General features: G+C 44.2%; 1 protein-coding gene across 1 annotated transcript; it reads left to right on the plus strand.

Moving 5' to 3' along the window:
- The first annotated feature begins 76,405 nt into the window (after window positions 1-76,405).
- LOC148027403 (uncharacterized) lies at window positions 76,406-121,074 on the plus strand. Its single transcript, XM_087689084.1, has 8 exons — window positions 76,406-76,419; window positions 118,872-118,990; window positions 119,075-119,368; window positions 119,471-119,539; window positions 119,666-119,738; window positions 119,986-120,157; window positions 120,275-120,331; window positions 120,403-121,074. Exons 3-8 carry the CDS (start codon window positions 119,121-119,123, stop codon window positions 120,687-120,689), a joined length of 906 nt encoding a protein of 301 aa, XP_087545210.1. The 5' UTR covers window positions 76,406-76,419; window positions 118,872-118,990; window positions 119,075-119,120; the 3' UTR covers window positions 120,690-121,074.
- Window positions 121,075-122,966: the final 1,892 nt, after the last annotated feature.

A 122,966-nucleotide genomic window follows, 5' to 3' on the forward strand; every position in this document is an offset into this window, starting at 1 on the left:
CTCGTATGAAGAAGATGCATGATGCCAAATGTCCACTTGTACTAAATAGAAGTCATAAGGATGTGAGGCCATCTGGCTATAGCAATAAATCCACAGTGAGTCCATTGGACCAATGTGGGCAGTCAAGGCAGCCTAAGAATGCAAGAAGGGATGTGAGATGGGTTTGGAAACCCAAGATCTCTCAAAATGTGGCTGCTGCATTAGATACAAGGTCAATAACACCATGTGGATATATTGTGATCAGTTCCCATGTAGGTGTGATGAAAGGCCATAATGATACGTCTAACAATATGCATCACCCTAGGATACAATCATGTGATGGGTCTTGAATTGAAACCCTACCTAGTTTTGGTGGCAACACTGATTTATGTCAAAACCCAAATAGGGAAGGTTCGAATGAGCACCAAGTTGTGATTCTTTTTGTCGAAGGAGCCGCTAAGCCGCTTGAACGACCAGTTCATTTGGATGACAATAAATGTGGGACGTGCGAGCCCAATGATGTCATTTACTTAGCCAATGGTATCCAAGGAAGGATAGGCCATATCGAGGTTAGATCAGTAGAAAGGCTTGGGCTAGTGGATTTACAAAAGCCTAAGATCAAGCCTTGAGCTGCATGGCATGAGTAGCATGGGGCTCGCCGTCCAATTGTTGCTATCCTTGATATCTTGGTTAGTTTGATAGGATGTGATGTATATGTCAAGACAACCCTATATTGCATGGATAAGAATGACCTATCCATCTTTAGGCCAAGAGGGCCAGCTAGTTTGCAATGAAATATGCTATTTCTTTAGGCCAAGAGGGCCCTATGTCTGTTTGGTGTAAGTACAGTTAATGGGTTTTTTGTTGTAGTGATTGCATTATACAAGTTCACGAAGTCGCTGAAGGGAGCCTTTGCTGCGAAAGAGCTTCTTGTGGCCATTCCAGGTGATTTCGTCCCCTTTTCGAGACTTTTCCCTTAAGCAATTAATGATATATGTGCGTGTAAGGGTTACTTTCTTTTGTTTGTTGGGGACCGACACTCGAGGCATGACGTCCTAGGTTTAGGCTCTATATGTCTAGGGGAGGTTTGAGTAGTTATTGCCTCCTGCAAAGGCATTGTCTGGCATTGAAATACCTATTTTAGAAGGCAATTCTAGTGACCCTGTTCTACTGACCTGCTAGGCGGCCATTCTAGGAGTTCTTGTTAGTTGTGAGACAATTAGAGAAGCCTACTAAAATAATGATGAAAAGAGGCAAAACCCTACATATCTGAAAAACCAATATATGAATATACGGAGGTGTGTAAAAATGGGTTCTAACCCCTATAAAAATAGAAAAAGAAATAAAGAAAAATCCTTGAGCTATTGTTTATCACCTTGCGAAGGCCTGGTAGATTCTTGGGGATGAGACAAGACCCGAGGCCGATGTCTTGTCTTCCGAGGGGTGGCGTCTAGCTGAAAAACAAAGAATACAAGAAGGTTGGAGTGAAAATAAAAGTGAGCGGAAGATACAAAAGGAAAATAAATAGTGTCGCCTTGCAAGGGTTTGGTAGGTTCTTGGGTACCAAGATAGGACCTGAGGCCGATGCCCTGTTCTCCTTGGATTACTACGCTCAGCTCCCTCCTTTTTACACGCCCGAGTATGGAAAATAAGAGGCTAAAAGACCCAATGTGCTAAAAGATAATATTTCTTGATTAGGCTATAGGAGTTCTTACTACCTAGTAGGAGCTCCTAGTTGAGTTGTCCTTAGTTAGGTAGGTAGTTCAGACCACCACTTAGGATAACCTCTTTGATAGTTCTTTTTAGCATTGGCTGTGTTGGAGCAGTTAGTCAGTGACTAGCTTTAGACTTTCTGTCAGTTTATGCTAGGCTTACTCCTCGTGGATTTCATGCCTTGGTTTTGGCAGGGGGTAGGGTGAGAGCTGTGATGTGTTTTGTTGTGTATTTTCTATATCAGCTTGATGCTCTTTATGGTTGTGTTTATGTGCAGATAAGTTTGTGGGATTCGATGGGCTGAGTCGCCCTATCCCGTGGTCGCCAATGACAGCTGAGTTTAGGACCCGATTTGCACACATTCTTGAAGCGATGGAGCCCGTTTTTTGAGCCAAAAAGTGTCCGAGAGGTGGTAAATAGCCAATTTTCATGAAAAATCAAACGGTGGCAGATGGCCAAGCTAGAGTTTTTCTAGATGCATTTCGACATCAGGAATCCAACACAAGTCTCGGTTCGTCGATCGGAGGTCGTTTGACCCCCCATTTAATCCCCTCAGTGTCATAAAGCAGCTACTGGATCTGGGAGACGAAAAGTGTGTGACAGGGCCCAAGTTTATAGATTTCAATGTTACGAAGTCAGCCGTCCAGTCGGATCCCGAATCGAAGTCCGTTTGCAACCCCAAACAGGCTAAAAGCCCTTCCATAGTAGTGCGAAAGTGGTTTTTTTTGAAGTGGATATTTTATAAATGAAATGAGATGAAACTCTAAATGAAAAAAACATGCAAAAACATGTCGTGATGCAAGGAGGGGCGTTTTTTAATTGACGCCCCATTTTTTGGGGATGTATGTGCCTCTTGGATGCTCAATCATGTAGAGAGAGAAGGGGAGATCCCTGAGGGCAAGATTTTGATGGTAACCACGTGCAATATGATGAAGGGAATGAAATTCTGATTTTTAGTCTTTCTCTCTCCTCCCTCTCTCTCCTGCATAGGGACAATTCATTGGCAAGAATCAAGAAGAGAATCAGGTGATGGATGCTTGTCCGGGAGGTACCGGATTATTCCAAGAGACTGAAGAGGCTGAAGGCTAAAGATCTATGCTGAAATCCATGGCTGGTTGGTCGATACACAGTCCCAATTAAATATTCAAGAAACCCGAAACACGCAAAAAGGCGGTATGCTCTATTTTATAAAAGAATTTTGTTTGTTTTTTATCGTTCATGGTCTAAATGGTGTGCATATGGGCTGAAATTTTATTTGAATGTTCCTTGCATTATGTTTAAGGGCTGCAACCACTGTTACGCAGAACCCGTATTGACTTACAGCAATTATAAATTTTTGAAACCTGAAAAAACACTAATTTTGATGGAAATTGATAGTTTCTTTGATTTTAAATGGAGAAAAATGAGTGGACATGGGATAAAATAAGGAAAAATACTAAGTTTCAGTTCAAACGATCAGTCATTAAAAAAACCAAAAAGTACATATTTTCTATTAAAAATAAATAGAAAAATTTTGAGAAAAATAGAAAAAAATGAGTTTTTTGCGTTCGAAAAAATTAAAAAAATAAGATCTATGTGCGTGAATATCTGACGGGGCTAAAGCATGAGGTTACGCCTCAGTTTGGCCCTTTTTCTTTGTGTTAGAGTGCATATTTATTGCTTTTACATACAAAAAATGACATTAAAAACCCTCTACACCTATGCACCGCATCAAAATTTAAACGGTGAGGGGGAAAACACCATATTGGAGAATATGGGAATTTTCCATAAGTTTGGGACACATGGTCAAATCTTTTGATTTGCCATAACTTGAACAGTATAACTCCAAATTGGGCGCTCTATAGCTCAATAGATTCCATTTTTCAAGCGCTTTTCAATTATAGGTCACATCATATGGTTTCGAGAAACTTATTGGCATGTTATCTGAGTGCCACCTTTTTAGTATTCAAAAAATGAGAATTGGGAGATTTCCAAACTCACTAATATTGTGTTGGAGGATGATGTTATACAATAGTTTAAACACTGAAATAATAAAAAGTCTGATTGTTCTCTTTATACATAACATTTAGGATGCGTTTTATTTAGAAAATAATGAATATAGCAGTACGAGGGTTGCCTTGGTGCTAGGTTCCTACAATGAAGCATTGCGTATTAGCAAAAATTCATTAAAAGAGCTGTTTTTGCACAACACATAGGCTGATTTTAAACCATAATTATTTATGCACAATCATCCACTTTTGCATGAATCATATGCGCATTGTATCTATTCATGGCATGCATAGTAATTGGTTGAAGTATAAATGACCCACACTGGAGAGAGTAAGACACCCAAGCTGTAGGTCTAGATGGTGGGTCTAAGAGGACAAGTAAGTGAGGACGTTTACATTCCTGGAATGATATAATATTGGTACCAAGAGTGGAGTCTGTTTAGTATGTGTTATATATGTTAGCGATGCATCGAGGGGCCAATCCCGAAGGTGTAGGAGGGTCCCAGTGGGGCCGCGACAATCAGTCGAGGGGTGCCTCCTATGCTGTTCTACGTGGTGAATTACACCAAAATGTGTAGTGTGGGAGCTTTCGCTCAACCGCCAAGACCCACGGACCACTTATTGCTTCAAGCGTTCCAAGCGAGCTCTAATGGCTATCTCTCACCTAGCCGACGCGTCGTCGATCCTACAAGTATTGTGAGCTTACCTTGATGCCCGATTGAGTACCCTTCTCTCTCTTGCACTCCGGTAGCTCCACGATTCTCGATGCTAGCTCAAGCATCCTCAAGCCTCCTCCATCTCCAAGCTCCATCCTCCATAGCCACGTGCACAAGTGAAGAGTTGGGAAGAGAATAGAAAAAAAGGAGAGGAGATGGTGAAGGGCTTCACCCTCTTGATCCCTCACTCTCACACACACTCACTCCCTCACACTCTCACATTCCCTCTCTCAAGAGCACACACAAACAAGAAGGAGAGAGAAAGAGAGGAAGAAGAATGCTCTTTTTGCAACACACCAAAGAATGAGCTTCTCATTCACTTTTCAACTTTACATACAAAACCCTAAATCCTTTTTGGGCGGTCATTCCCTTTTCCCTCATTTACATGGCCAACCGTAGCCTAGGCCCTTTTTCCCATTTCCCACCATTCTAATTTATACTATTCCCACTAATGCATACACTTTGCACAGGAGCGAGCCTGGCACTCTTTTACACAGATCCGAGGGCGCTTCTACATTTTAATGGTGTGCCTCTTTCGTTGCCGTGGCCTGACACCGAAGCCTCTTGAGGGTCATGTCCGAACATTTGAATTTTTCAGGGATTGGTTGCCAGTCAAGGCGCCTTTTTTGCTATTTTCCCTTCTTTCCAGTTTCTGCTCCTTTGTGCTGCGGTAATGCGGTCGGAAACACGGTAACATTTACCCCCCTCCTAGCCAAGTGCCAGTCCCATGGCACTGCGGTGGGACATGGTGGCAAGTTAGGTCGGCTGTTAGGTGGAATAGGTAGGTGGGTGGTTAGGGATGATGACCCGGAGAGAGTCCGACGTGCTTTAGGCTCCATGAAGACACTCGGCATCTGTCACACGGTTGTGGCGCTGGTTATGTAGCCGGGCGTCTTTTGAGTATGAGAAATGCTTGAAGCAATACGATGATGGTATTGGAGGGATTTATTCTGGGGCAACCCCTCGAACTCTGTTTGGCTTGAAAACCTGTGGCTTTGATTGAAGGTTTGTGTCTTTGATTTGAAGGTCGTCAGGCTGGTGGAATCAATAAGCTATCCATGGATCTTGAGGCTTTGGGCATGGATCATTGGACGCTGCAATTCCAGGATCTATGCCAATGGCAATTTTTCCTCGACCTGGTTCGATCATGGTGGCCGTCAGCACCAGGCAGATGGCTGGAGGCCGGCACACTTTGGGTCATTAAAGGGTACCATGGGTGATGGTCTTCCGCGGGTAGCCATTTCTTGAGAGTCGAACATAACCTGCAAGAAAAGTTGTGCCCTCCCTAAGGGGTGTGCTACTTGCCGTGTAGTGTGTTGTGCTTGTGGCAGTGGAACTGGGAGATGGGTCTAACCTTGGGCAAGCCCTTGGTAACATCCCACACTTGAGGACCCAGCTTGTGCTTCGTTGGTGATGCGGTGCGAGCCTTAGGGTGACAAGTCTGAAAGTCCTGCTCTTGATGTGCCCTAAGCATGAAGTGGGGGAGGGGGCTAGGGAGAACCCTAGGTGGAGTGTCTGTGGTGCTTTTTTTTTTTTTGGAGATGAGACATAGACCTAAGTATCTTAGTCGGAAAGAGGAGGAGAAGGGGGGCGGAGAGACTTGCTCAAAAATTGGTGACTCTGCATGTAATCTTTTAGATTCATGCAGACATGTAGGGAGGTAGTGGAGAGAAAGGGGTGGTTGCATCTAGTGAACTGGATGTCGTTCATGTCCTCTAGGAGGGCTAGGCAAAAAGAGGGAAGGAGACTAGCCCTCATCATGAGACGAGCCATGGCACAATTATCTATAGCATTAGGGTCAAAGAATAGGGGAGGCAGGCCATGCTCTTGTGGAGTCGGGTCCTGCTTAAGAAGTAGCCTAAGTAGCCTAAGACAGTTACAAGTGGTTATAAAAGCAGGGTCAGGACATGAGGAAAAGTCCACAAGGAAGCGCATCATAGACTCGTCTAGGCTTTCTACAGGGTAAAAAGAAGGGTGTTGTCAAAGGATGCTACAGTGGAGTTATAAATGACGGGAAAGTCATACCGCCCCTGGAGGGTGGCATCAAAATCTACGTTTACCCTTCGAGGGTACGCCATATAAGTAGGGTCGTTCCGCTCGAACGGCAGGGTATTACAAAAAGCCATCCAGGCGAGCATGCTTATGTCGCATACTCGCCTCCTCCACAGGGGTTGGCTCCTATAGTTTTGTACAGTGTGGGGGATTTCAAAAATTTTATCTTGCCAGTAGTCGGCCGCTTCGGTGCCCCAAGAGGTTGGGGTCTTTTCCCGCTCTTCCAGCCATTTTTTCCCCAACCCGCCACACCGACCGCAAACACCTCGTCCATCACTTTGAGAGGTAGGACCCTCCGCAGACTGTTGGGTAGGAGGAAACTGAAGGAGAATGGCTCCTTTCCTAGTTCCTGCACCTCCCACACCACCAGTTCTACGTGGAATCCCACGGGGAGATCATCTGGGCACGGAGGGAGAGGCGCGGACGGTAGCACGGCTGGCTTGGCTCTCAGTTTCTGTCTAACCTCCTCCACTAGCTTTTTTTTCCTTTCTTTAGAGATGGCTTTTCTTTCTGCAGCTGGATCTTCTTGTGGCGGGTCTTGGGCCTGTGGCGAGGGGGGTTGCGGGACCACATCTTCCCTGAATCGATTCACATCGATTTCCAGCTCTGCTTCTTCCCCCTGCCATTCTGCATGTACTGCTTCTTCCTCGAACCCGAGGGCATCTATCTCCTGGGGGGTTAGGCCGGCCCGCGTCAGGTATTTCCGTTGTTCCTCCAAACTCAGCCTAACCTCTGCCGGTAGTGGTGGCATCTGTAGTCCAGTGTGTAGGGCTCTTCTTGCCATGCCAAGCTTCCTCTGCACCGCTTCCAGTGGCTCTCCTTGTGTTTTGTGGGTAGCATCCAAGATGGTATCGAGGAAGGCCTTCTGTTGAGCGCTGAAGGCCACTTGGGCTGCCTCCGTCTTGCTCTCCGCGATGATTTTCTCTTTTTCTATTAGAGCAAGGCGGCGCGCCAGTGTCTTCACCCTCTTCTCGTTGTGCGCAGCCCACTCCTTGTGATAAATGTGGGATCTAGAGCATGGCAAAACCGGAAGCTATGGAGGATGAAATGAGAAGTGTGGACTCATGATGGAGAAGACAAGGACACTGTTTGTTACACAAGTGAATTACGTTCCAAGATTGAGACTTGGACTCATAAACACAATCTTGTGTATGTGGACAATGACATTGACACTTCACTGAAAAGAAAAGAGTACTATCATTGCATTAAGAAAGGAAGCAAGTACAATGCTTTATAGGAAAGTAGGAAACTGTAGTAGGCACCATTGTGCATATGGGATAAGTTAGCCTGCATATCCTTGACCCTGAGGCTCCATACAAAGAGGCTGTTTTGTTGAGTGTGATTGCTAATTCTCAACACCCCTCCTCAATCACAACTAGAAAAGGCACAAAGTGTGTAGAGGCTGTAATGAGAACCACCTGCAAAGTGTGGGCATACCACAGACATGGCAAAACACTAGAGGCTGTCGCAGAAAAAGCTAAGTGTGGGTACCATAAACATGGTGGACATCCAGAGGCTGTAACAGGGGCCTCACAAAGTGTACAGGGACTGTAATGCCAAGTTACATAAGGAGTTTACAAAGCTTATGGCAGGAAGCATTAGGGCAAGGAAAATACAAGGCTATTAAAACAGTCTATCAGAATTATGAGAGTACAAGGATTGATGAGTCTTGTCCTTCCGATCCTGGTGGTCTTCATCTTCATCTTCTTCTTCCTTTGCTCCATTTTCTTCTTCTTCTTTGACTGCGACTAGATAGGCCTTTTGGGATCTCTTTCTTGCGTGGCAGAACTTCTCGGTGTGTCCGGTCCTTTTGCAGAAGTCACAAAAGAGCTGATCCTTCTTGCCTTTGTACCTGTTGCCAACATATAATGCATGCTCATCTCTAGAGGTACTTGGTTCTTCTTTAGTTTTTAGCTTCTTTTCTTCTTCTAACAGTGATGCCTGGATATCAACAAGTTCAGGATTTGGCATGTTGATTAAAGTTGTTGATACATTATTATATTCAGGAGGCAAGCTCTTAAGTAGAACACCGATGCAAACATCTTCATCCATTTTAATGTTGATTCCTGCAAGTTGGGTTAGGAGTCCTTCCATGTAATTAAGATGTGTGGCAAGTGATGTGCTGGACTTCATTTCAAGCCTGAAGAACTCAATTAGGAGACCATACTTTGATGATTTAGATTGTGCACCGAACAGGGTGTCAAGTCTTTTCCATGTATCCTGTGAGGTCTCACAGTTATCCACATGATGGATATAACTGTCGTCTAGCTCCAGTTTGATAATGGCCTGAGCTCTGTCATCATTCTTTTGCCAAGTAGTTGCAAGGTCCGCGTCCCGAGGTTTCTTCTCTTTGCCATTTGTGATGGCCCAGAGACCCTTCTTCATCAGGATGAGCTTGATGCGGGTTTGCCAAGTGTGGAACCCGACTCCTTTGAATCGAGCATTTGGAGAGTCTTTGCCCATGTTAGATTTACGGGAACAGTAGCCAATCAACTTCAGACTTATTAAATTTGAGCAACAGAAGAATTGGTTGAGAGACACAAGTGCTAAAAAACACTAACTGAGTGTCAATGAATACCAAATCTGCAAAAGTCTTTTATTCTTTTAAAATCCAAGTGATCTTCCCTTTCTTGATTTGATGATGATGCCTTCAGATCTGAGTGACAGTACTTTAATGAACTTAAGAGAGTATTTCTCAGTGATTAAAATCACTGTTAATAACTTCAGTGAGAGAAACAGTGAAAAATGTCAGAATTTTGAAGCTTTGGCTATGGTGGAATTAGGGTTTCTGAGACAGGGGCCTGGTTTTTTGCTGATTGCAGGAGCTACAGTGGATCATTTTCAAAAATTTTTATATGCCTAGGAAGCTGACTTCATGGGCTACCAAAGCCCTATCATAATCGTCAAGATTGTGGCCTGTATGAAGCACGCAGACATGTCGAACAGAAGCAGGCGCAGTTCTGACAGGATTCCGCGATTTCCGCAATGCTGGAGCCATGGCGCAGTAATGCAGTCGATTTTTGTGCCAGGATGAAGCACCTTGAGCAGAGGAACAACTCCCTAGAAGAAATCGTGGGCTGAAATGGCCTGGTTGAAGAGTTATGGAAGCTCCAAGTAAGGTAGGTCCTGTCTGGCTATGGCAGACACAGAGCAGAGATTGAGGATTTTTACAATGCTGAGCTCCAGATGGTCCAATGTCCTGGATTGATGTGATACAGGGAAGCTTTGTGAGTTGGGGAATACTTTTCCAGAAGGAAGCTCCAAGAGATTTGACCTGTGGAGTGAGATATAAGCAGCTCAATCTGACAGAGTGCTGCTGGCTATGGCTGCCATGGAAGCTTCAGTGAGAGTAGAGTTGGGAGATGAAGTCATGAGCTGACATTGAGCTAGACTGAGGTTGAAAGGAATCAAGAGAGGCTAGAAAAGCAATGCCATGCCCAACTGGGCTCTGATACCATGTGATAAATGCGGGATCTAGAGCATGGCAAAACCGGAAGCTATGGAGGATGAAATGAGAAGTGTGGACTCATGATGGAGAAGACAAGGACACTGTTTGTTACACAAGTGAATTACGTTCCAAGATTGAGACTTGGACTCATAAACACAATCTTGTGTATGTGGACAATGACATTGACACTTCACTGAAAAGAAAAGAGTACTATCATTGCATTAAGAAAGGAAGCAAGTACAATGCTTTATAGGAAAGTAGGAAACTGTAGTAGGCACCATTGTGCATATGGGATAAGTTAGCCTGCATATCCTTGACCCTGAGGCTCCATACAAAGAGGCTGTTTTGTAAAGTGTGATTGCTAATTCTCAACAGTCCTCTGCCCTTTTGTTCATTACTTCCAGGCCCTCCCCTTGTCTTAAGGTCAGCATCATGATTTTCTGTCCATAATCCTCTAGTTCCCTAACTAGCCTCTCTTGTTCTTCTCGTTCAGAGGTCAGCTGATCTATTAGGCGCTTGAGCTCCTTCTCCTGCTCCTCCATGCCTTGTTTTCTTTCTTCGTCCCTAGCATTCAGTTCCACCCCGAGTGCATCCACCTCTGTAGCTTTCGCAGCAAGCTCCTGGTACTGCATTATTAGGAGCTTGTGCCCTCTTTACATGTTTACTAACTCTTGCGTCTCATTTTCGAGTAGCTGCCTCCAATGTTCCTCCCTCTCATCCCTAGCCTTCAGTTCTTGTTTCAGATCTGCAATCTCGCACTGTTGCAAGGCTATCATTCTTGCCTTGTCCAACTGGAAGGCGGCCACGCTTTCCTTCTCAGCTGCCAACTCATCCACGGCTATTTTGCGTTCCTCCTTCGCTCTCTCCAACTGGGAGAGCAGCTCGGCAACGTATTCATCGTAATTAGCCGGTGGCATCATCGTTATGTGAATAGGCGAGGTGGAGGCTTCGACTTTTTGCTTTTTGGGCTCTTGCCTGGATTCTGCATCCGTGGCTGGCCTTTTCTGTCCTGTGGCCGTAGTCTCCGTGTTCTGCCCCTGGCCCGTTTCTTTGTTGATAAAATACTGCATCCACGCCACGAATTTTGACACGTCTGCGCTAGTGGAGATGCTAGGGGTGATGATGGTGAGTTCCGCGGGAGGTACCAAGAGGGTAGGGATCGAATGGAGCGGGGCCTTGCCTTTGCCTTCGAAGACTGGAGGTGGCACGAACTCTGGCACCTGTGTGTTGGATCCAGGCCCCTCTTCTCTGCAATGGCTCAGGTTCCTTAGTTCGTCTGCTCTGCTATTCGATGGACCATTGTGTGGCCTCCGCCAGGTCCTCCTCCTCCTTCCTTCACAGCTCCTCCTCTTCTTCCTCCGCCTTTCTCTTCCTTTCCTCCTACCTTTTCTTGTGCTCCTCCTGTTTTTTCCCTTTCTGTTCTTTTCCCCTCCTTTTCTCCGCTTCAGCTTCTTGTTTTGACGCCTGCTTGGCTTTCTGTAACTCCTCCCTTTCCCTCTGCTCCTCCTGCCTCTTTATTCTCTCTCTCTCCTTTGCTTCTTTCAGGGATTCCTTCTTCGCCCTTTCCAAGTCTTCCCTTTCTTTCTTCCTGCCTTCATCACTCTTTTTCTTCCCCTGAGCCGCCTTCTTCTTCGTTGTCCTGATTGTCTTCTTACTAGTTTGTCCCTCCCCTTCTTCTTCTGTTTCTGTTCTGTCAGTGGACCTGTCTTTGTCCTGTCAAGGAGGCGACTTCTCTGGCGTTTCTCCTTCTCCCTCCTCCTGCTCCTGTGCTGCCTTTACTGCCTCCTGAATGAGTGCAGTCAAGACTCCTCCGTAGCCAATGAAAGAGGCCTTGGAGGAGGCTTTCTTCCTTTCCATCACCTTAGAAGCCGGAGATTCTCCTCCTGTTGGTGCACTTCCCAGGGCTAGTGCCTTGGCCGCTTGATCAATAGTCTTCCGCACGTAGCCATTCCAATCCACCTCGTCTAGAGTGTGGGCTGCTACATTCTCCAGCATTGGCACGCTAATCCGATGCATTAAGGAATTGTAACGTTGGCTGGAGAAGAGTGCATGCACCAACTTGGCCTACAGCCTGGCGTCAGTGTTAGGGATGTCCTGGATGCTTATGTCGTCGTTCGTGAGTACCTCTTCCTTCTTCATTTTCAGCAAGGCATAAACATCCCTTTTTTGTCGCATTTCTGTCCTAGGTACCAATCCCAGAGCTTTTTCCACCAAGGCTGGGTCCAACCGGACTTGCATCTGCTTTGCACCCTCTCCTCGGCCCACTATTACAATGCCACCTTCCTGGTCCGGATTGTATGTTCTGAGGAATTCTACGCATTTAAAGTGATCCGGCTCCTGCGAAAATTTTTCAATGTACTTTGTAAGGTTGCACTGTTCCACTACCCTCCTGGCTGCCTCTTCCTTCGCCACCACGACTCCGATGTTGTGGATGGTTCGGAACTTGAGCTGGCTGAAGGCGCGGTTCTCCAATTGGATGCAATATAGCTCCTTTTTCTCTTCAGTGAACGGGAGTCGATGGGCGCGGTCTTGCTGCGACATTTTCTGCTCCTGCCATAATTCGTAACTTCCGTTAGTATTTTCCACATAGCACTTTGCTGTTTTTAAACTCTTGATTGAATTTTTGGAAGCCATTTTCCTCATACTAATGGTTATGCCTTTCACTACTTTTACTTTACCATACCCCCTTTTTATTCATTTCCTATCTGATTCTTATTCATTTCCTATCTGATTCTTTTCACCACATACCCCACATACATACCCACTTACCCCCTCCTCTTCTGACTGAGAGAAGAATCCTTCCTAGGATTGGGAGTTAAAAGGTGAAGGGCGTTGGTCCTGTTGGGGTAGGACTTTATGTGTGAAGAAGCCACGTGTAGAATTTTGGATTGTATTCCAGTTGAGCATGACAATCAAGAGCAGCCGGTTGGATAGAGACTTGGGAGATGTAGGTCAAGACATCATGAAAGAGATCTCCAGTATTAAGGCGGCTGGCGACTTGTAATTCCTCTTCCGTGAGGAATTGGTCAATATAGCGGTGGGCGAGCACATGGTCGTCCAAATGCTGATTGCGGGTGATGACCAAAACCCTAAACGAGATGGGTGCCACATAAGTGGGGTCATATTCAATGGTTTTAACTGCCCTGCGTTGCTCAGCATTGGTCATTATTCGGCAACCTTTTTTCTCCCATTGGATTCTCAGAGCAAACCACTGCTGTAAGAATGCGGAAGGCAAGCTTGCCATCTGCATGAGCTCGTGCATCTCGTGTTCAGGAACAGAACGGGGAGGCTTTCGATATGAAGTGACTAGGCGTCTGAGGGCCACTTGCTCCTTTGAGATTTCATCATTTGCTATCAGTTCAGCAGTGATTTAGTAGTCATAAGTTCGTATTCTTCCCAAGTGCATGGTAATGCACGAACCTCCGACGCAAGGGTTCTGTCAAGAAGGCCTAGGTCTAACCTCTCATAACTTCTAGCGAATGTGGTGAAAGTGTCGTCCAACATCCTGATGCAGGTTATTAAGTCATCCCCAGAGGTCGCGGCAAGGTCCTTAGCCAAGGAGAGGAAAGGTCTTATCGCGTATGAAGGTTTAAGACCTGCTAGTGGGGATGGTGCAACTAGACTGGATAGTGGTGACTCCCTCATCGGTGTCACAGGTTGGGCTTTGCACTCCGAAGCACATTGAGGTGCTGCAGGAAGCTCTGGGGGCCTGAGTGTTGTGCTGGGTTCTGAGTGAGCAGTCATAGGGCTTTTTAAGTCCTCTGGATTAGGCAGGTTTAAGGCTTATGGCATTTGCTTTGGTCGATAGATGAGTTGAGGCTTACTAGCCACATCTGGCAATGGCATGCTGACTATGTGATGGGCACCACGTGTGCAAGCCTCCCGCACTAGGGTGACATAGCTTGTAGATGAGTTTTTTAGCTGGCCATTTTTAGGCACCCAAATCCAGGGGTTTCCCTCGTAGTATCCTTGCACCCACAAGAGATCCTTGGGAATCCATCACGGCGTGGTTGTGTGTCTACGGCAATAGCGTCTAGACTGCCTCTTATGCCAAGACGGCTGATGGTTTTGGTAGTTAGGATTGCGTTTGTGTGGTGTATCCCGATGTGGTTTCTGCCGTTTTGGCACCCACATAAGTCTGGACTCCTTGGCCTTGTGAGCACTCTTGGTGGGTTTGGGCCTGGGATCGAGAGCCTGGCACAAAGCCACATGTTTCTCTAGTTTAGATTGGGGCTGGAGCATGGTCCTAGGGATTTCTACCGGTGGCGTCGTGATGGTGGAGGAATCACGACAGCCCTTGCTGAAAGTCGTCACTATACGGACGTTGCGAATAGCAAGATGAATGCGGTTTAGGTTGTAATCCACATTACAGTGCATTAGCTTCTTGAAGGTGTGACCCAAAAGTGACATGTTACTGGCTGCTTTAGTGTTAGGCAACACATGGAAGAAAGCTGGTAAACTTTCAAACTCGATGGAAACGAGTACCTTGCACTTCCCTAGGAGTGGATAAGCGGTACCCCCCCCAAATGGGGTGAGTTTAGCGCTAGTGGGCTGTAATTTCGGTTGACCAATGCATATCCAATGGTCATGCGTCAAGATGTTGTAGTCGGCACCTTCATCAATCAAGGCTTCGAAAGAATACACCGCTCCTGCTGCGACTGTGATCCGCAGGTACGTCGGTGCCACTGCTTCTTCGTCTTGATCTGTAAGGTTAGTTACTGTAGCCATGCAGACGTTCAGTGGGGGTTCTAGCATGGGTGGCTCATGTAATGGATGGGAAGGAGGATAGTACTTCTTAATGTGGCTGCCGTTAAAAAAGCCTATTCCTTCACCGTCAAGTGTCTCCAACTCGACATTCCTACCGATCATGCGTACTCTGAAAGGCCCTAGCCCCCGAAACTTCATCTTCTGTTTATGTCCTTTTACCGAGTATAGCAGAACAAGGTCCCCTTGTTCGAAGTCTTGCTGCTTGACATGCTTGTCAAACCACATCTTTCGTCGAGCCTTTTCACAAATCAAAGAGTGAGTGGCGAGGAGTCGGGTCTCCGTTAAGCGCTCTAGCTCCACCAAGCAGTTGGTCCAAGCCTCTCTTCCCTCCCAACGCTCCTGGACTGCTAGCCTCAAGCTAGGGATGAAGAATTCTAAGGGCAAAATGGCTTCAGTTCCGTACGTCAGCCTAAAAGACCTCTGTCCTACAGCCGTTTTATAAGCTGTGCGATAGGCCCACAAGGCCGCCATTAGCTTGTTGTCCCAGTCTCTTCTTGAAGTAGACACGATTTTTGTGGGAACGTTGACTAAGATTTTATTTGTGGATTCGGCTTGGCCATTAACCTAAGGGTAATAGGGAGAGGACTTTTGATGAATTATTAGGAAGGTAGAGAGCAAGTGGGCAATCACTTCATTAATGAAGTGTGTGCCTTCGTCGCTTACCAGCTCGATTGGACAGCCAAACGGTGAAATGACTTGCTCCCACAAGAACTTTGCAGTGGTCCTAGCATCATTCTTCCTCGTGGCTCGTGGCTCGTGCCTCTGCCCATTTCGTTAGATAGTCGGTTGCCACAATGATGTAGCGAGCTTGGGAATATTGTGCTGCAGGACTGATAGGCCCAATAAAATCGATGCTCCATTTTTCAAAGGGTTGTCGGGCTATGACAGGGGTCAACTCCATCTTGTCCTTCCGCACAGGCACTTTGGTCCTTTGGCACTCATTGCAGTGCCTTACGAATTTAGCTGCATCACGAAAGAGGGTGGGCCACCATAGTTGGGATTGTAGCACCTTTCGTGCTGTTGTGTCCCGTTGAAGTGTCCTCCAACAATTCTACCATGTGCTTCGTTCAATGCGTCGTGCATCTCGTGCTCACATATGCATCTACGCAACAATCCATCTTGTCCCAACCTGTAGAGTTGGCCGGCTATCAGTTGGTATGGTTGAATTTTCAAGATAAGCCTCCTCAACCTTGCCTTCTCAATGGGGCGCTCAGGTAGTCCGCTCTCTAGTACTTGCACTATGTCTTCGGCCCAATACGGCATCAGATCAGCTTTAAATAATTCTTTCTCGTTAGATAGGTTAAAGAGATGAGCATCCGGTAAATCGTCAGGTATGCCTTGTCCAGCGGCTTCTCCTGTGGGTATGCGGGACATGTGGTCAACCATGTAATGCTGCTTCCCTTTGTGTACAACCACAAAGAAGTCAAACTCCAGAATCAGGAGTAACCATCTAGCTATGCGTCCCATGGCGCAAGGCTTATTCACAAGATACAGCAAGGCCTGATGGTCAACAAAGAAGACAAAGGGAGTGGCCAACAGGTAATGCCTGAATTTCTTTACCGCGAATACCGTGGCCAATCCTTCCCTTTCCGTCGTGGAATAGTTCATCTCGGTCTCTATGAGCTGCCTGCTGGCAAAACTCACCGGGTAGTCTAGATTATGTTCGCCCGGCTGGCATAGCACGGCTCCGATAGCAAACTTAGAGGCGTCTCTCCTTGTAGTTATCGGGTGGTGGTAAATCCACAATGGCTTTGACTTTAGAAAAGTCAGTGGCAATGCCGTTCTTTAACACTACGTGCCCTAAGATGCATCCATGTTTCACCCAGAACTGGCATTTTAAGGGATTCAAGGAGAGATGATATAAGCGGCATCATTCAAAGACGGCCCGGAGTTTGTTTAAGTGGTCGATCCAGGTTGAATGGACACACAGATCATCGACAAAGACCTCTAACTCCTTGCGAAGCATGTCTTTAAAGATGGTGCACATGAGGCATTGGAAAGTGGCAGGGGCATTGGTCAACCCAAAGGGCATGACTATGTATGCAAAGACACCCCACTCAGTGGCAAAGGCGGTCTTGTGCCTGTTTGTCGGATGTACTTGCACCCGATTGTACCCTGAGAAGCCATCCAGGAAACTGTAGACTTCCTTGCCTGCCACCCTCTCAAGCATGTGCTCAGTATACGGCAAGGGATAGTTGTCTCTCTTTGTAGCAGCGTTCACCTTCTTGTAATTGATGCACACTCAAATTTTGCCATTCTTCTTCATCACAATGACTATGGGTGACACCCAGTCCGTGTGCTCAATTTCGTAGATGAATCCAGCTCTCATCAGCTTGTCGATTTCCTCTTTGACAGCATGAGCGTGTTTTGGATTCATGGGGTACGGTCGCTGCTTGGCCGGCATTGCGTCCGACGTCATGGGTATGTTGTGAGTCACAACACTCGAATCTACCCCCCGTAGCTCTTCTAAGGACCAGGCAAATATGTCTATGTACTCCCGCAAGAGAGCGATAAGACTCAACTCTTCTTCATCAGCCAAGTCATCGGCAATGAACACTGGTCGGGGTATCTCCCCTTCCAGGGCTAGGTTTACCTCCTGGTCCTTCTATTGGTTTGCTCGTCTGCCCTTGACGCTTGGCACCTGGTAGAACCACTACTCTATCTCCTTTTTTGAATTTAGTGAAGTGTTTAGGGAGATCCTACGGCTTTTGCTGCTCTCCTGATCGTGCATCTTTGGGGTACTTTGCCCTACCCTACTTTGACCGTCTGCATCTCAGATGGAGACGGGTAAGTCCCCCTTGGTGCGTCTGGTCATGGGCGGCCTAGGGATCTCTGGGTCGTTATCCGAAGTAACTTCCGATTCAGAGTCAAACCCCTCATCTTCGCTGGAAGAGGTGGTCTCCCCTGGTGGCCACAATTCGGATGGCGATTCGGTTCTAAGTATTGATGTCGTCCCTGACTAGGCTAGGCCTGCTTGCCCAAGGTCTATGGCCCCCGTACATTCCAACCACGCACGATCACATTTCATGCGCATGACTCCTTGCTCCAATATAAGGGCCTGCCTTTTTTGTAGCTTGGCATCTGCTCGTATCTGCTCAATTTCTCGTCCTTTAGTGTCGTATTCTATGGTATCCACTTCACCCTCGCTTTCATCACTGAAGGATTGGCAGTCTTCGTATTCGTCGCAGGAATCCTTGTCATTTGACTGCCTTGCCCGCTAGCTGGTCTGCTAGGTATTCCAGTACCCCCTGGAGTTCACTTTTGTTGGATGGCACCTGGAAGGTAACAGGCTCAGGCCTACCATGGAGGCTTGCTGCCATCATGTAGATGGGTGTAGAGAGTGCTTCGTTTGTCTTGCCGATTGTTTTGACGGCCTGCTCATACGGCTCATGGTCTGAGAATGGCAAGTCAATTGTAGCGAGAACCTGCATCCAATCCCGCTCATCCTCTGGGCATGGGATGTACTTAGTCAAGGGCCCATAGGGCTTCCTTACCTGAGTGTTCCCTTTGAGCATAGCAAAGATGGCATCTAGGTCGACTGGTGAGGTCTTCCAAGTGTCCATCTCTATTCTTACGGCGTCCGTTCTATTGCCAAGGAAGATCAAGCCGTTACCCCAATCTTCTATGACTCTAGCGTTGTGCATCCAGGGTCGGCCTAATAGGACATCGTAGTCCACTCCCTTCATGACTATAAAGTTGATAGAGAACTGGACACATGCGATCTTCACTGGCCAATTCTTCAAGACCCCGAATGGCTTCACTCTCATACCGTTTGCTAGCGTGACATTAAACCGAGCAGCTTCGACAGGCGGGTTCCCCCAAGTCTACAGCACTGCGTGGCTAAGCACACTAACCCCGGCTCCCGTGTCTACAATTCCCTTCCTTGTGTCACCCAGGGCTAGGACCGACAGGACTACATGCATCTTAGAGCCTTCCAAAAAGACGTTGACGTGCAAGGATTTAGGCACGGAGTGCAGCGTCAAACTTGGCAATTGCGTTTCTGCATCCTGGTCTTGAGGGTCTGCCGTGACCTGCTCTTGTGATCCCTCGACCCACTGCTTAAGGTCCTGCCATAGGGTGGGGTGCTGCCTAAGCAGATCTCCCAGGCTAAGTGTTACAGGGGTGGTCAGGAGGTGGTTAGATACTCGTCCCTCCTTTAACCCTGGCTGTCCGGGCCAATGGCTGCGGGCGGCTGATTTGTGGCTCTGTTGCATCTAGACTTGGTCTCAAAGGCACTGCTCGTGGCTTAGTGGCTTCGGCCGACTTAGGTTGAGATGGTGACATTGGCGAGCTCACACTGGAGAGGTTGTCAATCTCGTCCTCTATGATGGGTTTAGCGTCAGTGAGATGTTGTTGAGCCTCCCTCACCCACTCCCTCACCTTTTCTATGGCCTCTAATTGTCGCTTTGGATTAGGGTATTCCCCTATCTTAGCGCTTCCCTTTTCAGCTGTCTTAGGGGCTGAGGTTGCTGCCTCCGCGTCTGAGACTTTCTTTCCAGTAGGTAAAGACGTAGCACTCTCGGTCTTCAATGCTACCTTAGCTTCCGATCTCTTCTTTTTCTGCCTGCGGCTTTTCTTTAGCATCAATATTGCTAGGTCCTGGCAGAGAGATGCCGGCGTGCTTCGTTTGGGCTCGGGTCATAACTCACAAGGGAGTAGGTGTGGCTTCCCCGTCGGGGTTTTTGACACCGAACAGCCCCAATGGGACGGATGGCACGTTAGCTGAGCTAGAGGACGGCTTCCGCTTTGGGCAGTCTATGAAAAGATGGGTGATTCCACACTCTGCGCACCTTTGGTTAGCCTTGTCCCTGTTTTGCTGCTCTCTTTCAGGGCAGCGTGATGAGACGTGACCGAGGTGGCCGCAAGTCCAACAAGTGACCAGATCATGGGGCTACCCTCCTAGGCCTCTACCCTGTCCCCGTCCTAATGCCATTACCGGCACGGGTCGATAATTCATGAGGACCGTATTGCCCTCATCGTCATGCGAGACGTAAGGGCATATGTAGGTCTCTTCGTCACTAGGCTCCTCCATGTAATGTACTGGAGTGTCGCTCGGTGGGTGGGTCACATAAGGACCAGCGGTCTAGGAATGCCGGTAGGATTTATGTCCATTCTAGGGACAGCTGGTTTCATATCGTTAGGCGCAGGTAGAGCCAATGGGGCTCCCCTTCTGAAGAATGGCTGCGGCCTGTTAGCTAGATAAGGCTAGCCGTAGGGCTGTGAGTATGGAAGTCTTCGTGGTAGTCTGCAATGTGCCGCCTCGTGGCCGAACCTACTGCAGTTAGTGCAAGGTCTCAACCTAGGGTCTTGACACTCGGCTGGCAAGTGGTTTCTGCCACAGTACACGCACTGGATGTGTGGGTGCGTTGGTCGTCTCAACATGTCATGTATCTTGGCCAATTCCACCTTGACCTCAGCCAAGCCTTGGTCTGTCTCGGTGGCCTTCCCCTTATCTTGGGATGATGGGTTTGACCGCTCATTAGAGGCTGACGTTCTCTCCAAGCTTCGCGGGTTAGTCTCTTCTACAGTTGAGCTCCTAGAGCTTCACTCTCTCAGATGGTCATCGACTCTGATGGCCTCCTCAAAAACTCTAGCCACTACGTCCCGCTGCAAGCTTGAATTGCCTGCCAATGCCTTATACAACTCCTCGTCTCTAATTCCGTTGATGAATACAATTGAAACTGCTCTGTCAGTCAGTCGCTCGCCTAGAGGGATTCTCTTAAAGAGACTCCTCACATGGGTCACGTAGTCGCGGATGTCCTCCTTCTCTTTCTGCTTAACATTCATCAAGCGTACTAGCAGGTTATCAGAGTATCCGGGCTCGGCGAACCTCTTGACGAAGAGATCCTTGAGATTATTGAAGTTGGCTCGCTCCACGGCATCCACGCTTGTATACCACGTCCTACCCTTATCGCCTAAGCAAAGCCCGAATGCTTGCGAACGTTGAGTCTGGTCATTGAGGCCGTTGGCTTCGCAGACTTGCTCAAACTGCTCAACAAAGCTGTATGGATCGTCATGCGGTTGGTACTTGTCGAGTTGCTTGGCAACAATCGGTATTTTGTCCTGGCTCTTTGAGCCCTGGTTTGCCCCTAATCCTGCAAGTAGAGACATCGCTAGTGCAGTGGCACTCTGCTCTACTGCGGTGTTATCGAGCAGCCGTTTCATGAGGAGCTCGCTCAGCGTCAGGTCTCCCTCTAGTGCTCTCTCATGGTCTGTTCGGTTCCGGCTAGCCAAGTTCAGCACTCGCTGCACCTCATGCAGCTCCATGCTTTGCCTTTGGTTCCTAGCATGTTGATCCCTATTATAATCAGCTATGCCTTGCAATGCCTTGTGGGCTAGCCTTCTCTCCTCTTCTAGGTCTGCAATGATTGCATCTACTGTCCTACCCCGGTGCTCGTACCGGGCGTGCGCGTCGTAACTGCTCACCATCTGCTATACAACATCTGGGAATACACTCAAATCGAGCTCCTCATTAGACCGATGGTCTGAGCTTGGTGCACAGATCGAACGCTGTACGCTCGCATAGTGAATGCCGGAAGGTCCCCAAGAACAATAGAACTCTACTTTTTGCACAAATTACAAGGTAAAAAGCATGAACGACAAGAGCAAGAGACCAATTGGGTGCAATCTCCCCCATGCCTTGTGTGAGCGCTCCACAAAGTATGTATTTATGTATTATTCATCTTCAAGCTCAAATAATAGCCCAAATTACAAAATAGCAAGCTTTTAGCTTTTGAGTTTGCTTTAACACAAAATAGGAATAAACCTAATGGACGGTGCACAAAGAGTCTGGCACGCCCAATACAATGTCCAAATAGAAATAACATAATCGTGCGCCCATGCGCATACAAAATAATAATAAATATCCGACACCTCAATAAATAGGCGTGACAAAATATAGGCGCCATGCCTAAGGTATGCCCCCATCAAAATATAATCCATAAATCGAATACTTGCTATCCTCCAATGCTTTCCTCTGCCACTGCTGCTATCCCTACACATCAACTGAAGCATTCACAATCGTTAGTAAAATAATATAATTAAACCGACAAAAGTGAATACCTAGCAGTCTTCAGCTACATAAATAAATCAACTGGTTAGAAATAAATCCTAACCTTAATTTATTACGAGTGCGCACTCTAAACTCATAAACGTTTATTAATTTAATATGCATTTTGCGGAATCACCCGCTATGGAATCACCCATATACACACTAAATTAATGAAATGTCCGAAAAGGACAGGCGTCCCCATCAACTTCTTGCACAAAGAATCCACTTTGTGTATGAGCCTCGGTCATCAAAGTTTACGGAATCCACCGTAAAACCTCACGGAATCCACCGTGGCATGGAATCCACCGTGAAATATGCCTCCTGGCATCATACCCCCGAGGTGGGATAGCAATTGACCTCAATTGCTATTAGCTCAATGTGGAGCTAACAGAGTAGGGAAAGCATTTAAGTCTCTAGCGTGCATCCATTGTGCTTCCTCTACAGGATGGTTCTTAAATTTGACTAGATATCTAGAATATCTTCGGCCAGTTCTAGTGGTCATAAAATCAGTATCTATGATAGCTTTTGGTTCAAGTATTTCAGTCTCTTCCTCTAACAAAGGTGGGTTTTCATAAACAAGGTGTACATGTAATTGTCCTCTAAAAGGTCGCAATAAACTAATGTGAAATGTGTTGTGAATTTTCCAGTGAGGTGGTAATTCTAACTTGAATGCATTGTCATTAATTTTATGAAGGATCCTAAATGGTCCATAGAATCTAGGGGCTAATTTCACAACTGGGAGTCTATCTACACTTTGTAGTCTACGTTTTTCTGTTCTCAACCAAACATAGTCATCAACTTTGAAATTCATTGCTTGTCTTTTCTTATTGGCTTGTTGGGTATATGATTGTTGGGCTTTGGCAATCATGTCTTTAACCTCATCAAAAATAGTATTATGCATACTAGCAATATCATCAGTACTCTGAATTCTATTTGACAAAGATGCAACATGTGTAGATAATCTATATCCATAAATCACTTCAAACGGTGCTTTCTTTGTAGATGTGTGTGGTGTATTGTTATATGCAAACTGGAATAAATGCAAATGTGTGTCCCATGTCTGAGGTTTAGAGATAGTATATGCACGTAAGAGATCTAGAATAGTGCTAGTAGTGGCTTCTGTTTGTCCATTAGTTTCAGGATGAAATGCAGATGAGAAATCAATCGTTGTGCCTAGGTTAGTAAACAAAGTAATCCAAAAGTTGTTACAAAATCTAGAATCACGATCTGAAATAATAACTTTTGGCAATCCATGGTTAGTGAAAACAATTTTCAAAAACAATTGTGATGCTTGTGATGCTGTTAAAGTTTTCTTACATGGAATGAAATATGCTTGTTTACTAAACCTATCTACTACTGTCCAAATCATATCATGGTTAGATTTAGGATTAGGTAAACCAGTAATAAAATCCATAGAAATTTGTTCCCAAGGTTTAGATGGAATAGACAAAGGCATAAGTAATCCATACTGTTTACCATGATGTCTCTTAACTCTTTGACAAATCAAACATTCAGAAACAAAGTTAGATACATCAGTATCCATATGCAGCCAATAAAAATCTTCAGTTAATGTACGTAAAGTAGAGATGATACCTCTATGACCTTGATATGGGGGACAATGAATTTCATTCAAAACAAAAGATCTGAATGGAATTGTAACACACAATCTCTTTTCATAAAACATAAATCCATCATTATATGACAGTGAATCAATAGGAATCAAGTTATTTTGGACTAATTTATTCCAATCAACATGAAAAGTAATATCCTAATGATAAGTATCTTTCATAGCAATCAAAGAATCAAAAGATATAACAGAAATATTATGAATGGCAAGTCTTCTACTTAATGCATCAGCCACTACATTTTCTTTTCCGGGTTGATATTGAATGATAGGATGAAAACTCTGGATAAAGGATGCCCATTTGATATGTCGGTCAGAGATTTGGGGTTGACTAAGTAAATGTCTAATACTTTGCTGATCGGTCTTTATCATAAATTCTGAACCCATTAAGTAGTGTTTCCACTGTCTTAATGCTTGTACAACAGCTAATAGTTCTTTGTTATATGTGGAATATTTCAGTTCAGAGGGTTTCAGCTTACAACTAGAATAGGCTATAGGATGATTGTCTTGCATAAGTATAGCTCCTATTCCTGATCCACTAGCATCAGTTGTCAAGATTGTGGGAGAGAAGGAAGGAGTCTCACTTGTAGCTTTCTTGCTTGCACAATGGGGGAATACACACAGAGGTGGAGGCTGAAAACAGTTTTCCTCTTCTTAGTTGTGTAAGCCAAAAAGAACTCAAGTACAAGGAAATAGAAGATCCCTATATATGGGTCTCAAAACCAAACTCAACTAACTAAGGTGACATACTAACTGAGCCACGAACTAGAGTAGATAAGGATAGCTATCATGTAGCTATTATTCATGGGCGGTGTACCAACCGCATCTGCAACTGAAAAGTCGGTGACATAAATGCACAATGGTCACCCTGGCATATCACGAGTGGAGCTCGATATCTCAACACTCCCTCTCGAGCTCAATCCCAATTCCTGCACACCAAGCACGTCTCTGAACTTGCGCAGCTTCTCTGCGCCCAATGCCTTCGTAAATATGTCAGCTACTTGATCCTCTGTGCTGACATAAACTAGATCAATAAGACCTAGTAAAACCCTCTCCCACACATAGTGATAATGCACCTCAATGTGCTTTGTTCTAGCATGATAGACTGGGTTATTTGCCAAGTGTATACTACTCATGTTGTCACAATAAATGACAACTGGCCCATCTATACGCTGATGCATATCATAAAGTAGCTTATGCAACCAAGCTACCTCACATGCAGCCATTGCTGCACCCCTGTACTCAGCCTCTGTGCTGGACAAGGCAACTGTAGGTTGTTTCTTGCTGCTCCAAGTGACTGTAGCACTCCCAAAAGAGAACACATATCCACTGGTAAATCTTCTATCAGAAATGCTACCAGCCCAATCAGCATCAGTGTATCCATGCAACTGTATCTGAACCCCAATCTCATAAAATAGTCCATACTGCAATGTGGACTTCACATACCTGAGTATGCATCTAGCCGCATCCAAATGCGATTTCCTTGGAGCCTGCATAAACTGACTTACCAATCCAATAGCATAGCTCAAATCTGGCCTGGTAATAGTCATATAAATCAAGCTTCCTACTCTGCGTCTGTACATAGTAGGGTCTTCCAGAAGCTCACCTGCATCTGCGCTCAGCTTCACATTCTGCTCCAAAGGAATTGAAATAGGCTTACAGCCTGTCATCCCATATTTGGACAGCATGTCCAATCCATACTGTCTGTGCAAGAGCTGTATCCCACTTGGTGATCTAATCACCTCAATGCCCAAGAAATAACGCAGCTCTCCCAAATCTTTCATCTCAAACTTCTGCTTCAATAGCATTTTCACATGAAGGATATCTTCATCACTGTCACCTGTCATAATCAAATCATCAACATAAATGACAAGTAGCATAATACCTTTCTCTGTTTTTCTCACATAAAGTGAGAAATCTGCCTTGGAAATCTGAAAGCCAATAGTGACAAGATACTGTCCTATCTTGTCAGACCATGCTCTAGGTGCTTGCTTCAAGCCATACAAGGCTTTCTTCAACCTGCAAACAAACTCAGGATGAACAGCATGCACATAACCTGGTGGCTGCTCCATATAGACTTCTTCTTGCAAATCACCATGCAAGAAGGGATTCTTTACATCCATCTGATGTAAAGACCATTCCTTTGATGCAGCCATAGCAATGACTGCTCTTACGGTTGCCATTCTTGCAACCGGACTGAATGTTTCTTCATAGTCAATGCCATATGTTTGTGCATACCCCTTGACTACTAATCTTGCCTTGTATCTGTTCACAGAACCATCTGCATTGTGCTTCACCTTATAAACCCACTTACAGCCAATTGCATTCTTACCTTTAGGCAAAGGTACCAATTCCCATGTAGCATTTGCTTCCAAGGCATCCATTTCTTCATCCATGGCTTTCTCCCATTTTTCTTTTCCCATGGCTTGCTCAAAAGAAGTGGGTTCTGGTTCCTGTATCACTTTGACCATATATGCATAGTGAATGGCTATAAATCCATCATATTTCAGCCTATCCACAGGATACCTAGCTCTCGTAGACCTATGCAAAATAGGTTCACTCTCCCAGGTGCTCTCAAAACATCCCTGGTCTTCCTTACTCCAGGTGTAACAATAGAAGGAATACCCAACTCATCATCAATGCTCTGTTCTGAGCCACTGGATTCACCATCCACATAAGAGTGATCTGCATTCACATCAACCATGGGCTGATCAACCTTCTCTTTTCCTTTTCGTGATACGTGCATACCACTATCTGCATTGCTTTGAGAAGATTCTCCTGATCTCAATTTGCCTGTCCATGGCGAAGAATGTGAACCACTACTAGAGGACGCTCCAGGTCCACTAATATTTTGTGACTGCTGCTGTGAATTCTGTGCAGCATTACCATTTTGTGCATCTACATCATCAATCACATTTACTGGTTTATACCAGCTACTCATCTCATCAAAAACAACATCTCTGCTCACTGTAAACTTACGAGTAGAAGGGTTATAGCATCTATACCCTTTTTGCTGCAGAGAGTAACCAATAAAGATGCACTTCTCAGCTTTTGGATCCAACTTGGATCTCAACTCATCTGGCACATGTACATAGGCAATGCAACCAAAAATTTTCAAATGAGAAATATCTGGTTTCCTACCAGTATACCTCTCCTCTGGAGTCATCCCATGTATTGCTACAGTGGGAGTCCTGTTCATTATATAGACTGCTGTAGCAACTGCTTCAGCCCAGTAAAAATCTGGCAAGTCTTTTTCGTTGAGCATGGCACGAGATACCTCTCCAATATGCCTGTTTTTCCTTTCTGCAATTCCATTTTGTTGTGCGGTATGACTGCATGAATATTGCTGCTTTATGCCATGCTCCTGCAGGAACCTTGCAAACTCATTTGAGAGGTACTCTCCCCCTCCATCTGACCTTAGGCATTTTATTTGCAGGCCTGTTTCTTTTTCAACCATAGCTTTAAGAGTTTTGAAATGCCCAAAAACTTCACTTTTCTTTTTCATAAAATACACCCAAACTTTTCTGCTATAGTCATCAATAAAAGTGACAAAATAATGATAGCCTCCAAGAGATGCAGCTTTAGTAGTCCACACATCAGAGTGGATTAATTCCAATGGCTTCTCACTCTCTTGAACATGTCTAGGAAATGGTTTCCTTGCCTGTTTTCCAAATTGACAGGCTTCACATACCTTATGCATTTCTGCAACCTTGAATTTAGGCAATCCTGCAACAATATTTTGGGCCTGCATTGATTTAAGTCGCTGTACATTAACATGACCAATGCGTTTATGCCAGATATCAATATCTACAACTACACCGGTCCCATGTGCAAACATTGCTGCACTCAATTCAGGCATGTCTGTATCCAACGTAAACATTCTGCCCTTCTTCTTTCCTTTTGCTATCAAGCGACCTTTATTTTTCATATCTCAACAAAGCATCCATGAGGATTAAATATGACCTGCAAGCCCTGTTCAACCATTTAACCAACAGAAACCAGATTCTTGGTGATATTCGGGACATGAAATACATCGGACAGGTATTTCTTTTTCCTATCCTGCATAGACAAAGAAAATTTTCCAATCTGCATAATAGGATGTGCAGTATCATTACCAGTCTCCACAAATCCTGGTTTTTCCATTTTCCTTGCATCCTCCATCCATTCTGCATGACCTGTCATGTGGTTTGATGCACCTGAGTCAACATACCATACATCGTTGCTTTCTTCTGCACTTGTCACAGAATTGTTCATGTGCTGCACCATAAACAAATGCTCATTTCTGTCATCACCCTGTCTACTAGAAGATGCATAATTCCCTTGTTGCAATTTCCCATTCATGATGTCATTCTGCTTTTTATAGCAGTCTTTAGCCATATGACCCATTTTACCACAGTAGTAGCATTCAACATTGCTGTTTGCATTTTGGCCTCTTTGCCATCCACCACGACCTCTTTGGCTCCCCCTGCCTCTAGAGTTACCACGTCCTCCTCCACAGGACTGGTTTTCTTGAGTTTGCTGCATATTCTGATTTCTACCACGGCCTCCAAATCGGCCTCCTCTACCTTTGCCTCTACCTCTTCCAGCATTTGAGTAGAAGACAGCTTCTTTTGAAGTTCCTCCTGAAGAAGATGCACCACCATTTCTCTGCTCCTCAGAAATTAGAAGAGCAATCAACTCCTCAAAATCGGGAAATCTTTCACGGATGAAAATGGATGTTCGAAACTGTGCATAATCCTTTCCTAGACCATTCAAGGTCACAGAAACTAAATCATCATCTTCCACTGGCGACCCAATGGAAGCAAGTGCATCTGCAATCTTCTTCACCTTCATGTGGTAGTCATTGATGCTCATATTTTCTCTTTGCACATTGTGCAACTCTTGCTTGAGCTGCATTTTCCTGGCTTGCGTATTTGTGCTATACATTTTTGACAAAGTATCCCATGCCTCCTTTGGCGTACTTGCATCTTAAATATGCACAATCATAGAGTCTGAAATGCTGATAGACAGTCAGTACATAACTTTCCTGGCTCTCTCATGCCATGCTTTAAATGCCTGCATTTGCTGTTGATTGGGAACATCAGGAAGAACTGGTTCTTCTTCATTTCCTGCAACAAATTCCCAATATCCTTTTCCCATAAGGAAATTCGTCATTCTAAACTTCCATGCTTGGAAGTTGTTCTTGTCAAGCTTTTCAGTGACAATCTGTGAAAGAGAATCAGACGCCGTTACAGAGCACTGCAAAAAATTCTGTCACTACAAAGAACACAGCTTCAGCCTCACAAGGGCAAATCTGCAAAACTGGCGAAAGTGGTATTTGACCACACAGTCACTTCCTCGTGACGATTTTGCATATACAGGAACCAAGGATGATTCTGTAACTCCCAATGTCTCTGCACACGAGCATACGATGCAATATCTGTGGTAAGTTTTCACCGACCTGTAGAACAGTGGTCGCACAACATAAAACAAGGCTTTTTCCTGAGTGCGTGCAGAAAACTTCCGCCTCCAAAACAGGCCCCGAAATGGCCTCAAATCAAAAAAACAGGGTCGCCAAGGGCTAAAGCCCTTACCCGCAGCATATACTGCCCTCTTGCTTCACCGTGAAGGGCGTCTCAACCTGAGACAATGCACTCTTGCAATTTCCGGCTGTGCTACCTGCAGAGATCTGCTCCCAAAACAGAAAATGAAAGCAACACTGCTCCTCTTACCAGAACACCGCAAGCTTGGCTTGCTTTCTTGAGCTCCTTACCACAAACAAGGCTCTGATACCATGTCAAGATTGTGGGAGAGAAGGAAGGAGTCTCACTTGTAGCTTTCTTGCTTGCACAATGGGGGAATACACACAGAGGTGGAGGCTGAAAACAGTTTTCCTCTTCTTAGTTGTGTAAGCCAAAAAGAACTCAAGTACAAGGAAATAGAAGATCCCTATATATGGGTCTCAAAACCAAACTCAACTAACTAAGGTGGCATACTAACTGAGCCACAAACTAGAGTAGATAAGGATAGCTATCATGTAGCTATTATTCATGGGTGGTGTACCAACCGCATCTGCAACAACTGACAAGTCAGTGACATAAATGCACAACGGTCACCCTAGCATATCACGAGTGGAGCTCGATATCTCAACATCAGTCACTACTAAAAAGAATGGATTGTTAAAATCAGGCAACTGTAGGACAGGGGCATGGGTTAATGCATGTTTCAATAAGTCAAAGGATTTCTGTTGATTTTCGGACCAATGATAGACAATTCCTTTCTTCAGAAGTTTAGTCAGTGGTAAAGCAAGTAATGAAAAATTACGTACAAACTTCCTATAGAAACTAGCAAGACCAAGGAATGAGCGTAACTCATGCACATTTTTAGGTACACGCCAATTCAATATTGCATCTATTTTCTTAGGATCAACTTTAATTCCATCAGATGATACAATATGACCTAAATACTCAATTTCTGTTTTAAAGAATTCACTCTTTTCAGGATTTGCATACAGTTGATTATCTTTTAGTAACTGGAAAACCAATGACAAATGCTCATAATGTTCTTTCTCATTTTTACTAAACACCAAAATATCATCAAAGAAGACAATTACACAATGCTGATATTTCAAAAATATACGGTTCATCATTCTACTAAATGTAGTAGGCGCATTAGTCAATCCAAATGGCATCACTAAAAATTCATAATGACCAAATTGTGTCCTAAATGCAGTTTTGAATATGTCTAACTTATCTAGTCTCACCTGATGATAACCAGACTTAAGGTCTATTTTACTAAATATAACAGAGCCTTGCAGTTTTTCCATAAGGTCATCAACTCTAGGAATGGGATACCTATTCTTTACACTGATCTTATTTAAAGCTCGATAGTCAATGCACATACGATAGGTATTATTCTTTTTCTTGACTAACAGAACAGGTGCACCGAATGGAGAACTACTAGGTCTAATCAATCCTCTATTTAGTAATTCCTCAACTTGACTTTGAATTTCTTTTTGCTCTATCTGGTTATGCCTATATGGTGCTTTGCAAGGTGGTTGTGAGCCAGGAATCAAATCTATTTTATGGTCTTCTAGACGTGAAGGAGGTAAACCAGGTGGTAGGAAAATGTGCAAGAAATTCTTTATGCCTAGGATGCATATGATTTTCTTTGACTTGCAGTTCATTCACCCAAATGAGATAGGATTTACTACTCTTGCATAATGCACGTTTAGCTTGAGTATGCAAAAGCAGCGGAAAAACATTAGATGCATGCATACCATACAATGTAATATGTTTTCCTTGAAAATTAATATTCATTGAATGCTTGGAATAATCTATATCTGGGTTATGCTGATGACGCCAAGGCATACCTAAAATAATGTCACTCGACTGTAATGGAACAACTAGAAAATTTCTTCTTTCAGTGTATTGACCAATTTGAATCTTTAAGTCTTGCACTTCCTGTGTACCATTATACCTAGTGCCTAAGAATGCTGCTTTGATGCGATAATGCGTAGGTACAGTCTGTAACTTCAATTCTTTTACTAGCTTTGCTGAAATAAAATCATGAGTACTACCGTCATCATGCAAAATAATATTTTCCTTTCCATGCACCAAACATTTCATAGTCAATAAAGAATGTGGAGTTGGCATACCTGGTAAAGTATCCGAAAGAGTAGTAATGTCGTCCTCATCTTCTGTGAAATCAGGCATATCTTCATGTTCTTCATCATCCATTGCTCCAAGGTAGTTGATATAGACAGGTGGCTTCTTTGAATGACAATTTGCTGCTAGATGTCCAGGCTGGTGGCATTTATAGCATACTATTGGCTTGGCTTTGGTTACATTGTTTGCAATGGCAGGAAGTCTAGGGACATTAGGATTTGGCTGTGGAATAAGCTTAGGGTTTTGATTGACATTGGATGGTAAAGCAGGTGGTTTTGCCCAATTTTTACGGAAAGATGATGAAGAGAAACGACCTTGATAAAATCTTCTAAAATTTGAGTTGAATTGTTGAGATCCATAGTTACCATTGGCTTGGAATTGCTGTGGACGTCTGTCTCTACCTCTCAACTTGTCTTCAGTGTCGTGAGCTAGTGAAATGGCGTCTTCAAGAGTAGCAGGCTTGAATATGTTAACTTCAGCGTAGTAATGCCCAAGGAATCTAGACATATACTTGCGCTTGTGTGTCGCTTCAGGTACATCTTCAAGCATGCATAGCTGGAGTAGTGCATTCCAAAAATGCTATATGTACTGAGGAATAGGCTCACGATCCCATTGCTGAAGAAGATCCCATTGCTTTATAGCTTTCTCATGAAATTGTGGAGGAAGGAAATTCTGCATGAACTTCTTCTTGAAATTCTCCCAGGTAGCGGGACAATCTATACTCTTGCGTACTACAGTCCACCAAAGAGATGCTCTGTCCACTAAATGATTAGTGACACACTTGATTTTATCTTTTTCTGCATAGGTTTCCTCATGAAAATAGTCGTCAAACTGACTAATGAATGCAAGAACAGTTTTTCCCTCTCGAGTGCCATTAAAAGTACGGAATTTGAAACTTCTTTTACTTATCTTTGATTCCTTGCGGATAGTTTGAGCTTCGAGAGTTGCGTCGATGGTACGTCAGATAAGATCTTCAGATTGAGGTTCCTCTTTGTCGGTAGACGATCTTTGTAAATTTGCCAGTTGAACTTGCAATGCTTGCCTAGCCCTTCATTCTTCCTCCAATTGCATCATAATTAAGTCCAGCTTTTGCTCCATCGTAGGCTTAGATAGGTCGCCTTCAGCCATAAGATCATCCATATGTGGTTCCATCATCCTGCAAAACTCAAAAGATCTTTCTCACTCAAAATCAAGTTAGCGGGATGAGCGTAGCTCAATTTTGGAAATACAAGACTTATGTATTTTTGGGTGTAGCTTGCACAATCTTCGAAAAATCTGCGTTTTATTCTTCTTCGTATGCTGAAAATGCTTCAGCAAACCTGCGTATGGTAGAGTACCTTCCAATGAACAACTTTGCAGTTCGGAGTTTCTGCGCAGGAACAACCCTTCTATGAGTTTTGGACAGAAGTCAGTTTTGACTCCAGTTGACTTGTCTGACTTGCAGAGTACCAGACTAATGTGACTTGCAGAGTTTGTAGACTTGCAGAACTTGGTTGCTTTGTCTGACTTGCAGAACTTGACTTGAAAGAACTTGTAGAACTTGACTGGTTGTGTGTGACTTGAAGTTTGTTATGACTTGATTGATTAGAGCTTAAGTGATTAAGCTTGATAGTTTAATCTACAGTCAACGGCGAAAATCGTGGAGGGGGGGAGGCCGTTTTTAGCCAGCGGCACAAAAATCGGAGGTCTCTTGAGACCTCACGATGACGAATTGAAGCTTTTAAGCTTCTTAAAGCTTAAGCTAAGCTTCTTAAGCTTTAAATTTTAAAGCTTGGAAGATATGAAAATGGTGACTTATCTCTCTGTTCTTTATGACTTGATGAAGAAGATGTAAGAGTGGTCCTCCGCCTCTGCAGACTGGTACTTCGCAATCCGATAATGGAAACAGAGGTTCTTGATCGCCAGAAATCTGCCTGTGTCGACCGTTCGCGACGAGATTGACTGTAGAGCCCGATCGTTCCAGGAGCTCCGCCTTCGCACGAGATGGGGAGCGATTGGAAGCTCTTGATCTCAGCTTCGCTCTGATACCACTGGTGCGCAGATCGGACGCTGTACGCTCGCGTAGTGAATGTCGGAAGGTCCCCAAGAACAATAGAACTCTACTTTTTGCACAAATTACAAAGTAAAAAGCATGAATGACAAGAGCAAGAGACCAATTGGGTGCAATCTCCCCCCATGCCTTGTGTGAGCACTCCACAAAGCATGTATTTTATGTATTATTCATCTTCAAGCTCAAATAATAGCTCAAATTACAAAATAGCAAGCTTTTAGCTTTTGAGTTTGCTTTAACACAAAATAGGAATAAAGCTAATGGACGGTGCCCAAAGAGTCTGGCACGCCCAATACAATGTCCAAATAGAAATAACATAATCGTGCGTCCATGTGCATATAAAATAATAATAAATATCCGACGCCTCAATAAATAGGCGTGACAAAATATAGGCGCCATGCCTAAGGTATGTGCCCATCAAAATATAATCCATAAATCGAATATTCGCTATCCTCCAATGCTTTCCTCTGCCCCACTGCTGCTATCTCTACACATCAACTGAAGCATTCACAATCGTTAGTAAAATAATATAATTAAACCGACAAAAGTGAATACCTAGCAGTCTTCAGCTACATAAATAAATCAACTGGTTAGAAATAAATCCTAACCTTAATTTATTACGAGTGCGCACTCTAAACTCATAAACGTTTATTAATTTAATATGCATTTTGCGAAATCACCCGCTATGGAATCACCCATGTACACACTAAATTAATGAAATGCCTGAAAAGGACAGGCGTCCCCATCAACTTCTCGCACAAACAATCCACTTTGTGTATGAGCCCCGGTCATCAAAGTTTACGGAATCCACCGTAAAACCTCACGGAATCCACCGTGGCACGGAATCCACCGTGAAATATGCCTCCTGGCATCAGAGCTTTCTTCCGTCATGGTCGAATTCTTGCGCCCCACTCTGACGTCAATTAGGTCGAATAGTCATGACGGATCCTCGTCGTTGGTGCTCCTTGCTTGGTTCTATCCTACACTTCGCGTGTTTGTCTATGTCTTGGGTCCTCTCCTATTGGCGGGTTCCTTGAGTGATTTATCTGAGTGAGTTCCTTCAATTATTGGATACAATCCTCAATTTATGGTCACTCGGTGTGTGTGTTGTTCCTCGTGAACTTGTGCCCAATCAGGCTTTTAGTTTCCTTAAGTGTACTTCAAGTGCGAAAATTCAATGTGAGTGTAGCAAGCAATTCCTCGGCGCCTCACTCACTCTTGCTCGTTTTTGGCCTGATCGGCTTGTAGGTCCATTTGCCAGCCGTTCAGTCAGGGTTTAGGGTTCCTTGTATGTTTCCTTATTTTCTTCCGATCGATCAAGTCTTTGTGGTTCAGAAGCTCGCGTCCTAGTCCTTGGTCCCTCAACTGTCTACTACCCCCTGCTAAGCGGCTGTGTACTACAATTTCTCTTATCCCGTGTGCCAGAATCAAGTTCTGAACGCCTCAAGGGTTTCGACAAGTTGTGCTAATGCGTATTTGCTGGGTTGGGTCAAATTTCTGACAGATTTGACAAAAGTTGCATTTTGCAGGGTCCGAGTGGGTCACTCGGACGGGCCGAATGGCACAGGGTCAAGGGCCGAATCTCCAGATCTGACTCGGACGACTTTTGTTTGGACGAGCCGAATGACAGGTTCAGACATGATAACTCGGACGGGTCGAACCGCAATTGGCCGAGGGCGGTCGCTCGGACGGGCCGAACGGCATGGTCGAATGTGCCATGTGGTCAAAAAGTTCTGGCTCGGACGATCAGAGTAGGGTTACTCGGAGGGGTTGACTCGGATGGATTGACTCGGATGGTCCGAGTGCCGACTAGGGTTCTGGGTCGAGTGACCGAATGGCAAGGGGCCAAGGGCCGATTCTGGGACTCGGCCCAGAAGCAACCGCTCGGATGGGCCGAAAGCGGCGCGACAGAGACAGCGCGATGTCGATTTCGATCGATTCTTGGGATTTACACAATCATACCACGCACAACCCTCCAGATCCTATCTAGGGGGGTTGAGGAAGGGATTCATATACCTAAATGCATTGGTGAGTGTGTCGGTGATGCGATCGAATCACACGGCCTGGGGCTCTCTAGCTCTCTCTCTCTCTCTCTCTCTCTCTCTCTCTCTCTGAAATGGCACAAATGAGCTCTCTCTTGACCTCCTGGCTCTTATATGCCCTCCCAGCTGTGGCGTTGACACCCCTAATCACTCTCTTGTCGATCTTAGGCCTCATTAGCGAGCATTTTGTGCATTTTGCACGATTTTCTCCCTGTTTTTGTCCTGTTTTGAAACAGTGAACCCTATCCTTTTCTGGTTCGATTTCCTAACTCTAACCTATGCTAAATGCAACAAAAATCGAAAGCAAAAAACTGAAATAGATCCTCCATGCTTTCCAATCATCAACAACCAAAATATCCCAAAATACTTACTTGTTCCAAAGATTAAAAGCACCCAACTTCCTACCTATCTCAAGCTCCGTTTCGGGGATGAATACCCTACTTCGATGTTCGATGTGAGGCGCGCAAGTGCTCAAGCTTGAATCCGTTAGTCCCAGCAACGGAACCAAAATGTGGGAGCTTTCGCTCAACCGCCAAGACCCACGGATCGCTTATTGCTTCAAGCGTTCCAAGCGAGCTCTAATGGCTATCTCTCACCTAGCCGACGCGCCGTCGATCCTACGAGTGTTGTGAGCTTACCTTGATGCCCGATTGAGTACCCTTCTCTCTCTTGCACTCCGGTAGCTCCACGATTCTTGATGCTAGCTCAAGCATCCTCAAGCCTCCTCCATCTCCAAGCTCCATCCTCCATAGCCGCGCGCACAAGTGAAGAGTTGGGAAGATAAGAGAAGAAGAGGAGAGGAGATGGTGAAGGGCTTCACCCTCTTGATCCCTCACTCTCACACGCACTCACTTCCTCACACTCACACTCCAAGAGCACACACAAACAAGAAGGAGAGAGGAAGAGAGGAAGAAGAAGGCTCTTTTTGCCACACACCAAAGAATGAGCTTCTCATTCACTTTTCAACTTTATATACAAAACCCTAAATCCCTTTTGGGCGGTCATCCCCTTTTCCCTCTTTTACATGGCCGGCCGTAGCCTAGGCCCTTTTTCCCATTTCCCACCATTCTAATTTATCCTATTCCCACTAATGCATACACTTTGCACAGGAGCGAGCCTGGCACTCTTTTACACAGATCCGGGGGCGCTTCCGCATTTTAATGGTGCGCCTTTTCCTCTTTCGTTGCCGTGGCCCGACATCGAAGCCTCTTGAGGGTCGTGTCCGAACATTTGAATTTTTCAGGGATTGGTTGCCAGTCAAGGCGCCTTTTTTGCTATTTTTCCTTCTTTTCATTTTCCGCTCCTTTGTGCTGTGGTAACACGGTCGGAAACACGGTAACATGTAGGGTCTCCCTCTCAGGAGTCTGAGAACATTAAGGGTTGGACTATAAACACGATACAAAAGCAAAATGTATGTACGATGGCAGGGCCATGTGTCCTATAAACACTCCTAACCGCGAGGCCGTGGGGTTGTCTTGTGCATGTTAGAGGTCTGGCTAGTGCTATAGCCAGTGCCGGCCCATTTTAGGTCCCATCAATGAGAGCTGGGTTTAGGACCCGATTTGGACCTGTTCTTGAAGCGATGGAGCCTATTTTTGGAGCCGAAAAGTGTCGAGAGGCAGTAAAGAGCCAATTTTCATGAAAAATCAAACGATGGCGGATGGTCGAGCTAGAGTTTACTTAGATGCATTTCGATGTCAGGAATCCAACACAAGTCTCGGTTCGTCGATTGGAGGTCGTTTGACCCCCCATTTAATTCCCATAAGGGTTGGCGTTATAAAGTAGCTACTAGATCTGAGAGCCAAAAAGTGTGTGACAAGGCCCAAGTTTATAGATTTCGATGTCATGAAGCCAGCTGTCAAGTTGGATCGTGAATTGGAGTCTGTTTGCATCCCTAAACAAGTCGAAAACCCTTCTTTTTTGAAGTTGACATTTTATAAATGAAATGAAATGAAACTCTAAATGAAGAAAACATGCAAAAACATGTCGTGATGTAGGGGCGGGCATTTTTATATTGGCGCCCCATTTTTTGGGGATGTATGTGCCTCTTGGATACTCAATCATGTAGAGAGAGAAGGGGAGATCCCTGATCTATGCAGAGAGGGTAAGATTTTGATGGTAACCACGTGCAATATGATGAAGGGAATGAAATTCTGATTTTTAGTCTTTCTCTCTCCTCCCTCTCTCTCCTGCATAGAGGCAATTCATGTGGCAAGAATCAAGAAGAGAATCGGGTGATGGATGCTTGTCCAAGAGGCACCGAATTGTTCCAAGAGGCTAAGGAGGCTGAAGACTAAAGATCTACGCTGAAATCCATGGCTGGTTGGTTGATACACAGTCCCAATTAAATATTCAAGAAACCCGAAACACGCAAAAAGGCGGTATGCTCTATTTTATGAAAGAATTTTGTTTGTTTTTTATCATTCATGGTCTAAATGGTGTGCATATGGGCTAAAATTTTATTTGAATGTTCCTTGCATTATGTTTGAGGGCTGCAATCACTGTTATGCAAAACCCGTATTGCCTTACAGCAATTATAAATTTTTAAAACCCAAAAAAACAATTTTTGATGGAAATTGATAGTTTCTTTGATTTTGAATGGGAAAAAATGAGTGGACATGGGATAAAATAAGGAAAAATACTGAATTTCAATTTAAATGATTGGTCATAAAAAAACCAAAAATTTTATCTATTTTTTAATAAAAATCAATAGGAAAAATAAAAAAAGAGAAAAAATGGATTTATTACGTTCGAAAAAAATGAAAAAATAAGATCTATGTACGTGAATGTCTGACGGGGCTGAAGCATGAGGTTAAGGCTTAGTTTGGCCCTTGTCCTTCGTGTTAAAGTGCATATTTATTGCTTTTACATACAAAAAATGACATAAAAAACCCTCTACACCTATGCACCGCAGCAAAATTTAAACGGTGAGGGGAAGGATGATGTTATGCAATAGTTTAAACACTAAAATAATAAAAAAGTATGATTGTTCTCTTTATGCATAACATCAAGGATGCGGTTTATTTAGAAAATAATGGATCTAGCAGCACGAGGGTTGCCTTGGTGCTAGGTTTCTACAACGAAGCATTGTATATTAGCGAAAAATCATTAAAAGAGTTGTTTTTGCACGACACATAGGCTGATTTTAAACCATAATTGTTTGTGCACAATCATCCACTTTTGCATGAATCATATACGCATGGTATCTGTTATTGGCATGCATAGTAATTGGTTGAAGTATAAATGACCCACACTGGAGAGAGTAAGGCACCCAAGCTATAGGTCTAGACAATGGGTCTAAGAGGACAAGTAAGTGAGGACATGTACATTCCTCGAACGATATAATATTGGTACCAAGAGTGGAATCTGTTTCGTATGTGTTATATGTGTTAGCGAGGCATCGAGGGGCCAATCCCCAAGGTGTAGGAGGGTCGTAGTGGAGCCGCAGCAATCAGTCGAGGGGTGCCTCCTATATTGTTCTACGTGGTGAATTACACCCAAATGTGTAGGGTCTCCTTCTTTGAGGAGTCTGAGAAGGTTAAGGGTTGGACTATAAACATGATACAAATGCAAAATGTATGTATGATGGCAAGGCAATGTATCATGTAGACGCTCTTGATCGCAAGGCCATGGGGTTGTCTTGTGCATGTTAGAGGTCCAGCTAATGCTATAGCCAGTGCCAGCCCATTTTAAGTCTCATCACATGATCAGTTCTGAAAGCTATTTTGATCTCGTCACCTTCCCTCATACGAATTTAATGGTAGTCAAAGCACAAAATAATCTTAATGAAGAAACATGCCCCTTTCAAATCATCCAGCAAGTCATCAATCCATGGAATGGGGTACCAGTTCTTAACTATGATTTTGTTCAAATCCTTGTAGTCAATGCACACATGGAAAGAGCCATCTTTCTTGTTGACTAACAGGACGAGAGGTGCATAAGTGAAAGAACTCGATTCAATGAAACCCATCTCAAGTAACTCCTTGACTTACTTTGCAACTTCTTCATGCTCACACTTGGAGAGTCTATAAGGTGGCTTGTTCACTCGCTTGGAATAGGGCTCTAAATCAAGTGGGTGGCCCACTTGCCTCTTAGGGGGGGAAGGGTTATAGGCATCTAAAATAAATCACTATACTCCTCAAGTAAATCCTGAAAAAGGCTAAATCCTTAGATACCGTGGAGGGCTAATTTGAATTCTCCCTATTCAAGTGCAAGACAAAGATCTGTGAGAATTTATTAAGCCCCTATTTGAGTTGCTTTGTGTAATTAGTTGAAAATCAACATTATCATGAACTCCCTCTAAGCAAATGAGCTCTCCATGCATCATAAACTCCATGTAGAGCTAAGAAAAGTCCATATCAATTTTTCCCAATTGTTTTAGCCAATCACAACCCAAGACAACATCAATGGGCCCCATGTCTAGTACGGTTAGGTCATCCAATACCGCATAATTGTTAGCCAAGTATAGGGGGACTTTGGAACATACATGTGTGCTGATTTCTTTCTTGCCATTTGCTACTTGAACTTTTAGGGGGTGACATAATTCCCTAGGGGTGCATTTCAACTAGTCAATGGTTGATTTATTGACAAAACTATGAGTATTACCATATCCACAAGGATAAACACATGCTTCCCATTAATACTACCTTGAATGTGTAGGGTGTTGGGGCTCCTAGAACTAGTCTAAGCATCCAAGGAGATGGAGCAAAGGGAGGTAGTAGTTGGGGGAGGTATCATTAAGAGTATGGGATGGACAACTGCTTGGGTCAAAGGGAAACCCATTCTCTGGGTCATAGAACTACTTGTGGTTTACATCCTCCACAGACTCTTCATTTTCAATGGGTAATTCTTCCTCATCATTATTCCAATCTTTCATTGTATACATGCTACAAGCTTTGGCCTTGGCTGTCTTGTAAGGGCAATTGGCGGCATGGTCAACTATATACTTGTCTCCGCATTTAAAGCATAGACCTTTTTCTTTCCATTCCTTCACAACATCTAGGGAAATGAACCTTTGACCACTTGAATCATTCAAGGGGGATGTAGTGTGGTGTCTATTTTCAGCATATTTTCCCTCACCATTAGAGCCAAGTGTTGTCCCAAAAATGCCATGTTTTTTTTCAGCATGGAAAGGGGGTAAATGGGTATTTTGGGGCTACTATTAGACATGGAATTGCCTCTAAAACCATCCCCATATGGGACTAACCTCAATAGGGTATGGGGTTGTCCTTGCTAAAAACTATCATTTTAACAATACTTTCTTGCATATCTTTCAACCAATTCAATTGCATCAAATAAGATAGTAGGCTTTTGAGCCATGACATCCACCGATAGGCTTGGTTCCAACCCATAGATGTACTTGTGTAATTTGGCATCATCACTAATACTCTCCACATACATGGTCAAGTTCATAAACTAATCTGTGTACTATCATACACATGAAATTGCATCAGTCAAGATGGTACCATCGTCTTGCCAACCATCTTTGTCCACATGGGATACAAATACTTTAACCATATGCATTTTAAAGCCTTCCCAATCAATAAACTAATGATTCTCTTTATTGATATAGTGCCACAATGTGTGGGCAAATCCTTCCAAGTGGAGAGATGCAAAGATAATTTTCTAATCATCTGTGCAGGGGTAAATATTGAAGTAGAACTCTAATTTGGAGGTCCATTCTTCCAAATCTAATGGTGATGGGGACTTCCCATTGTACTTAGTGAGAAGGATTGTGGGAGCTCTCGCTCAACCGCCAAGACCCATGGACCGCTTATTGGTTCAAGCATTTTAAGCAAGATCTAATGGCTATCTCTCACCTAGCCAATGCGTCGTCGATCCTACGAGTGTAGTGAGCTTACCTTGGTGCCGATATGAGTTGCCTCCTCTCTCACACACTCCAGTAGCTCCACGATCCTAGATGCAAGCTCAAGCATCCTTAAGCCTCCTCCACCTCCAAGCTCCATCCTCCATAGCCGCATGCACAAGAAGAGAGAAGAGGAGATGGTGAAGAGCTTCACCCTCTTGATCCCTCACTCTCACACACTCACTCCCTCACACTCTCACACTCCCTCTCTCAAGAGCACACACAAGCAAGAAGATGAGAAGGAGAGAAGAAGAAGAAAACTCTTGTTGCCACACACCAAAGAATGAGCTCTCATTCACTTTTTGAACTTTATATATATAAACCCTAAATTCCCATGGGCACCCATCCCTTTTTTTACATGACCGGCCATTGTGGCAAGGTCCTTTTTCCATTTCCCTCTTCTAGCCTTATGCCTCTAGCCTACACCCGTCTAGTATTTTACAATTGGCACAAGAGGGAGCTTGGCACTCTTTTACAAGAGTTTTCTGAGTTTTTTGAGGCACCCTTCATTTAAAATTGTGTTTTTTTGCCCTGGCTTGGTTTTGGAGGTCGCCTGCATGTCTTTGCTCTTTTTCCATGTTTATCTGCTTTTTTTCTTCCTCTTTCCGCCATCTCAACCTAGGGCCATCTCAATTTGGGGTTAACATTACCCCCCTCCTAAACAAGTGCCAGTTCCATGGCACTTCGGTGTTGGGTTGGTGTAAGGGTGAGGGCCACATGTAAACTTAGGTGCTTGTGGAAGCTTAAGAATGATGTTTGTCAGAGCAGCTAACTGGATGTCATGGGTGGACGAGGGCCTCTGAAGTTGGTGGTTTGGTGCTTTTGGGGTGCTTGAAGGAGAAGGTGCAGTGCTCTACCTAAGGGGAGTGCTTTCCTTAATGTGTTGGTGCATTGTGCTCTTGCTAGTGGAATGGGGAGGTGGGTCTAACCGCAGGTGGAGCCTAGGTGATGTCCCACACTTGAGGATCCCATTTGTGCCAAGGGGGTGCGGTGCCAGTGGCTTAGGGTGACAGGTCTAACCATAGGTGAGTGTTACCTCCCTAGGTGTGTCCTGCCCTTGATGTGCCCTAAGCGTGAAGTGGTGGAGCAAAAAGGGCTAGGGGGTTGGGAGTGGAGCCGGCCGATCGAAGTCACCAGACACGCCTAACTTAAGGACCCCTAGATGCAGTGATCGTGCTTTTTGTGGTGATAAGTGCTTCTACAAGTGGGTGATGTTGACCAGTCTTTTTTTTTGGAATTAATGACAGCTAGGCCTAATCCTCTTCGTCTGAATGAGGGGGGGAAGGAGGGCAGATGGATTTTTGTAAAAATTGGTGGCTTTGCATGCACCCTTTCAGGTTCATGCAGACGTGGAGAGAGGTGGTGGAAAGGAAGGGGTGATTACACCTAGTGAATTGCCTGTCACTCATGTCCTCTAGGAGAGCTAGGCAAAAGGAAGGTAGTAGGCTAGCTCTCATCATTAAGCGTGCCATAGCACAGCTATCAATAGTATTGGGATCAAAAAAGAGGGGAGGCAAGCCATTTTCCTGCGGTGTCGGATCTTGCTTGAGTAGGAGCTTAAGAAGCCTAAGGTAATTACACGTAGTTATGAAAGCGAGATTGGGACAAGAGGAGAATTTTGCGAGGAAGCGCGTCATGGAGTCGATTAGGCTTCCTAAGTCAAAAAGTAGAGCATCCTCGAAGGAGGTGGCATTGGAATTGTAGATGATGTGGAAGTCATGCCTCCCATGGAGGGTGGCGACAAAATCCACGCCTACCCTTCAAGGATACGCCATGAATGTGGGGTCGTTCCTCTCGTAGGGTAGGGTGTTGCAAAATGCCATCTAGGCGAGCATGTTAACATGGAAATTTTGCCTTCTCCAGAGGGGTTGGTAGTTGTAGCCCCTTACGATGTGTGGCACTTCGAACACTTTGTCTTGCCAAAATTTTGCTTCCTCCGTGCCCCACAGAGTGAGGGTCTTTGCCTTGTCATCCAGCCATTTTTGGCCCAGATCGGCTACCAGCCGCGATCACCTCCTCCATTACTTTGATTGGCATGACCCTTCTCAGGTTGTTAGGCACAAGGAAGCTGAAAGAGAAAGGGTCCTTTTCGATTTCTTGCCGTTCCCAGATTACCAGCTCTGCGTGGAATTGAGTTGGGAGGTCATCGGGGCATGGTGGGAGGGATGCGGATGGCCACACGACTGGTTTGGCCTGCAGCCACCTTCTAGCTTCTTCCACCAATTTTTCTGTCGCTCCTTGAGCATGGCTTGTCTGTCCAAGGGCGGGTCAAGTGGTTACTGTTCCTGAATGTGCGACGAGGGGGGTTGTGGGATCACATCTTCTCTGAATCGGCCCATGTCGAATTCGAGTTCGACTTCCTCCCCCTGCCGGTTTTCCTGTGGTGCTCTTTCTTCAAATCCTAGGGCATCCACTTCCTGGGGGGTTAGGCCGGCCAGCAATAGGTATTTCCATTGCTCGTCCAGGCTCAGCCTAACCTCCGCAGGTTGGGGTGGCATTTGCAGTCCTACATTTAGGGCTCTACGTGCAATGCTGAGCTTTCTTTGTGCCACCTCCAATGACTCTCCCTCCTCTCGGCAGGTAGTGTCCATGATGGTGTCGAGAAAGGCTTTTTGTTGGGTACCAAAGGCCACTTGGGTGGCTTTTGCCTTGCTCTCGGCAATGATCTTTTCCTTTTCTACTTGAGCAAGGCGCCATGCCAGTGTCTTCACCCTCTTTTCATTATGCACCGCCCACTTCTCTGCTCTCTTGTTCATTTCCTCCATGCTCTCCCCTTGCTTCAGGGTCAGTATCATGAGCCTTTGCTCTTAGTCCTCCAATTCCCTGATCAGCCTCTCATGTTCTTCTCTTTCAAAGTTCAACTGATCGGTTAGGCGCTCAATCTCTTTTTGCTGCTCCTCCTTGTCTTGCTTTCTTTTCTCATCCCTGGCGTTGAGCTCAGCCATGAGCTCTTCAACTTTAGCAGTTTTTGCAATGAGCTCCTGGTATTGCATTATCAAGAGCTTATGTTCTCTTTGCATCTTCACCAGCTCCTGTGTTTCATTCTCGAGCTGCTACCTCCAGTGCTCTTCCCGGTCATCCTTAGCCTTTATTTCCTGCTTGAGATCCGCGATCTCCCTTTGTTGCATGGCTATCGTCCTTGTTTTGTCAAGCTGGAAGGTGGCTATTGATTCCTTCTCAGATGCCAACTTAGCCACAGCTATCTTTCGTTCCTCCTGAGCTTTCTCCAACTGAGAGAGTAGCTCGGTGATGTATTCTTCATAATTAGCTGGCGGCATCATCGTTGTTTGGATGGGTTTTGTTGAGGCCTCCACCCTCTGTCGTTTAGGATCTTGCCTAGACTCTGCATTTGTGGCCGGCCGGTTTTGCCCTGTAGCCATAGTTTCAGTGCTCTTCCCCTGGGCTATCTCCTTGTTAATGAAGTACTGCATCCATGCCACAAAATTTGATACGTCTGCACTGGTGGGGATGTTGGGGGTGATGGAGGTTGGCTCGGTAGGAGGCACCAATAGAGGAGGAATTGGGTGAATCGGGTCTTTGCCCTTGCCCTCAATGACAGTGAGCGGCACAATATCCGGCACCTATGTGCTTGACCCAGGCCTTTCTTCTCTATGTGGGCTCGAACTCCCCAGTTCATCTGCTCTGCTTTGTTGTTCGATGGACCGGCGTGTAGCTTCAGCCAGGTCCTCTTCCTCCTTCCTTCTTAGTTCTTCCTCTTCTTCATCAGCCTTTCTTTGCCTTTCCTCTTCTGCTTTTCTCTATCTTCCTTCTTTTTCTCTTTTTCTTCCTTTTCCTTTCTTTTACTCTCCTCTACCTCCTGTTTTGATGCCTTCTTAGCCTTCTGTAATTCCTCCTTTTCCTTTTCTTCTTCGTATTTTTTCTTCTTCTCCCTCTCCTTGGCCTCCCTAAGGGACTCTCTCTTGGCCTTCTCTAAGTCCTCTTTCTCTTTCCTGTGTCCCTCGTCATCCTTTTTCTTCCTTTGAGTTGTCTTCTTTTTGGGTTTCTTGGTCACCTTCCTACTTTCCTGTTCTTCCCCTTCTTCATCTGTTTCAGTTCTATCGGTAGATTCTTCTCTGTCCTGGTGAGGGGGCGTCCTATCGGGCGTTTCTCCTTCTCCCTCCTCTGCATTCTATGTCTCTCTTACTGCCTCTTGGATGAGCGTAGTTAAGACACCTCCATACCCAATGTAAGAGGCCTTGGATGAAGCTTTCTTTCTTTCTGTAGCCTTGGAGGCTAGAGACCCTCCACCTGCTGGCACACTTCCTAAAGCCAATGCTTTAGCTGCCTGGTCGATAGTTTTTCGTACATACACGTTCCAATCAACTTCATCCAGAGTATGGGCTGCTATGTTCTCCAGCACAGGCACATTGATTCGATGCATCAGGGAGTTGTAGCACTGGCTAGAGAAGAGCACATGTACTAGCTTTGCTTGCAGCCTAGCTTCTGCATCAGGGATGTTTAGGATGCTGATATCGTCATTGGTGAGCACCTCCTTCTTTTTCATTTTCAGCATAGCATAGACATCCCTCTTCTATTTTCTCTCTGTCTTTGGCTCCAATCCCAATGCCTTCTCCACCAAGGCTGGGTCTAGACGGACCTGCACCTGCTTGGCACTTTCTCCTCTACCCACCGTCACTGTGCCGCATTCTTGGTCTGGGTCGTATGATCTGAGAAACTCCACACACGTCAGGTGGTCCGGCTCCTATGAGAATTTTTCAAGGTACTTGCTGAGGTTACATTGCTCGACCACCCTCCTAGCTGCTTCCTCCCTCGCCACCACAACTTCTATGTTGCGGACGGTTCGAAACTTAAGCTGGTTGAAGGTGCGGTTTTCTAGGTAGATGCGATATTGCTCTCTTTCCTCATCTATGAACGGGAGTCGGTGGGTGCGGTCTTGCTGCGACATCTTTTGTTCCTGTCATAAACCGTAATTTTCCTTAGTGCTTGCGACATAATAATTTGCTGAAAACGAAAAACTCTATGCTTTTGAATGAATTCATTAAGATCCAATGTAGATTCTCCTTTTCAGACTTTGACTTTTCGCCCTTTACTTCAAAATTTTCATGCCCTTTTCCTACCCCATCCGTTTTTCATAATATATGTCTAAGTGCTTTACTGACTTTGATTTGATTTATTGATTCTGATTTGATTCACCTTACCCCCTCCCCTTCCAGCTTGAGAAGAATCCTTCCTAGGATTTAGGGTCAGAAGGTTAAGGACTTTCGGCATGGAGGTGTAGGGGTTACTTGTGAAGGAGCCAAGTATAGAAATTGGGATTGTATTCCAAATGAGCTTCACGGTCCAGATCAAAGGGGTTTAATCCCCACTTGGGTGATGTATGTGAGAACATCTATTAGGAAGTCACCAGAGTTGACTTGGCTAGCAATATGCAACTCTTCCTCGGTCAACAAGCAGTCGAGGTAGGGGTGTCCTTTGATGTGTTCTTCTATAGGATGGCCCCAAAGAGTGCTTAATACTCGATATGAGGTTGGCGCGACATATGTGGAGTCGTACTCTGCTGTTTTGATAGCGCGGTGCTGCTCAGCGTTGGTCATAATTCGGCATCCTTCAATTTTCCATTGCAACCTAAGAGTGTACCAATGCTTTAAGAACTGGGATTCTGTCTCAGCAAGTCTTAACAGCTCTGTAACTTCTTGGTCAGTGATGGTAGAAGTGGTTCGCTGATCATACAATGTGATGAGGTGTTGTTTGATTGCTTGCTCTTTGGAGATCTCACTGCTGAGCAATTTAGCAGCGAAGGTAGCGGATTTTGCAAATGCGAATTCAAACGTTTTCCAAGAACAAGACATCATTTGAACTTTGATTGCGAAGGATTCATCCAATAGGCCTAAGTCTAGTCGATTGTAGCTCAGAGCTAGCAACACAAAGGTGGCGTCCAGTTGCTTAATGTAATCCCCCACGTCATCCCCTGTTTTTGCAGCTAAATCAACTGCTAGTGTGAAAAAGGATTTCCTCTCGTAAGAGGGTCTAAGGCCTGCAGGTGGTTGGGGTTTGGTAGGACTTGAGCCTTTGGCAATGAAAAGTTGCGGTTGTGAGTGTTCTTGAGCTTGCAATTGGGTCACTAGGACTATGGCTGGGTTAGCAGCAGCCTCGAGTGACGGCCTGCTGCTTTCAGGATGGATTTGGGAAGTCGGATCGACTTTGGCAAGTGATGACTCTTGTGACATTGGCTATCGCTTGGGTCGATAGGCTTGGGCGACTCTCTTAGGTTCACACGTGGATGAACTTGATGGTTGCGGGTCAGGGAAGCCCTGGGCTTGTGGTTTTGAGGTTTTACAGTTTTTGGGATGATCAAGCTTGAGGCTGGCATACAAGTGTTGCCTTTGGCCGTGTGGGCCTTAGGTATCCATATCCAAGCATTGCCCTCATAGTACCCTTGTGCGTGCAAGAGGGCTTTAGGGACCCATCTTTGACTGATTACGCGTCTATTGCTGTAACTGCGTCTTTGCCTCCTAGGTTTAGATTTTCTAGTCTTATGAGGATAGGAGCGTCGACTCCTAGTAGGCGGATGTTGTGGCTGTTTAGGCATCCATTGAAGGCGAGGCTGTTGTGCCTTAGCTTTGGTTGCTATGGGTTGCGGTTTATGAAATTCGGGGAGTGGCGGCCGCGCACTACCCCCCTCCTTAGACTTGACTACATATGTTTCTATCGGTGGCTTTGTGGCCCGAGATGCGGGTGTGCAGCCCTTGCTGAAAGCTGTAACAATGCAAATGTTCCCTATTGCGAGGTGGATGTGCTGCAACTCGTAATCAACATTGCAGTGAGCCTACTTTTTGAAAGTTCGCCCCAGCAGTGACTCCATGCCCGTGTCTTTAGTGTCTGGCAACATGTAAAAAATTAGTGGTACAGTCATAGATCGATAGAGACGGCAGCTCTGCACTTGCTCAAAAGTGCGTATGAGTGGGTCCCATAGGGTTGAAGTCGTGGTTTGCCAAGCTGGGTCCAATGATCGTGAGTTAAGACATTGCAGTCTGCTCCCTTGTCGATCAGGGCATTAAAAGCGCATGTTTGGTTGGCAGTGACTGTGATATGGAGGTATGCGGGCTCTACGGCTTCCTCATCCTCATCATCGATTTCAGTGATTGTGGCTACCCGTACTTTGACAAGTGGTTCTAACATTGGTGGCTCATGCAAAGGATGCATAGGAGGGTAGTACTTCTTGACACGACTGCCATTGAAGAAGCCTATTCCTTCACCATCTAGGGTCTCAAGTTCGACATTGCCTGTTCGGCTAATCGCACAAACTTTGAAGGGTCCAAGACCTCTAAATTTCATTTTTTTCTTATGCCCCTTAACTGAGTAGAGGAGCACTAAGTCACCCTGTTCGAACTCGCGCTGTTTGATGTGCTGGTCAAACCAGCTCTTGCGTTGGGCTTTCTCACAGATCAGCGCATGGGTGGCTAGAAGATGAGTCTCCGAGAGGCGTTCGAGTTCAACTAAGCATTGTCTCCATGCCTCCTTCCCTTCCCATCGTTCTTGAAGTGCTATTCTCAGGCTAGGAACAAAGAATTCTAATGGTAGAATCGCTTTTGTTCCATATGTCAGCCTAAAGGGGGTTTGACCGACAGCCGTTTTATAAGCTGTGCAGTAAGCCCACAAAGCTGCCATCAACTTGTTGTCCCAGTCACTGCGTGAAGCAGAGACAACCTTGGTTAGGACATTGACAAGAATCTTATTCGTTGATTCGGCCTGGCCGTTTGCCTGAGGGTAGTATGGCGAGGATTTGCGATGGATGATGAGGAAGGTGGACAAGAGATACACGATCACTTCATTGATGAAATGCGTGCCTTGGTCACTGACTAGTTCGATGGGGCAGCCGAATCGTGAAATCACTTGCTCCCATAAGAACTTAGCAGTCGTTCTAGCATCGTTTTTTCGTGTTGCTCTCGCTTCTGCCCATTTCGTGAGGTAGTCCGTGGCCACAATGATATACTTGGCCTGCGAATACTGTGCCGTAGGACTGATAGGTCCAATGAAGTCAATTTCCCATTTTTCGAAGGGTTGTCGAGCAATAACTGGGTTAATTCCATTTAATCCTTGCGAATCAGAATCTTCGTCCCGCTGGCACTCGTCACAGTGCTTGACAAATCATGCTGCGTCATGGAAAAGCGTGGGCCACCATAGTTGAGACTGCAGCACCTTTCGTGCTGTCGTATCCCCGATAAAGTGCCCTCCAACAATGCCACTGTGTGCCTCTGAGAGCACATCATGCATCTCATACTCACAAACACATCTTCGCAGTAATCCATCTTGACCCAGCCTATAGAGTTGGTCTACAATCAGCTGATAGGGCTGGACCTTAAGGATTAATTGCCTAAGTCGGGCTTTTTCTATCAGTCGGTCAGGCAGTCCGTGCTCAAGCACTTGGACTATGTCATCTGCCAAATATGGCATTAGATCAGCCTTAAATAGATCTCTTTCGTTGGAAAGGTTAAACAGATGGGCGTCGGGTAATTCATCAACAACACCTTGTCCAGCGGCTTCTTCGGTGGGAATGCGTGACATGTGATCAGCCATGTAATGTTGTTTTCCCTTCCATACCACCACGGAGAAGTTGAACTCTAAAAGCAGAAGGAGCCATCGAGCTATGCATCCTGTAGCGCAAGGTTTGTTTACTAGATAGAGCAAGGCTTGATGGTCCACGAAGAAGGTAAAGGGCGTGGCCAAAAGATAATGCCGGAATTCCTTCACAGTGAATACCATGGCTAATCCCTCTCTTTTCGTCGTTGAGTAGTTCATTTCCATCTCAGTGAGTTGTCTGCTAGCAAAGCTCACTGGATAGTCTAAATTGTGTTCGCCAGGTTGGCACAACACTATCCCCACGGCAAACTTAGAAGCATCAATATGCACATGGAAAGTAATGGTCCAATCTGGAGCTCGTAGGATTGGTGCTGTGGTTAGAGCCTTCTTCAACTCTTCGTATGCCCGTCGGCATGCTTCATTCCATTCGAAGACAATAAGCAGCTTGTACAGGGGTCTGGCAATCAGCGCATAAGTTAGTACAAATCGCCAATAGTATCCAGTATAGCCTAGGAAGCATTGAACTCCCTTATAGTTGTTTGGGGATGGAAGGTCAACAATAACCCTGACCTTCGAGAAGTCAGTGGCAATGCCGTTCTTCGACACCACATGCCCTAGGATGCATCCCTGCTTCACCCAAAACTGGCACTTTAAGGGATTCAAGGAGAGACGATATAAGCGACACCGCTCAAAGACTGCTCGGAGTTTGTCTAGGTGTTCGATCCAGGTCGAGTGGACACAGAGGTCATCGACAAAGACTTCTAACTCCTTGCGGAGCATGTCCTTAAAGATGGTGCACATGAGGCATTGGAAAGTGGCAAGTGCATTAGTCAACCCAAAGGGCATGACTATGTAAGTAAAGATGCCCCACTCAGTGGCGAAGGCAGTCTTATGCCTGTCCATAGAATGCACTTGCACCTGGTTGTACCCTGAGAAGCCGTCCAGAAAATTGTAGGCTTCCTTGCCTTCCACTCTCTCAAGCATGTGCTCAGTGTACGAAAACGGATAGTTGTATCTCTTGGTAACAGCGTTCACCTTCTTGTAATTGACGCACACTCGGATTTTTCCATTCTTCTTCATCACGATGACTATGGGCGATACCCAGTCTGTGTGCTCAATTTTGTAAATGAATCCCGCTCTCATTAGCTTATCAATCTCTTCTTTGACAGCATGAGCGTGCTTTGGATTCATAGGGTACGGTCGTTACTTGACCGGCGTTGCGTCTGGCATCATGGATATGTTGTGAGTCACGACACTCAGACCTACCCCCTTAAGCTCTTCTAAGGACCAGGCGAACACGTCTATTTACTCTCGCAAGAGAGCGACAAGTCTCTTTTCTTCTTCATCAGTCAAGTCATCGGCAATGAAGACTGGTCGGGGTGTTTCCCCTTCCTAGGCTAGGTCCACCTCCTTGACCTTGGCTGGTCCCTCGATTGGTTCGCTCGTCTGCACTTGACGTTTGGCACCTAATAGAACTACCACCCTATCCCCTTTTTTGAATTTCGTAAATCGTTTAGGGAGGTCATGCGGTTCTCGCTATTCTTCTGTTCGTGTATCCCTGGGTTGTTTTGCATTTTCTTGCCTTAATCGTTTGCGCCTCAGGTGGACGAGTAGGTCCCCCTTGGTGCGTCTGGTTGTGGGCGGCCTACGGATTTCTGGATCACATCCGAACTAACCTCCGATTCAGAGTCGAATCCTCCGTCTTTGCTAGAAGAGGTGATCTCCCCTGGTGGGCACAGTTTAGATGGTGATTCAATCCTAAGCACTGATGTTATTCTTGGCTGGGCTAGGCCTGCTTGCTCAAGGTCTATGGCTCCTACGTGTTCCAATCAGGCGCGATCACATTCCATGCGCATGACTCCTCGCTCCATCCTGAAGATGCTCTTTTTCTGCGGCTTGGAGTCTCCTCGTATTTGCTCTATTTCTTGTCCTTCAGTGTCGTATTCCACGGTATCTACCTCACCCTTACTTTCATTACTAAAGGATTGGCAGTCTTCGTATTCGTCCTTAGAATCCTCTCCATCAGACTGCTCGTCGTCTCCTAGGGCTTGGTATATCTCTTGTCGTTGGTCAGGAACTAGGACCCAATTATACATGAGACTTAAGTCATACACTCTGGTCCATTGCCACTTGCATTCATCTAAGAGATCCTAGAGTGGTTTGAAATTTGCAGCTAGATTGCCAGCTAGCTTGTCCGTTAGGTATTCCAGTATCTCTTGGAGTTCCCTTTTGTTGGTTAGGACTTGGAAGTTGACGGGCTTCGGTTTCCCACGAAGGCTTCCTACCATCATGCAAACTGGTACGGAGGGTACGTCGTTAGCCTTGCCGATTGTTTTGATGGCTTGCTCATATGCCTCATGATCTGAGAACGGCACGTCGATTGTAGCGAGGACATGCATCCAATCCCGCTCATCCTCTGGGCATGGGATATACCTGGTCAAGGGCCCATAGGACTTCTTGACCTGAGCATTACCCTTGAGCATAGCAGAGATGGCATCTAAGTCGACTGGTGAGGTCTTCCAGGTGTCCATCTCTACTCTCACCGCATCCATCCTATTGCCAAGGAAGATCAAGCCGTTACCCCAATCTTCGATGACTCTAGCGTTGCACATCCAGGGTCGGCCTAATAGGATGTCGTAGTCCACTCCCTTCATGACTATAAAGTCAACGGAGAACTGGACACTTGCGATCTTCACTGGCCAATTCTTAAGCACCCCAAATGGCTTGACTCTCATATTGTTTGCTAGTGTGACATTAAACCTAGCAGTCTCAACCAGTGGGTTTCCCCAAGTCTGAAGCACTGCGTGAATAAGCACACTAACCCCAGCTCCCATGTCCACGATTCCCTTTCTCGTTGTATCACCTAGGGCTAAAATTGGCAAGACCGCATGCATCTCGGAACCTTCCCAGAAGGCATTGACGTGTAAGGATTTAGGCATAGAGTGCAGCGTCAAACTCGGTATTTGCGTCTCTGTGTCATGGTCATGAGAATCTGCCGTGACCTGCTCTCGTGACCCTTCAACCCAATGCTTAAGATCTTGCCATAGGTTGGGATGCTGCCTAAGTAGATCTCCTAGGCTAAGTGTTACAGGGGTAGTCACCAATGTGGTTAGGAGATCATTGGGTGCTCATCTCTCTCCTAACCTGGATTGTCCTGGCCAATGGCCTTAGCCGCACTGCTTGTGGTGCAGTTGCTTCACCCAACTTTGGTTGAGCAGGTGAGATTGGCGCGCTTATGCTGGAGAGGTCATCGATTTCATCCTCTAGGATGGGCTCAGCATCTTTTAGATGCTCTTGGGCTTCCTTCACCCATTCCTTCACGTTTTCTATGGCCTCTAACTGTCGCTTTGGATACGGGTATTCCCATACCTTAGCACTTCCCTCTGCGGCCGTCTTAGGAGCTGAACTCTCTGCGTCTACGTCAGAGACCTTCTTTCCAGCAGGCAGAGTTGTATCACTCTCCATTTTTAGTGCGATTTTAGCTTCCGACCTCTTCCTCCTCCGTCTACGGCTCTTCTTTCCTATCGAGGCTACATCGAGATTGCTAGGTCCTGGCAGAGAGATGCTGGCCTGCTTCGTTTGGGCACAGTTCATGACCGGCAAATGGGATAGGCGTGGCCTCCCCATCGAGGTTCTTGACACCAAACAGCCCCAATGGGATAGATGGCACATTGGTTGAACTAGAAGATGGCTTCCGCTTTGGGCAATCAACGAAGAGACGAGTGATTCCGCACTCTACACATTTTTGGTTAGCCTTGTCTCTATTTTGCTGCTCCCTTTCAGCGCAGCATGATGAGACATGACCTAGGTGACCACAAGTCCAACAGGTGATTGGATCCTGCATCTGCCCTCCTAGGCCTTTACCTCGTCCTCTTCCTAACGCCATCACAGGTACGGGGCGATAATCCATGAGGACAACGTTGCCCTCATCGTCATACGAGACGTAAGGGCATATGTAAGCTTCTTCCTCGTTTGGTTCTTCCACATAGTGGACAGGAGCGTCACTAGGTAGATGAGTTACGTAAGGACCCGGCAATCTAGGAATGCCTGTAGGATTTATTTCCATCCTAGGAACAGCCGGCTTAATGTCGTTAGGTGCAGGGAGGGCCAATGGGGCTTCCCTTCCAAAAAATGGCTACGGCCTATTCGCTAGGTAAGGCTGGCCGTATGGTTGTGAGTATGGAAGTCTTCTTGGCAATCTACAATGCGCGACGTCATGACCGAACCTACCGTAGTTAGCGCAAGGTCTTGACTTAGGGTCTTGACACTCGGCTGGCAAGTGGTTTTTGCCACAGTACACGCATTGGACATGTGGGCGCGTTGGTCGTCTCAACATGTCTTGCAACTTGGCTAGTTCCATCTTAACATCAGCCAAGACTTGGTTCGTCTCGGTGGTTTTTTCCTTATCCTGGGATGATGGGACTGATCGCTCACTTGAGGCTGACGCTCTCTCTGAATTTTGCGAGTTGGTTTGCTCAGAGTTCGAGCTCCTAGAGCTTCGTTCCTTTAGCTGATCGTCAACTCGGATGGCTTCCTCGAAGACCCTAGCTAGCACATCTTGCTGCAAGCTCGAGTTGCCTGCCAAAGCCTTATATAGTTCCTCGTTCTGAATCCCGTTGATGAATATAGTTGATACTACTCTTTCAGTCGGCCGCTCTCCAGTAGGGATTCTCTTAAAGAGACTCCTCACATGGGTCACGTAATCGCAAATGTCCTCCTTCTCTTTCTGCTTGATGTTCATCAAGCGTACTAGTAGATTATCGGAGTATCCGGGCTCAGCAAATCTCTTAATGAAGAGATCCTTGTTGAGGCCATCGAAGTTGGCTCGCTCTGCAGTATCTAAGCTCGTATACCACATCCTACCATTGTCGCCCAAGCAAAGCCCGAATGCTTGAGAGCATTGAGTTAGGTTATTGAGGCCGTTGGCTTCGCAGACTTGCTCGAACTACTCAACAAAGCTGTATGGATCGTCATGGGGTTGGTACTTATCGAGTTGCTTGGCAACAATAAGGATTTTAGACTGGCTCTTTGAGCCCTGGTTTGCTCCTAATCCTGTGAGCAGCGATGTTGCTAGAGCCATGGCACTTTGCTCTGCAGCCATGTTATCGAGCAGCCGCTTCATGAGAAGCTTGTTAGAAATCAAGCTCACCGTCAGTGTGTCTTCATCTATGACCGACATCTATGACAGCTAGTGTGTACATCTGTCTACATTTGACTACATTAAATAAGTCGGGTTAGTAGTCAGTCAGTGACCTAACTAGAGTTAGTCAGTCTAGTCTACATTTACACTAGGTCACTTTATCTTGTAGTGTGTGTGTGCTTTTCAGTAGAGTGTGTGGAAATGAAGGAATGAGCTTGAGAGCCTGAAGGCTCATATATATGGAGTCTTTCCCTTTCTCTCTCTCTACTCTTTGAACATGGTATCAGAGCTTCATCCATGAGGCTGTGGGAGAATGGGCATGACAACTTGCAAATGTAGCCATAGTCAAAGGAAGGAATCAGCGTGGACTGCCTCCTGAAAATCAGCAACTTGTGTCTGAAAATCGTGGACTGCCTCCTGAAAATCAGCAACCTGTATCTGAAAATCTGCGCCTGTTGATCTGAATGGACAGCAACCTGTATCTGAAAATCTGCGCCTGCTGATTTGAATGGACAGCAACCTGTATCTAAAAATCTGTGCCTGCTGATCTGAGTGGACAGCAACCTGTCAATCTTCAGTGGGACACCTGGACAAGGTTCATAGAGCATGTATGCTCACTATTGAAGGTATTTGAAGTGTGCAAGGAGTAAATGCTTGTGTGGGAGCTCTGTTATGAGCTGGAGTGACAGACACAGACCTGTAATCATTTCTAAACTGCTGTAAACATGAATGCACAGCATGCATTCAGTCATTACTGACACACAGGAACCTTGTACTACACTCAGAAAGCATCTTTGGAGCACAAGAATGTGTCAAAGCATGTATACATTGGATCAAATGTCTTGGAGCTGAGATCTCTTGCTCTGAATACTCAGATTTGAAAATTAATGACAGGCTGAAAACTGTCATACACAGTCAATGACAGAATACTCAGATCTAAAAATCAATGACAGGCTGAAAACTGTCATACACAGTCAAGGACAGAATACTCAGATCTGAAAATCAATGACAGGCTGAAAACTGTCATACACAGTCAATGACAGAATACTCAGATCTGAAAATCAATAACAGGCTGAAAACTATCATACACAGTCAATGACAAGTACTGTGCATTACTGAAGCAATACAGGTCATCTTGGGGGTTCCATCATCTATATGAACTGGCCTATACATGCTGAATGCATGGAGAATTGAAGCAAGCAATGAGCATCATTGAAAAGTGAATTTTGAAGGTGAAGTAAATGCAGTTACACTGTCCTGGTTAATTACAAACAGCTCATGTATTGAACTTGCCACTACAAAGTAAATGTATGACATGGTCAAAAGACATTTTGGAGCTGCTTGGAGCTTGGTATGCTGAATTCTGGTTGACTGCAACCTGAAACTGAATTTGTTGGCACACTCAGTTTTGGACTTGAAATTGCTGCTGGTTACTCACAGTTTACAGTTTTCAGACTGCATGTATGTACCCTGGAAGTGAGGTTACATAAGCTTAAGCTGAAGCAAACACATAGCTTATGTATTGACAGTTATATCTACAGTTGAGACCACTTGTTTAAGGGTTGTTTTGGGGTGTCAGTGGGCTGAAATACCCTGGTTTTTTTCTGCAATTTAGTGCAGAAAACTGTCATAAACTGTTACGGACTGAACTTAGTCAGTCATACTTATTGGACTGCAGGGAGTCAGGCACTTGATAGACAGTCTATTGCATCATGGCTAATGCACATGGGACTGACAATATCACTCAGATAGTTGGAGAGAAGTTGGATAATAAGAACTTTACATTATGGAAATTCAGAATGAAAAACTTTCTGGTTGGCAGAGGTTATTGGGATTTATGTACAGGAGATGAAGTTGCTCCTGAGTTGCCTGCACACAATCCAACAAATGAACAAAAAAGAGCCTATAGGCTATGGAATGAAAGAGCATGCAAGGTGCTGCATTGGTTTTCCTTATGTATATCTGATGCTATGGTAATTCAAATCACTGGATGTGAGACTCCGAAGGATGCTTGGGACATACTGATGAAAAATTATGGAACCATGACACATGCAAGAAAGATCCAGTTGAAACAGCAGTTCAACAACATGTCTAGGAATGGCAAGAGCATCCAGACGTATACCACGGAGATTAAGACCATAGCTGATCAACTTGCTACTATTGGCTCAAGTGTATCAGAAGATGATATGATTACTGTTGCTTTGAATGGCTTAGGCAAAGAGTACAAAGCTTTTGACACTTCCATTTCTGTCAGAGAAGAGCCCCCTAGCTGGAAAGAGCTAGTTGCTTTGTTGCTGCATGAGGAAGTCAAACTTGGTTTGAATATAGGTTCTAGTGCATCTCAGAGTAGAGACACTATGTTGTACTCTAGCCAGCGTGGCAGAGGATCTAGAGGTCGTGGTGACACTCGTAATACTTATGGACAGTAGCAGCAGCAGAGTAATTGGCATGGTGCAAATACAAAAGGCCAGCGTGGATCTGGTGGGTTTAGAGGCAGGGGGAGATCACCCCGAGGTAGAGGTGGTGGTTTTGGTTCATGGCAGTCGTCTGATCAGTCCAACAGGGACAAGGACTGCCATTATTGTGGCCGGTATGGGCATATTGCAAAGGATTGTTACAAGAAGCAAGGAGATATGAAGGCAAAGGGCAGACAACATGGGCACTATGCATCTTCCAATGGTGGTCATGATGAGTCAGTTGATAGGCTCTTTGCTATGCAGCATGTATCTAAAAATGCATCGAGACATGATAGAGATGACAGGTGGTACATTGACTCTGGAGCGTCAAACCACATGGCCCCGCATGGAGAGTGGTTTGATGAGATGGTTGCAGGTACACATGGTCATGTATGTACTGGGGATGATACCCAACATGACATAAAGCATAAAGGGATTGTTCCATTGATGATGCCTGATGGCAAGAAGAAAGGCCTGCATGATGTCTTACATGTACCGACCATAACAAAGAATTTGTTGTCTGTGGGTCAAATGGCAGAACAGAATCTGCAAGTGAGGTTTAACAAGGATGGATGTTTCATTGAGGAGTATGGAAATGGCTGCAAGCTAATTGCCAAGGGCAGAAGGGATGGCAGGATGTTTACTTTGGAAGCGACCATTCCTGAACTTAAAGAAGCCATGTTTGCACATGATGAGAGTGCCATTCGGGATGTAGAGATTTGGCACAAGCGGATTGGACATGTCAATGTACAAAAGCTGAAATCTATGCAACAGAAAGAAGTAGTACTTGGATTACCTAAATTCAAGTATAATGATTTTGGTCATGTATGCCCTGCATGTCAGTTTGGGAAGCAAGCACGGTTTCCTTTCATGAGACATGTAAAAAACAGCACTAGGCCTTTACAGTTGGTACACTCTGATGTCTGGGGTCCTTCACATCATGCTTCTTTTGGCGGTGCACGATATTATGTCTCATTTATTGATGATTTCAGCAGGTACACTTGGCTTTATATATTGAAACATAAGGATGATGTGTTTGATGCATTCAAAGACTTCAAGAAACATGCTGAAAATGAATTGGGCTGTTATATATCATGTTTGAGATCAGATGGAGGAGGTGAATATGTCTCAAACTACTTTGACAGGTATCTTGCTAAACATGGGATCAGAAGACAGCTCACATGCAGTTATACACTGCAACAAAACGGTGTTGCAGAGAGGAAAAATAGGGTTTTGATGGAGTCAGCTAGAGCTATGCTGAATGAAAAATGTCTGCCAAATGGTTATTGGGCTGAAGCAGTGGTGACTGCTGTATATGTGCTGAATCGAACCCCTACAGCAGGGATTCATGATGTCACTCCATATGAACGGCTGTATGGTCATAAACCTGATATTTCACACTTGAAGGTATTTGGCAGCATTGCATATGTGCATATACCGGATGAGAAGAGGAAGAAATTGGATCCTAAGACAGTGAAAAGTGTGTTTATTGGATATGCACAGGAACGGAAAGCTTATAAGTATTATGTACCTTCTACGCATGAGACACTCATAAGCAGAGATGTGGTATTTTATGAGTTAGCATCTTGGTATGGGAATCCTGTTGCAGTGTCTACTGATGGCTCACCTAGTATGAGTCATGCTGAAAATACTCCTGCAGAGAGTACTTCCATGACTGGTCAGACAAGTGATGTATCATCTACAGTGAGTCCTTGGACAGGACGATTACGGAGTCGCACTACTGCATCCACTAACACAGATATGTTAGTGAGGGGGAGAACAGATAAGTGAAAAGAAAAGGTTTTTGAAGATGTAACAGGTCCACTCACTGCAGGTTATGATTCATCTAGCAGTGACAGCTTAGATAGTGAATTGGGGATTCCATCTGTTATGACGCCAGGTGCTAGACAGAGCCGTTATGTGCCGCCTCATGAGAGGCAAGCTCACAGTGAGCCACAGCTCAGGAGATCAGAGAGGGTCAGACGACCTGTTGACAAGTATACTTACACTGGATATTCAGCCCGTCATTATGCTTATATGACGAAAGTAACAGATTTTAGAGAACCAAGTAAGTTTGATGAGGCAGTTTCAGATGAGAATTGGTGTGCTGCTATGGATGAGGAATATTCAGCTTTGGCTGAAAATTGTACATGGGATTTGGTACAGTTGCCTGAGGGCAAAACACCTATTGGATGCAAGTGGGTGTATAAGGTAAAATGTAAATCAGATGGATCATTGGAAAGATATAAGGCCAGGCTGGTTGCAAAAGGGTATGCGCAGTAGTATGGTCTTGATTATGAGGAGACTTTCAGTCCTGTAGCAAAGATGGCTACAGTTAGAACTGTGATTGCTTTGGCAGCAGCTAGAGGCTAGAAACTATGGCAGATGGATGTAAAGAATGCATTTCTCAATGGAGAATTACAGGAAGAGGTTTACATGGAACAGCCTGAAGGCTATGTACATCCAGAATTTCCAGCACATGTATGTCAGCTGAAAAAGGCATTATATGGGTTGAAACAGGCACCCAGAGCATGGAATGCTCGCATCAGCAGTTATTTACAGCAACATGGTTTCCGATTGGGAGATGCTAATCATAGTTTGTTTGCGAAGAAGACAGATAGTGGCTATGTTTTCCTAGTTGTCTATGTTGATGACTTAATCATTATAGGAGATGATGAAAATGGGATTGCGAAAATAAAGACATGTTTACAGGCTGAATTTAAGGTCAAGGACCTTGGAGAGCTGAAATACTTTTTGGGGATTGAGGTTGTTTCTACACCTCGAGGCATATGGCTGCTACAGAAGCAGTATGCTCATGACATGTTACAGAAATATGGTATGGCTGATTGCAAGCCTATGGATACGCCTTTGGAGCAGAATGTCAAGCTGCAGATTGATGTTGGGACAGAGATTGAGAATGTTACTATGTACAGACAGATGGTAGGCAGCTTGATCTATCTCACGATCACTAGACCTGACTTGAGTTATGCTGTGGGGCTGATCAGTCAGTTCATGCAGAAGCCTCGCAAACCACACTTGGATGCAGTCAGAAGAATTCTGAGATATGTAAAGGGTACCACAGATCATGGGCTGTTTTATGCATATGGGAAAACCCTTGACTTGATGCTGACTGGGCTGGTTGCACATATGACAGGAGGTCAACCAGTGGCTATGCATTTGGATTGGGTAGTAGCATGATCAATTGGCAGAGTAAGAAACAGCCTACAGTTGCATTGTCCAGTACGGAAGCAGAGTATCGTGGTGCGGCCTTAGCGGCCTCTGAAGCTAAGTGGTTACAGAAGTTACTGAATGACTTGGGAGTACACTTGGACAGCAAAGTCAAGTTGTACTGTGACAATTTGAGCAGTGTTATGTTAGCAAGCAATCCTGTTTATCATGCAAGATCAAAACACATTGAGGGTCACTACCATTTCATCAGGGAAATGGTTTTAGCAGATCAGATTGACTTGGAGCATGTGAAGATTGAAGACCAGGTAGCAGACATCTTTACCAAATCACTTGGTAAAGATAAGTTCATTCACTTTAGACAACTACTTGGAGTGATGCAGATGATTTGAGTTTTGTTTTTGAGCTTGAGAGGGAGTGTTAGAAATCAAGCTCACCGTCAGTGTGTCTTCATCTATGACCGACATCTATGACAGCTAGTGTGTACAGCTGTCTACATGTGACTACATTAAATAAGTCGGGTTAGTAGTCAGTCAGTGACCTGACTAGAGTTAGTCAGTCTAGTCTACATTTACACTAGGTCACTTTATCTTGTAGTGTGTGTGTGCTTTTCAGTAGAGTGTGTGGAAATGAAGGAATGAGCTTGAGAGCCTGAAGGCTCATGGATATGGAGTCTTTCCCTTTCTCTCTCTCTACTCTTTGAACAAAGCTCACTCAGCGTTAAGTCTCCTTCTAGTGCTCTCTCATGGTCCATTCGATTTCTGCCAGCCAGGTTCAGCACCCGCTACACCTCTTGCAACTCCATGCTTTGCCTTTGGCTCCTAGCCTGCTGATCCCTATTGTATTCAGCCATGCTTTGCAATGCTTTGCGAGCTAGCTTTCTCTTCTCTTCTAGATCTGCAATGATAGCGTATGTTGTCTTGCCGCGGTGCTCATACCGGGCATGAGCGTCGTAACTGCTGACTAGCTTTGCTGAATAGCATCCGAGAAGACTCCTAAGTCGAATTCCTCATTAGATCTGCGGTCTGAACTTTCTTCTGCCATTGTCGAGTTCTCGTGCTCCATCAAGCTATCGATTAGGTCCAGTAGACTTGTCAAATCCACTTCGTCGGCGCCCCTTGCTTGGTCCTACTTTGCGCGCTGATGGTTTGTCTATGTCTTGGGTCCTCTCCTACTGGTGGGTTCCTTGAGTGGTTTATCTGGGTGAGTTCCTTCAGTTATTGAATACAATCCTCAATTTATGGCCGCTCAATGTGTGTCTCTTTTCCTGTGCACTTGTGCTCAATCAGACTTTTAGTTTCCTTAAGTGTACTTCAAGTGCGAAAATTCAGGGTGAGTGCAGCAAACTAATTTCTAGGCGTCTTACGCACTCTCGCCTTGTTTCGGGCCTGATAGGCTTGTTGGTCAATTTTCTGGCCGTCTTGGCAGGGTTTAGGGATTCCCTAATATGTTGCCTCATTCGTTTTTGGTTCAATCAGGCTTTACAACTCAGCGGTTTGCGTCTAAGTCTCTGGGTCTCGCGACTGCCTACTTCTAGCTGTTAAGCGGCTGCGCCCTACGATTTTGCCTATTCCGTGTGCCAGAATCAAGTTCTGAGCGTCCTAAGGAATTTTGACAGTTTGCGCTATTGAGTTCTAGCCAGGTCAGGTCATATTTCTGAAAATTTGATAAAAATCTACACTCGGCCCAACTCGTCCGATTTACAGGGTCCGAGTGGGTCACTCGGACGGGCCGAGGCACATGGGCCGAGGGCCAAATTTGGGACTTGGACAGGGTGGGCTCGGACGGACCGAGGAGCGGACTCGGACGAAGTCACTCGGACAGATTGGCTCGGACGGGTCGAGTGGTCAATTCAGACGAGGTCACTCGGATGGGCCGAGGCAATTGGGCCAAGGCAATTGGGCCGAGGTCGAGTTTGACACGTGGCCGAGGGCCGAATTGGTCCACGGTCCGAATGGTTGACTCGGACGGGCCGAATGGGCCGATTAGGGTTTCGGCCGAGTGGGCTGAACGAAATAGGGCCGAGGGCCGATTCTGGGACTCGGCCTAGAAGTGACCGTTCGGATGGGCCGAGCGCGACGGCACACGTCGACAGCACGAGTTTGATTTCGATCATTCCTTGTGGTTTACTTAATCGTATCAGGCACAAACCTCCAGATCCTACCTAAGGGGGTAAGGGAAGGGATTCATATACCTGGATAGAGTGGTGGGCTTGTCGTTGGTGCGATCGGATCAAATCGAGCAATAGCTCTCTCTCTCTCTCTCTCTCTCTCTCTCTCTCTCTCTCTCTCTCTCTCTCTCTCTCTCTCTCTCTCTCTCTCTCTCTCTCTCTCTCTCTCTTTAAAATGATCACAAATGAGCTCTCCCTTGGCCTCTTGGCTCTTATACCCCTTCCCGGGTATAGTGTTGGTGCCCCCAATCACTCACTTACCGATCTAAGGCATCACAAGCGAGCTTTATGCCATTTTTTGCACGATTTTTGCCCTATTTTGCAACAGTAAACCCTACCATTCTCCGGTGTGATTTCCTAATCCTAACCTACTCTAAATGCAACAAGAATTCCCAATCATCAAACAAACAAAATAACCCAAAATACTTACTTGTTTTGAAGATCAAAAACACCCAAACTTCCTACCTTTCTCAAGCTCCGTTTCGGGGATGAATCCCTTACTTCGATGCTCGATATGAGGCACGCAAGTGCTCAAGCTTGAATCCGTTGGTCCCGGCAAACGGAACCAAAATGTGGAAGCTCTCGCTCAACCACCAAGCCCACGGACCGCTTATTGGTTCAAGCGTTTCAAGCAAGCTCTAATGGCTATCTTTCACCTAGCCGCCGACGCGCCGTAATCCTACGAGTGTAGTGAGCTTACCTTGGTGCTGATATGAGTTGCCTCCTCTCTCACACACTCCGGTAGCTCCATGATCCTAGATGCAAGCTCAAGCATCCTCAAGCCTCCTCCACCTCCAAGCTCCATCCTCCATAGCCGCGCGCGCAAGAAGAGAGAAGACAAGAGAATAAGAGAAGAGGAGATGGTGAAGAGCTTCACCCTCTTGATCCCTCACTCTCACACACTCACTCCCTCACACTCTCACACTCCCTCTCTCAAGAGCACACACAAGTAAGAAGATGAGAAGGGGAGAAGAAGAAGAAGACACTTGTTGCCACACACCAAAGAATCAGCTCTCATTCACTTTTTGAACTTTATATATACAAACCCTAAAATCCCATGGGCACCCATCCCTTTTTTACATGACCGGCCATTGTGGCAAGGTCCTTTTTCCATTTCCCTCTTCTAGCCTTATGCCTCTAGCCTACACCCGTCTAGTATTTTACAATTGGCACAGGAGGGAGCTTGGCGCTCTTTTACAAGAGTTTTCTGAGTTTTTTGAGGCGCCCTTCATTTAAAATTGTGCTTTTTTGCCCTGGCTTGGTTTTGGAGGTTGCCCGCGTGTCTTTGCTCTTTTTCCATGCTTATCTGCTTTTTTTCTTCCTCTTTCCGCCATCTCGACCTGGGGCCATCTCGATTTGGAGTTAACAAGGATCTTGTCATGGAGATAATTAGGGCCTTGCTACCAATGGAAACCTTGTTGTCCATACATACCATGTTTTGCATTTATCCCATGCCTATTATAGCCATGCTACCCATTATTGCCATGCTGGCCATTGATACCATACAATTCATGATGGGGCTAATTTATATAAGTTCCATTAGGGCTCCTAGGAAGAGTGGGGAAGCTTCTACCAATGGTGAGTGAGGATCTCACTAGAGGATCGGCTACATGGATGATGGGGGAGCTCAAAAGAGAGGGTTTACCAACTTCATAGGTGGAAGGTGGAATATCCTTGGATCCAAGAATGCCATGTGGACTATGTAGTGGCTCCAACGGTGGAGGTTGTCAAGACTCATGCTTGGACTCGTTCACCTTTTCTTGGGCCAGAGCAATAGCTAACTAAGCTACAAGAGTGATGAGATGCTCTAGGGTTTATTGAGTCCTAGAGTTTGAGAGGGCCATTTTCTCAATTGCTACATCAACTTTAGACAGCATCTAGTGATGGTTGGCAACTATGTCATTATGCCTCTCCATGTGACTAAGCTCATGCTAATATATAGAGAGTGTGGTTGAGTAGGCTATAAGGATCCATATCGAGTACTTCCTCGTGCATATCACCATTATAATCTTGTGCCGAGCTAGGTTCATCATTCATTGAGGTCTTGGACTTTAGACCTCTTCATGGGCATTAATTTTTCCTTTTTCTAACCAGCCATCTAGATGGAGTCCACATGACCCATTATCAGTAAATGGGGTGTAACTTTTAGTGGAAACTCCAATCAGTGAGATTTTTTATTCAAATCAAAGGGGAGGAAGCCATATTTGAGATGATTTATTAATATTTGTGACAAAAAATGATTAGAGAATTCTACAATTGGATTTCTGTGCTTGTCCTAGAGTGGTCTGCACCTTGTCCATGGTGACCTTAGTGCACAAAAATGGCCATAACTTTTAGATTATAGCTTTGATTCGGGAGATTTTTTATTCAAACCGGAGCAGACAAAGTCCTCTTTGAGATGAGATATAGGCTCCTAGGTAATATATAGAATTTTCTATAATTGGATATCTATGATTGTCCCTAAGTGACTGCGGCTAAAACACTATATGATCCATTTTCCAATTGCACAGTATGAATGACTCATGGGTTGAGGGGCTTGAGCATCATCATGAGCAATATCCTAGTCATAATAAGCATAATACCAATTATATTTACATGTTCATTTTCTTTGTCATCATTGCATAAGTGGATCTTAGTGCCATACATCTCCTTTAACTGCATACATATCAAGTGTTATACATGGATACCATGATCACTAAAAGTATGTCCAAATGGTGGTATTTCATTGAAAATGGGGTGGCCATGGAGTGTACTTGCATTTGCATACAAGTATTGAGTTCTAGATCACTAAGAGGTGGAAAAAGTTCCTCTCAAGCTAGGTTGTGCACCCCTTCAAGGTCTTAAGTGGTAAGGGAGGGTCGCCTCTCTTTTGGCTTACCACCTCACCTGACATTTGTTAACTAAGCAACCAACATTAGGTGCATTGGAAAGTAAGCAATGGGTCTTTTCATGAGATGCAAGGATTAAACAAGAGGCTGGGTAGGGCTTACCTTAGCAGTCTAGTGACTCACTAGCTGCTCCTTACCCTTTTAAAATGGCTTACTATCCACTTGGGATTAATCCAAGGCATACATGATCAAATAAGAGTCAATGTCAGCAAAAGTAAATGATTAAGAGTTAATCATGATGCATTGGAAGGAAAATGGGTCACTGATTTCAATTGGGTAACATACATACAATGAAAGATTTAACTAAGAGAGCATATGCAAATGTAATCTCTCCAACAAAAGGAATTAAGCTTAGAAAGTGGATTAAAATGAGAGATTAAGATTGGATTGACATATCTCTTCAGTGTTTGGGGGAGGTAGATGAAGCATAATCCACCATGATGCCAATTTCTCCATCAAGCAAGCCCGGTTTATTAGAGCACTCCAATGGATGAAGCCTTCAAGGATTTGATACTTCCACTGATGGTGGAGACTCCTGTGCTTGTGCCCAAGCTTAATCTTCAATAATGGAAAGCTTCAAAGGAAGCTTTCATGGTTGCCCACAAGATTACTTTGCATGTTGAGCTTCGTGTCTTCAATCCGTGGAAGAGGGGTCAAAAGGGGCTAAAGGGGCTAAAGGATCTCTTGAGGGCTAAACTTTCACGGATTGTGGGCTGCTTTGAGAGCTTAGGTTGAGGTTTGATGGCTGTTCAAGGCAGATTACAGTAGTGAACTAGGGTTTGCAGGAAATGGGAGCTCAAAGGTTGAGGAATGAGGGCCAAGACTGGATCAAGGAGGTGAAGCGGGACTGCCAAAGCCATGGAGAAGCACTAGGGAGGCTGATCAAAGTTGGGAAAGAGTAGGGAGAGAGTAGGGGTAAGAGCACAATTTGCACTGCAAATTGTAGGCTACTCTCTAATGGCTTAGGTTGGTCTCACCCAGCCTATGGGTTGTTAGGAGTACTAAGGATCAAGAGAAAGTAGTGGATGATGTCATGGGGAGGGAGTTGAGGCAAGATCTTGGAGCTTCTTGTGGTGGCTAGCAACCGTATAGCAGCTTGCAAGAGAAGAGAGAGGAGGTAGGGACAAAAAATAACTGAGATTTTTGCCCTCTTCTAACTTCTGAGTCTCCAACTTTGGCCGTGGAACCCCCTAAAAGTTGCATGACAAAGAGTGACGACTGACTAAGTTAACCATTTTACCTCCAGATATGTCTAATTCTCCAGACTAAGTTAACCATTTTACCTCCAGATGTGGCTAAGTCCCCAGCCATATTTCCTACTTGCTCTAAAAAGCTGTAACTAACTATGGTCCTTCCTGCTGTACTACCTATACGTGTGACCTAAGTAACTAGGGTTTCAAATTTGAAAAGGGAACTAGATGGAGAAAGAGGAAATGAGAAAATGACCAAAGCCTAATACTCTAATACCACTTGTAATGAATGAAGCTAAGAGGAGAGAGAAGAATGAGCCTAGGAGAGAGAAAGAGAGAAGAAAGAAGAAGAAGAAAGACTAGAAGAGGAGAGAGAAAGACAAAAAAGAGGGAAGAAATGAGGAACCCATGGAAGCTTGAGGTGAAGGTGAAGAGTATGTTCTTAATAATATCTAGACACCCTAAACTGAGTCTCTTACACCTTATATACCCTAGTCAATGGGACTAGGTGTCTAACCCCTAGTTCCCATATATCCCGCTTGTTTACAAGACTGAGAAAAAGGGAGAAAAGACATATAGAAACCTCACGCCATAATGGTGCCTCCATCCTTGATCTCCTCCTCCATGATGGTCATTGTTTGTCACTTCTGATCACATATTTGGAGCCTATTCATCAAGACCTATGCAATGACACCAATCTTGTATGATGGTTCAAAGAAATAAGAATTCTAAAATTTTAGTCTCTCTCCTTATAAAAATCTAGTCTTTCTGTCCCCTCCCTCTCCATATACATAGTGCCCATTTCTATGAGAGAAGGGGGAAGGGGAGTGCGAGTGTGAGAGATGAATGGGGTGTGATAAAGAATGATCAAGCATGTTGTTGAAGCCCATGGGCGTTTTCCAATAGTGTTTGTGGCTTGTAAGAGCATTTGTGACCTTGGTTTTTGCATGGGGCAACACACATCTCACAATGTGTAAGTAGTCTACAAGTAAGTGTGTTAATTTTCATAGCAAATGATAGTGAAATGAAAATTTGTTTTAGAGGGAGAAAAATGAAGATTGACACTTGATTTTCAGTGCTTCAAATTTCTTATTTGCTATTTTTATTTTTTATAAAATAAATAGATAAAAATAAAAAATAAGATAAATATTAGAAAAGAAGTCAAAATATTAACAGTAATTAGAATAATACTAAAAATATAATAAAGGTTTAGAAAACATTTCATATAAAGCTTTAAAATTTGCAAAAACTAAGATTTTTATGCTCAAAAGAGGTGTTTCAGTAGCATGGGGATGGTCTCAATGTCGTTCATTGCTTATGATCTAAATGAACCAATGGGTCATAAATCTAATAAATCTTGCTAAAAGATGCCAAATTTTTATGCATTTTATAAGTAAGATGTGCTCATGCTATTTATATGCTCAAAGATAGCATGAGTTAGGAAAACTCGATGCCTATGGGTTAGTGGAACAATGCCACAATGTATAGATAAAACTCATGGAAAACTAGAAAGAATGTTTGTTGCACTTGCACTTTGTTTTCCACATTAAAGATACTTGAGTACATCTCATTCATATCATAGATTCAAGCATTCTTTTGCACACACCGTCACATTGCAATTGTCTTTCTTTGACTCAGTATGTGAGGTATATCCAAGTTGTTTAAGTACAAGGGTCATAAGGGATTTGAAGTGAGGAAGAGTGAAATAAGTGCAATGATTTATGAAAAAAGATGAGGACCAATGGATCGATCCCTAACCAATGCAATATGCTCATTATTAGAGGCCATGGCACTCAGTCAAGGAGCCTATGCTATGTATATGTGGTGTACTAGACACCTTATGTTGGGCACTCTAGCTTGGAGTTTGGGCCCACCAATTAGGTAGTAGACTACAAATACAATGTTTTAGTATCAAGAGAGGTCTTTTAGCTTATTGCTAGTCACTCATGGCTACAATGCCATGGGGGTTGGTTGTGTGAGGTCCACTAGTGAGCTTAGAGAGTGATAGAACCACTATTGGCACACACATTTTAGGTCCTCACATTGTTCTCTACACTAAATACTAGATGCATGATCCTACCTGTTGAGATAGCAAGCTCAATATGTGCGAGCATTGATAATGGATTGCCTCATTATAGATAGGTCCACATACCTACACTTAACATGTCGATGGTTATTATAATCCTCACATGGCTAATGACTTACCACTTATTATATTTGATTAGTTACACCTACTTATAATTGGCATGGTTATATTAGCCCTAGTTGATTAGTATAGTCAGTTATGCAATACTTCACTTAGTAGATCACTTTTCTTTATATTATATCTTATTTATACTTTGTGTACATTGTGGTGTGAGAGGAAGAAGGAAGGAAAAAAAAAAAAGTTTAACCTCCATCTCTCTTCTTGTATTCTTGAGTGAGCTTGCTCTTATATGTATATTGTGTATGTTCGACGTAGTAGCTCAAGCAAGTCTCCCCACCACATGGCTCGTAATGTGGTATTAGAGCAGCACCATTGAGAGAAGCTGGTTTTAAAGCTAAAGTAAAGGAGAAGGAGCAAGGATTCAAGCAAGCAAGCAATCGATAAAAACTCTTCCATTCTCTCTCTCTTTTCCTTGGAGAGGCACCGGAAGGAGGATAGAGCAAAAATCTTAGATTATTATGAGATTTAGTATACAACCATAATGGTGTATATTTTGCAAAACTACCCTTTTAGGCTTTTCCACTGTGTTTTTGGCCATCTAAAGCCATTTCAGACCCTATTTCAGCTTTGTAGGGTTGCGGCGAGCAATAACTTTAGGGCATATTGTAATTTTGATTTTGTCAACCGTTCTTTAATGTATAGGTTACTACTTTCAAATTTGTAAGTTCTGAGGTATTTTTCAAGAAGCAAACACAAGGTTTATCTGCAAACAAATTACACATTGTATGTATTATTGAGTAGTCAGTGAAAAAAACTTCTTGGTTTATTTTTATGCACATTTTGTAAAAGGTTACAAAGGACTTGCTTATTGTCTAGTACTTAGTTTTGTCATACTGGATAAGAACAATGAAAATCAAATTATTGAGAAGCTAGACAATAACAATTACCCATCATGGAAGTTCCATGTAACGAACAAACTTCCTTATTGGAAAAGGCCTCTACAGGTTCATTTCAAGTGAAGAAAATGAACTAGCGCTAAGTAATTATGTGACTGCAAAAAAATTAAAGGTGTGAAAAGAATGAAATATAATAAACAAAAGATAATGTGTTAGTTATCTATAGTCATTGTATTGATAACACTATGTTGGGGCATATCAAAAATATAGAAACTTCACATGTAGCTTGGATAATCTTCGAGAATATGTTCTCAGTAAATATGAAGGTATGAAAGATTCAACTCAAGCAAGATATTAATATCTTGAAGAAAGAAAATGTATCATAAATGAGTATGTTGTGAAGGTGAGAAGTATTGTAAATACCTTATAGCTATTGATGTAATGCCTGATGATGATGTTTTGGTTTCATTTACTCTGGGTGGCCTTAATAATGAAAATGCTCAAAAATCTTTTGTTACTTTTACATATGTATAAAAGCTATTTCTAGATTTTGATGAGTTAGTCTATTTCATGATCATTAAAGATATCAACATGCATGTTGAATCATCTAAACAAAGTAATGAACATATCCAAGCATTTTACTGAAGTTCAAGAAAGGGACATGACAGATCCTCTTCAAGAGGTCGTGGTATGGGTCATACAGGTGGTAAACAACAAAACAAATTAAACCAACAATTTGGTGACATGTAGATATCGGGACGCTGTGGTAATTCTAGAGGAAGGAGAAGATCTAGAGGAAGAGGTGGATGGCAAAATAGAGGTTTTAGTAATTCTGGTATTGTCTACCATTATTGTGGAAGAATAGGTTATATTATAGCCTAATGTTTTGATTTTAAAAAATGGCATTCATAGTGGTAAGTTGTAGCAAGGAAATAATGCATCGTCTTCAAGACAAAATAATAACAAAAATGAGTATTTGTTTATCATGAAGCATATAGTGAATGTTATTAGGAAAGGGGACATGTGATGATGTATGGTATGTTGATTCGGGTGCATCTAATCATATGACTAGCCATGTTGAATGGTTTGAAGAGATGCAAGATTTACAAAGTCTAGGTTATGTAGAGACAGGTAATGATTCGTGATTGAAAAAGTTCATTTATCCTTACATGATGGTCAAACAAAATGTTTGTCGGATGTTTTACATGTGCCATCCATCACAAAGAACTGCAAAGGGCTATTTTATTGAAGACTTTAATAACATGTGTAGATTGACTATAAAAGGAAGTAGAGTTGGCTATATGTTTATATTGAATGTTGGAATTTCTCCTATAAATATTGATATGTATGCTAAAGGCAAAAGTGTGGTTGCACACATTGAAAAATGATACAAATGTATTGGATATGCAAATTTGCAAAGATTGAAATTAATGCACTCCAAAGGATCGGTTATAGGTTTGCCTACATTCAGAGTTGCATAATTACATAAAGTTCATAAAGCATGCTAATTTGGAAAGTAGGAAAGACAACAATTTTCAAATGACAGAGATGTAAGCAAGAATATACTTGATGTTGTGTAAACAATTTGGAGAGCAGGAAAGACAACAATTTTCAAACAACAAAGATGTAAGTAAGAATGTACTTGATGTGGTGGTGTATATAGATATTTGGGGTCCTATCCGGAATGTATCTTTTGGTAGCAATATGTATTTTGTTGCACTCATTGATGATTGCTCTAGAAAACTCTAAGTATATTTCATGAAGGAAAAGAGTGAAGAATTTGAGCACTTCAAAACTTTCAAGGTTGTTGTTGAAACAATAACATACTTGAAAGTTAAGTATTTGAGGTTGAATGGAGAGGAAGAATACCTCTCGAATGAGTCTAGTGATTTTTTGATGTCTCATGGGATAAAGTAACACTTTACATGCAGGTATATCCCCACAACAAAATGGAAGTGCCAAAAGAAAAACAAACATATTTCAAAAGTTGTATGTCCATTGATGGTGGCTGAAAAAAATATACCCAAGCATTTTTTGTCTAAGGTTGTTCATACTGTTGTCTACATCATGAATAGGTCTCCCACAATTGCAGTTCATGGTATTACTCTTTAAGAATGTTTTACATGCAAGAAACTTGATATATCACACTTGAAAGTGTTTGATTGTATTATGTATATTCATGTGCTTAATGAGTTGAGGAAGAAATTGGACCCAAAGGTTGAAAAATGTATTTTCATTAGATACTCTACTGAGTAGAAAGGGTATAATTATTGTAACCCAATTAGTGGTGAGTTTTGGGTGAGCATGGATGTTATATTTTATTAGATGAGTAGTTGGTATGCATTTGGTGGAGATGCATTGGATGATGTTGATGATTATGATAGTCGTGTGCAAACAAAAAAGTAGAAATCATGGACTCTTATTGGACTAGAGATATAATCTATAGTAGATCTACAATCAATCCTTGGTTTAGGAAACTGAGTAGTAGTCCCATATCTTTAGGTGCATCTACTAGTGTGGTAGATAATGAGAAAGGGAAGAAGAAAGTGTTAGATGGTAATAATGTATCTACTAGTCATGTGGTTCTTGATGGAGACTCTAGTAGTGTAGAGAGTTTAGATGATGAGCTTGGTATTCCTTCAATCAAGACACCAGGTGTAAAGAGAGCACATGGTAAGGCTCCATTGAGTAATCCGGTGGTACATAGGTCAACATGGTAAGATACCTTACTAGAAGGTTTGGTTTTGAGCATTTTACAACTCACCATTATACTTATATGATAATAAACATATAGCATAGATTATGAAGAGACATTTTGTCTAGTTACTAGGATAGCAACTATTAGATGTGTGATTGCTTTGGCAATAGCCAAAGATTGGAGTTTATAACAAATGGATGTGAAGATGCTCTATGAGCTAAAGCAAGCACCTTGTGCATGGCTTGACAAGATAGAAGAGTATCTTGTCAACATTGGCTTTTATGTTTCTGATGGAGATCACTCACTTTATGTGACAAAGGGGGTGATGTGGGTTTGGTCATCACAATCATCCATGTGGATGACTTGATTATTATATGTGAGTGTGATAGTGGGATTACTAATGTTAAGGGCCTTTTAAAGCAAAAGTTTGAGATGAAGGATTTGGATGAGTTGAGGTACTTTCTTGGTATTGAGGTAATTAGATGTGCTGATGGTGTATGGCTGTCACAAAGGCAATATGGCTTGGATATGTTATCCAAGTATGATATGACAATATGTAAGCCTCTTTCAATGCCATTGGAGCAAAATGTGAAGTTGAGTGCTAATGTTGGGGATAAGATAGAACCACCCTACTATGTTCAAGAAGATAGTTAGGGAGTTTGATTTATGTGACCATCACAAGGCCAAACTTGAGCAATGATATTGGACTTGTGAGTCAATTTATATAGGTACTAGAAAGCCTTATCTGGATGCAGTTAGATACATATTGAAGTATGTGAACTCCACCTTGCATTATGGACTTTTTTAGGAGGCAAGTAAGGATGTATAGGTATTTGGGTACACAAATGCAAATTGGGCTTATAGTAAGATCTACCATTGGATTCATGTTTTTCCTTGGTAGTGCAACTATTACTTGGAGTAGCAAAAAGCAACCAATGGCTAGTTAATCTAGTGTAGAGGCTAAGTATAGAGGTGTTGATATGATAGCATGTGAGGTGGTATAGCTGCAAAAGGTATTTGGTGATTTCGATGTGCAAGGAGATTATGACAACATAAGCAGTATATAGTTGGCTAGGAACCCAATGTTCCATGCTAGGACAAAATGCATTGAAGTGCATTACCATTTTATTAGAGAGAAGGTACTTGTAAGAGAGATAAAATTGGTATATATCAACACCACACAAGATCAAATAACTAACACTTCACAAAGGCATTGGGTGCAAATAAGCTTCAAAAATTTCAAACCTTACTCAGAGTATAGAGATGTAGTTGAGCTTGAGGGGGAGTTTTGAGATGGCAAGCTCAACACATGTGGACATTTATAATGGACCACCTAGTAAGATAGGTCTGCACATCTATACTTAGCATGTTGGTGGTCATTATGATCCTCTCATGGCCACTAAATTACCACTTATTATATTTGGTTAGTTATACCTACTTATAATTGACATAGTTATAGCACCGGTCAATTAGTATAGTCATCAATTATACATTACTTGACTTAGAAGGTCACTTTCCTTTATATTATATCTTATCTATACTTTATATACATTGTATTGTGAGAGAAATAAGGAAGAAAAACCAGCAAAAAACGTTTTGGTCTCCATCTCTTTGTGTTCTTGAGTGAGCTTCGTCTCTTATGTATTGTGTATGTTCGATGCAATAGCTCAAGCAAGTCCCCCTACCACATGACTCATGACACAACCTCCCAACAATAGCTTTCATTTTGCCATGTTGTTTAGTAAGAGATGTGATAATCTTCAAGCATCATGGCAGCTGATAGTCAAGGGTGACTAAATCATACTTGCAAGGCAATAATATCAAGCTTTCTCTATCTAATAGTTCCATAACATAGATCTTTATGGACTTTCATTCCCAAGCCTCATACATTCTAGGTATTAAGCTTAAGTCAGCTTGATACCTTATACATGCTAGAAGATTGTGTCAACATATTCAAAATAGGCCCCTTCATCATCCAAGGCTACATAAAAGTTGCAATCCACTAAGGGTGGGTGTGCTATGCTTAAGGGGGGCCTTGCTTGATGCCTTAGATGCTTTACGATTGCCTTAGTTTGCAGGTGGAAAAATGTTCTCTTTGCCCATTCCTATGCTATTCTTTATTTTAGCCTTTTGCTCTTTGTCCTTAATCTCCTACCTCCTTTGATGTTCCTTACCTTGTGGATCCTTATGTGTCTCTTTTGCTTGATTTTGAGCTTTGCTGGTGCCTGGAAGATCTTTCTTGGCCTCTTGTGGTAGTGTTGGATCTTGAAGCTTCTCACTCTTTCTTTAGCTCTTATTGTAGGTCTTGTGTTGGAGTCAAATCATTGACCCGTATCTTCTTCGAGCATGCCCTATCAAAGTGACCACTCTCTTGGGAAAGGTAGCAAGCATCCATGAATGTTGAGAAGAAAACCTCAATACGTAGTTCAAAACCCTGAGCATCAATGAGCTCTAGTACCTCAAGTTGTTCAGATTCCCTTTATAGTCCACTGAAGATTTGAGAATCCAATATTTCTTCCCTTTGGATCCAACCAAAGCCACATAAGATCCTTTACTGATGAAACAACACCACACCAATGTGGCTTGCAATAGCTAGTAGGTTGCTTTGAACCATTTGTGGCATTCTTCTTCCACAAGAGGATGCCCCTTGCATTAGGGGAATCAATATAGTGTTTGGCAACCTTTGATAACAAGATGGATAGTGGTGCCTTGAATACCTTGTTCCCTATGGTAGGAGCACTCCTTCACACCTAATTGCACTTTACTCGGTTCAACCTTTAGATGTCACTCTACCTCAATCATGTTGATCTAAGGATCCTTAATAACTTGCAAGAAGTTCATCACCATTTGGCCATCACACGGTTGCCTCTTCTTTGCATTTCCCTCACTCTCCTCCCATGGCCTCTTTCTCACTATGTGCATGCATGCAAGAGGAAAGGGCTGGTTGTTCGTGCTTGTAGGAGAATAAATGCATGGCATCTTCACGCTATTGTGGAAACCTACTCTGCAAAGTGCCCTTGCAAGGGAAGCTAAGTTTACTTCTCTCACTTCTTTTGCTATCCTCTTCCTCCTCTCTTTTATTTTATCCCTCCTTTTTTTTCTCTTCTCTCTCTCCCTCTCTCTTTTCTTTTCCTCTTTTTTCCTCTCTCTCTCCTCTCCTCTCCTCTCCTCTCTCTCTCTTTCTCTTTGTTAGTTTATTTTCCTCCTTTTCGAGCTCTCACACACACACATACACACTTCTTTTCTTCTCACAGTGTCTCTCCTCTCTCTCTCTCTCAATAGATCTCAATAAATCACACACACACACACACACATTTAGTTTATTTCATTCCTTTTTTCCCTCTCTCTCACTCACTCTCTAATGTTTTTCTCTCCATTCTCTCTCTCTCTCTTCATTCAATCATTCATTCTCTTTCTCGCTCCTTTTTTCTCTCTCCTCACTCTCATTTAGTTTATTTTGTTCATTTTTCTGCTCTCCATATCACCCCTCTTTTTTCTCTCTCTCTTTTTTTAGCGTCTCTCCTCTTATTTTCCTTCTCTCTCCAATAATTTTTTCTCTATTCTCTCTCTTCATTCATTCCTTTTTTTTTTCGTAAATTCATTCATTCCTTCTCTCTATCGTTTATTTTTTAGTTTTTCCTCTCTCTTCATTCATCCCGATTCCCCTCTCGCTCCCTCTTCTCCCCCTTCTCTCTATATATGTATGTGTACATATGGTTGCCGTCTCCTCCACAGTCAGTTGCTCCTCGTGCCCATCATTGCCGCCTCGCTATTGCTGCCATCATCTATTGCTTCTGCCTGCCATCCACTCCTTCTCGCCTCCATTGTTGCCTTACTCCTTGCCGCCCAATTTGTCACTCGCCTGATTGGTGCTGCTGGCCTATTTGCCACCACCCACTTATCCAGTTCCTATTTGGTTGGTGCCACCCATCTCTCTCTCTCTCTCTCACCAGTTTGTCACCTGCCTTTTCCTTTGAGAGTGCTTTTTGTAACTTGTCGGATGTACCGGGCCGTAGAGATGGAAGAGTAACATTTGTAGAACGAGTTTCTTGGCCAGGAAGATACCTTCGCGTCTTGAATTCTATATAACCGCTTTCTTTTATAACGGGTGCTTGGCATTGATGCTGTAAATTCGTGTCGAGGCTCAACATGCGATCCTGAGGAAGGTAAGGAAAGCCTTTTGGGTGAATTTCTATCTATTTTTGTCAACCTGCGAATCTGTATTGTCAAGTAACTGCCACCGGATTGATTGATTAAGCTGCCAAGATATTTGAATGCTCAAATTAAGGGCAATACCCTGCACATACACACGCACAGGATGAAAGGCGTATTGCCATGGGGCAGAATTATGTTTTCTGAGTATAGTGGGTGGCTAACCATTGAGGGGACATGAATTTTCAAATCTGAATACAGATATGATTGAATTGCTAGCCATAAGAAACTCAACCATATTCACAAGAAAATGTACAACCTTTAGAAGGAGTTATGGTTGCTGTTTGATTGTGCTTGCGAGCAAGCAGTTTTCTTGCAATTCGATTTCACTTACATTGGAAGCTGAAACGTTTTCGTCCAGCTGACGACTGGTTATATACATAAATATTCATGTGTACATGTGAAGCTGACAACTGGTTATATGCATAAATATTCACGTGTACATGTAAATAAATAGAGAGAGAGAGAGAGAGAGAGAGAGAGAGAGAGAGAGAGAGAGAGAGAGAGAGAGAGAGAGAGAGAGAGAGAGAGAGAGTGTGTGTGTGAACATTTACAAAAGGCCAAATCAGCCTATGAGACAGAAATAGATACATCTGAAGTCCAAGGAGCTATCACGTTTCCCAAGTAGAATAAAGAAACCATAATCTAAAAACATCTAACTAAGAAATAGCAAATAACTAAAAATACTAAAAAGGCACGAGGGATCAAATACAATGTGGAATTGGTATGGGGATCAATATCATCTCAAGTTACCTCTTATAGGTCTATCCAACATGGATAGGTTGAAGCATTGAGGTAGAGTTGCTCAATGACATGCTTGTATCGTCTGTATCCTCTAGTGTTGCCTTGAGCAGGGATGTGGACTAGTGGGCCATGGGTGGCATGCTTTACATCTCTTAGTGGCCTTGTCTCAAGTGATTCCACGTGGTAGAACCACCAATCAATTTGGGTATGCTTTTAGGTATTGGGTGTAGTGGTAGCCTTGAAAAAGTTAGTAAGGGTGTGTTATTATGGAAATGAGACAAACTTCAGAGTACATTCATGTCTAATATTATCTCATCATCAGTAAGGTGAAGATAATATTAAAATAAGTGGCCTATGAAACAAAGCTAAGAATAACTATATGATGGGACAATGCTAGAGTACAACTGTGTTTAGTGTTGTTCCATTGGTAGAATGAAAAGCAAGTCCTAATTTGATAGAACTATTTATAGAAATTGTTATAGGCTATAGGTGATCTCAAAATCTATACATGATGTTGTACCATGCTTCCCCATATGCGGTGCTTGACCCACCATAGCATCAAATATAATACCACCATCAAATTATCTAGGCTGCCCCATACTTGCATGCATGCCTTGCTGTCCAAAATCCATTGCATTGGCACTACCAAGATGGCCTTGCATTTGCATGTCTTGCCCCACTAGCACTAGTTGCTTTTGCTCATTGATAACATTGGGAGCATCTTGAGATGGTTTTGGCATTTCCTCCGGTACATCTTACTGTCCCGAAGCTCTAGAGGATGACTATGAGGGAGTACCTCTAGCTCCCTCATCCCATGGTGTCAAGTCGTGTTGGATGCACATTGATAGCTCCACCCTCACCCGTGATAGGGTTCCTTGTTGTGCCTCCGGCTTACCTTGTAAATACTCTCTTGCTATGAATATGAGCTTTTGCCCTCAAGATGGGCCATTATGCAAACTTGTGTGCTTTCTTTGAGTTCTCTTGTGCATTTCGTATTGTGTTGAGTTCGTGCTGTGTCGTGTTGAGTTGGCGATATGGTGATGTAGTGCGGTAGGTATAGTGCTTGTTGGGAGCTTGAGCATGGTCGTGGGAGTGCCCTATGCGGGATTCTGAGGTGGGACCATCACACTTAGTTTTAGAGCCGCCCTCACGAGTGGCGTGTGGAAACCCTTGTGTCGGTGAGTCTGGGTTGAGGCGTGTTGAGAAAGCTTCAAGGATGATCGTTTCTGAGTTGAGAGTTGATGTGGTGAAGAATCTTTACAAAAAAAAAAAGAAGCATTCTGGATGACTTTTTCGCTTTGGAATATGATGTGCGAGGTTTGAGGAGTAAGATGGAGTATGTGTGTGGAAACAGGGCAAATGTCCCATTCCGAGTGAAAAATGAGTTTGAGACAAAGGTAAAGATGATTGAAGGAATACAAGATGAGTTGAAGACAAAGTTGAGAGAAGTGAATGAGGAGATTGAGGAGTGGTTTGGCGAGATGTTGAGTATGGGCGAGTGGAATGCCCTTGATGTAGAAAATGAGTTGAAGAGAAAAATTGCTTTGGGTTTTGATGTGTCCATTGCTACTAGTGGGATCCCGGGGGTGAAGAAAGAAATGGATGTTGTGAAGAGAAAGGTGTCTAGTGTTGATGTGAGAGGAAAGGAGATGGAGAAGAAGAGATTTGAGTTAGAAGTGAAGTTGCCGTAGAGACAACCAATGCCCAGTTATGTGAATGTGCCACAGAGTCAGCCTATGCCAAGGAAAGCGATGATGCTACTGAGACGGCCTGTGCTGCCAACCAAGTGGAGAGAGCCGAGTTCGAGCTCTAGTTCTGATGATGAAGATGTTGAGGAGAGCGAAGAGGAGTCAAGTAAAGAGAAGTCAAGTGATGAAGAGTCAAGTGATGAATAGGAGAAAGGGCCTAGTGTGAATGCTATGATGGGAAACGCCTTGAGGGCTTTAGCAAAAATTCAATTGACAAAGGTGTTAGAAGAGAAAGTGAAGATGATTCAGATGAAGAGAATGAGGAGTCAAAAGGTGAATCAGAAGATTCGGGAGTAGAACGAAGATGGCCATGAGAGCCCAACTTAAGAGTTTGATGCAAGTAGTGGAGAAGGGGATGAAGCAGAGTGCCATGATGAAGAGTGCCAAGGCCAAGAGTGCCTCCCATGCTGATATGGCTATGAAGAACTCCTGCACACCTGGGGCAAGTCTAAACAAATTGGGCCGTGTGCTTCCAAGAATGCAAGTGGCAGAGTGCCAAGTGAAAAACCAAGTCCAGTGAGAGTGCAAAGGAATGATGCTACGCGTGATTCGGTGAAGTTGCCAAATTCAAGTCAAGTTCGTGTTGAGGCTAAGGGAGCCAAAGTACAGTAGAATGCGAATGTTACGTTGAAGTCAAAGGAACCTGTGCTAAAGGTGGCATGTGGGCCGAAATGTGTATTTGATGGGGTCGTGATAGAAGAAGTGGATAAGGCAAGTGAGGCCAAAAGTCCTAGCTGCTTGATCGGAATGTGTCATTGCGGGGTGATATTGCCCATGTGTTGGAGAGGATAGAAGCGGAGAGTGTGGGAGTGGAAGTAAGGGGAAGCTCGTTTGGCCAAGCGAGCCTAAATGAACTGGGACTACGTGTTCTTCCTTGTGCTAATGCGGCTAATGGGCCAAATGCTGAAGTGGAGAGGAATGAAGTGATGAAGCGAGTTGGAGTGGAAATGGAGAAGTGCTTGTGCGGCCGAGTGAGCCTAAATGAATTGGGACCACTTGAAGATTCTTGTGCCAATGAGGCCAATGGGCCAAATATTGAGTTGAAGAAGAATGAAGAGTTATTGTGCGTTGATATAGATGTGTGGGAGTGCTCGTCTAGCCCAGCGAGCTTAAATGAACTGGGACCATACTTACCTTGTGTTGATGTTGCAGTTGATGAGCTAGGTGGTGAGAATGAAGCGAGTGAGCGATGTGTGCGTGGATGACTCCTTGAGCCAGGAGGATAAAAGAACGGCTGTATGTGTTGACGAATTGAGTAGACGTGTGTTTGGAAGACTCCTTGAGCCGGGAGGTTAAAGGAACGACTGAGTATTCAGATGTTGAGTATTGGTCAGCAGAAGAGGATGATAATGGTTATATGTCAATAGAAGAAGATGTGGAAGACTCCTTGCGTTGGGAGGATAAACGAACGGGCAACCCTGTTTATGAGACTATAAATGAACGTGCCTTGTGTTGAAGAGATGAGCAGTGATGTGTGTGCTGAAGACTCCTTGAGCCGAGAGTATAAAAGAACGGCCAAGTGTGTTGGAGGGGAAGGTAGAGATGAGAAGATGGAAGCCAGTGAGGGCTGCCTGAAGAGAAGGAAAGTTTGGAAACTTGCGAATTTCTTGTGTTACTGGGGTGGAGGATGAGACAAAGGAGTTGATTTCGAAGCCATCAAGATCCGAGTCAGCGAGTGGGCGACAACGGGTTAGCTTCCGTGAGGAAGTGAGGTCCTACTGCTATGAGCTTGACAAGGAGTCGACTACTTGTACTTAAATGGCTGATTTTTGAGGGTGAAGCCCTTGTACATTGAGTATGCATGCGGAGCAATGGCCAATTTAGAGGGTGACAGGCCCTCACACGGTGATTTGATTGGGAGTGCTGGGATGCTTCGAGTGTGGTTTGACCATGATGAATGGATCTTCATGAATGGAACCCAAGTGGCTGAGTTATGGGATGAGATGGGGCCCCTGCTCAACGTGAAGGTGAATTTCAGGGAGGTGCAGGAGTCAAGAAAGCCCACGTGGGCAATCAAGCCCATTTCGGTCTCTGGGCCAAAGGGATGCAACCTACTTGGGGAAGTTAAAGTAGTTGGATGGCTACAAGATCAAACCAAGGTGGAAGCAAGGAGGCTTCACCCTCTAGAATATTCCAAGAGAATCTGGCTTGTCACGGAGCAAGCAATGAAGGAGAGGGCGAGGTGTTCAATCAGGCCATTGAGGGCCGGTTCAAAGTGCCTATGGCGGGGGACATGGCCCTTGCAATGCAAGCTAGAAGGTTTGATGCTATGAATCGGACTCATCTAGCTTCGACATGGACCGTAGAGTTTGATCTGGCCACCAAGTGCCTAAAAGTTCATGTGGGCATGGCATGTACGGATACATTTGAAGCCTGCCTTGCCTTCTTTTCTTGTGCATGACAAGGATAAATTTGGGCAATAGAGGCTCGAAGGTGATTGTAGTGAGGGAAATGGCCCTCACTTTACAGGCAAGGCGGTTTGATGCAACCCATCAAGTCATCATGTGTCCAAGTGCTTCAGCCCACCAGTCCACCAATCATGGTTGGTACTCTCATCCTATCTCTCCCAAGGTATGCGGCTCAAAGAGGGTGAGGGTACTTAATGCGGGAGACATGGATCTCACGTGGGAGGCTAAATGGCATGCAACTTCTAGGCATGTTGTGCGGTTCGTTCTTGCCTCATGTGCTCCCCGTACAACTCAGTCCAGCAGAAAACTCCCCCATACTTCTTCAAAACTAAGTGGTGTAAAGCGGGGGAGGATTCTTGACGCGAGGGAGACGGTGTCAGAAGTGGTGCAGCAATGGAAGCGTAAACATAAGCTATAATAAACTGCTGAAATACAACACAAAAGAGAAAGGGAAAGAAAGAACACAATGTAGATGAGAATTGTAGATGAGAACTTAGATGTATGCTCGGGAAATGGAATCCATATACCAAGACATGAGACAGTATAGATGCAATGTGAGTCACTGGCTGTGGAGGCACTGGCCTAAATAATCTCTGAGCCCAGCCTGTTGTACCACAAGTATAGACTCAACCATGAAAATGTCCACCAGAGTAGAACCATGGATACCCAAGTAGCGGGTGCGCAAGCCACCACCAAGGTGCCTCGAAGAGAACCTAATGTCGATGTTGATTGTACCAGCTCCTGAAGATAGAGAAGATCATAGCAGCTCTCAATGTCTGCCAACAATGCCTCTGAAGTATCACACGTGACTATCTTGTCACTAGTGCCGCAACGCATAAATGACCATGAATTCCCCTTCTTTGGCCAGACCACCAAAGTGTCCCCTCATGTGAGCTCCAGACGAAAGCCACCTGCTCTTTGTCAAAGAACGAGTCCATCATGAACCTGGATGTCAAATCCAGCTCTAGGATTTGTACCTGCCAGACTTCCGTTGATGCATCAAGGATGTCCCTCCCTGGATCATGTGCATCTGTATAGAAATATAGATGAGGCATGACTGCCCCATCTCACCACCCTCTCACACTCCCTCTCTGGCATTGGAGAGTCGCGAGGGATGACCTCATCACCACCCTCTCACACTCCTTCTCTGGCATTGGAGAGTCGCGAAGGATGACCTCATCACCCTCTCACACTCCCTCTCTGGCATTGGAGAGTCGCGAGGGATGACCCCATCTCACCACCCTCTCACAATCCCTCTCTGGCATTGGAGAGTCGCGAGGGATGACCTCATCACCACCACTAGAAAGCAGCTGAGGAAGGGGCCACTAAGCCCTTTCCATGATCGGAAGAAGAAGATCCCTTCCGCACCTTGGACTTCGCCTTGGCCGGAGGAGCTGAGTTGGAAACTGAGGCAGTCGATGACTCGTTGGAGGAGTTAGCATCCCGCTTTGTCTTGTGCTCCTTTTTCTTTTTGGGTTCTGCTAACTCTTTGTAGTCCTTCCTTAAATGACCTTTCTTGCCCTAGTGGTAACACTGGGCCTTCGACTTCTTTGTCTTCAACCCCCTCTCTGAAGCGGCAAGAGCCTCACGGGAATCCCCATGTAGCGTATTAGTAGCGGATGTGCATGGAGGGGCCATCTGTAGAGGATTGAGAAGAGAAGTAGAGAAAAGAAGGTATTGGGAGAGGGAACACAGCCAAAACACGAGCACACAGACTGCAAAAAGCAAGAGTTAACATACAATATAACCAAAATCTGACCAAAATAAGACAAAAGCTGCTGTAAAAAGTCAAAAAATCAGTCAAAAACAGCAAAAACGGCCTAATAATGCAAGCGCCCAGCCGGGAGGAGATGCTGAGACACCAAAACACAGGCTGAAACGAATGCACAGGCGGTAAAATGCTAACGTCAGCAAAAACGTAGGCAAAACAGGGCGCTTGGTTGGAGCAGCAGCTGCTTGATTAGCAAGGGTGAAAACAGGCCTGAAATCAGCAAGAAAATACAACAGAAACACAAATCTTGAAATCTAAGATGGTGTTAGAAGTGGTGCAGCAATGGAAGCGCAAACGTAAGCCGTAATAAACTGCTGAAATACAACACGAAACTGGATGTGGAGGCACTGGCACATGCTCCCTCTCTCCAAGAATTGTCAGGTGATGAATGAATGAGGAGGAGGGAGCCTGACAATAAATAGGGCAAATAAATGCCAAAAATATGACTGGTCGGCCAGCATTAAATGCTGGCCAACTGGCTGCAAATAATGCCAAACCACAATAAATGATAGCAAATAAAATGCCTAAATAATCTCAGAGCCCAGCTTGCTATACCGCAAGTTTAGATTCAACCATGAACTGACTAATCTGCTAAGAGACGAACATTGCGAGAAGGGCCAAGCGGCATGCTGCAACCTAGTAGGTCGAGTGGTTGCAACGTGAAAGAGCTTCAAGTCAGATCCATGCCTCCAACGGCACCATGAGAAAAGCTAAGAAGGGCATGCCAATGAAGATCCAAGCCACAAAAGGCAAGAAGAGAAAGAGGCGTGCTTCAAAGAATATTCGGGCAACTAAGGCCTAATTCTTTTCAAGGGGAGGTGGGTCTCAAGCAAAGTGCACCTCTTACACTACGCAGTATGTGGCTACCCCATGGTCGTTGCATGTTGTTTTCTTCATCAACAGTAGGTTGATAGATGTGGCCAAGGTGGGCCTTCTCCCACAGGGTGTCATTGCCTGGACCCTTGCATTTTGGGCTTGGCATTCAAAGTGAAAGCTTGGTGCGGGGTCTTGGTCCGCATGTAGTTCGCCACACTCAAATTATTTGGCCCTAAGTTGGAGCATGAGTGCACAACGTGCTCTAACCGGGTTACCCTCCACTCTATGCTTGTAAATATGGTCAGCAGGTGCATGGTTGAGCTGCACAATAAAGTCAAAAGTCAGTTCTAGCTTGTTCAGTCCCGTCTCCATTCCACGTTTGTCAATTGAGTCAGTGGGTGGGATGTAGTGCAATTTAAAAAAGTCCATGTTCCACATTTGTATAGAGTTATTGGGCATGGCACCTAGTGGGCAGAAATTGACTGCCTTGATAGTGAGGCATGTTAAGACCCCCGACACTAAGCATGAATCTGAGTCAAAGCCGATTTTTGAGATGGCAGTGAGTTGTGTCTCTCTACTCCATGTGGAGGGGTGTGTGTGAGGGAGTATCCCTAGCTCCCTCATCTTGCGGTGTTGAGTCGTGTTGGATGCGCGTTGATAGCTCCACCCTCACCCGTGACATGGTCCCTCGTTGTGCCTTCGGCTTACCTTGTAAATACTCTCTTGCCCTCAAGATGGGCCATCATAGAAACAGGGAACGCCCGTTCCGGGCCTTAGGAACGGATTAACGTGTTCCGGCATGTATCTACCAGTGAGACGCCCATGGAACGTTCCTGCCCGTTCCTAGCCCCCGTTCTTGCCCTTTCCAACCCCGTTCCGGGCCGTTCCAGCAGCCGTTCCCTGGAATTAGATTGCACTGTCCCCAAATTTGGGGCATTTCAGATCAGGGATTGCCCCAAATTTGGGGCTTTTTCAGCAAGGATTTGGGGCACTGGTCTTGGTTGCAATGTCTCCAATTTTAGGGCATTTCAGATCAAGAATTGCCCCAAATTTGGGGCTTTTTGAGCAAGGATTTGGGGCATGGAATTGGCTGCAATGCCCCAAAAGGATTGCCCAAAATTTGGGGCTTTTTCTGCAAAGATGTGGGGCATTGGACTTGGCTGCAATGTCCCCAATTTTGGGGCATTTCAGATCAAGCATTGCCCCATATTTGGGGCTTTTTCAGCAAGGATTTGGGGCATTGGTCTTGGTTGCAATGTCTCCAATTTTAGGGCATTTCAAATCAAGCATTGCCCCAAATTTGGGGCTTTTTGAGCAAGGATTTGGGGCATGGAATTGGCTGCAATGTCCTAAAAGGATTGCCCAAAATTTGGGGCTTTTTGAGCAAAGATGTGGGGCATTGGACTTGGCTGCAATGTCCCCAATTTTGGTGTATTTCAGATCAAGCATTGCCCCAAGTTTGGGGCTTTTTTCAGCAAGGATTTGGGGCATGGCATTGGCTGCAATGTTCCCAAATTTGGGGCATTTCCAATGTGTGACTGAATTTTATATATATATATATATATATGCCGTTCCCCTTGTTCCCGTTCCCCAATCCTAAGCATTCCCCCCCGTTCTAGGGGGTCCCGTTCCCTTTCCCGTTTCCTATTCCTGGTAACTATGTGGGCCATTCTACAAACTTGTGTGCTTTCTTTGAGTTCTCTTGCACGTTCCGTGTCATCTTGAGTTCGTGCTACATGTCACGTTGAGTTGGTGACGTCGCGATACAGCACGGGGGGTCTAGTGCTCATTGGGAGCCTGGATGGGGTCATGGAGTGTCTTGCGCAGGATTTCGATGGCTGGACCATCACACTGACTTTCTCTTTTTGCCCTTGTTGTCCTTTTTGGAAGAATTTAAAAACTGACTAAATTGAGGATCCTTGCCAATTGTGCGAACATATCAAGTGCTCTTCTCAAATTATCTTTGAACTACTCATCAAATTCTTCATCTTCTTGCTGATCATCAACATTTACAGGCCTAGAAGGACTTGGTTTCTGCTCTAAACCCACATTTTCTCATTGCTGCCTGGGCTGCGTGCCCGTTCCAAGATTAGGCATTGCATTTTCTCTATTGCTTTGTGTACCTTCCAATGGTGAAGGATGATCATGACTTGAACTTAAATCATTGTATGATGACATGCTTGCTGTAAATGCACTCAGTTGATCACAATTTCAGCAATATGCAATTTCACTAACTTGCATACAAGTGCCTAAGGCCCACCTACTCAAGGGAGTTGAACGTATATTGGCAATGAAACAATGAAACCAGCCTTCCTTCTCAGAGAGAGGGTGGTAATGATCTGATTAATCGACAATTAATCAACAATTACAATAAGCATAAAATTCACATAATTTGAAATTGCAATTGCTATCACTTAATCTTGGCCAATGGATAGCATGTCGGTCCCAAAAATGGCACCCCTTGTAGTATTTCTTTATCTTGAATTACAATCTAGATGGAATACAATGAGATTCCTTGAATCTCCTTCGCTCTTCAATTGCCTCTTGTTGTCATAAATGTCTAGTAAGCCTTCAAACCAATTTGTCCATTGGTTTACTCTAGAATTGGCCTTCAATTGTGCTTATTGGGTGATAAATTCAGCCCCAAATGTTTGTTGGCTGAATGGCCACTTGAATCTCTTGAAATTGTCCCAATTTCAATGACTAAAATTGAAGTCTCTAGGCCTTTAATTTTTGAGCATGCTTCCCAAGGTGGCTGCAAAACCCTAACTTCAGTTGTAAATTAGAATTTAGAGTAGAGGTTAGTCAAAATCTCCACCTCCAATGGTTGATTTCACTGGAAATTATTGAGAAGAGATGAGAATAGGCTGGAGGATGAGAGTGAATGCTAAGGAGAGAGAAAATTCAGATTTTCATCACCAGAAATTGGGAGAAATCAACTCTTTTGTCCTGTTTAGACAGCCATGAAAGTTGTCTCCACCGATGGAACACCCAAATATGATGTTGCTTGGCTGAAACAACCCTCAAACTGTTGTCACCTATTGTCATAGTCTTCTCTACATGTCACAAGCTCCTAGAGGGTCTCTTGCTATAGTTGAAGTGGCTTGTCAATTATTGCAATAGCAATGGCAACCTTCTCTCTCTTTCTCTTAGCTTGCACAAGGCTAGAATGATCCTCTCTCTCTCTCTCTCTCTCTCTCTCTCTCTCTCGCCTCAAAAACGTTTTTTCCACTTGCATGGGCAGGTTTTGCGAAGTGACAGCCTTCCAAAACAAATTTTAATATTATCCAGCTTTATTAAAATTATTTTTTAAAATTTGATAATTATTTATGGCTTTTAAAAAAATCTGATTGTCCAACAATAAAGTTGGCTAGGCCAATTTATCACCCAAGTGATCTTGAGTACTCATTAGCTTAGAACTGACATTAATTAATTAATTAATCAATGCTAATTTCCTAGTGTCTCCACTAACAATAATGGCTAATTAAATGTTCTAGGCCAAGTTTTGACACCAGGTACCGCCTAGTATATGTTAGGTATAACTTGTTACAACTTTTGCAAATGTTACCCATTGATTACTGGGTTTACTAAGGTCTCATTGTCACTTAACTCACTTGCATTTCACACGTGTACTTTACATGTGCACAACCAACTTAATAATGCCAAAGCTAAATATAAAAAATGCATGCTTTCACGACATTGATCCCATATCCCATGAGCCATTCCTCTACTTGTGCATACCATTAGATCTCATATCCAGCCTATGCTAGCTGCCTGGAAGCCTTGACAGCTCTCCTAGGAAATCTATTTGGATACATATCTCATACTTGTGTATAAAGTTGATGGTTTGAAAGAAGGCCTTCATCATCATAGGAGGTGTTGTGGATTTTGCTTTGATGATCTCATGTGGTATTGATAGTTAGCTATGGATCATTTGTGAGAGCATGTTAATTTGTTCTCTCTCAATATGTGTCCATAGGGATGTAACCAAACAAAGGGCCTAGATAGGTGCTCCATATATCATGGTTGGTGCGATCAATTTATCAAACAATCACCTTATGTGGTGGACTCATGGAAGTGTGCTTACTGGCACTATCTCACTAGCATGGCTAACGGTGCGTATTCTTGTGTGAGCCGATCTTTGGTTGCTTATGAATCTCCTAGTGGATCTGGCCATGCTGAAACTATGTAACTCGAACCAGGCACTCATCTACACATATCAACACAAGATATCTCCCTATCTAGCTAGTTATTGAGAGGACTCAAGGGCTTTTTGTGTATGCTTGTGTCTCAGTAGGCATACATACATACATACATACATATATGGAGAGAGAGAGAGAGGAGAGAGTTATATTAATGTCTACAAAAGACAAAATTAGTCTATGAGACCAAAATGTTACATTTGAAAAGTCAAGAAACTAAATTGAAAATAAGCAATGAACAATACATAGTCGATGAGCACAAAATGATGTCTAAGACAAATACAATGTGGAACTTGTTGAGATATTTACAATCACACCTACTTCAGTCCCTTTGTGAGGAGCAGTGAGGGCTCACGACCAAAATCCCATATGCACAGTAGGAGAAAGTACCTCCACTCAATTCCTATAAAGCATTGTACTTGCACTCTTTTTCTAATGCAATGATAGCACTCTTTTCTTTCCAGTAAATTGTCATGTCACTGTCAATACACAAGATTGTGTTTATGAGTCCAAGTCTTAATCTTGGAACCTAATTCACTTGTGTAACAATTTGTCTTTGTTAGGTTCAATGTCTTCATGAGTTTCTTTTTCTTCTTTCAACCTCCATAGCTTCTGCATTTGCCATGCTCTAGATCCCGCGTATTTTAATATGGTATCAGAGCTCAGTTGAGCATGGCTTAGCTCGTTTTATTAGATCTTCACCTCTGGTCCATCTCTACTCAGCTCAGCCTCAGTCTATGAACTCACTTTCCATCTTCACCTTCAAGCTTGCCTTCATGGCTGCCATAGCCAGCAGCACCGTGTCAGATTGAAGTTATTGTATCTCACTCCATAGGCCAAATCTTATCGAGCTTCCTTCTGGAAAAATGTTCTCCCGCTACTAATGCTTCTCTGTATCATTTCAGAACTTGACATTGCCCCATCCACTACTCAGCATTGTCAATTTTCTCAAGTTTTGTTTTGTGGCTTCCATAGCCAGGCAGTACCTAGGCATCTTGGAGCTTGTGAATCTCTCACTATAGGCTACCATTGATCATGATGTCTTCTAGGGAAATCTTTCTCAACATCAGGGGCTCCATCCTATTACAAAAAACGTCGGGATTGATGCATACTATGACCAGCATTGACGAAATCGTGGAAAACTGGAGAAAATTGCACCTATTGCTGTCGTTCGGCCCTGCGCGCTTGAATCAGGCATCAATCTTGAGCATCATCATGGGGCTTTGGTAGAGCATGAAGAGAGCTACATTTCCATAAAAAAAGTTTTCAAAATCATCAAGTGTAGCTCCTGCAATGTCAAAAGAAAACTAGGCTACCCTTAGAAATCCTAACTGTGACTCCATAGCCAAACTTCACCAAGCTCAAAAATCTCATCATTTTCTCTCTTCTGCCACTGGAACAACCCATTGCCACTCAGATTTGAAGATCCTAGTATCAAATCAAGAAGGGGAATATCTGGATCTGAAAGAACTTGAAGGATTTTTTGCAGGTTTGAAAGACTCAGAGAAGAAACATAGTGTCTATTGACACTCATTTTAGTGATCTAAACATTGTGTCTTTTGACACATCTCAACCAACTCTTCTTCTGCTTAAATTTGATAAGCCTGAAGCTGATTTGTTGCTAGTCCTTGAAGTCTAACATGGGCAAAGATTCTCTAACTGCTCGTTTCAAAGGAGTCGGGTTTCATACCTGGCAGACCCGCATCAAACTAATCCTACATTACCATTGGAAAAGAAAAGAAGCCTCATGATGCGGATCTTGCTATTACTTGGCAAAAGAATGATGATAAGGCTCAGGCCATTATCAAACTGGAGCTAGACGACAGTTATATCCACCATGTGGATAATTGTGAGACCTCACAGGATACATGGAAGAGACTTGATACTTTGTTCGGTGCACAGTCTAAATCATCAAAGTATAGTCTCCTGATTGAGTTTTTCAAGCTTGAAATGAAGTCCAATACATCACTTGCCACACATCTAAATTACATGGAAGGACTTCTAACCCAACTTGCAGGAATCAACATTAAAATGGAAGAAGATGTTTGCATCGGTGTTCTACTTAAGAGTTTGTCTCCTGAATATAATAATGTATCAATAACTTTAATCAACATGCCAAATCTTGAACTTGTTGATATCCAGGTATCACTGTTAGAGGAGAAAAAGAAGCTAAAAACTAAGGAAGAACCAAGCACCTCTAGAGATGAACATGCATTATATGTTGGCAACAGGTACAAAGGCAAGAAGGATCAACTCTTCTTTGACTTCTGCAAAAGGACTGGACATACCAAGAAGTTCTGCCACGCTAGAAAAAGATCCCGAAAGGCATACCTAGTTGCAGTCAAAGAAGAAGAAGAAAACGGAGCAAAGGAAGAAGAAGAAGAAGAAGACCACCAGGAGAAGGACAAACCTCATCAGTCCTTCTATTCAGATAGAATTTTTTAGTTTTGTATTTCCTAGCCCTAATGCCTCAGACATAAACTTGTAAACTCCTCAGTTAGCCTTGTACTACAGCCTCTGTACACTTTGTGAGGCCCTTGCTACAGCCTTTGGATGTCCATCATGTTTGTGGTACCCACACTTAGCCTTTTTCTGCGACAACCTTTGGTGTTTTGCCATGTTTATGGTGTGCCCACACTTTGCAGGTGTTGCTTTCACTAAAGCCTCTATACGCTTTGTACTTCTGGTTGTGATTGAGGAGGGGTGTTGAGATATTTACAATGACACCTACTTCAGTCCCTTTGTGAGGAGCAGTGAGGGCTCAGGACCAGAATCCCATATGCATAGTAGGAGAAAGTACCACCACTCAATTCCTATAAAGTATTGTAGTTGCACTCTTTTTCTAATGCAATGATAGTACTCTTTTCTTTCCAGTAAAGTGTCATGTCACTGTCAATACACAAGATTGTGTTTATGAGTCCAAGTCTCAATCTTGGAACCTAATTCACTTATGTAACAATTTTTCCTTGTTAGGTTCAATGTCTTCATGAGTTTCTTTTTCTTCTTTCAACCTCCATAGCTTTTGTATCTACCATGCTCTAGATCCCGTGTATTTTAACAAAACTGCTCAGGAGGCACTTTCATGTGATGATCTCTCTCATGGATCTATCTAGCATAGAGAGGTTGAAGTGGTGAGGTAGGGCCCCTCGCTGGTGACAGTGTAGTATTCTTTGTATTTGCAAATGATGTCTCCTATGAGGACATGGACCAAGTGGGCGTGGGTGATGGGTTCTATATCTCTTTGTGGTTGTGTCTAGGGTGGTCCCCCATGGCGGGGTGACTGGTCGGTTCAATGAGGACTCTGTAGTGGAGGGAGTAGTCGATGCTTTCTAGAACTTTGTGTGTGTTGGTGCTTGGCTCCATGTCTCCTCTTCTAGATCCATAGGAGGTGCTCTTTGTGGCAGTGTAGCTCTAGCAAGAAGAACTCGAGACATCTCTAATTTGGAAAACCCATCACCTTGGATAGTGGCCCAAATCCCTCTCTAAATAGGCAAGGGAAGCGCCCCCGAATCTTGTAGTACACTGGGCACGTGCATAGGTAGTGCTTCTCTGTCTAAAGGTTCTTGGTGCCAATTGTTGGCTTAGGTCATTCATTTGGCCATAAGTGTCAGTTTGGTGACACTAGAGAAGTGGCTTTTAATGGTACCTAACACCAATCTGATGGTCAAAGATGGCACAGAGACACTTGGGAATGGAAGTTGCCTAGCCAATTTAATTATTATTGGCCAGTCATTATTTTTCAGGAGACCAAAATAATTATTATATTAAGGGAGATGCAGGTTTGGTCATCATAGTCATCTATGTGGATGACTTGATTATTACAGGTGATGGTGATAGTGGGATTGCTGAAGTCAAGGATTTTTTGAAGAAGTTTGAGATGAAGGATTTAGGTGAGCTAAGGTACTTCCTTGGCATTGAGGTGATCAAATGTGATGATGGTATATGGCAAAGCTGGCAAATCCTGTCCTTTGGGGAGAGGAGTCTGCGCCATATCTACTTGTCTCGATCTGGAGTTGGTGTGAGGCACCTCACATGTGCAACATTTACTTAACCATGTGATTAAAAATTAATCCACATGTTAAGTAAGGCTTCAAAAATACATATCCTCATGACACTAGCCTATGCGGCTGTAGGGTTGATGGAGAATCAGTGTGCATGCATATAGTTTCAAGAGTCTTGAACGCAAAGCTCTAGCTCTTCAACACTTTGGCCACACCAACACTTCTGTATGGGGCCCCCATATGGGGATTGAGCCTCTACCACATAAGGAGAGCCACATAGGAGCAACCACTACCCAAGGGAAAGGAGATATATGAGGGGTGGTAGTGGATGGAGAGGCTACTAGTACCGATGATTTCACGGATGATTCGGAGTAAACCCTCTATACCACATGAGATTATGGAGCACCACCCATAGTGGCAAAGGCCCTCTTTCACACGTGAACTTTCTACATAGACTCTGAACCTTGCTAAGACAGGCATACTCCTTGCTCGCACTAGAGTCGTCTAGATAGCTAGCATTATAGGGGGATACTAAGTGTTGGTTGCTCAGACAGAGGCATGGTTACAGCTGCATGGATTACACATGGATCACCTCCTACCACTATAGTATAACTTGGACTACCCTCACTTGATGCTCATTCAAGAGAAGCTGAACCACATCATCAAGATGGACATTATTCACATACACACAGTCAGAACATGGGTGACATCTACTAAGGATCTTGAGACGAAGATGGCTTTCTACTGGACGCATCTTTTGCACATATCCCCCAATGGCTTTGTTGTCCACCCAAGATACATGGATGCACACCTATCTCATGGTGTACGATGCGCCATTGAATAGCTCCATACAATTTCAGTATTTAAAGACTGAAAATTAATATCTAATTATGGATACCTTGTGCATTGTCTCTTTATTCGATCTTATGCCTTTGATTATTTTGCTGCATGTTTTGCTCTTCTAACATGGTATTAGATGTTTAGGTTCTTTGAACGAGCTATGCTCAGGTTGATGTTTTCCTCTGTAGTGGTCGATCCTTTTCAGCTTGACTTGCGTTTTTGACGTCTTTCCATGCTTGTATTGACCTATGTTGACGTGTTGCTGATTCAGATTGTCAATTGCTGTGTGGCTTGTTGTGTTTCGGTCAGTTGCATGCCAGCTGAGGTTTTGTGTGTCTGAGATCTGCATTTCCGCTCCTGCTTTGGCTGTTAACATGTGATTCCTGGATGATTTGACCTCCTGTTGACTTGTGCTAGTCTAGACATCAAATATGCTGACCATTGACATATCTAAGTTTGTTGACGTCTGTGGTACTACTGTTTTGGCCCTACTGCGATTGACACGTGAATTGCCCTGGTGATTGCATGACATATTGTGCTTAACGTGTGCCATTGCTGCATGCATCCCAGATGATTGTGCGTCATGCCTTAGCACGTTGATTGACTTGCCTTTTTTGCGTATGATGTAGCATTGACATGACTGCATTGACTTAGTGATGCGACATGTTGTAATGTGACTATTGTCGTCTTGTTGTATTGGTTGCTACAAGACCCCTCATGCTATCCTGACCAGCCTATTCAGATTCACCTCGTGCTGATCTGACCTGGCTATCTGCAACGCTTGCATGGACTGCTATGTAAGGACACTGTTGTGCTGATATAGGTGCTACTGTTGATGTTCGTTGGACTATTGTGTCTTGATGATTCAGTGATATCTCGTCAATCTGTTGCATGCTACACCGATTTTCCAAGAGGAGCCTTCCGAATGTGAAGGTAAGGATGCCAAGGCCTTTATTGCTTTGATATTCTCGCTTCATCCAATGGTTTCTCCTACCATTCAAACCTTGGAGACCTCCGTCGAAGTTCGGGATAAGCTATAAGAGCTTATTGAGTGGCAATCTTTCATGAGGGCTATTGCCCTTCAAGGTCAATTGTCTACCATTTAGCTTAAATTCTAGAGACTCCATGCAAGCATTTCTATTGAGATTCAAGATTATCCATGATCAGTTGCTCACCTTGGGGGCCAGCTCTCACCTTCTCTCAATTATTTGCATTGGTTCTTAATAAGCTTCCTCAGGAGTATAAAATGGTGGTCCAAGCTTTGAGGCTCCAAATTTTCACTCTTGATTTTGATCTTGATGATTTCATGTTTCTTTTGCTTGATGAAGAGTCTTTGCTATAGGAACAACTTACGAGGAAAGGTTTTGAATATGGTGATGCTATTGAGAGAGCATTGGTAGTACCTTTAAAGACTATGAACAAGCATGCTTGCTGCTATTCTTGTGGGAAGTGGGGCCATCTCTCCAAGGATTGTCCAAAGAAGACTATCAAATCCAAAGAGAAGGGGCAAGAAGATGGACACTTTATCTTCAGACTTTGAGATTGAGCGACCGGAGGCCACTCTGGCCAAGGTGGCCCACGAAGCAGTCTTCTAGTGATGCTACATGCTTTCATATGCATCTAGCCAGAGGGGGCAAGTATGAGGGTGGAGAGAGGGCATGCTAATGCTCTTTTGTTATTGGTGGATTGGATGTGTGTCGTCAAGGTTACATCTTCTGCAATCCAAACCTTGGATTGGTGTGTCCAATTCCGAGTTCATGCTAGGATGAGTGACATGATGTGTTCATGTGGTCTTGCATGAGGGGACCCGAAGGGCATGCATATGCTCTAGTGGAGGAATCTTGTTGTCAGTGAGCTATTCATGAGCTTGTGTGGCTATAGGAGGTACAAGGCGGCTAGCTTAACTACTTTGCTTTCAGAGAGGGATTATGACATTTAGACTTCTTCTTTAGGTTGCTTTTTTATTGAGGTGCATCCAACAGAGTGTATGTTGCTAGAGTATCCATTGTGTATCTTGGGTGTTCTTGTTCATTGCTTGTTCGCTTGTGCTCTAAGTGAGGGTCGGTGTTAGAAACGGTCATATCATATTTTTACGAGTGCCCATGGCCTAATTTATGGGCACTCTCTTTATTTTTTATTGAGTAATTGGCCAACCTATATTGTGATAGGACTACTCCTTTATTTTTTAATCTATAGGAGGAGGGAGTGTGGCCACAGTCTATGATCCACTCATGTACTTGCATATTCTTAGTGTGGAGAGAGGTAGGTTGTGGAGGGGAGTGTGAGTTGGTGCTCAACCATTGTACTCTTTTCATAGTGGATTCCTATTCTCGGTTAAATCTTGTGCATTGTCTCTTTCTTCAATCTTGTGTCTTTCATTATTCCATTGCATGCTTTGCTCTTCTAACAAAAGTCAAGTAGGATTGCAGTTAGTGTCATCAATATCTGAACTAGTAGAAGGCTCCACAATCCACTCAATAGGAGGATTTTGAGGGAAAGTGGGTTCAATTGCTTTTGGTTGCGCACTTGATGTAGAGGGAAACTCAGAAAAAGATGGGGACTCGTCAAGTCTATCCTCATTGGAGACAAAAAGTGTCTTGAGGACTGAAGTCTGAAATAGTGGCATTGGCAGACCAATCAGATAACCCTTGGGTGAAGCGGGGGTAAACGGCGTTGCTGCCATGTGAGCAAAGGATCTTCCTTGCTGAGGTCGAGGATGATCCCCTCTCGGCTGTGGATGTGGGGCTGAAGTGCCCTCACCCGATGTGCTTGAGTTCCCAGGTGGGGAAGAGGGTCTAGATTTGGGCAGACTGCCTTTGACTTGGAGACAACGAACACTGAAGAAGATGAATGAATGAATAATGAACCAATACAATGTTGAATGCAGCAACACACTATGCAAAGGTGAGTACTCAACCTCTAATTCTTGTCTCTAGGACCAGGTCAGAGAGTATGAGCTGAAGGGTGTGTCATACTCTTATGAATCTTGAAACGTAGTAGACAGCCTCCAAAAGTGTATGGCAGCAGAAAATGCAGAAGAACAAGATTAGGTAGAATAGTGGTGCGCAGCAGGCTGAGAAGTGCCAAAAAGATACAGATGTCTGCTGGAAACTGAAAATGCAGCAGTATTCTGCCCCTAGAGATGATGGCGATAGCTGTATGCTGCAAACGCAGGCGGCAGATGTTCTAGCAACAGCAAACACAATGATCTGGAGCCATTCTGATAGTAGGCGATGGCTGGTTAGGCTGGAAAGCTGCCATCTGCAGCAAATGCAAAATCTGAAGGGCTATAGATGAGATGCTAGGAGCTGATGCAGGCTGGTCACCACCACAAACTGAGGTATCAGTAATGGGGGGGTAGACAGCAATGGAGAAGCTAGCGCCAGCTGACAGAGGACCTTAAAAATGAGATTCGGATGAGTGATGGGCAGCCTGTCTATTTATAGAAGTGTGGATCCTCCCAAATTAGGGTTTGGCTTATGGGAGAGACACTCTCTAGGAACATACACCGTTTAATGAAACTTTGGTTATTTTGGGTTTTGGGGCTGTCATAAAGAGCTATTCAGTTTGTAATGCATTTTTTAGCTCAACATGGGCTCTTGTCCCTTGAACACTCAGGTGAACCCTCCTTAGTAGGTGGCTTGAGGAGGGGGATCCCAATTGTGATCAAGATTGCAATCAAGCTCCACCATGTACTTGCCTCATGGATTATCCTTGATGTCCATAGGAGATGCCTATGATGTTTTATGGCTAATTAGGTCTAACGGGAGAAAAAGAAAAGTGTGAGCTGCACAATACATATCTCAGCTACAACACAACCTTATTTTATAAATTTATGACCTTAGTCCTAGTAAAAGTTTCCTAAGCCCTTGGTCACACATGTCCCTTACTAGTGCTATTGGTCATGCATCCTTGAACCTCATATGTGTATATTCCATGATGATCAGCTGGCATCCATTGGCACATAGGTTGAGGATGAAGACATGGTTGCAGTGACATTAAATATCATGTTAATCAATAACTCTTTAAATTTACACAATAGTCATAGTCTTGGGCTAGATTTCCTTTTTTGATATACCACATTGGCATTTTCCACCAGGTCCTCTACTATCCTTGGATCAATTGCATTCCTTTGGAGTTGTCTTCCATGGTTGTTCACGGTGTTTAAGTTTCCTCTTTTGTGAGCTCTTCCCCTTTGGCGTTTCATCCTTTTTGCTTGTTTGGCCTTCATCCATATCCATGATCTTAGAGGGGGCTTTAGTAGTTGTGTCCTTTTTTCTATAATAGTGTGATTCAAGGGGGATTTTATTTTTATTGTTGCTTTATTGACTTCAAATAAGAAAATGATGATATTCTCCCTTTGCGAACTTGTGCACAAGCTCATAATCGTACCAATGATGGCACCGCCTTGCCTAAGCAAGCGAATACTGTCGAGAGAGAGTGTGTTTGCTTGGGTGTGATGGGACACCACCTTCGAGCCGACGCCCAACCTTGGGGTATGGCATCCCTTTAAGGGAATCCACCAGGATTGCCGGTTTTAGCTAGTGAGAGTCCCAACACTACCTGGACCCTTGAATCGAGATACTAGGTGCCTACCCATGCTTCGTCATTTGAAATAGAAGATAGAACAAGTCTTTCCTAAGTCTTCATTAGCTCAAGTCATTTAATAAGCACTAACATTAGGTAGCTTTATAATCAAGTTGACTACTATGTAACAATGCCCCCGACTCCAGGTTTGACCTTATAGTAGTAATTGTCAAAAGATGACGTACCAGCGAGATAGTAGGGTTTGCGGGGAGGAACACGGAGTGAACTCGGTAAACATGGAGAAGAGAAGAGAAGAGAGAAGAAACTCTGATGAATGGAATGATGAAGTTCTGAATCATGGGGTGAATGTGATACAAGGAAACAAGGGTGTTGTAGCCCAAGGAAGATGATGAAGACAGCCATGAACCACGAACCGCAATGTCCTCATGAAGGGGTGTGAGGGTAGTGGAGAGGTTGGAGAGAAGAGGTGACGGTCTGAATGAATCAGCCGTAAGGAATGAATGAGAGAGTGGCCTATAAATAGGCACAGTCAGTCTAGGATGGCGCCCCTTTTTGGGGCTACAAACCCTAAATGCAAAAGGCAGAAATGCAAAAACATAAACTGCGGGTGAAGGGTTTCTCAACACCCCCTCTCAGGCCCAAAAAGGGAACAAGAGAAGAGGGAGGTGGAGATGCAATGCTACATGTTGAAGAATGCTCATGCAGCAGGTGCCACGTGGACACTGTCCCTTGTGGAGAAATTGTTCACTTGCCCAAGTGCCCTAGTACAAAGATGATGAAAACATGTAATGCATAGGAGGAATGTCGGATTGTGTGTGGTGCCGAGAACCATAAGGATATGCCCGTACTCGATCTCGGGAGGTGGCTCCATGCTAACCAAGTGACCAAGGAAAGAATAGAAGAGGAGGAAGAAGATGTAGAGGATCCATAAGATCCAAGATTTCCACCAGAAAGGGAACTTGCAGTAAAGATCAATAGACAGAGTGAATTGAAGAACCCGAAACACAACCTCGGGAGAGAAGCCACTAGCTCCGTGCATCCATGCTGGAAGGAATACGAAGGCCTTGTCACCAAGTTGCGGCTGAACCTCTGAGGTCCCGATCTAGGTGGTACCTGAAGATCCTGGGTATCAGTAGAAGAGATGACTGGTCGAAGACAACCACCCCAAAAAAGTAAAGGATGGGTGAAGAACTTCATGTGGAGTAGGTTTCCCCTCTGAGGTGGGAGGTGGAGAGGCCCCTGCTGAAGTCGAAGAAGTAGATGTCCCCTCTGAGGGCAAAGAAATAATATCCCCCTCTGAATCTCCCTTTGAAGTAGATAGGGAATCCAAAAACTCATGGATCACAGACTCCGAAATGTTTGATGATGAAGGAAGTGCCGCCCGTCGTGCCGAAGAAGGTATCTGGGGTATCGAAGAGACTTCTAGAGGTAGCCTCTCGAACCTGAGTAGTCGAGGGTGGGGAAGGGTGGGGCTTAGAATGAGCAAGAGATGGGCAACAATCGCTGTCTCTTAGTGGAGCAGACTGTGTAGCCGAAGAAGAGGAAGGAGTCGAGCAGCCACTGTCTCTCGAAGGAGCAGACTGACGAGGAGACGGTATCAAACAATCACTATCTCTCGATGGAGCGGATTGCAGATCCGTAGGTCGTGGAAGCCACTGTACCTGAAAATAAGTGGGAGAAGACTGTCGATGGCATTGCGACGATCTCCAGGAGGTCGTAGCACCAATCGATCCTCCATGTGCTTGAAAGGACTTAGGGCGCATCGAATGCATCTTATTGCCTTGAGCATAGTACTCTGATAGCCAATGCAGAATGATCTCTGTGGCCTAGAAAGGAGAGGTGGCACAAGGAGTGCTTGGTGGAAGACGCATATACTCCGGGGGGGTGGGGAGCAAAGGTCGAAGTCGGCAAGGATCGGTGGTGCGTCCGGTGATGCCACAGTAGGAGCACCCAATATTTTGGTCATCTGTTGGTAAAGAAGCCATGGATACTAGTATGCTTTGCTAAAGAAGGAAGAGGTCAACCACCATGAACCATGAACCACAATGTCCGCCTCAAGGGGTGTGAGGGCAGTGTGAAGCACGAACCGCAATGTCCGCCTCAGGGGGTGGGAGGATAGTGAAAGGGCTGGAAGTGAGCTGCCAGTGGGAGGAGGATGCAATCAGCAGTAGGAGATTGCAACTAGTAGAAAAACGCAGGTGAGGAGAGAGAGAGACTAAAAACGTAGGCAGGACAGCCTGCAAGAGAGAGAAAGACTAAAAACGCAGGGGGAGCAAGAGAGAGACTAAAAGCGCAGGCAGGACAGCCTGTAGGAGAGAGAAATACTAAAAACGCAGGAAAAAACAGCAGCAGCAGCAGTCAATATGCTGAAATTAGCTCCAAATAGTGTGTGATAGGCTGGAAACAGGTGCCAGACTGTTGTAGACAGCAATGGCCAGCTTGGACCGCGATGTCCTCTGCGTTTGGGGTGTGGGCAGCAAGCTGAAATACCTGAAATATGCAAAAACGAGATTGTTTTCTGAATGGAGAGTGATCAGCAATTGTTGTTCTGCAATGGAGAGTGATCAGCAACTGTTCTTCTGCAAAAACAAGATTTTGATGCAACGGAAGAAGAAGAGAACTGGATGCCGAACCCGCCACCGGTCTTTGTCGTCACTGGAGTGGAGGATCTTTGCCACTGTTTGAGCAGAATCGGCTTTGATACCATGTCAAAAGATGATGTACCAGCGAGACAGTAGGGTTTGCGGGGAGGAACACGGAGTGAACTCGGTAAACATGGAGAAGAGAAGAGAAGAGAGAAGAAACTCTGATGAATGGAATGATGAAGTTCTGAATCATGGAGTGAATGTGATACAAGGAAACAAGGGTGTTGTAGCCCAAGGAAGATGATGAAGACAGCCACGAACCACGAACCGCAATGTCCTCCTGAAGGGGTGTGAGAGTAGTGGAGAGGCTGGAGAGAAGAGGTGACGGGTCTGAATGAATCAGCCGTAAGGAATGAATGAGAGAGTGGCCTATAAATAGGCACAGTCAGTCTAGGATGGCGCTCCTTTTTGGGGCTACAAACCCTAAACGCAAAAGGCAGAAATGCAAAAATGCAAATTGCGGGTGAAGGGTTTCTCAATAGTAATGTCAGTTAGGAACATTTGATATTAGATTAAGTTAAAGCAATCAAAGAAATAGAATAATGTCATGGAAGGTGGTTGGAAATGGGGAAGGAGAGAGAGAGAGAGAGAGAGAGAGAGAGAGAGAGAGAGAGAGAGAGAGTGTGAACACAAGACAATGAGCAAGAGTGGGCAGTAGTTCCACACTCAAAAGATGTCAGTGCTAGAATGATAGAATGGAAGTACAATGTCTTAAGTAAGTTAGACCTATCCCTTGTTGAGAAACCATGTCTTCAGTTCACACACTTCATTTAGGGTTTCGCACTGATAGCCCCAAAAAGGGTTGTGTCCATATTTTGGCTACTTTTTTAGTGGGCACGCACATAGTGGTGCGCCACCCTAGACAACTTGTGCTTATAAATAGGCAGTCACTTCATTCACTCCTACCACCTGTCTCTTCAGTCATTCTTGACCACCTTCTTCGGTCACCACCACCACTTTTCTTCTCTCATGAGTCCCTTTCATTGTCCTCACATCCCATTAGGGGGACATTGCGGTTCGTGGCTCGTGGTTGCCTTCACCCTTCCTCTTTTGCTTTAGGCACCCTACTCCATTATCAAGTCTTGTGTTTGAAGCATCTTTTACCTAGTATCACCATCATCTGCTTGGCATCAACACCCTTCTCCATTAGGCTCCACCTTCACTTGCGTTTTTCAGTGTGGAGACCTCCTTGCTTGGCGTCGTCAGCTCCGGCTTGATGTCAGCATCCTAGCCTTTGGCGACAGTCTCCATCATTGAGCGTTAGTGATTGCATCAATCATTCATCACAAGGGCTATTGGGACCTGTGTTTTGTAGCCTGGCTCCTCCTCCATCATCTTGTGTCACTTTTTTATCATAGGGGCTGCTCGGACTTGCGTTTTTGCAGCATGGCTTCTTCTCCATTACCTGGCGTTACTCGTCTGTGACACAGGTTGTTGGGATCTATATTTTTGCATCCCAACTCATCCTTCATCATCTGGCGTCATCATTATCCACTTAGCGTCAGTATCTAGGTTGCTCTCTTTGCGTTTGATAGCTCCGACACTTTGGGATTTGCATTTCGTTGCCCAAGTCACTCTCCGGTATTAGAGGACTACGGTTCACTCCCTTGATATCTGGTGATCATCTTCCAAATCTCTGACAGCATTAGAGAATTGCAGTCCACTCTCTCGACAGTTGTCTTTCACCTTCCAGTGAAAACTTTGATAGCCCATTGCTCGGAGGACTGCGCTTTGCTCCCTTCACTGTGCAGATTTTCCATAGGTGTTGCTATCTAATTCAGAGAGGACAGTGCAGTTATCTTTTGAGCTTCAGCTCCGTTGTATCAGCTTTTCCTCTCATAGCATGATTTAATGCATAATCACTGTGTTTTTGTATTTCTGAGTTTCTCTTCTATCTCAATGTTTGCCATACACACTCTGTCTTACTTCTTGCAAACCGTATAGTGTCTTTGCATCATCGCTTATTTCAACATAGTATCAGAGTATACCTGTTATTTTTTACATTCCTAACTCAACTAGGGTTAATTTAACTCTAGAACTCTAGAAGTGGTGACATAACTTACTAATGTAGTTGTGTTCATAATGTAAACCAACTAACTAAAACATTGGGAACTGCCCATAGAATTGGCAAATTCTAACACCCCTCTGCCGTGCCAATGCGGTAGTACAAGAAGATCAATCACCAAAGGGTAGTAAGTTCAAGGAATTTTGAAACCCCTCAAACTTCTCACGAGGAAGTGCTTTTGTGAAAATGTTAGCAACATTCTCTTGTGCAAGGACATACAACAAATTGATCTCTCTTGCATAGCATCTCTCTTTGACATAATGGTAATGTATCTCAATGTGTTTTGTGCAAGAATGAAACATAGGATTCCGTGCCACTGCAATAGCACTCTGACTGTTAGAAAGAATGGGTGTAGGACCCTTCAAAGAAATCTATAGATCAGCCAACAATCTATGTAGCCATACACATTCCATTGCTGTGGCAAAGGCTTGTTAGCCAGTCATTTCCTGGACAGTCAGTGCCACGTCAGCACAGTACGGCAGAGGAGGTGCCACGTCATCAATGCCACGTCATCAGTGCCATGTCAGCAGTGCAGTCAGACTGCACAGTCGGCCAGAATTCTGCTGTCGGCTGCATTTAATGCAGCCGACCTGATGCTGTTATTTATTATTTCTTGGCTATTTATAGCCGGTTCTTGAGGCACACTTGATTATTCATTCTTTAGCGATTTCAGATTCTGATCTTGAAGATCTGTTGGCTGAGACAGACTGTGCTCAGGCTGACGGAGATCGAGGTTATCAAGTCGGAGACATACGCAGATATTTCCTTTGTCCACTTGTGTATTTCTGCACTCTTATACAGCATACTACAACGCAGATTTTCTGCGTTTACACTGTCTCCTTTTCTCTCTCTCTTCTCTCTGTGTTCACTCTCTCTCAGTCTTCGTCCTACGCTTCCGCATCGCTGCACTCTGACATGGTATCAGAGCGATGAAGATGGAATGACTGAGGGCTGAACCTATCTGAAGAGGAGATTTCAGCGCGACACAAGGCTGCGTTTCCAGGTTTCGAGGGCAAGCAGGGGGGCTGCGCATGGGATCAAGACTGAAGCGAGCGTGGGCGTGTGGGAAAAGAGTCAATCGGTGAATTTGTTGCAGGTTATTGCTGTTCGAAGAGGAGGAAGGCTGCGTTTAAGGCCTTCCATTGCAGATTTTATCTTTTCATCGCCTTCGGCGGGTGAAGAAGGTTTGGGCAGTGGAGGAATTAGTCCTAGAGGGCTGTGTTTTCACAGTCAAAGGGGGTTGCTTTTGTGTTTGTGCAGGTATTGTAGGTTAACATGTCTACGGAGACTGATTTGGAGTTCTAGGCGATCATGGACAGGAAGGTGCCTGTCCTACTAGCTCTTCCAACGGATCAAAAGCTTGATGGTGACAGTTACCGCATCTGGCGGGTAATGATGTTGGCCATATTAGAGTCTTATGATTTAGCGGAACTGGTGGAGGAGATTAACACGCCCTCAGTGAGGGATGAGTCCAAACTCTCTTCCAATGCTCGTGCGGAGTTGACCAAGGCCCAATCTCATTGGGAGAAACTGAATGCCAGGATTCGATCTTTTTTTTTTCTGTCTTGCACCACAGCCGTGATAGCTCACATCGAGCACTTGACGGTGGCTCGTGAGATATGGCTGGAGCTGGACTAGATGTACAACCGGATGACCCTGATGAAGAGGGTTTCTTTGGAGGTGCAGATGTGAACTTTGTCTGTGAATAAGTCTTCTTCGCTTCGGGAACACATCATCAAGCTTCGATAGCTTCAGATGTAGGTTCAAAATGTGGGGAAGCCTATTTCCTCTGAAGACATGGCGATCACTTTACTATCCTAGTTGCCGCCACGATTCAGTACTTTTTATTCCGCTCTTATTGCTTCAGGGCGGGAGTCAACTCTTCGGTGGGAAGAGTTGGGTTCTATGGTCTTGGACCAGGAGGAACAATTGAAGGGACAGAATGCTTCCAAATCGGAGGCATTGGTTGGTCAAGCCTCTCAGAAGAAGGGGAAGGACCAAAGGAAGAAAAAGAAGGACAACAAATCCAAGAAGGACAAGGAGAAGGAATCAACTTGCCATATTTGTGGTAAGACCAGTCACTGGAACTGAATGCCAGGATTCGATCTTTTTTTTTTCTGTCTTGCACCACAGCTGTGATAGCTCACATCGAGCACTTGACGGTGGCTCGTGAGATATGGCTGGAGCTGGACTAGATGTACAACCGGATGACCCTGATGAAGAGGGTTTCTTTGGAGGTGCAGATGTGAACTTTGTCTGTGAATAAGTCTTCTTCGCTTCGGGAACACATCATCAAGCTTCGATAGCTTCAGATGTAGGTTCAAAATGTGGGGAAGCCTATTTCCTCTGAAGACATGGCGATCACTTTACTATCCTAGTTGCCGCCACGATTCAGTACTTTTTATTCCGCTCTTATTGCTTCAGGGCGGGAGTCAACTCTTCGGTGGGAAGAGTTGGGTTCTATGGTCTTGGACCAGGAGGAACAATTGAAGGGACAGAATGCTTCCAAATCGGAGGCATTGGTTGGTCAAGCCTCTCAGAAGAAGGGGAAGGACCAAAGGAAGAAAAAGAAGGACAACAAATCCAAGAAGGACAAGGAGAAGGAATCAACTTGCCATATTTGTGGTAAGACCAGTCACTGGAAGAAAGATTGCCCCGACAAAGACAAGAAGAATACCGAGAAGAAGGACACAAAGGACTCTGGAGCGGTGGCTGCACCCTCATCAACTGCTTTTCTATACTTAGCAGTCATTGTGGACTCTACACCGACAACTTTTGATGCTGCGATGACAGCTCCCCAGGCTCGAGAGTGGATTGTGGACAGTGGTGTCTCACGGCACATGACTCCTTCCGTTGGTGTTACCCATTTGCAACCTTCGCATGGGCAGATTCTCATTGGAGACAGCTCTTCTGTGTCTATTGCTGCGCAGGGTGAGATGCAGCTTATTCTAGATAGACATGGTGGTACTGTTAGCAAGTCAGAGACTGGCCGTACAGCCACAGTCAGACTGTACAGTCGGACTGCCACGTGGCAGTCCGACCTGTACCAGTACAGTCGGCTGCATTTAATGCAGCCGACCTGCCTATTTGATGCGCCCTGATTCTGGCTATTTATAGCTGAGTTTTCAGCCTACTGCTAACACTCTTCTGCTCGCAGCTTACAGACTGGAGGCTTGCGCAGATTCCGTCTTTGTTCGCAGATTTCAGACAGGAGACAGTGCAGACTGCAGCGGACTTCGAGGTGAATAGCAGGTTGCATCGTCGAGGTGGAGACACGCAATCCAGCGCACTGCGCCCGTGCATATATCTGCATATCTTTGTATACAGCACACTTTATACAACAAATCTTCATCTTCCACTGTCTCTTTCTCTCTCTTCTCTCTCTGCGTTCTCTCTCTCTCAGTCCTACGCTTCCGCACCGCTGCACTCTGACATGGTATCAGAGCTATGTTGAAGGGCTGACTGAGTGCAGAACCAACCTGAAGAGGAGTTTCTATCGCGACACAAGGCTGCGTTTTCAGCGTTTGAGGGCAGGCAGGAGGGCTGCGTCTCGGAACAAGGCTGAAGCGAACGTGGGCGCGTAGGAAAGGAGTCCAGGTTGTGGATTTGCTGCTGTTTACTGCTGTTTGACGAGGAGGAAGTTTGAGTTTTCAGCTTTCAAGTGCAGGTTTTGCTTTTTCATCGCCTCCGGTGGGTGAAGAAGTTTCAGGACGCGGAAGAGCCCTAGCAGGCTGAGTTTTCACAGTCAGAGGGGGCTGCTTTTGCGTTTGTGAAGGCATTACAGGTGAAGATGTCTACAGAGATTGACTTGGAGTTCCAGACGATTATGGACCGGAAGGTGCCTGTCTTACCGGCTCTTCCCGTAGATCAGAAGCTCGATGGCGACAACTATTGCATCTGGCGTGTGATGATGTTGGCCATCCTTGAGTCCTACGATTTGGCGGAGCTTGTACAGGAGGAGATCGACCGGCCCTCGATGAGAGATGAGTCCAAACTCTCTTCCGATGCTCGTGCGGAGTTGGCCAAGGCACAGTCTCACTGGGACAAACTGAATGCCAGGATTCGTTCCTTTCTTTTTCTATCTTGTATTACAGCCGTGATAGCTCACATCGAGCACTTGACGGTGGCTCGGAAGATATGGCTAGAGCTTGATCAGATGTATAACCGGATGACCCTTATGAAGCGGGTTTCTTTGGAGGTACAGATGCGGACCTTGTCCGTGAACAAGTCTTCTTCGTTGCGGGAGCACATCAACAAGCTTAGACAGCTTCAGATGCAGGTTTAGAATGCGGGGAAGCCGATTTCCTCCGAAGACATGGCGATCACACTCGTCCCAGTTGCCGCCACGATTCGGTGTTTTCTACTCCACCCTTATTGCTTCGGGGCGGGAGTCCACTCTTCGGTGGGAAGAGTTGGTTCCTATGGTCTTGGACCAAGAGGAACAACTAAAGGGACAGAATGCTTCCAAGTCGGAGGCACTGACAGGTCAAGCCTCTCAGAAGAAGGGGAAGGACCAAAAGAAGAAGAAGGAGGATAACAAGTCAAAGAAGGACAAGGACAAAGAATCCACATGCCATATTTGTGGAAAGACTAGCCATTGGAAGAAGGATTGCCCTGACAAAGACAAGAAGGACACCAACAAGAAGGACATGAAGGATTCTGGAGCGGTGGTTGCACCCTCATCAGCTGCATTTCTTCATCTAGCTGTCATTGAGGACTCTACACCGAATGCTTCTGATGCTGCGATGACGGCTTCCCAGGCTTAAGAGTGGATCGTTGACAGTGGTGCCTCCCGGCACATGACTCCTTCATCAGATGGTGTTGCCCAGTTGCGCCCTTCGCGTGGGCAGATTCTCATTGGAGATAGCTCTTCCGTGTCTATTGCAGGACGGGGTGAGATGCAGCTTATTCCAGATGGACGTGGTGGTACTCATACCTCAGAGGTCTTGCATGTACCAGGTTTAGGGTATCATCTACTGTCAGTTCATAAGATTGTTTCCCTTGGACTTTTGGTGGAGTTTGACAGTGATTTGGTGCGAGTCCTTGATCGTGGGTCAAGGAAGGTTCTCTCATCCGGATATGAGGAGAACGGCATCTATAAATTGAAGTCTTCCATCGCCCTCTCTACTCTTCTTCTTACCTCTCAGACACAGTCAGAGCTATGGCATGCTCGGTTTGGTCACCTCAACTATGATTATCTTCGGAGGGCGTCACGTGGACAGCTTGTTCGAGGGTTGCCGGATATAGTGGTGAGCCAGTAGCCATGCGTCTCCTACATTCGTGGGAAGCAGCATAGGGACGTCATTCCCCACAAAGCTTCGCGGCGGTCTACTTCACCGATGGAGCTTGTATCTACGGATCTTTGTGGCCCTATGAGGAACGAGTCCTTGCGAGGGAGCTCTACTTCATGTTGATCGTAGATGACTATAGCAGGATGACATGGGCCTATTTTTTGGCATTGAAGTTAGAAGCTTTCTCCCACTTCAAGGATTGACTTCTCTTTGAGGAGAACCGATCTGGCCGGAGATTGAAGACCTTGCGATCCGACAAGGGTGGTGAATTTGTTTCTAATGAGTTTGCTCGTTTTTGTGCAGATAAAGGTATTCACCAGGAGTTTGCTAATACCAACACTCCTCAAGAAAACGGCATTCTTGAACGGAAAAACCGCAGTGTGATCGAGATGGCGCGCACCATGATGGAGCACTGACAGACACCTCAGTTTCTGTGGGCTGAGGCTGTGGCTACTGCAGTCCACATCCTTAACCGATCCCCCACTTCGGCCGTTGATGGGATAACACCTTTTGAGGCTTACTTTGGGACTAAGCCCGATGTTTCTTATTTTAGGGTCTTTGGGTGTGATGCCTATGTTCACATTCCCAAGGCTCAACGTGATAAATTTGAAGCAGCTTCCCGAAGACAGGTATTTGTTGGCTACAGCTCCCAGTCCCAAGGCTATCGTTTGTATGATCCCGTCAAGCGGGATGTGTACACCAGTCGAGATGTGCGGTTTGTGGATGTTCTGGCCATACCAACGGGTGAGGAGCATCCAGTTCTTGGAGATCCAGGGGATAGTTGGGCTTCTGCTACAGTTCCTTTGGAGCCCGTGCCTTTTGATTCTGATTCTGTTTCTGACACAGAGTCTACTGTTCCACCGGTCACCCCCGAGGAGTTACCACCGGTGGATATCCCAGAGTCTTCAGCTGATGGAGAGAGACGAGGGGAGGTCCGGCCTCCTCCTCATTGGGCCCGTGACACACTTCGTGATTCAGGGTTCGAGGGGGTCCTAGAGGAGTGGGGACCGCAGGATGGTCCGCGGCGGTCATGGAGGCACCAGGCACATTCTACGGAGCTTGTTTGCTCTAACTATTGTTTGATGACCCATGTTATGCAGGATCGAGAGCCCACCTCCGTGAAGGAGGCTTTACAGTCCGCACCATGGAAGAAAGCTATGGAAGCCGAGTTGGAGGCTATTGAGAGGAATGGCACTTGGTCACTCGTGCCACGCCCCCCGAATAAGAAGGTGATTGGCGTCAAATGGGTTTTCAAGACCAAGTACCTTAGCGATGGTTCTTTGGACAAGCACAAGGCTCGCCTTGTTGCTAAAGGTTTTACACAGCGCCCAGGGATTGATTGTCATGATACTTTTGCCCCCACTGCTCGTATGGCAACTATTCGAGCTGTTCTTGCCTTGGCTGGCCATAGGAGATGGCCTGTCTACCAGTTGGATGTGAAGTCGGCCTTCCTCAATGGTGATTTGAAGGAGGAGATCTATGTCGAGCAGCCTCCTGGCTTTGGATCTTCAGATGGGAAAGTCTACAGGTTGAAGAAAGCCTTGTATGGCCTCAAGCAGGCTCCGCGTGCATGGAACGAGAAGATTGATTCGTTCCTTCAGTCACAGTTGGGATATCGGCGTTCTAAGGCCGATCCGCAGCTTTATGTACACACTTCCGAGGATGGTTGTGTGCTTTTTGTGTTGTATGTTGATGATTTGATTGTCACAGGTGATCATGCACAGAAGGTCCAAGAGACGAAGGCAGCTTTACATCGGACGTTCGAGATGACGGACTTGGGTCTACTCCATTTCTTTTTGGGCCATGAGATTTATCAGTCTCAGAGGGGGATCTTCATCTCTCAGCAGAGATATGTACATGAGCTCTTCGTTTCTTTTGCGATGGAGGATTGTCGGACCCTTTCTACTCCTATGGATCCAAACTGGAAGGCCACTTCCCATTCAGCTTCTCCCATGGCGGATGCTTCCCGCTATCGTGAGTTGATTGGATCATTGATTTGGCTCCTCAACACTCGTGTTGATCTTTGTTTTGCTGTTGGGCTCTTGGCAGGGTTTATGAGTGAACCTCAGACGGTGCATTGGCAGGCTGCTCAGAGGATACTTCGGTATTTGAGGGGGATGTCTGATTTAGGGATTCATTATCCCGCAGGCACAGGTCGTTCAGATCTTGTTCTTGCAGGTTGGAGTGACTCGGATTGGGCCGGTGATGTGGACCACAGGCGGTCTACTACAGGTTACGGTTTTACCTTGGGTGTAGGTGTTATCTCATGGAGTAGCAAGAAGCAGCCCACGGTAGCCCTTTCGTCTATTGAGGCGGAGTATCGGGCCGCGTCTTCCACCACATGTGAGGCTGTGTGGCTTTGGAGATTGTTGGAGGAGCTTGGTTGCCCCCAGACTCGTCCTACTTTGCTGCAATGCGACAATGAGAGTTGCATTGCCTTGGCACGGAATCCTGTTTTTCATGCCCGGACGAAGCACGTAGAGATCCAGTACCACTTCATTAGAGAGAAGCTTCTGGATGAGACCATCACTGTGGAGTACTGCAAGACGGAGGACAATCTTGTAGATTTGTTTACGAAGGCACTTCCCCAGGCTCTACTTCGGAGACATTCCAGATCCCTCAGGCTTCTGCACCGCCCAGGCTCTGAGAGGGGGTGTTAGCAGGTCAGAGACTGGCCGTACAGTCACAGTCGGACTGCCACGTGGCAGTCCGACCTGTACCAGTACAGTCGGCTGCATTTAATGCAGCCGACCTGCCTATTTGATGCGCCCTGATTCTGGCTATTTATAGCTGAGTTTTCAGCCTACTGCTAACACTCTTCTGCTCGCAGCTTACAGACTGGAGGCTCGCGCAGATTCTGTCTCTGTTCGTAGATTTCAGACAGGAGACAGTGCAGACTGCAGCGGACTTCGAGGTGAACAGCAGGTTGCATCGTCGAGGTGGAGACACGCAGTCCAGCGCACTGCGCCTGTGTATATATTTGCATATCTTTGTATACAACACACTTTATACAGCAGATCTTCATCTTCCACTGTCTCTTTCTCTCTCTTCTCTCTCTCTACGTTTTCTCCCTCTTAGTCCTACGCTTCCGCACCGCTGCACTCTGACAGGTACCCACATCTCTGAGGTGTTACATGTGCCAGGATTGGGGTATCATTTACTTTCGGTTCATAAGGTTTGTGCTCTTGGCCTCTCGGTGGAGTTTGACAGTGATACTGTTTGAGTCCTTGATCGTGGATCGAGGAAGGTTCTCTCTGCAGGGTATGAGGAGAATGGAGTCTACAAATTGAAGTCTTCTTCAGCTCTTACTTCTCTTCTTCTTACTTCTCAGACACAGTCCGAGCTATGGCATGCTCGGTTTGGTTACCTGAACTATGAGTACCTTCGGAAGGCGTCGCGAGAGTCGTTTGTCTGCGGCTTGCCGGACGTAGTGGTGAGCCATAATGCATTCGAAATAAGATGTTTGTGATTGTAAGCTAGGTATAGATCACCGACTGAGGCAGTATTCTGGTGAACATAGAACACTGACTGAGGCACTCTTCTTGATGGCACTAGAACTCCCCAAGGCCAACGTGAATAAAACCTACTCCAAGGGGTTTTTTTTTTTGTTTCGTGTTAGTGAGTTTAGACCAATCATGACGCAAAAGGCCTTGTCGTAGGGAACTCTAGTCGGCAGGAGGAGGTGAGGATACCAGGGGGCTCTAGTCATAAACTCCTTAGGCTCTTATGAATTTCCAACTACCCTTCGATTTCCAGACTGTGTTCTGGAAGTTCCAATACTAGTTGGGGAACAGAACTTGGAGAGAATAATACTTTGAATATCAGCCATGTGTCTCTTGCATTCGTGGGAAATTGCATCGGGATGCGATTCCCAACAAAGCTTCTAGGCGGTCTACTTCACCCATGGAGCTTGTATCTCGGATCTTTGTGGCCCGATGAGGACCGAGTCCCTGAAGGGGAGCTTGTACTTCATGTTGATTGCAGATGACTACAGCAGGATGACTTGGGCCTATTTCTTGACTTTGAAGTCAGAGGCTTTATCTCATTTCAAGGATTGGCTTTTTTTTTAGGAGAGCCGTTTTGGCCGGTGACTGAAGACCTTGCGTTCAGACAAGGGACGTGAATTTATGTCTAATGAGTTTGCTCGTTTTTGTGGAGATAGGGGCATTCACCAGGAGTTTGCTAACACCAACACTCCCCAAGAGAATGGCATTTTGGAGCAGAAGAATGGAAGTGTGATCGAGATGGCACGCACCATGATGGAGCATCGACTGACATCTCAATTTCTGTGTGCCGAGGCAGTGGCTACCGCAGTTCACATCCTTAATCGATCTCCCACTTCGGCCATTGACAGGATGACACCTTTTGAGGCTTACATCGGGACTAAGCTTGATGTCTCTTATTTCAGGATCTTTGGGTGTGACGCTTATGTGCACATTCCGAAGACGCAGTGTGATAAGTTCGAGGCGGCTTCTCCACGACAGGTTTTTGTTGGCTATAGCTCCCAGTCCCAAGGTTATCGTTTGTTTGATCTCGTTAAGCGGGATGTCTACACGAGCCGAGATGTGCGGTTCGTGGAAGTACCGGCCATAGAGGGGGGTGAAGAGCACCCCGTCCTTGGAGATCCAAGGGAGAGTTGGGATCCCGAGACAGTTTCTTTGGAGCCCGAGCCTCTTGATGGAGATTCTTCTTCGGATTCAGAGTCTTCTCTTTCACCGGCCACCCCTAAGGAGCTTACACCGGCGGATGTTCCTGAGTCTTCAGCAGATGGAGAGCGACGGGGAGAGGTTCGTCGTCCTCCTCGTTGGGCCTGTGACACACCGAGATTCAGAGACTGAGAGAGTCCTTGAGGAGTGGAAACCACAGGATGGACCGTGGAGGTCACGGCGGAACCAGGCACATTCTTCGGAGCTTGTCTGCTTCAACTATTGTTTACTAACTGTGTTTTGCAGGATCGAGAGCCCACTTCAGTGAAGGAGGCTTTGCAATCTGATCATTGGCGGAAGGCCATGGAAGCTGAGTTGAAGGCTATTGAGGAATGGCACTTGGTCTCTTGTGTCTCGTTCCTCTCACAAGAAGGTGATTGGTGTCAAGTGGGTCTTCAAGACCAAGTATCTTAGCGATGGTTCTTTGGACAAGCACAAGGCTCGCCTTGTTGCTAAAGGTTTTGCTCAGCGCCCAGGCATTGATTTCCATGATACTTTTGCCCCCATTGCTCGTATAGCGACTATTCGAGTTGTTCTTGCCTTGGCTGGCCATAGGAGATGGCCCATTTATCAGTTGGATGTGAAGCCGGCCTTTCTGAATGGTGACTTGCAAGAGGAGATCTATGTTGAGCAGCCTCCTGGCTTTGGATCCTCGGATGGGAAAGTTTATAGGTTGAAGAGGGACTTGTATGGCCTTAAGCAGGCTCTGCGTGCATGGAACGAGAAGATTGACTCGTTTCTTCAGTCGAAGTTGGGATATAGGTGCTCCAAGGCCGACCCGCAGCTTTATGTGCACACTTCCGAGGTTGGTCGTGTGTTGTTTGTGTTGTATGTTGATGATTTGATTTTGACAGGGGATCATGCACAGCAGGTCTGAGAGACCAAGACAGCTTTACATCACGCATTCGAGATGACGGATTTGGGGCTTCTTCATTTCTTCTTGGGTCACGAGATTTATCAGTCTCAGAGGGGGATTTTCATCTCTCAGCAGCGGTACATTCAGGAGCTCTTGGTGACTTTTGAGATGGAGACTTGTCGGCCCATTACTACTCCTATGGATCCGAATTGGAAGGCTACTTCACACTCAGACTCTCCCGTGATGGATGCCTACCGTCAGTTGATTGGATCCTTGATTTGGCTTCTCAACACTCGTATTGATCTTTGTTTTGTTGTGGGTCTTTTGGCAGGGTCCATAACGGAAACCAAAAAGGTGCATTGGCAGGCTGCCCTGAGGATTCTTCGGTATTTGAGGGGGACCTCTGACTTAGGGATTTCTTATCCCGCAGGTACAGATGCTTCCAATCTGGTTCTTACAGGTTGGAGTGACTCGGATTGGGCTGGCGATGTGGACCACCAACGGTCTACTATAGGCTAGTGTTTTATCTTGGATACAGGTGTTATCTCTTGGAGTAGCAAGAAGCAACCCATGGTAGCCCTTTCTTCTACTGAGGCGGAGTATCGGGCTGCGTCTTCCACCACATGTGAGTTTGTGTGGCTTCGGAGATTGTTGGAGGAGCTTGGCTGCCCCCAGACTCGTCCTACTCTTCTGTTGTGCGACAATGAGAGTTGCATTGCCTTGGTACGGAATCCAATATTCCATGCCCGGACGAAGCACATTGAGATCCAGTATCACTTCATTCGGGAGAAACTTCTGGAGGGGACCATTGATGTGGAGTATTGCTAGATGGAGGAGAAACTTCTGGATGGGACGATTGATGTGGAGTATTGCTAGATGGAGGATAATCTTGCAGATTTGTTTACGAAGGCGCTTCCCCAGGCTCTTCTTCGGCAGCATTCTAGATCCCTCAATCTTTTCACTCGTCTAGGATCTGAGAGGGGATGTTAGCTAGTCATTTCCTAGACAATCAGTGCCACGTCAGTACGGCAGAGGAGGTGCCACGTCACTAGTGCCACGTCAGCAGTGTAGTCGGACTGCATAGTCGGCCAGATTTCTGCTATCGGTTGCATTTAATGGAGCCGACCTGATGCTGTTATTTATTATTTCTTGGCTATTTATAGTCGGTTCTTGTGGCACACTTGATTATTCATTCTTCAGTGATTTCAGATTTTGATCTTGAAGATCTGTTGGCTGAGACAGACTGTGCTTGGGCTGAGGGAGATCGAGGTCATCAAGTCGGAGACATATGTAGATATTTCCTCTACTCCCTTGTGTATTTCTGCACTCTTATACAGTATACTACACCGCAGATTTTCTGCGTTTACACTGTCTCCTTTTCTCTCTCTCTCCTCTCTGTGTTCACTCTCTCTCAATCTTTGTCCTATGCTTCCGCATCGCTGCACTCTGACAAGGCTGCCTTGTATGCAGCCTCACAAGACAAGGTAGCCATTGTAGGTTGTTTCTTACTTAGCCATTAAATGCATGAGCGACAGTGTTTGCACTTTCAAGCCAATTTCAGCCTTATGCTTTGCAACAAGATGTTTAAAATGCATAAACACATCAGATTTTGGTTTCAGCCCATACACCCATGTATACTGGGAGTAGTTATCAATAAAGTTGACAAAATAAAGATGACCCCCAAGTGCACGTGTCCTCATGGAACCACCAACACTGAAGTGAATAAGCAGCATTTTCTAGATAGCACGCATTGCACCATCCATCTTCAAAGAAAACTTGTGTATTTTGCCCAAAATACATCCTTTATCTGTATGAGGAGGTGGGATCTCCACTGAGGCAATGCATCTACCATTTGATACCTTTGAAGAGTCAACAAACTACCAAAGCTCATATGTTCACAACGAGCATGCCATAACTCCGCATTTTGTATTTTGGGCAAAAGAGTACAAATTGCTAGAGTATCATAAGATTGTCTATCATACATATTCAACAAAAAGAGACCGTTATATAGGGTGCAAGATAGCCTAAGTGCATAATCCATCTCATCCTCAAAGATGACTTGAAAGCCATGCTTATTAAAGGCAGATATAGACAATAAATTCTTTATAATGTTGAGCATAAAGAAAACATCCAAAAGCATGAAATCAGAACCATGTACAATAGTAATCGTAACTGAACCAATGCCGCATACATCATAACTGCTATTGTTCACACATATAAGGTGCTTCCCATCAAGGGCTGAATGCAAAGAGGTAAACTGACACTTCATGGAAGTGATATGCTTTGATGCCCTAGTGTCAAAATACCATGTGTGTCGCGTTTCAGAAGTATTAAATGCTGAATCAACCATTGAAGAATCAAATTTGCATGTAAAAAATGCATAATCCTTCTCCACAAAGTTGGTTGAAGCATCACCATCAACAAATTTGTTGGCTAATGTCTTTTGGACAGCCAAACCGGAGTCCTTCTCTTTGGCCAATCGCTTCTTGCATTCATTAATATAATGAGCGGGATTCTTGCAATAATGATGTTTTCCCTTTTTCTTGGACTTTTATGTGTCTTGGGCAGCCTTATTTGATGGCTGTCCAACATCAGCCTTTTGCTGATTTTTCACATTTTATCCAACTTTCCCTTTGCCATTGTACTTTGAGAGCATAGCCACATCAACATAATGCAATGCAACATTCTTCTGAGGGTATTCCTCTTGTAGCAAGAGACTTTTCAACTCCACAAATATAAGGGGCTATTGTACCCCCTCAAAGACATCAAATAATGTACAAACCGAGATGACTCAGCAAGAGAGTTTAGTGTGATGTTTGCCCATGTTGCATCCTGAATGACCTCATCAACATTAAGCAACTGCTCACGTAAATTATGTATGTGTGTAAGGTAATCTATCATACTATCACCCTTATCCATGTTTACATTAGCTAGCTCTCTATAGAGATAATATATCTTGGCCTCATTATGTGCTCCAAACATGTGCTCAAGTACATCCCAAGTAGCTTTTGAGATCTTGCAAGATTGAATGTGCAAAATAATGGCTCTTTTCACTAACAAGCATAGCATCTAAGAAACACGTTTCTTTGAATTTGAAACTTACGAAACGTTTCTTAAAGTACGAAACGTTTCTGAGAGTAAAAACTGTGGGTGTTTTTATTTTAATTTTTTTTTTGGTAAGTTGGGATCCAAAACATGGTTTTTTTGACAAAAACTATTGGGCAATGTTAAACATGATGATGATGATGATGTGTAATAACCCATGAGGACTCAAGATTTTGGATGAGAGATTGTTTTTTTGTGATTTTGTTTAGTTATTGGAATTTGTCAATCTAGTATCTATTCTTGTTTTAAGATTTGAATATTATATGACTTTAGTCTCATTTATGAGTTACTTATGATATATTACGATTTATTCTCGATTTTGACATTTTGTCAGTTTGTTTTGAAATGAGAATCATGATGCTGCAACTTGACTCAGTCCATATTATGGATAAGCTATTTACATGTTAATTTCAATTTTCTTTGTATGATATGTATGAATCATAATGTTTTGAGTTCTAAACCATAGTATAGCTTGCTAACTTTGACATAAGTGACAAGTTAATAATGGATCATGGATATGTAACGTATAATGTATTATTCTCAATTGACTCTATTATCACTCAAGCTCAATTAGCCATTCTTTGTTTAAGAGAGAGTTCCATAGAAGTTTAGAACCTCTTTTCCTGGTCAAAACTATTAAAAATCCCTACATAAAAAGACCCGTGTTTCTTATTTTACCCCCTCTAGAGAGAAACTTACGAAACATGTTTCTGACATTTTGTTTCTAAACGTTTCTAATGTTTCTGGCTGCTATGCTGACAAGGCAATCAAAGATAGTGTCTGTGTATCCTTGGAGTCCCACCTCTACTGATCCTCAATAGGAGGAGGGGCAGCAGCAACAGCAGTAGCAACTTGTTCTCGAGCATTACACTGAGGTGTCTGAGGTGGAAGACCTCTTGGTTTTGCTGCAGATCACTAGTGACATAGTTCCACAAGTTCTTCATCATTCACTAGAAGGTTGCATATAGGTAGTTTGTGCCATCAAGCTTGTCCTCATGAGTGAGGACACCAAGGATGCTGCTTTGATTATTATGCCCTTGATGTGCCATGCTATCAATGACGCACAAAAATCAGTACCCAGATACTTCGATGCTGAAGCATAGAATGTACTCTTCGGAGTACCAAAAATATCACAGGATTAGAATGCAAGTACTAGATTGTCACAAATCTTGCCAAATAAGCCCAATGTTGCACAAATCAGCACTCAGTTTGCAGATTACAGCGATCCACTGCTGTACCGCACTTGCCTCGAAATGTGTGCCCATAAGAAAACAGTTTACAGCAATTTAATATTGACTCTCACCAAATTTTAGTGAAAATCCCCAAATTGTGTTGCCAAATCTGATTGTCACAGCAAATTAATGTTGCTTACCTCCTGTTATCTACTTTGGAATGTGTGTCGGGTAAAAGCTCCAAAATTCGTGGCAAAAATTTCAAAGAAATCGAAGAAATTTTATAGCTTATAGTTTGAATTTCTGCAAAAATGTCACCTCGGGACACATGCCAATAATAACCAATAGCTGAATCCTGTTTGTGATGCATGTCAGAACCAAAAATTTGAAAAGCCCCAAACTCTTCCTATTAATGTTGAAGAAACTGCGCAATCTTGGCAATTTCGGTAGAGATTCACACATGGGAACTTTAATTGGGCAAAAGCTCCAGATTTCCTCGAACGAGTATCAAGAAATTTTAGAAATTGGAAAAGTCGGTCGAAAATCCCCAAATTTCTTGGCATGAAGTGTGAGAAATTGAAAATTTCTTCGAAATTGGGTATGGATGAGCAAGATGGATGAGAAATTCTAAAAATTTTCAAAAACTTCCAAATTCAAAAAGTTAGGGTTTTTGTGTTTTTTTCTCACATCTGCAGAAAATGACAGGCAAGGTTGAGAAAATGGCGGCTTGGGCAAGGCTGAGAATATCATGAGCAAGGCTGAGAGAGGCTATATGTGGAGGGCTAGCTGTGTGTAAGACTGACTGCATACAGGATTGTGTGCAAGCTAAAAACAACAGTAGCACCTCCTCCAAAATAACTTCTCTTCCAAAACAACTTCTCCCTCCAAAATAGTAGCTCCTCTTCCTTTGTTGGTTATGTGGACTTCGCATGGGGGGCACCGGCTGAGCGGTGGAGAGACAGAACCCACATGTCTAGCTCTGATACTAAATGTTGGAGAGAGAGAGAGAGAGAGAGAGAGAGAGAGAGAGAGAGAGAGAGGTTTTACGAAAAAAAAGAGAGAGAGAGTAAACACAAGACAATGAGCAAGAGTGGGCAGCAGTTCCACACTCAAAAGATGCAAGTGCTAGAATGATAGAATGAAAGTACAATAGGTCTTAAGTAAGTTAGGCCTATTCTAACTCGACTAGAGTTGATTTTAACTCTAGAACTAATTCTAGAAGTGGTGACACAACTTATTAATGTAGTTGTGATTACACTACAAACCAACTAACTAAACATTGGGCACTGCCCATATAATTGGCAAATTCTAACAAAGGTGAGGGTCATGCTGACAAGACAGCTTTTGTAAGACTCTGTAATTTGGTGGGGAACACCTTTTATTGCAATTAGAGGTGAGTGTTGACTTGGACTACTAGATTTATTCATTGCTGCTTATTGTTTTTGCTTTTTGATGTACTTCTGATAGTGTTCCTATATCTTTGTGCAGCTGCGTTCTGAGCTCCACTCCAACTCTTTGCAATGCAGCAATGGAAGTGCAGTGCTCAATTCCCAGCCTGAGAAATACATCCGACTTACATGTTACTGTCTGGAATGCTCAACTCATCAGTAAGTGCAACTTCTTGATATTATATGCTTAGTTTAATACACTATTTGGATGCTAGCAAACTTATTTATTTTTTCTTCAGGCAGTTTGAACCCCCATGAAAGACTAGAATTAAAGAAAATCATTGATCAGATGGGATTGCTATCAGCCAAAGCACAAGGCTTGAAGGCTCCCATAACAAATTTTGACCGTATAAGATCTGGTTTGCATTGCCTTTATCTGTGCACACATGGAGTCCCTGAGAGGGGGAGCACTGTTGTTGTCAAAGGAATGCTGAAGGTTGGTGCAAAGAACCTGTTCATAAGGAGGCAAGATGGGAGCATCAGAGAGATATCCCCATTATGCGTGCTAGACTTTTATGTGCACCATACTTGCCAAAGGTATGAAGACTCTGTTTAATATTGTGTCAATTGTAACAAGAAAATGCTTAATAGTTGTAATCCTGAGTCAGATGAATATTGCTAATTGTTTATTTTGAATAGAGCTGGTTTGGGTAGACTTTTATTTGAAACAATGCTATCTAAGGAAGGCAAATGTGCTCATCAATTGGGGTAAGTGTAATTCCCCTATGCAATTGTACACAAATTAGTCACCACATGTTGGGTGCACAAAATACTTTAAAGTAACTACAAAACTGTTAAGTAGCTTACACTTTTCGAAAAATGGCTCTGTCACAGTTATGACAGACCATCGGTCAAATTGTTGTCTTTATTGACAAAGTATTATGGCCTTAGCAGATATCTACCACAGGTTAGACTGTAGTATTGGTACTATCTCATATGTTATCTGTAAAAACCATGATTTTAGTTTAAAACAATCAATTTTGATTCTCTAACATTAAGGAAAAATGTCAAAGAGTATTTTTATTTTCCAAGGTAGTATGCATTTACACAATACAAGTCTCCCTGCATATGCCATAAAGAACAACAATGTGAAGATAGTTGTGTCATCCTTAAAAAGACCAAGACTTCCTCTCACTGCTGGTTTGGTTGTTCAGGGGAATCATTTTGTAGTATTTGATGCATACTTTGACGATGCGCTCAACAGTTTTGAAACCAGGAAGAAAAACATGCAAGGCTGTGTCATTCCACTCTCTCTCCTCAAGACCACCTGCTGGAAGGATAGTAAGGTACAAGCTACTGAGGTTCAAAGTGAGACAAGCTCAAAAGGTCCGTTTGGTAGTAGCATACATCTGCAGGCTCTTGAGCTGAATACTTTACATTATGCTGTTTCAAAGCTAGCTGGTTGACATGCTCATAGATCTATTTGAAAATTGTGATCCTTAGGAAGTTGCCAAAGGCTAAATATCAGAGCTAATAGATGTTTGCAAGCTTTAGTTGCTAGTAAGTGCAGTTTTTAGTTGCACCACCAAATAGGTTTTGAGTGTCCTACTAAGTTATGCTTTGCTATGCAGGCAAAGAACGTAATGCCACAGTAGGTAATACTAAAGAGATCCCCATCTGTACTGAAGGCTGTCAGATTGATCCCCAACTGATGACAGACAGACAAGTAGATAAACAACACAGCAAAGATGAAGACACAGCATCATCCTCATCATCATCGTCAACTTCGTCAACATCATCTACTCGTTTTTTCCAGAAATGGGCGGCTAGCTGGGCAAATGCACCAAGATCACGCTACCATGCTCAGCTTTCTGGAGTGGGTGTAGCTGCTGTATTGAGACCTGCAGACTCTCTGTAGCTTGTCATGGAATTTTGATGCCAAAAAAAGGAAATTCATGTCTCTAACAGCTGAAATAGGTGCAGCTGCATCCTGTGAATCAGGTCCAATGCTAAATAAGAAATGTGGTAAACATTTCAATCTAAAGAGCAAACATGTCAAATCTCTCTCTCTCTCTCTCTCTCTCTCCATAAAGTAGCAATCAATCTCTATGTGCGCATGTAATGAGTAATTTACGAATTACGAAAAAGACAAGACTTATAAAGGTTGTTCAACCAGCAAAAGCCATTTACATGGACACATAGCCCCTCATCGTCAATTAGCCCAATAACTTATAATCAAAATCCAAGGATCAGCATGCTCATTGGTTAACCTACTAGTAGGGATGTGTGACAATTGGGCTCCATTGCTGGCTGATTCACAAGGTAATTGCAAAATATTTCACCCTCGAAATGTTGCATTTCAGAATGACACATTTCAAGCATGGTCCTTCCTAAGTGACACATCACACAATGAGAATAATACATTTAAAAAAATATATCCAATGTTCTAGAATAGATATTGCTCTTTTTCTTGGAAGTGGTATGTGAAATGTTGAAGCATATTTCACTCTTGTTATCATGGGCTTGAAAAATAAGGGTGTTTCGCATAATCTAGTTATCCCAAAGTCCCGAATACTAGGGTGAGTCAAAGAGCAACAAAAAGTGTGATGGGTGTTGTGCGATGGAGGGCCCTCCAAGGATTCGAATCACACGCACACGTACATACACCCCTCTCTCTCTCTCTCTCTCTCTCTCTCTCTCTCTCTCTCTCTCTATTAGGACAAGGGTCCTGAGCAGACATGGTTTGTAGGATAGCTCGACCGTAGCAGTAATAGCAAGTAATGGATCACTATGCTAAGGTGTTGATGGGGTTAAGGGATCAAGAGATAATCTACATTAGGGCACAATGGTATATGAGCCAAAGGTCAAAATATGGGCAATTAATATGAATGGACTTACTAAGAGTCGATCTAAACATAGGCCATGGATCTGTTTAGAGATATGAGTGTGGTGCTAAAATAGGTTATTAAGTTCTTGGAAGGTAAATCGAGCTTTTCCTAACTTATGTGTTGTTAAAGGCAAGATACCTATGTGTACTTGACACTAGTATTAGAACTAGGTTGTAGCAAAAGATCAAGGAGAGTGTGATACCACTCGACAACAGGCTGCAACGGTTATGTAACTGCACAACTATCACATCTTGTGCATCCTCTTGTGGTGGCAATCAAGGTATAGACCTTGGTATGCTTGGTAATGAGGCTATGAAAACTTCATTGGTATCGTTAGTTGTGTGCAAGGTGAAAGTGTTCCCTTGAAGACTTCTGCTCGGAAGGTTATGTATCTCATTGTTCTCTATATCCAAGTATGCTTAATTGCAAGGCAACTAACCATCAAGTTAAGCCTTGGAGTTTCTTCAAATAACAAAGAGTTTTTAAAAGCTTGCTTGGAAGGAAATAAAAGGGCTTTTCAAGGGTCTTTCAATTACCTCTTGGCATATGTCTATGGAGTTTTACCACATCATTCTTGTAGTTTTGTGAATTGTTTCAGGTTAAGTAGTAATTATTTTCTCTTAGTTTCAAGCGTCACACCATGTCCTTATCTTCACATTTACAACATGAGTCTACAAATATGTATGAGGAAAAAATCATAAATGATTTAGGTGCATTTGAACTAATGTATAAGGGAGAATTTGGTGCTTTGGTGGCTTGCACAATAGTACTAGAGAAAAACTTTGTTGCTCTCAATGAAAATGTTATATAGGTCTCAGAGCTTTTAAAGCAATTCTTGAAGATGGGGTTGCTCTTGGTGCTACTTTCTCAATAGGGTTGCCTCAAAGTGCCAAGGCCTCTAGCTCTCTTAGTATACATAAGGTTAATCATATGTTAAAGAACATGCTGCCACTTTTGTTTTGAGGAGAGGAACAAGATCCTAATAAGGATGCAATCAACACTTTTTTACAATAGTGAAGTGACTTGTATAAGTTATGTCATACACCTGATTCTGTTAGAGCCCTTGAGGCAAGCCTTGCACAAGGGCAAGGCCTACAAGTGGTAAATGAGTCTTGATGCCACAACTCGTTTCACGACATGGGTCAAGTTTGAGGGAATGTTTCGAAATGAAATTGAGGGTCCTAACATTAGTTGAGTATATCTCCAAATATAGAGAAATCATTCTCAAACTTGATGTCTTAGAGGGTTAGACCTATGGCTTTTGAAAGTAAAAAACTAGATAAGGCTTATCAGAATTATTTTGTTTA

The sequence above is a fragment of the Lygodium microphyllum genome, chromosome 12 (genome assembly GCF_053477565.2).
Source record: "Lygodium microphyllum isolate KBCC chromosome 12, Lygodium_microphyllum_v1.1.10, whole genome shotgun sequence".
NCBI lineage: Eukaryota > Viridiplantae > Streptophyta > Polypodiopsida > Schizaeales > Lygodiaceae > Lygodium > Lygodium microphyllum.

Excerpts from the sequence above, each read along its gene's own strand:
- LOC148027403 (XM_087689084.1), top strand. The coding sequence starts at position 119,121 with ATGGGATTGCTATCAGCCAAAGCACAAGGCTTGAAGGCTCCCATAACA. Across the intron at positions 119,369-119,470 it reads GTGCACCATACTTGCCAAAG|AGCTGGTTTGGGTAGACTTT; the intron begins GTATGAAGACTC and ends TATTTTGAATAG. Across the intron at positions 119,540-119,665 it reads AAATGTGCTCATCAATTGGG|TTATGACAGACCATCGGTCA; the intron begins GTAAGTGTAATT and ends GCTCTGTCACAG.